The 127,874-nt window shown below is 42.2% G+C and overlaps 4 protein-coding genes across 8 annotated transcripts; 1 reads left to right on the top strand and 3 right to left on the bottom strand.

Moving 5' to 3' along the window:
- The first annotated feature begins 13,760 nt into the window (after nt 1-13,760).
- LOC124120820 (apolipoprotein L6-like) lies at nt 13,761-39,169 on the top strand. 4 transcript variants are annotated; one of them, XM_046483680.2, is made up of 3 exons: nt 13,761-13,852; nt 36,696-37,477; nt 37,645-39,169. In XM_046483680.2, the coding sequence occupies exons 2-3, from the start codon at nt 36,700-36,702 to the stop codon at nt 38,529-38,531; spliced, it is 1,665 nt and encodes a 554-aa protein (XP_046339636.1). In that variant the 5' UTR covers nt 13,761-13,852; nt 36,696-36,699; the 3' UTR covers nt 38,532-39,169. The 4 variants fall into 4 exon arrangements, with proteins under 4 accessions (XP_046339636.1, XP_046339637.2, XP_046339635.1 ...); XM_046483681.2 differs by lacking the exons at nt 36,696-37,477; nt 37,645-39,169 and adding exons at nt 26,111-26,823; nt 27,143-28,126; XM_046483679.2 differs by lacking the exon at nt 13,761-13,852 and adding an exon at nt 34,088-34,685.
- A 4,905-nt stretch (nt 39,170-44,074) lies between these two features.
- On the bottom strand, nt 44,075-95,110 carry LOC124111761 (nuclear pore complex protein Nup155-like). Of its 2 annotated transcripts, XM_046471563.2 has the most exons (37): nt 94,991-95,110; nt 93,597-93,762; nt 92,602-92,739; nt 90,959-91,055; nt 90,053-90,123; nt 89,247-89,339; nt 87,597-87,757; nt 86,684-86,783; nt 86,440-86,513; nt 86,194-86,285; nt 83,978-84,075; nt 82,088-82,240; nt 78,931-79,031; nt 76,547-76,711; nt 75,690-75,800; nt 74,648-74,710; nt 74,105-74,228; nt 72,059-72,157; nt 69,514-69,667; nt 67,998-68,064; nt 66,444-66,556; nt 65,701-65,774; nt 64,049-64,182; nt 62,563-62,622; nt 58,371-58,502; nt 57,793-57,870; nt 57,037-57,233; nt 55,234-55,384; nt 53,989-54,093; nt 52,684-52,838; nt 52,206-52,335; nt 49,230-49,352; nt 48,530-48,650; nt 47,732-47,842; nt 46,882-47,018; nt 46,063-46,169; nt 44,075-45,504 (listed from the first exon to the last, which is right to left on the bottom strand). In XM_046471563.2, exons 2-37 carry the CDS (start codon nt 93,733-93,735, stop codon nt 45,366-45,368), a joined length of 4,167 nt encoding a protein of 1,388 aa, XP_046327519.1. In that variant the 5' UTR covers nt 93,736-93,762; nt 94,991-95,110; the 3' UTR covers nt 44,075-45,365. The 2 variants fall into 2 exon arrangements, with proteins under 2 accessions (XP_046327519.1, XP_046327520.1); XM_046471564.2 differs by lacking the exon at nt 72,059-72,157.
- A 3,956-nt stretch (nt 95,111-99,066) lies between these two features.
- Nucleotides 99,067-107,451, bottom strand: LOC125381934 (uro-adherence factor A-like). The gene is made up of 3 exons (XM_048399298.1): nt 104,842-107,451; nt 102,270-103,481; nt 99,067-99,105 (listed from the first exon to the last, which is right to left on the bottom strand). The coding sequence occupies exons 1-3, from the start codon at nt 107,449-107,451 to the stop codon at nt 99,067-99,069; spliced, it is 3,861 nt and encodes a 1,286-aa protein (XP_048255255.1).
- A 10,245-nt stretch (nt 107,452-117,696) lies between these two features.
- On the bottom strand, nt 117,697-119,974 carry LOC125381894 (adhesion G-protein coupled receptor G6-like). Its single transcript, XM_048399238.1, has one exon. The coding sequence runs from the start codon at nt 119,840-119,842 to the stop codon at nt 118,487-118,489; it is 1,356 nt and encodes a 451-aa protein (XP_048255195.1). The 5' UTR covers nt 119,843-119,974; the 3' UTR covers nt 117,697-118,486.
- Between the last annotated feature and the right edge of the window lie 7,900 nt (nt 119,975-127,874).

The following is a 127,874-nucleotide window of genomic DNA, read 5'->3' as shown; positions in this document are numbered from 1 at the left end:
TTAGGACTGTACTTTGGAAGCTGGTAAATTGTTTATTTCTGTACCCTTCGTCCGGATTTAGTTGCATTTTGGATATATCCATAAAATAGTCCCAAAATAGAATTTTTGATGCTCCAACCACCAGTTCAAACGTCATTCTTGTTGTTCAGGTTTTAGGAGGGGTGATGGGATTTCTGCCATAGCCAATCCATTGCGTGAAAATGCGTTCTTATTGTCTCTTTAGAAACATGAACTGTTACTCTATTAATCATTTCATGCCCAATGGTTTCTATGCTCCTGCGTTTGTTTTAGATGTCAATATACCAAGTTATCTTCTGTCATAACAGTCAATTTCTTTGGCCTACCTGCTCCCTTGTTTTGCTCAATTCCATGTCCACTACAATGTTTTCAAAACATGGTACACTGTTGATAGTGGAATGTCTGTTCTCTCAGTGATGACCTGTGTTGATCTAATTTCTAGATTGTATAACTAAGAAGTAATCTTACTTATTTCCAAAGCTGCTATTTCCACTGTTGTCTGGTTGGCGGTCTTCTAGCTTCTTTACCGAGGGAGACAACTCAGATATTATCCTTTACAAATAGGGCACGCGGATTTGTCATCCTTGATCCAAAGTCAGAACTGTTTGTTTCTCCATAAAAGTACAGGACTGAAAGATCAGATCACTCAAACTGAAAATTGCAGATAAAACAATGCGAAAACTCCATAGACGTTTCTGACTTCTGCTATTGTGGCCCCAAACATCGAAAATGGGAACAATAACATTCTGTGTTTAAATCTACAGTTGCGAAAGAGGTGTGTATAATTGATGGTTGTCTTTTCCTGTACTGAAAGGGCACCCTGTCCTTCGTTTGAAGTGGTCACTGTCACCACTCTTGAAAGTGTGTCAATGTTCACTTCCTCAGTAAACAGTCGAACAGTTCATGTGTACTTCTTTGATGTCCAAGCTGATTTCCCTTTTCCAAAATGGTACAGACAGGATATAACTTCAGCTGACAGATAAAGGAAACTGAACCATGTTAACTGCACAGCGTGGATAAAGGCAGTGCGTGTGGCGGACTGTATGTCGGAGATTCGAAGATTCAAAAAGTTCAGTGTTCTTAATGATGTTCTGTTTATTAACAACTACTAACTTAACTTACTATTAGTAAAAGAAATTGCTAAATAAAGAAGTCAACATTAGTGATGTCACGTATTTCAAAAACAATAGCTGGAACACATTATTAAAATCTTTGCCTAGAAACGTCCATAATGCCCATTTTTCATCATAATTTACCGATTTTCATCAGCAATAGGAATTGCAAACAGTTTTAGTTTCGTCTGTTATCTTTTTACACTTAAATAAATATTTAATGTGGGCAATTAAAAAAACTGCATGCATTCTTGGTAGATACCATTATTTTGAAACTCGTGAACTGGCTTTCGCTTGGCCATATACCATAGAAAGTCTATACTTTTCATAACAACGGTATCTAATGAGAGTGTGTGTAGCATTCTCTGTTCAGCGTGTTTTGCAGATTGCTTTGCTTCCCCCCCCCCCCCCCCCCCCCCCCCCTATATTCATATTCATCAATACAGAGACATCACTTAAGAATGTGTTGGGCCTTTTCAATCGACGTTATAAGTCAACTGCTTTAAACATTACCGAAAAACAACATCACCAACCCTCCAGTCTGATATAATTTCTGGCTGATTATCACGTGTATCGTAAAGCGACATTTGTAGGTTCTCCTTACTTATATGATATATATAAACGTGGGTGTTCCATTTAGGTCTATGTGCATGAAAGTTTCCATGATTAAATTTATATTAGTTACTGTCATCATAAGTGGAGACAACAAGGCAAGCCTCAGCATCTGAAACGTGCAGCCTTATTTATGCTGTGACTGTTTATATTGGTATTTAGACACCCAGCACCTGGTGGCAAAACGGTCACTGCCAGGCACTGCATGTGAAAATAAGCAATGTACCACATGTGTATATGATTCCTGTATAATCCGGTAAATAATAGATACAGATACTATGTGTTTGCGATACCACCAAAATCAGTGTAAATCTGAATTGAAAAGTATTAACTGAAACGATTCTGGGGGGATATTTGGTATACTAATCAGAATGACACTGCTCACCCCTCTTACAAACCTTTTTAGGCATGTTTTACATTTTGGCATAAAGACAAAGTGATTTCAGTCGCTGCTGTACGAACGCTGGGACATCCTCCTGAAAGTGAAACCAACACATTAAAACTATAGACTCTAGATAAGTATACAGTCCATGTTCTGTTGCCTTATTTGTGCCAAGCGTGAATATATTTCAATGTTCAACGATGGGTGTTCTTATAATTAAAACTGGTTAAAAGAAACTGTTGATTGTGTATGAGGCCTGGGTGAAACAATCTTACCTGCGTGAATGCAGGTCCAACGAGACTTGAGTAGAGACGTCGCATGTTGCTGATGACGTCCACCCTGCCGTCATCCTGAAGTCTACTGAAGATGATCACCAGGAGGACCAGGAGCTGAGCCACACTCACAGACATGAAGCAAAACGTCAGTTCTTACTTACGTGTACACAAGACAATGTCAGGAGCCGGGACTCGCTCAGAGTACTGCAGGAATGTGGCAATACTCATCCACATACACACACAAGAAAATGCCATTGGAAAGACTCGCTCACAGAGCTGCAGTTAAGTGTCAGCACTCGTCCACATGTACACACAAGAAAATGTAATTGGAAAGACTCGCTCACAGAACTGCAGGAAAGTGTCAGTACTCGTCCACATGTACACACAAGAAGATGTCATTGGAAAGACTCGCTCATAGACCTGAAGTAAAGTGTCAGTGCTCACTCACATGTATACACAAGATGCGGGGAGCTGAGACTCGCTCACAGAGCTGCAGTTAAGTGTCAATACTCGTTCACAAGGCTGTAAAGCAACAGTACTCCATTTTGGGGGTTAGTAAAGGATACTTGATCATGATAAATGATAATCAGATAGTGCCATAAACCTGCTGAGTTTCCTATGGAGTAAAATAATAGAATTAGAAAAAGGAATATCCATATTGATTCAAATTATTAGAATTTAATAGCAATCACAATAAAGCTACTACGCTGAATTACTGTTGCTGCAGAACTCCTCAATATGGGCTGAAAATCATTCAGCTATCAAAATATATTGCCACATTGTGTTGCATTTGACTGGATCTGACTACACTATGACGTAACTTTCCAATCAACTGAGACATGTCATGTTTCTTTGAAACATCTGCCTTACTAATCAGTTTTGATGATCCACCAGGTAATGTATAGATATATTTTATGTGAGGAGCTTTAGAGGTGAGTATGGATATTTATTGTCATATTTAGAATCATTATTTAATGTGGATCAAGGAAAAGCTAGAATTGTCAATGGGTAATGATTGTTGATTTTTAGGTGCAGAAATAGAAAGATAGTAAATGGATAATCTTACTGTGTAACCATTGTGCAGGAGCCTCATTGTGGTTCACTCATCCATGTCAGTAAGCTATCAATCAAGACAGTCACACTTGGATCACGTGTGCTTCCGGTCAAGTGATAGTGTTGAATGGGCGTGATACCATCAACACTCTCAAGCAGAAAATTCATTTATATGTACAAATTATAGATACATAACAAATGGTATGCACCACCTGGTTATTTTCGTGGCAGTTTTAATAGTAATACCCAATATGTTAATTATGTGGCAGTAGATATGATTAGTTACCATGTTGATTGTTAATGGCAGCAAATGACTGAGGCTCTCATAGACCTGTTTTTTGTCTAAACTACTTACCTAGTGTGAACAGGATATAAACCAACTTCCTGCCAGTTTCCATCACTGTTTTCGAGTTTCAAGAAAGAACCCCTGCCTCATTCAAGACATTTGCCAGTGACATATTCTGGACATTCTTGATTGCACTTACATTTGTTATAGGGGCTGTTATGTATTGCTGCTGTCACATAAATGACCGGTTATATTGCCTTATCTAGTTGTAAACCTAATCATGTGTTATTACCAGTATTTGTTATTGAATGGTCGTGTGTGGATATGTACTGATTTCACAATTTAGTTCTGAACGAACCAATTTCTGGGTTAACTTTCGTCTTTCATTTTGGAAATCACCCCATTACATTGGTGTATTCCTTAAGAATTCCTTTATCAAAATATGTTGTCTAAGATGAATGTCATTTCTTAAATGTTTGCTCTAAACACAGAGATGTAATCATACAGTTTTTACAGAAAAGTAGTTCCCGCACATTAACTTTTGGTCCCTTGACAAATATAGTGTCTAATTGTCTAAATGTCAACATACAGGATGTGGACAGTTTTTCCAGCTGGTACCAATCAGATGTGACCTCCTCTAAATAAACATTACTATATTCCACATTGGATTTTGCTTTCGAACACTGTATGCTCGCTGTCAGGCTTGATGTGGAGACAGGACAGTTGATATATGGGAGCCAGATCTCAAGGCAATGTACATGTGTTTGACAGTAAACACTTTTATCTTTTTAAGGTACATTCATTATGTTAGGATCTAGAGACACATTTGGTAAATGGCTACTGGTGTTTATCTTAAAGGAAAAAATAAATCAAAACCAGATTGGAACCATTGTTAATCAACAGAGGAATGTAATGAATACGCATTTCTTTAAAAACCTATGAGAAATATGCCTATGAGTTTATCTTCATCCCATGTCATCATAGTTCGTGAGCCACTGTTATACACCTGATTCCACACTTCCTCTTTATCCGGATGTGACGTCATAAGAAAGTAGCCGTTTCTTAATGTGTATGACTGCAGTCAGATGGAATACATTGTACACCCGTTTCGTTATTAAGTTTGTATATCAACTGTCAGTCTACCTACACAAGGTGACAAGACACTGTATTAACGATGTTATATGATGGACGACAACGCTACAAGCTGCAAGTTACTTCACAGGGAAGAGTATAAGCCAGTTAAGTGAAAGCACATCCAATGTTAAGACAGTGTTGTAAGATGTCGCACTTACTGATACCGTGATAACCGGATCTCTTGTATCGCATCCTGAAACAAAATCAGCATTACTTCATGTCACTGCAACTTGATAAAGGTGTTAGAATCTACATGTTAGAAAAGTCGCATCAATTGAAGAAGATGTTTATAAATAACGTGCCCCAATCACACTCTAAATCTGACAGTTAAATCTCCTCACCTGTATCACACGTCTGCCCTTGCTCCCTTGGCCTACAGTCTCCAAGACACACACCACTGACTGGGTCACACTAAATCTCCTCACCTGTATCACACGTCTGCCCTTGCCACCCTGGCCGATCGGCTTCTTGAATTCAGACAGTGACAGAAACTGTCACAATTTTAACCTTACATCTCAATCGCAGACGACGATGTTGCGCTGTCAATAGCTGTCCTCTGTATGGTCTAAAAAGCCCTGATCCCATGAGCCCTGAGTCTCCTGGCCACTGTCTGTCGACTAACCCTGTGACCTAAGGCATTTCTCGCCGATGACGTCACTGTCAGGAAGCGATTTCGGAGGTGCAAGGTACACAAGTACCGGTCATCATGGGGCGTGGTCAACCTGGGTCTGCCTGTTCTTGGCCTGTCAGCGGTCCACCCTGTCTGTCTGTAACGTTGCATCAAGTTGGTTACGGCAACACGGGACCAACCGAAGGTTCGTGCAATATGGGCGTGGCTCCCATCTGTACCATACCCAAGGCTCGTTCACGTTGTTCGACTGTGAGTCGTGGCATTTCTTTTGTGTTTTTTTATGTGGATGTCTGACTTGCCGTTGCAATCGTTTGATACCCTTACCCGCACGTGCATTTGCAGTTGTCCGTGGTGCACGTGTTTTTCACTTTTTCGCAAACATGTAACAGACGATTAACATTTTCTGCATAAACTATTGTTGTATTTAGGTTGTGTGTTTTAGATAGACTTCATCGAAAATTTTATACTTTGTTTGAAATATATATTTTCAGTTGGTAAAGTTTCTTTTGGACGTCAGTTTATATGAGAAACCTTATTTGTCCAAACACTGTAAACATACTTTGAAACATATTAAAAAGATGAAACTTTGCAAAATGCTGAGGTTAAAGTACAAGTTTTGCTCTAAGCACAGTCTGCTCCGATATTTCCTGCCCCAACCTCCTCCGCTGCATGTTTCCGTCACGTGATCACAGGGCGAAGATGCAATTTCACACCCACGAGAATCAGAAGACTTGGACATCCATCCTTGCTGGAATACATCTGGATCCCGTAACATCACACACAGGATATGGTGCTTTACAGTTGCGGGAACTGAAGAATTGTTTGTATCCTGGTCCATACCTTCCCTTAACGCAGTCGACAGGTAATGTACATGAACATTCACTCATCACTAACTCTAATGGAATATCTCGGCCACATAGGGTTAGGTTTAGTTACTTTACAGATTGTGTGTCATCGATGTACATGACTGGAGTGACTGATATTCCAGGTTTAGACACGACCCGTAACAGGCTCCTCTATGATTGATGGAACATTTTTAATTAATGCTTGAAACAACATTCACTCACCACTTACTCTAATGGATATCCCGGCCACATAGGATCAGGGACAGTTACTTTAGAGATTGTGTGTCATCGATCTACATTGCTGGAGTGACTGTTGATTCTGGTTCAGACACGACTCTTAACAGGCTCCTCTGAAATGAATGAAACAACGTTCACTCACCACTAACTCTAATGGAATATCTCTGCCATATAGGGTCAGGGTCAGGTACTTTACAGATTGTGTGTCATCGATCTGAATGGCTAGAGTGACTGGTTTTTCCAGGTTCAGACACGACTCTTAACAGGATCCTCTGACATGGATTGTCAGAACAACTTTCACTCACCACTAATTCTAATGACATATCTCGGCCAAATACCATCAAGTACAAGAATTGATCATTCTAAGCCTTTGTACTGCACATTCTGTGTTATATTCCCTCATCATGAAATTGGGACCAGAGACCAACAAGTTAAAGGATACACCATACTCACTTATATACTCTTCAAAAAAAGAAACTTGACAAAGATGTAAAACCACTTTTTGCCAAATATCTAAAATAATTACATTAAATGAGAACCAAATAAGTCAAACACAAAGATGATGTCTCTATAATTCGCGAAAACATATGCAAAGCACATAAACGTAGCGTTTGGGGATCAATTTTACAGCTTCATCCAAACGCAACCGACTGTAAAAACGTGCAGCACAGGATCCTGCATTTAGGCATTCAGGCCCCCCTGCTGAATGGGAATATAAATCCACATCAACGGCTGTTCATACAGTCCTTATACCGGCAGTAGAGGCGGTGACAGAATGCCAAGACTGAATGCAGCTCAACGGAACAACGCCATTGGGAGATTACAAGCTGGAGCAACTCAGCAAGAAGTGGCCAGGCACTTTGGCGTATTCAGACAGACAATCTCCGCACTGTGGACCCGATACAATAACACCAACAGAGTTGACGACAGAACAAGGTCAGGAAGACCAACGGTGACAACCCAAGCACAAGATCGATACATCCGGCTGCGAAACCTCCGAGACCGCACTACCACAGCCACGTCTACAACCACACAGATCCCTGGGGTACGCAGAATATCAGATCAAACGGTACGCAACAGACTGAGGGAGGCTGGACTTTTTGCACGAAGACCTGTTCGACGTCATGTATTGACCCCAGGTCATCTGGCGGACCGTCTGCTTTGGTGCCAACAGATGGGCACGTGCAAGGTGGAGAAATGTACTGTTTACTGACGAGTCCCGTTTCCTACTCACACGTGCTGATGGGCGCGCACGTGTCTACAGACGTCGGGGTGAACGTTACGCCCCCAACTGTGTGCAGCAGGTCGTCCCATTTGGCGGCGGGAGTGTCATGGTATGAGCCGGAATTCATCACGGTGGTAGGACGCCTCTCGTGCATGTGGCAGGTGCATTGACAGGTGTGCGTTACAGAGACTTGATCCTACAGCCTTACGTTCTTCCTCACGTCAACGCTCATGGCGGACAGTTCCAGCAGGACAACGCTCGACCGCATATTGCACGTGTTTGTCAGGACTTCTTACAGCACAACAACATCCAGACATTACCTTGGCCAGCCCGGTCACCAGATTTGTCCCCGACTGAGCATCTGTGGGACGAGTTGGATCGACGCGTTCGCAGAAGGAATCCACCGCCCCAAACACTTCCGGCGCTTCTTGATGCACTTCATGATCAGCATGAATGGCAGCACATCCAACAGCGTGTTATTGACAACTTGATTGCATCTATGGGTCGTCGGTGTCAAGCGGTGATTGATGCACGTGGTGGGCACAACTGATACTGACATTTTCTGTACCCCTGTGACATTAACTGTATCGTGTGGTCTAGGTGACACGATTATTGTTTTGAACATTGTGTACATTGATCTTCAAACAGTGTTTCAATTATGGTTTCTGTGTCCTATTTTGGAACAATCGCATTATATTACATTTTGTAAGTCAGTGTCAAGTTTCTTTTTTGAAGAGTATATATTATTAAATTTTCGTTGTGTTCATTGTAAAAAAATAAGCCACGCCCACTGAAGCGGATTCACACAGTTTGCACATCGGTTTTTCTATTCATACCTCAATAAACCGAAAGAAATACACAGTCAATCCTTACATATATTCACATTCCATTAAGGGTGTCCCGTTTCCCTCACACATTATGATAGACATGTACAACTTGGAATTGACAAAACTGGGAATAACTTTTGTTTAATAATTTTAAGTTAAGTTTGCTATACTCTTATTTGTAAATGTGTCGTCTAATTGTCCGCCTCATTTGAAGTGTTTTGTTTTCGCCTTCCTTTAGATATTTGCTTTTATTAATTGTACACATACCGACTATCAAACGCTGATTACATATATCTTCACACTTTCCAATATGTAGAGACAGTATGTATGCATTTATAAACCAGCCAAACAATACTACACTTGTCTAGTATGACACACCTTTTACGTCAGCGCACATACAACAGTTTTAGTGTCAATCGATACACCATCGATCTGCTTGGTCAAGCATAGATTAACAAAGACTGATGATATATTGAGATTTATGTACAATTCACTTGATCAAATTGATCACTGTTACAAACTTAACCTACGATATAAATGAAACTAAGTATAGTTGAAACCACTTTCAATGTTATGGGGCTATACTGCAGTACAGATGGAAGGAGTTCTCTCTTGCAGTACAGATGGAAGGAGTAGTCTCTTGCAGTACAGAGGGAAAGAGTAGTCTCTTGCAGTACAGATGGAAGAAGTAGTCTCTTGCAGTACAGATCAAGGGTGGAAGCCCTTTCAGTACAGATTGAAGGAGTAGTCTCTTGGAGTACAGATCAAGGGAGCAGTTACTTGCAATACAGATGGAAGGAGTAGTTTCTTGCCGTACAGATCAAGGGAGTAGTCTCTTGCAGTACAGGTGGAAGGAGTAGTCTCTTGCAGTACATATGGAAGGAGTAGTCTCTTGCAGTACATATGGAAGGAGTAGTCTCTTGCAGTAGAGATGGAAGGAGTAGTCTCTTGCAGTAGAGATCAAGGGAGTAGTCTATAGCAGTACAGATGGAAGGAGTAGTCTCTTGCAGTAGAGATCAAGGGAGTAGTCTCTTGCAGTACAGATGGAAGGAGTAGTCTCTTGCAGTACAGATGGAAGGAGTAGTCTCTTGCAGTACAGATGGAAGGAGTAGTCTCTTGCAGTACAGACGGAAGGAGTAGTCTCTTGCAGTACAGATTAAGGGAGTAGTCTCTTGCAGTACAGATTAAAGGAGTAGTCTCTTGCAGTACAGATGGAAGGAGTAGTCTCTTGCAGTACAGATTAAGGGAGTAGTCTCTTGCAGTACAGATTAAAGGAGTAGTCTCTTGCAGTACAGATGGAAGGAGTAGTCTCTTGCAGTACAGATGGAAGGAGTAGTCTCTTGCAGTACAGATGGCAGGAGTAGTCTCTAGCAGTACAGATGGCAGGAGTAGTCTCTTGCAGTAGATCAAGGGAGTAGTCTCTAGCAGTACAGATGGCAGGAGTAGTCTCTAGCAGTACAGATGGCAGGAGTAGTCTCTAGCAGTACAGATGGCAGGAGTAGTCTCTAGCAGTAGAGATCAAGGGAGTAGTCTCTTGCAGTACAGATGGAAGTAGTAGTCTCTTGCCGTACAGATCAAGGGAGTAGTCTCTTGCAGTACAGATGGAAGGAGTAGTCTCTTGCAGTACAGATGGAAGGAGTAGTCTCTTGCAGTACAGATGGAAGGAATAGTCTCTTGCAGTACAGATGGAAGAAGTAGTCTCTTGCAGTACAGATGGAAGGAATAGTCTCTTGCAGTACAGGTGGAAGGAGTAGTCTCTTGCAGTACAGTTCGAAGGAGTAGTCTCTTGCAGTACAGATGGAAGGAGTAGTCTCTTGCAGTACAGATTGAAGGAGTAGTCTCTTGCAGTACAGACGGAAGGAGTAGTCTCTTGCAGTAGAGATCAAGGGAGTAGTCTATAGCAGTACAGATGGCAGGAGTAGTCTCTTGCAGTAGAGATCAAGGGAGTAGTCTCTTGCAGTACAGATGGAAGGAGTCGTCTCTTGCAGTACAGATGGAAGGAGTAGTCTTTTGTAGGACAGATCAAGGGAGTAGTCTCTTGCAGTACAGATGGAAGGAGTAGTCTCTTGCAGTACAGATGGAAGGAGTAGTCTCTTGCCGTACAGATCTCTTGCCGTGGCGCCATTACACGACTATGGACCGACCAGGTCCCCGTGGTTTATCGTACCGGTGCATTCGGAGCGGCCACACACTCTTGTATACAACATGAAAAGAAATATAGAAAGATGAATTGATGTTAGAGTCATGATAACCATTGACCAAACAATGATGTCTTGAGCTGGATCACTTGCCATGCAATAGGGTCCCTTTGTCAATAAAATGGCAATAGAAACCAAGATACACAACTTTGATTCATCAGACAAAAAGCGAATATTGGTCATACTATGAAAAAGACTTCTACCAAGAGTTCCTTGAGGTCTACCTTACACCTCTGCCACAGGCCAGCGAAATGTAACGATTCGTAACATTTTACACAATCTATGCGACAAATTACGTATGTTTACCATCACTTTAATTTAAGTATAAACTGAATGTCTTCCATTAACTACTCTGATTTCAATAGAAACACGTCCTCTTAAGAAAATTGTATTGTCACGTCATCACTGTTCTGAAATCTTACCATGGATGAGTGAATGAGTGAGGTTTGACGCCGATTCAGTATCAGTATTCCAGTTATATCCCAGCCTCATCAGCTAGATGTAGGATGAAAGCTGAAGTGATGCAGCTGATGGACGTTTCCTCCTGTGGTGTATGCACGGATTTTGTTCTGACAAACCAATAAACATACGTTCCTGGCACAGCTTGCGGACGCAACTCCGCACAGAAACACATGAGCACGGGTTTTGTGCTGACATACCATTAACATCGTTCCTGGCACAGCTTGCGGACGCAACTCGGCACAGAAACACATGGCCGGACCATTGCCAGTGTTATATATAGTACTTAACCCACTGAGAAACGCGTACCATGCCGCAGTTTAATATGAATACCCCACTCCGACCCAAGACACTGTATACTGACTGGTCCTTGTTTTATCCCCTTACTCCAGAGTGCCAGACAGGGTGACAACAAGTACCATCTTTTAACGTCTTTCTGCTCTCGGGGCAGACGCTCTATCCACTGCGCCATGGAGGCGGTCCGAATATGTGAGAAGGCAAGAGGAATTAGAATATCCGTCTGCAACCTATGATGACTGGTAAGACTTCCTGGTGAGGAGCTTGACAGTAACTGTCTCATACACGTGGGTGTGGTATTTAAACATGTCTGAGGTACGCAAATCGCTTAGCATGTTCTGAGAACAATTATTATTTTGTGTGTGTTAAACCTGAGGCACAATTATTTTAAAAGCAATAATCTGGGCAAGCATACCAGTTGATAAGTTGGGCCAGACACACAAATTTGGAATATGAGTCTGAGATAGACACACACAGAGAGAGTCAGAGAGAGAAAGAGAGAGAGAGAGAGGGGGGGGGGGGGGGGGGGGGGGGGGCGGGGTCTTCATAGCTGCTAATTGTGGGTTGAAATTAAATCAGATAAGAGATCTTTAGTTGTTTAGCGCCATATTAATGTTATTACCAGACGCCAAACCAAGGCTACAAATACGTGTACGTAAGAAGACGTATTGAACGCATATTTATCATTTTTCAGTTTTGCTTTAGAAATGCCTTTGCTTTCTACAAACATGATGGTCACTCACTCTCACCCACTCAACCCATTACCTCATGACATTGTATGTATAGGGCGAATGTTAATCAAGAAGTAGATGTCGTATAGAGAGATGCTATGGTTATTTGTTTAAAGGTCGGTCGTTAACAATTCAATCAAAGACATCCATCTGTCTTTTCTAATCACATTTATCAGCGTCAAGTGCGTTTATTGCCACTGAATCTTTGAAAATAATTGTTTGACATTATTGTGTTCTTTCAAGTCACAGTTAGGGATGCCACATGTATATTCAGATTAACAAAATGTATAATGTTTGATTTGTGTTCTATTTATTTAGGAGTATATCTTTTTCGAAATTTTATTCACACATATCGTTTAGGTATCAAAATAATCAATTGTGTGTTTTCAGTCTTGGGTTAGGCAGATCCGACACGAGAGAGAGAGAGAGAGAGAGAGAGAGAGAGAGAGAGAGGGGGGGGGGGCGGGGTCTTCATAGCTGCTAATTGTGGGTTCAAATTAAATCAGATAAGAGATCTTTAGTTGTTTAGCGCCATATTAATGTTATTACCAGACGCCAAACCAAGGCTACAAATACGTGTACGTAAGAAGACGTATTGAACGCATATTTATCATTTTTCAGTTTTGCTTTAGAAATGCCTTTGCTTTGTACAAACATGATGGTCACTCACTCTCACCCACTCAACCCATTACCTCATGACATTGTATGTATAGGGCGAATGTTAATCAAGAAGTAGCTGTCGTATAGAGAGATGCTATGGTTATTTGTTTAAAGGTCGGTCGTTAACAATTCAATCCAAGACATCCATCTGTCTTTTCTAATCACATTTATCAGCGTCAAGTGCGTTTATTGCCACTGAATCTTTGAAAATAATTGTTTGACATTATTGTGTTCTTTCAAGTCACAGTTAGGGATGCCACATGTATATTCAGATTAACAAAATGTATAATGTTTGATTTGTGTTCTATTTATTTAGGAGTATATCTTTTTCGAAATTTTATTCACACATGTCGTTTAGGTATCAAAATAATCAATTGCGTGTTTTCAGTCTTGGGTTTGAGAGAGAGAGAGAGAGAGAGAGAGAGAGAGAGAGAGAGAGAGTCTGTGTGAGTTGGCTTTCGCGCAATGTTAAGCAACATTCAAGCATGGGGAAGGACAGATGATTGATTGGCTTCATAATCGAACCCGCGTCTTCTGCGTGACGAGCCAACACTATAAACACAAGGTAAATTTCCGGACTTGAATTCAAATTTAACGTCGCAACGGCAATATCTCAGGGGTGTATTGTCTTCATGATCCAATATGAAATCAACCACATCTAAATACATAATTAAACTCTATTTCAATACATCACCACATTGAATGCGGTATTGAAACATATTGTTCGTTTAACAGGCATGCGCAATATAGATTTCCCTAATGCGTTTCCGTAGTCTTTTTCTGTTCGTGCAGCCTCGAAAAGTGTGTAAAATAGCGACGTCCTTGACGAGACACAGTTTCGTCGCCTAGAGGCCGGGCCACAGTGCGCAGGTACGTACCTCTATACATTTACTTGATAACTCAGTTTATACTGACAGTGCGTGAACGGATTAAACGGCTGTTGTCATTTTCGCTCCACTTTACCTGATGTGTGATTGTCCCATCTATATCATGGCGGCCTGAAAATAATCAAGTGTGTGCGATAAAGCGATGGTTGAAGTAAGGGGTAACACCGCACACCGCAGGGGAACGGTGGCACAAATCAACAAAGTCTTTCCACCCGATTCATTTAGTCGATAGAAAATATACGGGGTGTTATTTGTGATTTGTGACCAAATACGCAGCAAGCTGCACCTTCAGTACAACACACTGTTGAGGCCATGCTGTCTGTTGCTAGGTACAACTTCCTTCACTTGACTTCCTGGTTCCTTATTAAGACAACAATATAAATTAGTAAGAGCAGATATTAGTTTTCCTCTTATCAGGCTGCCTCCGTGGATAGAGCGTCCGCCCGCGACCATAAGACGTTAATAGATGGTGCTTGTTGTTACCGTGCCTGGCGTTCGGCATAACGGTCCGGCTTGGGGTCAGTATACTGTCTGACTGGGGTATTCATGTTAAACTGCGACATAGTATCTCAGTGGGCTACACACACACACACACACATGCACACACATGTGTACACATACATGCATACACACATACGTACACACACATACGAATACATTCATGTATACTAATATAGACACATACATGCATACACACACACACACATACATACATACATACATACATACATACATACATACATACATACATACATACATACATACATACATACATACATACATACATACATACATACATACAAACATACATACATACAAACACTTGTTTGGCTTTATGACATCAATATCAGTTATGTGCAAATATGTGCAATCTATTATACATTACGTGGGGCTCTTTCATTGGTCAATGAATGATTGATTGACAGGATGCGGAAGGTACCATGACCTAATTTGAAGTTATTCAATATTAGCGTTGTTCGTTCCTTTGTTGTTCAACGCAGCCCTATATGACGGCGGCAATATTATCTTTTATGCGTTTACAGTCGGTAAAGGGACGGTCGGGTAGCCTAGTGGTTAAAGCTTGTCACGCGGAAGACCCGGGTTCGATTCCCGACATGGGTTCAATGTGTGAAGTCCATGTCTGGTGTCCCCCGTGTTATTGCTGGAATATTGCTAAAAGCTGCGTACAACCAAACACCCACTCACTACAATCGGTAAACAATCGAGCATGACGCACACAAACCAGTGACAGCTGTGCATGGTGAGGACACTGTAGACTGTCCCGTACGAGCTTCCATATGAGATCCATATCGTTTACATTTTGCTATGGTTAACATGGCTCGGTTTACACGAACATCATGACCTAACGTTCAAAGCAATTGTTGTTGAGGAAAACACTTTGACGTCATTGTCAGTTCGTGTTATTTCCGCAACTGCTTAAACTTGCTGATTGTAATGCTTCAGTAGAAGCAACATTGGATCATTTAAATATTTGAGTGTGTCAAGTGTCGGATGTGTATCACGGTACGAGGTTTGATTGATAATCAATTTGTATGTTGGCTGATGTATGATATTCAAAATAACTACACTGAGAGAGAGGGGAGGGGGGGAGAGAGAGAGAGAGAGAGGAAGAGAGAGTGAGAGAGTGAGAGAGAGTGAGAGAGAGATCCAAGGGCTAACCCCACGTGAAATGTTTTCCGTCATCTGCCAATGATATCTGCCAAATGATTTGATGACAACCTTGAATCCATTTCCCTTCTAATGTTACTATCAATGTTTGTACCAATGTTTGTACCAATGTTTGTACATATGTTTGCTTCTAATTTATATAATAGATACAATTTCTCAGAATTCACAATGAAACTTTGAATGAATATGATGTAGTTGCACAGATTTTTCAAGGCATCGTGATTTTCGACTGGTTCGCCCTTTGTTACCAATGTTTCAGATATATAGTACTGTATTTGGGTGTGCCATCTCTTTCTTATTACAAAATAATTCATGTATTATTCCAATTATAACTGTACTAACTTGCATGACACATGTTACAAATACAATAAGGTACTATTTCATCTTTTAAATACATTTTTGAAAACAAATCAGCACGAAATTCTATAATAAATATGAATGTCTCAAAGTATACGAATGAAGTATTCTTTAACTCCCCACCCATTTCCCTTCTCTACCTATCCACTCAACTCATTTCTTTTCCATTTAATCTACCACAAAACGGGATCACTCGTTTCTGTATTATAATATCGCACGAATAAAATGTTAAAACATAATGTTAAATATTTAAAAAATATATTTCAAATATAGTTGTCTTTTCAAACACTAATGTCCCGAAAGAGCTGATGTTGACGTTTCAAAAAGCAAAAAAATACAATTAATGATAAATATATTAATTCAAAAAAACATTTCAGACTCTTCTCACCAAGCACGACATACGTCATTGGGTTTATGATGTTTTAGGCCATGGTCAACAACTCTACAATATATCACGGCGGATAAATGTATAATGGCCAGTGATAACTGTGACATGACATACTTTAAAACAATATATCCATTACTGTATTATGGATGTGTGCTGAACAGAACAGAACAGAAGTTTATTACTCATGAATCACGGGGGCGGTCGGGTAGCCTAGTGGTTAAAGCGTTCGCTCGTCACGCCGAAGACCCGGGTTCGATTCCCGATATGGGTACAATGTGTGAAGCCCATTTCTGGTGTCCCCCGCCGTGATATTGCTGGAATATTGCTAAAAGCGGCGTAAAACCATACTCACTCACTCACTCATGAATCACGTTTTGTGATATAGAGCATACAATATACATATTTATATTTACAGACGTGTATCAGTGTGCATAAACATAAAGTAATTACAAACATAGTATATACAGCAATTGAATTATTACTTAAAAAGTTGTAAACCATCCTTTAGGTATTTCGCCAGCTTTATAACAAGAGGTTTGTAGAAGCAAACCATAAGCTGGTTAATCTTTTCATTAGTGGGATACTTACAATAATAACTCGGGAGATATTTATTTCTTAATTCATGAAGTGATGGACATTGTAGAGGAAAGTGGAATTCGTCTCCAATATAACTGTTGCATAATGTACAGAACCTGTGATCTTTATTAACATTGAACCATCTTCCCTTTCCAATTGGTAATCTGTGATTAGCTGTTCTAAATTTGACTATCCACTTCGTTAAGTTGTATGGTAATGAAAATAAATATTCCTCAAGGCGAGGCTTATCTTTGAACATTGTGTAGTATTTACCCTTGGAAGATAAAGTAGCAGATTCATTCCATTTTTGATAAATGTTATCTAACAAGATGGCTTTAGTATTTGCCTTTAACCAAGTTAAACTGGGGAAGGACTGGGTGTCCCAAATCCAATTCAAACCAACCTTATAAAAAATATCTCTTACTGTTGTTTACCATACAAAGTGTATATTATTTGTGGAATTAATATGAAAAAGAAGTCGATACATTCTACTGGACAATTTTTCAGAATTTAATATGATCTTTCCCCAAAATGCAATCATTCTGACTTTTATTTGAATTTCTAGAGGATACCTTCCAAGCTCACCGTAAACCATGTAGTCAGGCGTGGATTGCTTTAATCTTAAGATAAATTTGCAAATTTTTAAGTGAACACGTTCTATGATTGTTACACTCTCATATCCCCAAATTTCAGCTGCATATAGAAGAATCAGTTGTACTAACTGGTCGAAGAGTTTAAGTTGACAATCAATTGGAATATCCAGCAATCGTGTCTTTCTGAAGATAGCGTACATTGCTTTTGAAGCTTGGTCTGATAATGTTTTTATCGCTTTACTAAATCTACTGAATTTGTGCTGAATGTTCACAAAATATAAAATGTTAGGGGGCAGATTATACGTATGATTGATGATCCTTGGTTTCATACGTATGATTGATGATATTTGGTTTCACATATGTGATTGATGATCCTTGGTTTCATACGTATGATTGATGATCCTTGGTTTCATACGTATGATTGATGATCCTTGGTTTCATACGTATGACTGGTGATCCTTGGTTTCATACGTATGATTGATGATCCTTGGTTTCATACGTATGATTGATGATCCTTGGTTTCATTCGTATGATTGATGATCCTTGGTTTTATACGTATGATTGATGATCCTTGGTCTCATACGTATGATTGATGATCCTTGGTTTCATACGTATGATTGATAATCCTTTGTTTTATACGAATGATTGATGATCCTTGGTTCCATACGTATGATTGATGAATCTGGTTTTATACGTATGCTTGATAATCCTCGATTTTATACGTATGTTTGATGATTCTTTGTTTTATACGTATGATTGATGATCCTTGCTTTCATACGTGTGATTGAAGATCCTTGGTTTTATACGTATGATTGATGATCCTTGGTCTCATACGTATGATTGATAATCCTTTGTTTCATACGTATGATTGATGATCCTTGGTTCCATACGTATGTTTGATGATTCTTGGTTTTATACGATTGATTGATGATCCTTGGTTTTATACGTATGATTGATGATCCTTGGTTTTATACGTATGATTGATGATCTTTGGTTTTATACGTATAATTGATGATCCTTGGTTTCATACTGTGATTGATGATCCTTGGTTTTATACGTATGTTTGATGATCCTTGGTTTTATACGTATGATTGATGATCCTTGGTTTTATACGTATGTTTGATGATCCTTGGTTTTATACGTATGATTGATAATCTTTGGTTTATTCGTATGTTTGATGATCCTTGGTTTTATATGTATGATTGATTATCCTTGCACTCATATGTGTGATCGATGATCCTTGGTTGTTTTATACGTATGATTGATGATATTTGGTTTCATACGAATGATTGATGATCCTTGGTTTTATACGTATGATTGATTGTCCTTGGTTTCATACAAATATATGATTGATAATCCTTGGCTTAATCACCGCAATTTTTTAGTTGTAGCATGTTGCGTATGATCAAGGCTAAATCCTCATTCAGTTCATTCCACAGCGATCGTAGTTAATTTTATTCTTATTTTTCTTGTGTTTTCTGAACCTCGTTGCATTACATAAAATCATTGTTTAAAACATTATTTTGCTTCCGCATGTTGTGGTTAGGTTTCAAGCAATGCACATCTTCTTTCATTTAGCAAACGTTCCCACGACGGAAAGGAAACAGTGTGGTATGTAATTAGATGTTTCGGTACTTCGGTTGTTTGTCGTTTCCCATTGTACTGGATATTGTCGCAACTGCATACGTACAAAATAGTCCGTTCAGGTGGCACGTGGCCGGCGACTCGCGACATGTGAGTTTCCATCTTTTGTTTGTTACACTGGCATATAAGGATACACGGATAAGCAGATAACAGATACAAGGATAAACAGATACCAGGATATTAGCAAACTAACATTTAAGGATACGAGGATAAATATATAAGGAAATAATATATAAATAATAAGGAAAGTAGGATAAACAAATGAAGGATATGATTATACTAAATAAACATAAACGAATATAGGGATACTAGGGTGACACTAAAATAAAACAGATACTAGGATATTAGGGTAGTAGGATATAAGAATACTAGAATAAACATATACCAGAATGTAAGGAGACAAGGATAAACAGATATTAAAATAAACAGATACTAGGATATTAGGGTAGTAGGATATAAGAATACTAGAATAAACATATACTCGAATGTAAGGATACAAGGATAAAAAGATACTAAAATAAACACATACTAGGATATAAGGGTAGTAGGATACTAGAATAAACATGCACAAGGATGTAAGGATACAAGGATAAACAGATACTAAAATAAACAGATACTAGGATATAAGGGTAGTAGGATACTAGAATCAACATACACTAGGATGTAAGGATACTAGGATAAACAGGCACCACATTAAACAGATACTAGATATAAGAATAGTAGCATATAAGGATACTAAAATAAACATTCTGGGATATAAGGGTGGTATGAGATAGGAATACTAGAATAAAGAGATACTTAAATATAAGGATGGTAATATATAAAATACATGTACTATGATATAAGGCTACTAGGATATAAAATAACATAATCTACAGATGCTTTGAAATAAGATACCATGATATGAAATACTATGATTTGCGATACTAGGGTAAACATATACTGTGATATATGGATATAAGAATATAGGGATATAACGATACTAGGATGGAAGGATACTAGGGTATAAGGATAATAGGATATAAGGACAGGAGGATATAAAGATACTTGGATATAAGGATGCTAGGATATAAGGATACTATGATATGCAGATACTAATATATAAGGATATAAATATATTAGGACATAAGGCTACTATAGAATATAGAGATAATATAATTACAGATACTATGATATAATAACACTAGGATATACTGATTCTATGATACAATGACACTATGCTATAATGGTACTAAGATATAAAGACAGAATACACAATTACTAGGTTATAGGGATAGTAGGATACAGAGATGCTAATACATAAAGATAATAATGTTACTAAGATATAATGCTGGTAAAATATATGGATACCATGATACACAAAAGCTAAGATATACGGATATAAGTGTGTTAGGATATAAGGATACAGATTACTAGGATTTAAAGATACTAATTCATAAGGATACAAAGATACAATGAAACTGGACTATGCAGAAAATAGGATATACAGATAATAGGAATTAAGGACCCTACAAATACTAAGATATAAGGATATAAGTGTACTCGGATATAAGGATACTAGAATGAATATGCGAGGATATAAAGATACTGTGATATAAGCATACTAGGATATAAAAAAATATAAAGATACTGGGATATAAATCATCAGTTACAATTGTCCACGTGACCTGCAACTTATCAACGGCTTATGACGGGTTGATAAAGCATAGCCATGTAGATGTGATATAACGCTTACAACAGACAGCCTGTAACATACAGTTGATGTGAGTGAGTGAGTGAGTGAGTGAGTGAGAGTGGTTTTACGCTCCTGTTTGGGCAATATCAAGGCTGGGAACACCGGACATGGGATTCACATAATATACCCATGTTGGGAATTGACCCCGGACCTTAGTCGTGACAAATTAACACCTTAACCAATACGCTACACCGACGACGCCTAGTTGATACAAAGTTCAAAAATTAATATGAACAAATTAGGAACGGTAAAATTTACTTATCCGAGTTTCACACATATCTAAATTTATGTTTTCCAAAATGGGATTTATCTGTGTTCATATGTTTCTTACTTGTCATTTCAACAATAATTGAGAACATGCGTGTGTATCTACTTTGTATACGAAGTCAGTATCAACACGTACAGAGGTCGATATTGTCATTTGTTTGTGGAAGTAGGTTCTAGATGATAAATTTGTCGTACAATCGAGGTACCAGTTCTACGAAGTAATCTTATTTTTAGTCCTCCACGGTAGTGTTATTGTGTAATTGCCATAACCTTTTCGATTCACTTCCGTGATATATCCTGCCCTTGTCTGTGTTGTCGAGCACAGAGGAAGGTTGTCGAGAAACGCCAGTATCATTTACATAATACGTTGGCGACACGCGATAAAACTACGGAAGCCCGTAAGGGCATTATTATGTATGCAACAAATCGACCTCTGTGCATCAGGAAAAGTCTTAGTCGTACCCCTGCCAAACAAATAGGCCAAATAACATAGAGTTGACAAAACGGTTCACGCTAACTCGTTGAAAAATCACGTGATGACTCCGGATGTGGGGATCAAGGTCATGGCAGTATTTGTCATGGAAATAATTCAATTTTATATATTTGAGTGTGTCAAGTGTCTGATGATCACGATACGAGGGCTGTCTCCATCAATCCTAGTAATCGATTTGTATGTTGGCTTATGCATCATTTTCAAAATTAGTTCTTAATTTTTTAACATTCATATATGTTTGCAAAGTTGCTTTATTTGAACCGTTTTTCTCTGATTATATCATATTCATGCATCATAATCAAAACCAAATTGTTGATTGGCCTGCCACATTCGTTTTGCCTTAAGAAATCGTTGATAGGTAGTTGACTAAATTGTTTAAAAAGATTCGATAGAAACACTTTTTGCACTTGGTTATTGACAATGTTCCGTTATGTGTAGTGATGCTGCCTGGTTTGGGTTTGTAATTGTTCATTCATGTCATGTGTGTCTGTTGCATCAATAATATGTAGGTATGGTCGTCGATAATGGAGTAATAAGCCAATAATAACCTTGGCCCGGCCCGGCCCGACTTTAAGTCAATACCCATGTTTTGTTACGTGTTGAGTTGTCTTTAATAGGGTAAAGTTTTAATCATGCCAACTGACAAGATATTCTTAACCGGGTGAGATCCCTTACTCACCCCCTTATCGCACTGAGGCTTAGGGATGTTTGCCACGAAATGCAAGATGCGTCACAGTGAACACGAAGAAATAATTCATGGAGTATCCATTGTTAGAGTTTCTGACGGCTTGAAGAGTCATTATCAACAGAGGTGCATGTGATATGTGGGCCTGTGGTTTTCCCAGGTTTGTCTTTTACTAAGTCATGGTGTTCTATACATCAGCAAGTATGTCGTAATATCAAACCGAAACTTAAATTTCTCGGGAATTTGATCTTGTTCCGGGTATGTGATGAATGATCAATTAGTTAGTGGCAAGGGTGGGTCCAGGACTTTTTAGTGTGGTACGTGTGTGTGCCTGTATGTGTTTATGTGTTTGCGTCTCTGTGTGTTTGCGTCTCTGTGTTTATGTGTTTGCGTCTGTGTGTGTTTGCGTGTGTTCGTGTGTGTGTGTGTGTGTGCGTGTGCGTGTGTGTGCCTTATGTGTTTATGTGTTTGCGTCTCTGTGTGTTTGCGTCTGTGTGTTTATGTGTTTGCGTCTCTGTGTGTTTGCGTCTGTGTGTTTATGTGTTTGCGGCTGTGTGTGTTTGCGTGTGTTCGTGTGTGTGTGTGTGTGTGTGTGCCTGTGCGTGTGTGTGCCTTATGTGTTTATGTGTTTGCGTCTGTGTGTGTTTGCGTCTGTGTGTGTTTGCGTCTGTGTGTTTGCGTCTGTGTGTGTGTGTGTTCGTGTGTATGTGTGTGTGTGTGCGCGTGTGTGTGTGTGCCTTATGTGTTTATGTGTTTGCGTCTGTGTGTGTTTGCGTCTGTGTGTGTTTGCGTCTGTGTGTTTGCGTCTGTGTGTGTGTGTGTTCGTGTGTATGTGTGTGTGTGTGCGCGTGTGTGTGTGTGCCTTATGTGTTTATGTGTTTGCGTCTGTGTGTGTTTGCGTCTGTCTCTGTGTGTGTGTGTGTTTGCGTCTGTCTCTGTGTGTGTGTGTGTGTGTGTGTGTGTGTGTGTGTGTGTGTGTGTGTGTGTGTGTGTGTGTGTGTGTGTGTGTGTGTGTGTGTGTGTGTGTGTGTGTGTGTGTGTGTCCGTGCTTCAGCCCCTTCCTCTGCTTCTGTCAGTTAACTTAGCCTAGTCGTTAAAGCGTTCGCTCGTCATGCCGGGACCCGGGTTTGATTTCCCACATGGGAACACTGTGTGAAGCCCATTTCTGGTGTCTCCCCGCCGTGATATTGCTGTAATATTGGCGTAAAACCGTACTCACTCACTCCCAATGGTTAACGTTTGTTATCACATTGCTAGTCGTACATGTTGGACAAAGTTGGCTTGTATGTTCCGTCTTGTTACATGTGTTTATATAACCCATGATAATTCCAGTCTCATAAATAGCAGAGTTACACGTGAAGCGTATCGCTTTATTCTATTTAAGTTGCGCTTGTCATTCAGTAACAATTGAGACGGTTTTGTAATTATAATGACATAGCTACGCAGCTTGTTTCGGATGGTGGATAGCACTGACTGGGGAATGACAATAAGTGTCTTTTGTTAATATTAGTTCAGACAGTACAATGGCAAGTCTATTCCAATGTAAACTTCAGTTTACCAGAAAAATACATAAATTATTTCAACTTTATATCATAAATCGCTTCTGGAAATGTGAAAAATTCAAAATATTTCGATAAATAGATTCAATATATTAGAATTTCATTCTTTGCCACTTTGCCATTCAAACGCTGTCAGTAGATTGTGCCACGTTAGCAACGTGTCAGTGTGTTTATTGTAATGATCATAATTGATTGTCCACATGTACAGGGCTAAACTTCTCACAGTAGCGTGCCAAAACCAGTTATGACAACCAGCAAACATGTCACATGCTATTGACAAAAACTGAGTCGGGGCTGGTGTCTCAACAACCGATCGTTTAAAATCAAAATCAACTTGTATGCATGTCATATGTAAAGTCAATTCGAGGTTAATAGCTAACCAAATCGGTTAATGTCAACGAAGTCAAAATAACATTGCAGTTGCGTGTGATTGGTTACAAGCCAATATTTGCTGATTAGTAGAGACACGGCACGCGGATAAACAGTTAGCGAAAATATTAAAAATGAAATGAGGCACGTTTGAACGAGGCTTCCAGTTGATATTGGATTGATATTCATCGGTTGATTTTACAATCTGACACCTCTATAGCCATTTTAGATCGTTCATTAAAGATCGTTACAATATGTAAAAAAGGTGAAATTTGTAAAACTTCTATAAAGGAAAAGTCCAACCAAAGGCCCTTTTTAAATAGTAATGTAATGATATAATATATAGTATGTTTCACACGATACAATATACTTTGCACACAATTAGTTAATGCTTAAAAGGGACTGACGAAAACATGGGCGAAATATTTTAATAACCCCACAAATTATTTGAATTAAGTTAATATGAGTTGAATCATGTGTCATGCTTGTAGACAAACCTTTATGTATTCGCGAAACTAAAACTGTTGAGCAAAAGCAAATATTCTCGCCCATGGGCCAAACTTTCTCGTCCAGGGCGAAATATTTCAATAACGCTATAAAATAGTTGAATTAAGTTAAAATGAGTTACCTTATGTGACATGAAACTTCTAAGAGCACCTTTATGTATTCTCGCCCATGGGCCAAACCTTTTCTCGCCCATGGGAGAAATATTTCAATAACGCTATAAAATAGTTGAATTAAGTTAAAATGAGAAACATTATGTGTCATGAAACTTGTAAGAACAACTGTATGTATTTACGACACTAAAACCACGATTTTTGAGCAAAGGAAAATATTCTCGCCCATGGGCGAAATATTTCAATATCGCTATAAAATAGTTGAATTAGGTTAAAATGAATTACATTATGTGTCATGAAACTTGTAAGAACACCTGTATGTATTTGCGACACTAAAACATGAGTTTTGAGCAAAGGAAAATATTCTCGCCCATGGGCCAAACCTTTTTCTCGCCCATGGGCAAAATATTTCAATATCGCTATAAAATCGTTGAATTAAGTTAAAATGAGTCAAATTTTGTGTCATGATGCTTGAAAGAAATACATTTATGTATTTGCGAAACAAAAACATGAGCTTTGAACAAAGGAAAATATTCTTGCCAATTTGCCAAACCTTTATCTCGCCCATGGGCGAAATATTTCAATAGCGCTATAAAATAGTTCAATTAAGTTAAATTGTGTGTCATGATACTTGAAAGAAATACATTATGTATTTGCGAAACAAAAACATGAGTTTTAAGTAAAGGAACATATTCTCACCCATGGGCCACTCTTCGCCCATGGGCCACACTTCGCCCCTGGGCGACATAGTGTAAATATTGAGTTTTTGAACAATTTGTTTTCATTTTTTCTTCCTTGGTATGTTCTCATGAAAACAGCATGTTTAATTTTGTAAATACCTTTGACCGAGACTGGGCAAAGACCGTAGAGTTTCTGGACTGTTGGGTTTCCAGAATTAAAATGGGACGTGTTGTACCCTTTTCAGGGCAAATGCATCTTTACATTCAGTATAGTTTGTGCTTTGTACCATTGAACAAATTTTATTTTATTAGAAGAAATACATTGTTATCATCTAGGAAATGTATTGTCTATAGGGTTTCTTTGTGAGAACAACGTGTCTTCCCCCAACCCTAGTCGCGTGACTGGATGATTGTGTCTTTGTGCCACGACGATATGGATCGTTACTCATGCTAAAAAACTCAGGAATGCATGGGCCATGCTCGGTCGTTCTGTAAATTATAACAAACGTACAACTGTAGTGTGTAGTGTAGGATTTAAATAGACATGTCCAGAGGCATATATGACCTGCATGTTCATATTTATTCCAAGGAAAATGGCACTCTCTCCAGTCATGACTGCTGAAGAATTTAAGGTCAAGATACAGCTTGCTATAGAGGCAGTCAACACACAGAATGGAAAAACTGTAAGAAGTCTTTATGATTTGGCTGATGAACTGGACAAAGCACAGCGGAAAATGAACATTGCAAAAACCAGTTTTGCATCTGGAGGCATCGTTGCAGCAGGACTTACCATAGCAGGGATTGCTTGCGCACCAGCTAGCCTTGGCGCTTCTCTAGGCTTGAGCTATGCAGGTGTCTCTTTAGGAGTCATAAGTGGGGCGGGTGGATTGAGCACTGAATTGGCAAATGAGATTATCAACGCCAAAGTTTTGAAAAAAGCTCAACAGGAAGCTAACATTTATCACCAAAAAGGTCATGCTATGCTACTTTTATTGGACAATATGAAAAAACAATATGGAAGTAAATTTAAAACGTTTTTTATGGATACCGTGAAAAGTAAGCTGAAACCAAACCTTTTTGAAAAAATATCGAGTCATGGAACAACAGCTGCTAAACTGTTGGCAAAATTCAGCAAAACTGGTACAAAAGGACTTAAAGTCGTCGGCATTGCGTTATGTGCACTGACCATTCCTCTAAATGTTTATGCCATAGTTACAAACAGCATCAAAATCCACAAGAGAACCCCATCTGACACTGCAGAAGAAATTCGGAGAATTGCAGAGGAATTAAAGGACAAAGAGGGTATGTAAATAGCCCAACACTACGACTTATGATGAATGTCTTTTTGTGTATTTAGTACCAGATGTTACCACACGCATTTTCGGGTCACACTTGGGCCATAAGGTTATAATATTTCCTGCAGAGATTAGAAAATATACGTGAATGTAACTGGATTGTAACACAATGAAAAAATATTTACACTATACTTTTGTAAGCATATGACAGAATAGCTTTCATATGCTGCAAAATATTAAAATATTATGGAAATATTAGTGATGAATACATGAAATGGATTAATTAATTAAGAGACATCCATTCCGACGCCCTACACATGTTTCAGCACGGTCTGATGAAGTTTAGAATCTGAGACAAAGGGTTGAAGAGATGGAGAGGAACCAGGAGAAACACTCTCAGACCTGGGATGAGGCAAAGAAGAAGATTGAAGAAGACATCACTGATGAAATGGAACTTATTGCCATAGAATATGAATGTGTGAGGAGAGTGTTCCTAAGATCAAGACGGTTCGCTCTTATTGTTGAAGCTATTTTAGCCTTGGCTATGTCTTTGTTCATTGGGCTAAGCTCTGGAAATGGAGGATGGTTGTCTTATATTGCAAAGTGTGCCTTAGCAATATACGACGTGTTTCTGTTTATTTTCGAACTGTTCCCACTCCTCTATGGATACAACTGTGTGTCCCGAGCAAAAGCAATATGGAAACAACAGGCGTATGCTATTGAGAATTTGATACCGCTGTACCCCAGAACACCTTCCCGTGGAAACAGGATTGGGGCAACCTGGACATCTATCTCCGGTAATGCAACACGTGTATTTGATGAAAGAAAGTTTTCAAATCAAAATCTTTTTTGGCTGTTTTTCGTTACTTTGAAGTGTATGCTGACGATGTATATTTTGTTTGGGTCTTATGACCATGTTCCCGAGCACGGCCGTCCTGATCAGCATGGTTTGAATGTACCTGAGACCTCTCTGATGATTGGCCTGCTGTTTCCATTGTCTGTTATTCCTATAGAGCCCAGTGATGATTCGAGGCCTGATCTTTACATATTGTCCCTTGCAATGGTTGTCTTTATGCTTGTTAAATCCTATCAGGAATCGAACGAAGATCTCTCTGACGTGGCGAGACAAATCCACCATCTTCCTGAAGAGTTTAAATCTAAGCTCAGGGAGTTGATGAAACGAATGTAGATGTTTCCAGCTGTGTGAACGGATATAAACAGACTGGGGTAGGATGTTTCATATTTTACTTGTTTTAGGTGTCACATTTTTATATACCAATTTAAAGAGAATAAACGTTAATGTTTCCATATACATATTTTGGGGCTTTTTGTTGTTGTTTAACGCCACACTCAGCAATATTCGAGATATATGGCCGCGGTCTGTAAGTAATCGAGTCTTGTCCAGACAATCCAGTGATTGGTGCATTCTTAAAATAGTTGAAGCCACACTAACATCCAAGATATGTCTGGTGCATTCTTAAAATAGCTGAAGCAACACCACATACAAGATATGCCTGGTGCATTCTTAAAATAGCTGAAGCCACACCAGCACCAAAGATGTGTCTGGTGCATTCGTAAAGCAGCCTTAAGCCGCACCAGGATCCAAGATATGTCTGGTGCATTCGTAAAGCAACCTTAAGTGACACCAGCACCCAAGATGTGTCTGGTGCATTCCTAAAATAGCTGAAGCCACACCAACACCCAAGATGTGTCTGGTGTATTCTTAGAATAGCTGAAGCCACACCAGCATCCAAGATATGCTTGATGCATTTGTGAAGCAGTTTTAAGCCACACCAGCATCCAAGATATGTCTGGTGCATTTGTAAAGCAGCGTTAAGCCACACCAGCATCCAAGATATGTCTGGTGCATTCGTAAAGCAACCTTAAGCCACACAAGCATCCAAGATATGTCTGGTGCATTCTGAAAAAAGCTGAAGCGAAACCACATCCAAGATATGTCTGGTGCATTCTTAAAATAGCTGAAGCCACACCAGCATATAAGATGTGTCTGGTGCATTCTTAAAATAGCTAAAGCCACACCAGCATCCAAGATATGTCTGGTGCATTCGTGAAGAAGTCTTAAGCCACACATGCATCAAAGATATGTCTGGTGCATTCTTAAAATAGCTGAAGCCACTACAGCATCCAAGTTGTGTCTGGTGCATTCCTAAAATAGCTGAAGCCACTACAGCATCCAAGATATGATTGGTGCATTCGTAAAGCAACCTTAAGCCACACAAGCATCCAAGATGTGTCTGGTGCATTCCTTAAATAGCTGAAGCCACACCAACACCCAAGATGTGTCTGGTGTATTCTTAGAATAGCTTAAACCACACCAGCATCCAAGATATGCTTGATGCATTTGTGAAGCAGTTTTAAGCCACACCAGCATCCAAGATATGTCTGGTGCATTTGTAAAGCAGCGTTAAGCCACACCAGCATCCAAGATATGTCTGGTGCATTCGTAAAGCAACCTTAAGCCACACAAGCATCCAAGATATGTCTGGTGCATTCTGAAAAAAGATGAAGCGAAACCACATCCAAGATATGTCTGGTGCATTCTTAAAATAGCTGAAGCCACACCAGCATTCAAGATGTGTCTGGTGCATTCTTAAAATAGCTAAAGCCACACCAGCATCCAAGATATGTCTGGTGCATTCGTGAAGAAGTCTTAAGCCACACATGCAACCAAGATATGTCTGGTGCATTCTTAAAATAGCTGAAGCCACCACAGCATCCAAGTTGTGCCTGGTGCATTCCTAAAATAGCTGAAGCCACTACAGCATCCAAGATATGATTGGTGCATTCGTAAAGCAACCTTAAGCCACACAAGCATCCAAGACATGTCTGGTGCATTCTGAAAAAAGCTGAAGCCAAACCACATCCAAGATATGTCTGGTGCATTCTTAAAATTGCTGAAGCCACACCAGCATTCGAGATGTGTCTGGTGCATTCCTAAAAAAGCTGAAGCCACTACAGCATCCAAGATATGTCTGGTGCATTCTTAAAATAGCTGAAGCCACACCAGCATCCAAGTTGTGTCTGGTGCATTCCTAAAATAGCTGAAGCCACACAAGCAATCTATGTCTGATGCATTCGTGAAGCAGTTTTAAGCCACACCAGCATCCAAGATATGTCTGGTGCATTTGTAAAGCAGCTTTGAGCCACACCAACACCCACGATGTGTCTGGTGTATTCTTAGAATAGCTGAAGCCACACCAGCATCCAAGATATGCCTGATGCATTTGTGAAGCAGTTTTAAGCCACACCAGCAACCAAGATATGTCTGGTGCATTTGTAAAGCAGCTTTAAGCCACACCAGCATCCAAGATATGTCTGGTGCATTCGTTAAGCAGCTTTAAGCCGTGTTCGAAATACCTGCCTGCCCGACCGTCCGAGACGGGTTGATTTCAACTCGGGCTGCCAGATTTTCAAATCCCCCTGGGTTATATTTCATATGTGACAATATTCTAAATATTTCCCGATGATAATCATTAATTCACATGTAAAGATGAATGATAAAATGTAAGCAAAAAGAAACCCCGTTAGCTTATCCTGAGAAACATATGATTATAGTGGGCAGGCAGGTTTTGGTCAGGGCTGGCAAGTATTTCAGCTAGCCAGTCCTGTGGTCTGGCTGAATTTTTTGGCAGTTTCATACCCTGCTTTAAGCCACACCAGCATCCAAGATATGTCTGGTGCATTCTGAATATAGCTGAAGCCACACCACATACAAGATATGTCTGGTGCATTCTTAAAATAGCTGAAGCCACACCGGCATCTAAGATGTGTCTGGTGCATTCCTAAAATAGCTAAAGCCACACATGCATCCAAGATATGTCTGGTGCATTCGTGAGGCAGTCTTAAGCCACACATGCATCCAAGATATGTCTGGTGCATTCTTAAAATAGCTGAAGCCACACAAGCAATCTATGTCTGATGCATTCGTGAAGCAGTCTAAAACCACACCAGCATCAAAGATATGTCTGATGCATTCGTGAAGCAGTCTTAAGCCACACCAGTATCCAATCAATGTCTGGTGCATTCGCGAAGTAGCCTTAAGCCACACCAGGACCCAAGATATGTCTGGTGCATTCTTAGAATAGCTGAAGCCACACCAGCATCCAAGATATGTCTGATGCATTCGTAAAGCAGTTTTAAGCCACACCAGCATCCAAGATATGTCTGTAGCATTCGTAAAGCAACCTTAAGCCACACCAGCATCCAAGATACGTCTGGTGCATTCTGAAAATAGCTGAAGCCACGCCACATACAAGATATGCCTGGTGCATTCTTAAAATAGCTGAAGCCACACCAGCATCCAAGATATGTCTGGTGCATTCTTAAAATAGCTGAAGCCACACCAGCATCCAAGATATGTCTGTGCATTCTTAAAATAGCTGAAGTGACACCAGCATCCAAGATATGTCTGGTGCATTCTTAAAATAGCTGAAACCACACCAGCATCCAAGATATGTCTGGTGCATTCGCGAAGCAGTCTGAAGCAACACTAGCATCCAAGCTATGTCTGGTGCATTCGTAAAGCATCCTTAAGCCACACCAGCATCCAAGATATGTCTGGTGCATTCGCGAAGCAGTCTGAAGCCACACTAGCATCCAAGCTATGTCTGGTGCATTCGTAAAGCATCCTTAAGCCACACCAGCATCCAAGATATGTCTGGTGCATTCGTGAAGCAGTCTTAAGCCACTCCAAGCACCCACAGTGCGTCTTTGCATTCGAAACATCCTGTATCAGTGTTCTAGAAGGTTATGTCAACCAGCCGAGATATTTTAACGATAGTGCCATGAGGAATGTCATAAGTAAGTTGTTTAATTCCTTATCGTTATATGTCAAGACGTTTATTACTATGACACATTATCCAATATTGATATATTTTACCATCAACGTATCAAATCAAACTTGGACTGAAACTGAAACTATTGCCTATTGTCAAATTATTTCAATCCTGATAAAGAAAGTGAAAAGTCTCCATACATGTGCCTGCTAGTATCGGCTTTCACCTTTTTGATACACTCCCACATGTGTGACAGTAGAATACACTGATAACACGGTGCGCTGTACATGTTTGGATGGCTATTGACATTAACAAAGACTGCTGATTGTTTTCTTTCCAACCAGAATGTCATCTTTCATACATTGTGCATGCAATATTAACATACAAAAAGTGTTCAAAGCATTTAAATTACAGCATCATTCTGCCTTAGCCGTTAAGCAATTTTCGAAACGTTAGAGATGCAACGTAAATAACGTAAATACACGTTACGAAAAGGATACTCACAAGTTTCTGTTGAACACTGTATTATACAGCCTGTAATTGTATTACAAATGTCAAAGAATACACATTTGGCTTACAAATAAACTTATCATTCTAGGTTCCACCATCAAAGGCTTGGTGAAGTCTTTGCTGACATTTTATGTGGTAGACATTTAGAGGAAATATGACACACTGCTGGTCGGCATGATACACGATGCTATGAAATACGATTGACTTTGCAGGGAGATTTCACGCTTCCTCACTTGCAGTAACTTTTATGGTGAAGGGGGGGGGTTAAACTTGGTTGACAGCGTGACATCGTACTCCAACGAGGTGGATCTCATTGCTCACAATACTGACCACTGGGTTGTCTGGTCCTGACTCGATTCTTTCCAGGCCGCCGTCGTATGGCAGGGGTATTTGAGGAACATATGAATAATGTGGCGGGTGCTGTCGGTAGGGCAGGACATGATTACTCTTTTCGCGAACACCTGGTGTCATCACTGGTTTTCAGTGATCCTTTCAATTAATTTTCCTGACAATTTCGCCAAGTTGTATGTTTCGGCAGATCAACGAGTATATATATATTCTCTGGCGTTGACGTTTTGGAGACACCAGTAATAAGTGGACCATTTGGCTTCATAGGTCTGCTTTGTCACCCGATGGAAATTTTTCTGGATTTTTTTTATAAGGTTTCCATTAACTTTTCAATAAGTGTAAGTTATGTACAGCTAACCAGTTCCTGATGCAGAGAGATTAATGATGTAATTTAGTTGTGACGTCATGATAACCGATGACAATGGTCTGCAAAACACAGTGATGCAATATCATGGTAGCGATATGTCTTATCGATGAAACATCAATGGATCTCATACCGCGTGATATCTTCTGTAGAAGCCAGATTTGAATGATAAATTTCCGTTTTCGTGAGTTTGGAATTCCCTTCCCACGCCGGTATCAGTTACCGGTTGCACGCGGTCAGGGGATGGGAAAGAACAGTCATGTTGAACCTTGCCATTTGTCTGCAAATGAAACAATAATAGGATTAGAATTTCACTTTTGATTTCCTAGTTTCAATGACTTGGTTCTATCTTCAGGTTTCATTACCCCATTTTGTATACTACTAAACCTTTGATAGGCTTAGAAAAACATGTCATCTTATTAGTATACACTTGATTTAATATGAGAATATATTTGTGTATGATTGAAAGACAGAAATATCCCTATCAAAAGTGGAGTAGTATATGTGTTAACGAATGAGGACTGGGTGGGTGAGTGAGTGAGTATGGTTTTACGCCGCTTTTAGCAATATTCAAGCAATATCACGGCGGGGGACACCAGAAATTGGCTTCACGCATTGTACCCATGTCGGGACACGAACCCGGGTCTTCGGCGTGACGAGCGAACGCTTTAACCACTAGGCTACCCACCAAACCAATAAGGACTAGGTGAGGTGAGGTGAAATTGGGTTTAACGTCGCGTCGAAGATTATTGCACTCATATAGCGACGTGCATGCACGTGTGTGTGTTTGTGTGTCTGCTTGTACTAGTCCGGACTGATGCCGATTTATAGTGCTAGCCCACTGAGATACCATGCCGCAGTTTAACATGAATACCCCAATCAGACACAGTATACTGACTCCGAGCCGACCAGTCCTTGTTTTAGCCCCTTAATGCCGAGCGCCAGACAGGGTTACAACAAGTACCATCTTTTAACGTCTTTTGGTATGACGCGGCAGGGGATCGAACCCTGGACCTTCCGCTCTCCGGGCGGACGCTCTACCACTAGACCACGGAGGCGGTCTAATAAGGACTAGGTGGCATTGTGACATGAATACGTGGAAAACTGGCAACCTCTGGTTTGCCTGGCCCAGACTCGATTATCTTCAGGCCTCTCTGTGTAAGCTAAGAACATCGTAAAACAAACTGCTCTGCTCTTTGTACACATTTAAGTAAATATTACGTCCGTTAGTTTCAAAGTCCCTTTGACAGTAAACCCTGTGACAAACAAGGTCAGAATTAGCGGCAAGAGACTACCAAGTTCGATCGGGTTGTCCCCTCCGCATATTATTGAACGAATAATTAGGGTCTAACTTTCAATATTTCTTTCATATCAATCTCAGCGGGGACCCGGGTCTGAATGGGTCGCGACCAGTACGGATGTGGTTGTGTGTCCCCCGATCGTTGCTCATTTGCTTCCCTGTAACAGATTCGATTGTTTAAAGACCTTTGTGATATAGCAAGAATATTCCTGATTTAGAACAACTTCTTCATGACTTAAATATACTACAAATATATCAGGCGTTGGTTAAAGGTATAAGATTGAAAGATTGAGTTTCAACTTTTAGTTTGACATTTAGGTTCACGTTCATTTTATTCTGATATAAAACAAAATATGAATCACGGAAACAATTTTACAATTGATACGAGTACTTGAAAGTTTCACACCGTGGGAATTACATGTCCAAGTGCCTTGTTGTTGACGTAGTATCGAACGGAAATAGATAGTGGTTGTCCCCAGTGTATTGTTTCTATGTTTGCGGAGCTGCGTGTAATTCAATGATCAGTCCAGGCAAGCGAAGATCGTTATCAGGTACGTTTCTGCATCTACCTGACAACTTTGATTTAGGCTTGAATATGTCTTCATTACCAAATCACAATACATCACAGTGTCATAGGTTGGCTGGCAATTGGGAGAAAAACATACTGTGTTTCAATGTAGAGCTTGGACACCTGTACATTTAACCAGGCTCAATTTAATTTGGAACCGGGTAAATTAATCGCGGTTAAATCTACAGGTAACCTAGCTCCACATTGAAAACAGTATGTTTATCTCTTTCTATCATGACTAAATAAAATGTGGTTTTCGATCTGCATCACGGAATCAATCACAAAAGCTTTTAAACAAAATATGGAGCTCTTTGTGGCCAAGCAGACGTAATTCTTCAATCGAACATATGACAGGCTTTGAAAGCATGTAGCACAGTCAACTATTGGGTTCATAACCTCTGATTGACCAATCTTTATTCATGGTAGAATTGTAATTTAGCAACTGCGAGTGTCTCATCTGAACAAGCCATATCCATAAAACTGTAGGGAAGGTGTGGACACCCGAATCCTGCTGCAGAATCAGCTTTCGGACAAATATATGAAGAGAATTAGAAAAACCTAAGTTGGACTCATACTTACCCCTATTTGACAAATATACGGCATTCTGGTCGTGCTTTGAAAGACACTAGATTCATCTGATTACATGGTGCCTATGGTGTTCGGTTTCTGAAAATTGTAAATGTCTAATACATGGGTCACTTTGAGCTTTCTTCCCACATTTGACTAACACATCTCTGTACAACTCCGAATATGTTGAAAACAAACTCTGATACTAGCGTTGATGGCATGATCGTATTCCTGTTTCAGACCACTTCAGTTCATTGAGATCCCATGATCCCATTACAAAACAAATTCTCTTCTCAAACTGAAAAAGTGAGTTGACTCAAAATTCAGTCCTCATGTGGGAAGAAATCTCGAAAAGACGCAGGTCACAGACGTTTTCCCACTTTGTGAAAGTGAAGTTAAATATTTAATTTGCAACAGCTTGTCTAATGTTTCACGTGATATTATAGTGTTAATAATGTCACATGAAGAAACCGGCATGATGTTTTTATTCTGTAATCAGTGAGGAATATTAAATGAAATCAAACATATAATAATATCCATCAACATATCGTCTACATACATGCTAACAGTTTTCTGTCTGATTGGCATACTACCAGTGTTGCATCATTAACATACTAACGGGAAACAATAAGTGTGCTTCATATAATGTGTAGTTATTGAAAATATTTGGTCATTCGTCTGATCAATGTTTTATCCTAACAAATCTATTGACAAAACCAATACTTGGTAACAGGAGTCAGCCAAATGATAACTCATTTAACAATGTCAGTATCGGGTGTGACCACCATTTGCGGTGATACAGGTGAGGCAGCGGCGGCGCATTGATGTCACCAGGTAATTAAAAAAAACCTGGGGGGGGGGGGGGGGGGGGGGTTGTTCCTGTCGTAGGCGTCCCTCCATCTCATCCCAGACATGTTCTAGTAGGGAGAGGTCTGGCGATACAGCAGGCCATGGCAGTACAGCAGTGTTATGCTGCCTAAAAAAGCATGTTACAGCACGTGCAACGTATGGGCGGGCATTATCCTGCTGCAACATAACGTTATATCCTTGCATTTGCACAAAGGGTAGAACATGATCTCGAACGATGTCGTCCCGATAGCGTACGCCATTAAAATTGCTTTTAACAATGATGAGTTGTGTTCTCACATGCGTTGTGATGCCACCCCACACCATTACACTTTCGCCCTCAAACTAACGACATTGAGTAACGCTAGTGTAGCTAAAGTGTTCTCCTGGACGCATGCCGACCCTTCAACGGAGTGCCAGAGCAAATGTATTTATTGAACTTTATATAAAGCACGGTTACTTTTTTCCGTTAGTATATATTGGCGTGTAGTAGCATACGTATCAGAGAATATTCGTATTAAGGATTTAAATGGATATGTTCAGAGGCAAATGTAACCTGCATGTTGATATATATTCCAAGGAAAATGGCACTCTCTCCAGTCGTGACTGCTGACGAATATAAGGACAAGATACAGCTTGCTATAGAGGAAGTCAACACACAGAGTGGCAAAACTGTAAGAAGTCTTTATGATTTGGCTGATGAACTCGACAAAGCACAGCGGAAAATGAACATAGCTAAAACCAGTTTTGCATCTGGAGGCATTGTTGCAGCAGCACTGACCATAGCAGGGATTGCTTGTGCCCCGGTTACCTTTGGTGCTTCTCTGGGGTTGACCATTGCAGGGGTGACAATTGGAGTGACCAGCGGGGTCGGGGGATTTTGCACAGAGCTTGCAGATAAAATTGTCAATTCAAAAACTTTAAAACAAGCCCAGAAGGAAGCCAGAGAGTTTAACAAAAAGGGGAAGGACATGCTGTGTCTAATGGACAACATGGAGGCAAAACATACAAAGACGTTCAAAGTCTTTTTGGCTGATACTGTGAAGAGATTGCTGAAACCAAACATTTTCGAATCAATACGGAACCGTGTTCGAGGAAAACTGTCAAAAGGTATTGACGGCACAGAACCGATTAAGGTCGGGGCCCGTGTTGGGGCTGTATTGGGTACAGCCAAGGTCGCCACAGAGCTTGTAGAAACAGGACTAAAAGGTCTAAAAGCTGCAGGTGTGGTGATGAATTTGTTGACTGTCCCTCTAGATATTCATACAATAGTCACCAACAGCATCACTATTCACAAGAAAACACCATCCCAAACTGCAGAAGAAATTCGGAAAATAGCGGATGATTTAAAAGGAAAAGAGGGTAAGTGTTAGATCCAGAGAAAATAATTACTACTGTGCAGGTAACGAACGAACATAAACTATCTACGTGATTGGTAAATATATTTCGAAGGTCTATTCTGTGGTATAAGATCATTTTAAATATCAAACGTCGCATTTTCACTAACTCACTGCTTACAACTCCATCAGTTTCAGAACCTACTGATGAAGTTTTGAAGCTGAGGAGGAGGATTGAAGAAATGACGAGAGAACAAGAGAAACATTCACAGACCTGGGAGGAGTCGAAAGAGAAGATTTCAGAAGACATCACTGTTGAAATGGAAATTATTGCCATGGAATATGAATATGTCAGGAAGGTTTTCTTAAGATCAAAATGGTTCACTCTTCTTGTGGAATCTGTATTAGCTGTAGTAGTTGCTGTGCTTACTGTTTGTTTATGCCTCGAAGGTGGAGGTTGGTTATCTAATATTGCACATGGTGCCTTGGTATTATACGACGTGTTTCTGTTTGTTTTCGAACTGTTCCCACTCATCTATAGATACTACTGTGTATATAGAGCGAGGTCAGTACTGAGACAACAGACATATGCTATGGAACACATGATCAAGGTGTATCCGAGAAAACCTACCAAAAAAAGCAACCCACGGGCGGAAACAACACAACAAGCTATACATGGTCATGGCACCATTTCGTTTGACTACAACATTTCAAATCAAAACCACTTTGAATTAATTTTCGTTACTCTTAAGTGTTTTCTGACGATTTATACTCTGTTTAGCACCTTTGGTCACACCCCCGACTACACTTCAGATCAAATTAATGTAGAGAGTCCAACCGAGACCTCTTTCATCACAGTGATCGTAAGCGTGTTGTTCCTAGGATCGAACCTTATTATGAGTTCCATGAGTATGCCTACACCTGACCTCTACATGTTGTCTCTGTCTATGGTTGTTTTTATGCTGCTCAAATCATTTCAGGATTTGCAAAAAAACATTCCGTCTGACTTTGTGGAAGAGTTAAAAAATGTCGCTGATGATTTTAAGTGTAAACTCAACGAGCTGATGAAATGCATGTAACTTGTTTATGTACAACCGCCGGTACTATTTTTAAAATCACTTCCAGGAATGTTTTAGAAACTTCAAAATGAGGATTTATAATCTCTGGTGCCTTTTACTGTTTAAGGGGGTATACTTTGGATTGTTTGGTCAACAAAGCAAATTCATATTTTTCCGGATTGTTTTTTTTCTAACTGGAGCAACTTAAGTGATTTTTTCACTGGGAGAAAAAAAAAAGGAGTCTTCATTATTCAGGATCCAGTTTAACATTATGTCTATGTGGGATCAATGAGTAAATGGCATCGTGGATTAACTCTTTTAAGTTGTGCTTAAGGATGATGTTAACGAGTGGAAGTGATGATACAATTTTAGAACTTTTTAGGTACAATCGAGGATGCTTTTTCTTCAGAAATTTCAAGAAGCTTCCTACGACAAAGGTTGTTCGATCAAAACTGCAACATATAAGGCCTCAGACCAGTTTTCAAAAATGTTTATGATAGACATGTGGAGTATATTCCCATATTTGATGCATGTGACAAAAAAATGTCAGATGCAATTTTCTATTTGGACTTGTACCATACCTTCACGTGTTTGTTCAGGTTAAAATTGACTTGCCATTGCATGTGTCTGTGACGGGTGACACCGGTGGGGCAGGATACGCTCACCATTTCACTAACACCTGGTATCATCATTATTTAATTGTATTCAAAAACACATGCTCATGATATAATCGAAATCGTACAATAGACCCCTGCTTTTGGTAGAGATTTCTTATGAATATTGAAATAAGAAATTATATTATAATATAATAACTCTTGTAATTTGTGCTTAAGGACCATGTTACCTAGAAGTGATATGACTCAACAGACAAATCAGAATACATGAACCCTCCGTACATTATTGATGTTAAAAGGACACAAATGTGGAGGGTATATCTTGTGACTCAAAATCTAATACATCCCAGTCTTCAATAATGTTAGCTAGTTAACAGTGTATATATCATTACATGTTATCACAACTAAGTCTGTGGGAGTTTTTTCGTTTGTTTCTGTACCTCTGGTTTTCTCCAGGTGATCATTGTTGCTTTCGCACTTTATTTTTGGAACCATTGTGTATACCTTTGTTTAACGCCCCACTCAGCAATATTCCAGCTGTCTGTCTGTAAATAGTCTTGACCAGAACATCCAGTAATTGATAGTATGTTTGTTGTTTAACGCAATATCCCAGCAATATGACGGCTGTCTGTAAATATAATCGAGCCTGGGCCTGACAATCCAGTGATTGATGTCATGAGCATCGATCTTCGTAATTGGGATACGATTACATGCATCAACCAAGTCAGCCAGCCTGACCACCCGATCGCGCTTGTCGCCTCTTACAGCAAGCACGGGTCACTGACGACCAATTCTAACCTGGATCTTCACGGGTTGATTGTTATGCATGGTATTTTATAAAGTACACAAAGTTTTTATGTATTTCCTTTTCAATATAAGCGAGTGTCAACATGCATTCTTGTATTTCTTCATTTATCTGGGATGTGAGCAGGTTTTCCCCAAAAAAGAGGAAAAGTCTTGGGGGGTCTGGGGGCATGCCCCCCAGAAATTTTTAAAACATTTGATTGCATTTTAAGCAATTTCGTGCAGTTTGGACAACATTCACACCAAGAAATGTAATATGTCAATGGCCAAAGTCAATAAGTCAAATAAACAAGATGGCAGATGCAGTAAAATTTCGAAGTTAAATCAGTACTTTTAAAAAATTGGGCATAGCTTTCGCGCACCTGGCTTCCCGCCAGGTCTGGGAGCAATACTGCCATAAACTTCAACCCCCATCCCCCAGACACAAGGACAACTGTCACAAGCGTGCAATGTCTGACCCTTTCCCCATGTTGAAGCATATTGAAAAAAACTTACCTTGTACTTACCTTTTGATGTAAAAAACAAAACTCCATTGCAAACATAAGACATTAATACAACATATATCCCCATCACATGGGGTTTTGGACGCTGAAGAAACATTCATAGTTTTCTCGCTTATCACATGAACAACTGTAAAACATCTCATTCACTTACAGGCTAAAAGACAGATTTATCTTAAAAACAAGCCACCAGCTGACTCTCAGTATTTACAATTTCTGTGTGACGCCACACCCCACGTTATAGTGCAAGTATTCGTGACAGAAAACGTATGATGTCCGAAAACCTATGCTGTTGAAAGCTCTGATCGAAAACAGGACAATCCGCGCCAATTGTCCGGTTTTCGATCATATCTTTCGGAGTGTTTTTTTTTAAATTTATTAAATTTTTACGCGGAAGATGATTATTTCCGAGGACTACTGTTTTAAAAAACGCGATTTTCCGCGTTTCCGCGGAGATTTCACATCCCTGATTTATCCAGGTATGGTTCAGACAATGTCTGTTGTGTCAACATTTCATTGATAGAAATAAAATATAATTTATCATCAATATCCATATTTGATTGATGCAATCTCATTCATGTCATATCTTTTTCTCTGACATCATACTACTCTGCGTGATGATCTGGCAACCCTCTGTAGGAGGTCGCTTCAGGTGCACTTCATACTTAGACAATCAATTTTTTGGGATAATTTTATGAAATTGTGTACTCAGTCTTCACAACAAAAAATATCCACAAAAATATTCATGATCACTTATGTTCGGTATATTAAGATATGTTCATCAACGATACACAATTTGAATCTTGAACTGGTTTTAGATTTTGAACCTTTTCCAAATGTGCCCGTGCTGATAAAGCTAAAGTCGTCCTTATTGTGCTGAGCTTAAACAAGGAAAACTCCGAAGCGATTGGCAGAATCCAAATACAGCGAGGATATTTTTATGAAGTGGGAAATATTTTTCAGTGCCGGGTGGTATATATTGAGGCGGGTGAAATGGTGAATATAAACATCCTGTTTGTTAGCAGATTCCACGGGAGATAAGGACCCCTTTATAATAATAAAAATCTCAACCTGTCAATTGCAGAAAAAAACGTCGCTAACATTAAAACACACGGATGAAATACGACGCCTGTTTCATCAGATTATGCAAGACATGTATTTGATTTTACTGTAACGGAACGTCATTTATATCTGACACCAAACGAAGTATGTGCGTGTGTGTGTGTATGGGCGGTGTCATGGGAGGCGAGAAAAGTGTGACATTACATCCTTCCAATTTAACGTAAACGGAATAAGTATGCGATGCAGTCTAGTGGCACATATGTCTTCCAAAGACATTACCTGCACACAACAATCTGATGGGAGGGTACACCCAGCTTGATGTTCCCTTTCTCACTGATTGAGAAAGAACGTTCTCCTCCCCTTGCTGTGCAGGCAGGTGGGCCGAGCGTTTCCTGACTTGGTAAGGTACACAGCTCTCCAACAAATGTCAATGGTTCAGCAGGAACGCCCCCGAAGTTCTATCGGTACACACATGGGCGTCATTGATTACTGTCCAGTCACATTGGTTCAAACCATTAAGTGAAGCCCATTTCTGGTGTTCCCCGCCGTGATATTGCTGGAATATTGCTAAAAGCGGCGTAAAACCATACTCACTCACTCACTCAAACCATTAAGATGACAGAGTACCCGAAGTCACATGTGGTCAAAGTGGAACAGAAAGGCCTATGGTGCCCTACGGAACCCATCCTCTCGAGGCGAGCGTGTCCACCAGCCTATATCAAAAGCCTAGTTTTTTGTTGTTGTTTTTTTTTGTCGTTTAACGCTGCACTAAGCAATATTCCAGCTATATGACGGCGGTCTGTAAAAAATCAAGTCTGGCCCAGACAATCCAGTGATTGACATCATGAGCATCGATCCACGCAATTGGGATACGATGACATGCATTAACCAAATCAGAAAAACCTGACCGCCCGATCCCGTTAGTTGCTTCTTATATGACAAGCATGGGTTGCTGAAGACCTATTCTACCCTGGATCTTCAGGGGTCGCCTAATTTCTACCCTTGCCACATCAAGGCCACTTTTCTTGGCTCGATCCTGGCGCAACCTAGCGTAGATCACGAGTTGTGCCCCTTTTTTAATGAAAACGCGATATCCAATCAGATCGAAGTTCTTATATGTACAATAGGCAACGACCTGGGCTGTGTCTATTCGCACGATATCGTGTAAATAACAGATAACGAAAACGCGATAAAGCGATTTCAGCACTGATAAAAAAAACCATAGGCAATCGTTGTGGGTTTTAAAGATGAAAAAACATAGTCGTGTCAACAAAGACAGGCGTTTATTTGTGACCGTGTAAATCACTTTCATACGAAGGCGCACCAGTCGTGGATGTTGATTTTGTGAAACTTTCGCTGCGACAGTCCAACCATATTTAGCACAGAAAAATGGGCTTGATGTGGCAAGTGTGGAAACAAGACTTTGATAAAAAGGCTTGTGGACGCTCTTGCCTCGGGAAAATGTTCGAAACCAATCCCTGTAACCTCGGACAATTGTATGGGTATACACGTGTTACACAGTGGTTGCTACTGGTGTCACAGGGCAAGTGACGGTGACTGTCCCAGGCCTCTTTGTCCCGCCCAAGTGGAGACAGAGTGGTGAAAATGGGGTTTAACTTTAAGATCAGTGCACTTATATAGCTACGTGTCTGTGTGGTGGGACTCCCGGCAAGTACCAACTATCCTTTTGGTAAGAAGTGGCCTGGATTATACCAACGACCTTCCTTTCGGTGCAGATGCTCTATCCATACACTATGGAGGCAGTCTTCAACAGAGTCTATTGAGATTCAATGGCGAAAGCGCTGATACTGTCGATAAGAAATGGTAGCCATATTCAATGACATTTTAGAGCAGTATCGATACTGCCCTGAATGTGTCTTGGTTCGCACACAATGTGATGACTAAAGAGCATCTTACTTCCCAATGTCATTAAAATATATCTTTCACTCTGATTCCTTACCTCTTTGTCAAGATCTGTAGAATACTAATCTGACAATGAGGGTGGCGGCTTCCAAATTCTGGGCATGTGTAAGCGAAGCAGTGGAGCATATCCGACTTGACATCTCCAAAAGAAATGTAAATGGTATTCTGTAGGAAAAGAAAATTGACCACACTCAGAGATCCAGATAAGCTGCATATCTGTGTAAAATACGCATCAGAAATGCAGAAATACGCAGGAAAATAATATCCAAGCGTATCAAATATGCAACGAACCTTACAGATACGCTACAAAAATAAAACTTGTGCGTATCATCAAAATATTGTGAAGTAACCCTGCGTATTCGATTGGCAAATCAGCAACTTATTTTGAAATTATAAACGGGCATTCCGTCAACCTTGCCAAACTCCACGATGACAGTTACGTCATGATCATTTGCCATCACACTTTCTTGTGGAAGTATCGTGGTATTTTTGAGTCCTATAAAGCTCTCGAACCCACACAACACCAGTTTGCAGGGACTAGATGAATAGTGTTTTTAAATATTTCACTTAAATACCCACATGTGTAACAACTAGTGGGTAACAGAAATTTGAATACCCAGATAGAATACCGCAAACCCAAACAGAATCACAACAGTTCGTCTTCATACCACATTTATTGAGCACCAACCTCACTTCAATTATCTATATACACATATTTTTGTTCTTTTTACACAATAACGCCTTGGGACTCATGATCTAAAAACGTAAATGAGAAAGAATTTAATTGTGAATGATTCCAAAGTTTTATCAATATGCATTTACCACCAGAATAACACTTAATTAAGTTTGTAATCTGTTTTGTAATAAAACCATGATTTACATAAGAAATGACATAGGTCCACATTATAACATGTACATATTTCACAATGATAATTACAACATCCAGCGATGCAGTGATCCATGCATACTATCGATTGTTTCATGACATGACGTAACAAGTGAAATGAAAAAGTTGGGTGTTTTTTAACTTTTGAGTAGTATATATGACAGCTTAGCACAATATAATAGCACATTTCGGTCCCATTGTATCAACAAATCTCTCATTCAACACAAACAGCCCCTTGTATCCTTCCTGGCTGTCCCATTCTGTACACACATCCATCTCACACTGAACATTGCAGAACTTCAACTTGGAATACATAACCTATTATTTTTTCATAATACTGATACAGGACAATAAAATCAATTTCATTACACATCACATTTGCTGTAACCTGATCAGAGTTCTGCTTTTCATACATGTTCAGCCACAGTTGTTCATACATGTTCAGCCACAGGTGTTCATACATGTTCAGCCGCAGGTGTTCATACATGATCAGCCGCAGGTGTTCATACATGTTCAGCCGCAGGTGTTCACACATGTTCAGCCGCAGGTGTTCACACATGTTCAGCCTCAGGTGTTCATACTTGTTCAGCCGCAGGTGTTCATACATGTTCAGCCATAAGTCCTTCAACCACATCACTCCCTCAAAAACTGCCGTCAGTGTAATGACTCAGTTAAACATTTTCTTCATTTAAACTGGACATCAACATAGACATTACTGTTTAAGGCTCTCATTGCAACATGAAGTTTTTCCATGTCCACTGCTATCCACGACTTTCTGATTACCAAGTTCTGAATCATCCTGATAAGCATCCATTCTCATCCGGAACTTCAGACTCTGTTCAGATCTGCAGACATCTTTGTATTCATGCCGGGAGACTTCCACAGGCTCACACGTACCTGGCTTACACTTTTACACTTCCACTCTTCCTATCATTCCCCAGCCAACCCTTATACAGTCATTGAGCTGAGTATGTCGCATGCATATCCTTAGTAATCTAGGATGTTGCAGTCTTCTTTGAAGGCCTTGAGGACTCAGCTGTACAATACATCTACAGGTGATGTTGTCCTATAACCTCTCCAGCTTGGACTGGAGACTCTTGAACTGACTGATAAGCCTCTTGACCGTCTGGTCAGCGCTGCTCCTGGCCTGGAGTTCCACCAGGTAGCTGGACACAGCATCCAAACACACCGTCGAGAAACGCCGTCTGGAACACAGTCGGTCTTACAGTGCATGGCTTTATACAAACTCCTGGCATTTGACACTAACTAAAGTGTACGCTGTTTTACATAACACTGGATTACAGCAAAATCCCAAACCTCAAGAGTCAGTCTTACAATTTGGGATGTACCCTGCCTTAGACAACACAACATGGACAGATACGATGTCAATTATCATTAAATGCTTATTTGAGGCAAAACTATGCTTCAGAAAAATTACAAATGTGATGTTTAGGATGTTTTGTTTCTTTGTTTATTTTTCAACGCCGCACTCAGCAATATTACAGCTATTTGACAGCGGTCTGTAAAATAATCGAGTCTGGACCACACAATCCAGTGATTGACATCATGAGCATCGAACCAAGTAAATTGAGATCGAAGACATGCATCAACCAAGTCAGCGAGTCTGACCACCCGATCCTGTTAGTTGTCTCTTACGACAAGCATAGTCGCCTTTTATGGCAAGCATGGGTTGCTGAAGACCTATTCTACCCCGGATCTTCACGGGTCGTTTAGGATGTAAAGAGGCCAGGGTATAGTCTCACCTCTCCAGTGTGGGGATGATGTTGGGGTTGTTGGAGTAGTGAGCCAGGAAGCTGAGCAGCACCACCAGCAGGTGCAGGGGCTTCTGTCTTGTCTGCCAGTACGGATCCTACAAGGGAGGGAACGAATTATCCTATTACATGTCATGTTTCCATATGGCTCCACAATGCTCGTATTGGATTCCAGAAAGAGTTCCACACAGGAAGTGTGTGAATGGTGTTCGACAAAAGAGAGTAAGCCTCTGAAGTAGAATAACTGAATGTTGTTTAAGGCTGGTGTCATATATTTCCAGCCACATGAAAATAGCCATGAAATAATTGAATTTAGACCAGGTAAGCATGAAAGCCAAAATCCACACTATCACTTCCAGTCCCCTGCCTGACCACCCAATCAAATGTATGCACGTCTCACAACAAGCATAGTTCCTGGGGACTAGTTCCAAACGAGATACAACACCACAGTCATCCAGATCTACAGCAAGACTATGCTGACCAATAAGAGCCACGCTTTCAATTCACACTGTGTTGAAATATCCATTACTACATGATAGAAGGTCCCTGATTGGTGGTTATGTTGAAACAAATTCAAGTAATTTTATCGATCGACCTTAGGATAACTATTTTTTATCCCCCTGATTTCACCAAAGATTCAGTTAGGGTTGGCATCTCTGCAGTCCTTGAGTGTGAACATCAATTCTCATAGGACACGTATGACACTATCACGATCATCCAGGTCACATCCGACCGATTCGGAGTAATCTGTCACACAACATTTTTAACTGAAAGAGCTTATTGAAAGATATTGAAAACCTTGAAACTTACCCTTGACTTGAACATCCTGTCATATATCTCCAGCAGTTTGGGCGGAGCCACACCGATATCCAGCATCGCCCGGAACACCCAGTTAGGGTCAAAGTTCAGCTCACAACTCTTCTGTTCCAGATGCCGAATGATGAAGGCTGGAAGCAAACACAGTAATGAACTTACCAACAGATAGATAAGGAGGTGAAATGGGGTTGAACATCACAGGTAGACTGCACTTACATAGCGACATGCACGAGCGTGGCAATTTGTTCGAGTCCGGACTAATGGCAGTGATATAGTGCTTGCCCACTGGGCTCGATAGTAGCGTCACCAGTGGCTATTACGAGTTATGTCCCTTCTCTGTCCCTCCTATTGACTAATCAGATTCCACCTCTAACATCACTTGCAATTGTGTCAAACAAAATGGCGGCTGCCAATCAAGACAATCTGATCGATATTCAAGATCAATATTGTAATAATTACAAGATTTATAATAAAACGGTCTTTACGTCGCAAAGTGCATCAAAACTCTTGAGCACCTTGATCACAAACATAAAAAAAAATGCAAAATATCTGTCAATGCCAAGCTGGCGGTACACATGCTTTGCTGTCCTTCAGTCGAGCGACATTTGCAGGTGAAACCCATATCGTTTACGAACCGCATGTCTAGTTTGTTACACGATTTGATTGGACTATGCATAGACTCGTTAGTCCAGCCAAAATAAAACTCCTTAATTCCAGCCTAGTTTGGCAAGGATGGAAACAAGAAACGAGTCAGTTAACTCCCTTGCCCCGGGAAGATGATTCTATACTGACGTACCTACAATTATTTCTTAGCCTCATGGTGATAAAAACAGCTACAACTCACCCACAGGAAAGTATCTCTCAGTATTGACATAGATCTTAGCAACACTGACTAGATGATTGCTGATGTTGGTCACTCGGACTTGGGCGGCCGCTGCTGAATTGGTAGCAAAGTCTGCAAAATCATGAATATATATAGGCCTATTGAAACCTGTCATCAATCACAGGCAAGACAACCTTTGTTTGAGTGAGCAAGTGTGTCTGGTTTTACTCCTCTTTGAACAGAATTTCAGTTATATCACACCATGTCAGCTTGATGTGGGAGGAATGCCTAAAGTGATGCATGTCTTAGATGTTTACCACTTTGGTGAAACCCACGAGAACTGGTATGATGCTGACAAACCTAGAAACATAACCAGGGTGATGGCCCGGGACCACTATGATAGGTTCCTGGCACACCTAAGGGATGCAACTCAGTGCGGTAACATTTAAATTAACATGAGTGAGTGAGTGAGTGAGTTAGGTTTAACGCTGCTTTTAACAGTATCACAGTTATATCATGGCGTGTCAGCTTAATGTGGGAGGAAAGCCCGAAGTGATGCAGGTCTCAGACGTTTACCACTTCGGTAAAACCCACGAGCACGGGTATGGTGCTTACCTAGAAACATAATCGGGGCGAACCGGGATTCGAACCCACAATCAGAGGTTTCTGGCGTGCCCAAGGGACGCAACTCTGCACATCGAATCGCGGCGCCTTAGACAACTTGGCCACCCGTGCCCCCTAAATTAACATGAAAATGCAGTGTTTGAACATCAAGGTTATACAGAACACATCCCGCATGAACATGAAGAGCCTGCCTACCTTTATCAATTATACTCTGCCACAGGTTGTCAATCAGGGCATTGTCGTAGAGTCCAGCACAGTGGACGATGGCCAGCTTGCACTCAGAGAGGTCAAACCTGTCTGCATACTCTTCATACAGCTGAAAGCAGGAATTGTTGTCCATTGTATTACTTCGTGAGTGAGTGTATTTGGGATCTTGGGGTTTAAAGTTGGTTTAAGTGGAACGGCAACCTTTTCAGCAGCAGGGCATTATTGCAACTGTCTACAGAGTGAATCAATATTATTGTGCTGTTTTCAGTCAAAATAAGTCTAAATCTGAATTCAGCTTCTGCACAAATACCCTGCACACTGAACAAGAGAAAGAGTTTGTTGGTCAATGCTGCACTCAGACATACTCCAGCCATTTCACTGTGGCCTGTGAAGGAATGAGTCTGGACAATCCAGTGGTTGATATTATGAACAAAAGGCCCACCCTTCATGAACACTTGATCAGATAAGTCGTCTTTCACAAGCCACATAGGTTGCTATCTGGCATCCCCAATGGGGGACACCATAACAGAATGATATGGAGTGCGATGCACCGATAGTGAGTGTGATGCACCGATACTGTGTGTGATGCACTGATACCGAGTGTGATGCACTGATACCGAGTGTGATGTACTGATACTGTGATGCACCGATACTGAGTGTGATGCACCGATACTGTAAAGCCTCGTACCGTGGTGATGTCCAGCAGTTCAGAGTCCAGTCTGACCAGGAGTCCCCTGGTGTCACCGTGTGGGATGGCCGGACCGAGGGACTTGGCCAGCGCCTTCTGTACCTGCAGCTGTAGTCGGGCCACCTGAAACAAGACAGTGACAGCTGAGGTGGCTCCAGGGTCCAGTCATGAGAAGCAGCCAAGTGAGTCAAACTACTGCATCCTCATAAGTTGTTGGCGGAGTACTCAGTGCAAATTCTTCCCCAGAATACTCATGGGGCGTGAATATTGTTGAAAGACACAGTCAAAAATATTCCAGCTCTATCACAGCTTACTGTTAGTGATCAAATCAAGTCTAGGAACAATGGTGACTTATCCATCACAGACCAAGGGACACAGGGGACTTATCCATCACAGACCCACGGACACAGGGGACATATCCATCACAGACCCAGGGGCACAGGGGACTTATCCATCACAGACCCAGGGACACAGGGGACATATCCATCACAGACCCACGGACACAGGGGACATATCCATCACAGACCCAGGGGCACAGGGGACTTATCCATCACAGACCCACGGACACAGGGGACATATCCATCACAGACCCAGGGGCACAGGGGACTTATCCATCACAGACCCAGGGACACAGGGGACTTATCCATCCCAGACCTCCGGACACAGACCACTTATTCATCACAGACTCCGGGGCACAGGGAACTTATCCATAGAAGACCCAGGATCAAAGGGGACTATCCATCACAAACCCAGGGATACAGGGGACATATTCATCACAGACCCAGGGGCACAGGGGACATATCCATCACAGACCCAGGGGCACATGGGACATATCCATCACAGACCCAGGGGCACATGGGACTTATCCATCACAGACCCACGGACACAGGGGTCTTATCCATCACAGACCCATGGACACAGGGGACATATCCATCACAGACCCAGGGGCACAGTGAACTTATCCATCACAGACCCAGGGACACAGGGGACATATCCATCACAGACCCACGGACACAGGGGACATATCCATCACAGACCCACGGACACAGGGGACTTATCCATCACAGACCCAGGGGCACAGGGGACTTATCCATCACAGACCCAGGGACACAGGGGACTTATCCATCTAAGACCCAGGATCAAAGGGGACTATCCATCACAAACCCAGGGATACAGGGGACATATCCATCACAGACCCAGGGGCACAGGGGACTTATCCATCACAGACCCAGGGACACAGGGGACTTATTCATCACAGACTCTGGGGCACAGGGAACTTATCCATCTAAGACCCAGGATCAAAGGGGACTATCCATCACAAACCCAGGGATACAGGGGACATATTCATCACAGACCCAGGGGACATATCCATCACAGACCCAGGGGCACAGGGGACATATCCATCACAGACCAAGGGGCACAGGGGACATATCCATCACAGACCCAGGGGCACAGGGGATATATCCCTCACAAGCCCAGGGATACAGGGGACATATTCATCACAGACCCAGGGGCCCAGGGGATATATCCATCACAAACCCAGGGATACAGGGGACATATTCATCACAGACCCAGGGGCACAGGGGATATATCTATCACAAACCCAGGGATACAGGGGACATATTCATCACAGACCCAGGGGCACAGGGGATATATCCATCACAGACCCAGGGGCACAGGGGACATATCCATCACAGACCCAGGGGCACAGGGGAGGGGACATATCCATCACAGACCCAGGGGCACAGGGGACATATCCATCACAGGCCCAGGGGCACAGGGGACTTATCAATCACAGACTCCGTGGGACGGGACATATCCATCACAAACCCAGGGGCACAGGGGACTTATCCATCACAGACTCCGAGGGACAGGGGACATATCCATCACAGACCCAGGGGCACAGGGAACATATCCATCACAAACCCAGGGGCACAGGGGACATATCCATTACAGACTCCGGGGGACAGGGGACTTATCCATCACAAACCCAGGGGCACAGGGGACATATCCATTACAAACTCCGGGGGACAGGGGACATATCCATCACAAACCCAGGGGCACAGGGGACATATCCATCACAAACCCAGGGGCACAGGGGACATATCCATTACAGACTCCGGGGGACAGGGGACTTATCCATCACAAACCCAGGGGCACAGGGGACATATCCATTACAAACTCCGGGGGACAGGGGACATATCCATCACAAACCCAGGGGCACAGGGGACATATCCATCACAAACCCAGGGGCACAGGGGACATATCAATCACAAACCCAGGGGCACAGGGGACATATCCATTACTGACTCCGGGGGACAGGGGACATATGAATCACAAACCCAGGGGCACAGGGAACTTATCCATTACAGACTCCGGGGGACAGGGGACATATCAATCACAAACACAGGGGCACAGGGGACTTATCCATCACAAACCCAGGGGCACAGGGGACATATCCATTACAGACTCCTGGGGACAGGGAACTTATCCATCACAAACCCAGGGGCACAGGGGACATATCCATTACAGACTCTGGGGGACAGGGGACATATCAATCACAGACCCAGGGGCACAGGGAACCTTTCCATCACAAACCCAGGGGCACAGGGGACATATCCATTACAGACTCCGGGGGACAGGGGACATATCAATCACAGATCCCCGGACACAGGGGACATATCAATCACAGACCCCCGGACACAGGGGACATATCCATTACAGACTCCGGGGGACAGGGGACATATCAATTACAGACCCACGGACACAGGGGACATATCCATTACAGACTCCGGGGGACAGGGGACATATCAATTACAGACCCCCGGACACAGGGGACTTATCCATCACAGATCCCCGGACACAGGCGACTTATCCATCACAAACCCAGGGGCACAGGGGGCTTGTTCATAACAGATCCTGAGCCACTGGGGACATATCCATCACAGACCCAGACATCTCTTGCTACAGTCTCACCTCCATCTTCTCCTCCAGCTCGTGCAGAAACTCTCCCCCTGCGGCCGACATTATCCTGGACGTGGAGCTCTTGGCACACATGATGGCCCGGGACAGGTACTCGATCCGCTGCTGCAGGGGCACGTCCATGCTGGGGAGGAATCAACTCATCAGTCCAGTTTAACACCACCAGGTATCGTATTGAAATACCGACATACAAACTCCATACAGGCTCTTCTGGCAACATGACATGAAGCTTTAATGAGTGGAGGCTATGTATAATGCCTTAATCTTCAATAAGAATGTTGTACAGAAACCTTTCTCAGCCAATCTTTCTCCTTTCCTAATTCTTTGACAACATACTGCCATGATGTTACTACATCCACAGATAGCCATGATGAAGTACTAGTGGTGAACTAACTCGTCAGACTTGTAAAGGTTACTGTACATAATGTAGGGCAATTATATCATTAATTTTTCGACTCTGAAATAACAGTACCTGTGTCTCTCCGCCAGCTGGGACAAGATCTTAGCTGCGGAGGGGAAGTTCTGGATCTTCTCATAGTACTTCCACAGCATGTCAAGAGCCTCCACATTGCCAGAGTGTAGCTGTGTCTTCCGCTTCAGATAGGCTTCCACATAGGGGGTCTGAATCTGAAACAGGGAGTGAGTGGGTGAATGAGTGTGGTGCGGCGTGGCGCGGCCTCGGCGTGGCATAGACGGGGCGGTGTGTGTTTGGGGAACTTGAGAAACTTGCGGTGATCAAGAACTGTCAGATTGTTGTTTGGATTCAGGTATGGCAAGGGGTGAACCCAGTTTTCAGCCAGTCACAAAATATTGCAAGTACCTTTCTGGATCAGCTTCAAACCGAGCTAGATTATCATGAGACATGTTTTGAGTGGTGCCTTTCTTATTAGATGTTAGAAGTATGGGAACTTAATGAGGTGATATTTTCTTCATTACCAAAGTTACCGTAAGAATAGAACATACTCCCTCTTAGAAATATGACACTCAGTCATTCATAGGTAGGTCATCACCATAACATGGATTCTCTCGATCATATCTGGTGTTAATGACGAGAGAAGCCTTCCCAAATGGGAGTCGTCTGAAAAGCTTTCCATGCCATGCCTAAACTCCGCTGCCCACTTCTTTATCATGGTATACGAAGGAGCGTCCTTCCCAAGTGTTGTATTCAAATGTTCCTGGATGACATTTAGTGTTAACAACTTTTTCTTGCAAGTACTTGATCAATGCATATTCCTCAAGTTTCTCCATTTTCCCAAGGTCACAGATCCCTGCTTATTTTACTGCTTAGTCAATTTACTCAATCTAGTTTTTGTGGATATATCTCCATGACATCCATGTAATGTCAACAACAAAAGATTTCACAATTCCACAATTCCTTACTCAGAAGACTGCCTTTGTGGACTACTGGTTGAGCACCTGGAAAGTGGAAGGTCCGGGGTTCCATCCCCGGCCGAATCATATCAAAATGTGCTAAAAAAACTGTACTTGTTGTTACCCTGCCTAGGGCACTGAAGGGATACAAGTATACTGTGTCTGAGTGGGGTATTTATATTAAAACTGCGGCGCTCAGTGGGACCTCAAAATCAGCATTAGTAACTAGTACAAGCAGCCACGCACACACACATAAGTGCAATAATCTTGGACACAACGTTAAACCCCATTACACCTCATCTCACCACCTTGCTTAGAACTTATCAATCAACCCTTGTACATAGCTGTTCTAAAATAATTAAAGTTTATATTGATGCCTTACTCTGCTGTCAGTTTAGTGACCTACCTCCAGAAGTTTCTCTGAGTTGTTGGTGATGAAGAACCAGTCGTACAGGGATGTGTGGAACAGAGCATCCTCCGACTTGAGGGCCATCCTTAGGATGTCGGTCCTCTGTAGCAGGAACAGTCACCAAAGATGACGATACATGTTTGTCATGAACGGATAAATATTATTGAATAGCAGTTACATCACAGCAAATGAGACTGTCCATCTTCCCAAGGCAAGAGCATCCAGTAGGCTTTTTATCAATGTCTTGTTTCCACCCTTGCCACATCAAGCCTACTTTCCTGTGCTAAATATGATTGGACTATTACACATATGGATTGTCCAATCAGAGAACGTTTCACAAAATCAACATCCACAACTGGTACACCTGTGTATGAAAGTGATTTACAGTTGTCTGTCTTTGTTGACATGTCTTTTTCATCTTTTAAACCCCCCTAAACGATTGCCTATGTTTTTGTCTCAGGGATGTAATCGCAAATGTTTTCGGTATCTGATTGACTAGGTCATCGTCTATGGTGAAGAACAGCGATCTGATTGGATATTACGTTTTCATTACAAGGGGCACAACTCTTTATCTACGCGAGGTGGCACTCGAGTTGAGCCAAAAAAAGTGGCCTTGATGTGTCAAGGGTAGAAACTAAGCTTTGACATAGGGAAGATGGAGAACGTCAAGTATTTAATAGCATGAGTTTTGATGACATACAATCAGACCACAAATGACAAGTATGATATTGTTTATGCGGTACTGAGGACCTGTTCCCCTGGAATCCACATGGGCAAAAGCTTGTCAAAAGCTTCTAAAAGGGCAATATATAAACATTGTACACCGCTTTAAGCAATATTCCAGCAATATCACAGCAGGGGACACCAGAAATAGGCTTCACACATTGTAGACATGCAGGGAATCAAACCTGGTCCTTCAGCGTGACAAGCGAATGCTTTAACCACTAGGCTAACCCACCGCCCCCATAATGCTAACGGTAATGTCATTATGGCAGCACAATTCATATCACATTCATCTCAAACAAAATATACTACACAACTCCTGATAAGGATAAAGTGCTAGCTCACATGCTTCCTAAATCAGGCGACAACAAAGATTTAAAACTTTACTTTTGTTTATTACTGCTTGAAATGCTTAACATGTATCAGGTCAAGTCTAAATCGTATCCTATTGATACATCTTTAAACAGCCAGTCTTCATAGATTCAGGCTTCAGAGGCCCTGTATACATGGCATACTCACATATTGGTCTGCCTGAGGGGCAGCGACACGGCTGGGGTCGGGGGCTGGAGGGGGGCCGGGGGACTTGGGTACACTGGGAGCCTGGGGGTGGGACACACTAGCAGACCACAGGTAGCCCAGGATCTCGGTGATGCACTTGTAGCACTCCATCCTGGAAGACAAACCACAGAACTGTTGCACAAGGATAAGATAGGTGAAGAAGTGTCACTTGCATTGCATACCAGTGCTACTATAGTACACCACCTTCCTATCTGAGTGAACTTCTTACCCTACACCAGCCAGCACGAGATCTCAGAACAGCACATAAACTCAGTTTAGTGTCCCTATGGTCTCACTCAAAGCATTCGGCAACAGAAATTTTGCTCACACTGCATCTGTGCTCTGGAATTCCCTTCCAGTGGAAATTAAGCAATCTCCAACTCCAGACACTTTCAAGACAAAACTAAAGACTAATCTCTTTAGATGTGTCTATGACCCTGTGTGAGGCGCTATGAGCAACTACGTAGATGGAAATGGCGCTGAAGAAATGGACTTTATTATTATTATTATTGCCTAAAGTCACAATCACCTGGAATCTATTGTGGTAGTTATTTGTTTAAGATCTTGACATTCTGACCTTTTAAAAAAATCTAACTGCCACTCATAACAGGAGGACACAATATTCTTTGAAGGTAGATGCAATCTAATTTGTATTTTACAAAGTAAGCGACTTACTTACTGGATTTAATGCAATAACTAAATCAAAACTTGTCAGATTATTGTGAGAAGAAAAGAGAAAATTGATACAAGCTGTAGACTTTGTTAAGTCCATGAGCATGGGTGTGGTGCTGACAGATCAAGGATCACAAACAAGGTCACCACGCAACAACTCTCCACAGTGGATTTTAGAATATCAGATTACACAGATACAATACCCCCTTTCCTTTCAAAAAGCTTCAAAATGTGATAACAGTAGTCCTGCAACCCTGCAACTTACTGCAACCCTGCACCCACTGCCATAGATTACTGCAATCCTGCACCCACTGCCATAGATTACTGCAACCCTGCACCCACTGCCATAGATTACTGCAATCCTGCACCCACTGCCATAGATTACTGCAATCCTGCACCCACTGCCATAGATTACTGCAACCCTGCACCCACTGCCATAGATTACTGCAACCCTGCACCCACTGCCATAGATTACTGCAACCCTGCACCCACTGCCATAGATTACTGCAACCCTGCACCCACTGCCATAGATTACTGCAATCCTGCACCCACTGCCATAGATTACTGCAATCCTGCACCCACTGCCATAGATTACTGCAACCCTGCACCCACTGCCATAGATTACTGCAACCCTGCACCCAGTGCCATGGATTACTGCAACCCTGCACCCACTGCCATAGATTACTGCAACCCTGCACCCACTGCCATAGATTACTGCAATCCTGCATCCAGTGCCATAGATTACTGCAATCCTGCACCCAGTGCCATAGATTACTGCAACCCTGCACCCACTGCCATAGATTACTGCAACCCTGCACCCACTGCCATAGATTACTGCAACCCTGCACCCAGTGCCATGGATTACTGCAACCCTGCACCCACTGCCATAGATTACTGCAATCCTGCACCCACTGCCATAGATTACTGCAATCCTGCACCCACTGCCATAGATTACTGCAACCCTGCACCCACTGCCATAGATTACTGCAACCCTGCACCCAGTGCCATGGATTACTGCAATCCTGCACCCACTGCCATGGATTACTGCAACCCTGCACCCACTGCCATGGATTACTGCATCCCGCGACTCACCTGTGGTAGTAAGCCTGGAATCCCTGGGTGTCTTCTGGGGGCTCCCCGTTCTGGTAGAAGTGAGAGGCCAGGTCCTGCGGGTCAAGTTTACGAGCCTCTGTCAGACACAGCTCAACGATGCCCTCATAGAAGTTGATGTTGGCGAACTGGCTACACACAGCTGGCAGCTGCAGGGGGGTGTTCACATTCTTGTACAGCTGCAGTAACGAGAACAAGGGGAGAACTGTTTCAAGAACATAGCTAGAACTTTAATAATAAAAACACTTTTAGTGCCTCTAAAAAGCAGCCTCTTCATGCCAAATTCAAGTCAATTCAAGCCCATGAAAAGAAAAGAATGCCAAAATGACACAGGCATAGATGATAAAACCAAATACCACAGAAATTAAACAGGTTGATTCTTAGATAGCATTCGCTACCATGCCATCAGTCTTGATGAAGTCAACTAAAATAGTGTAGTGCTCTTGACCTGGGTGCTGTTGTACAAAACAACCTCAGCGCTATGACTGTCGTAAGTGTATAGTAAGGTATGGGAGTACCGATCACCTTAGCGCTAAGTTTGCTCTGTACAACAGCACCCATGACATTAACAATTCTTTCTGGTAGTTGTACACCAACATGTGCATTTATTTAACTCTAGGGCACATTCCAGAATTCTTGGAAACAATCCTATACTGGTGCAGTTGCTTTATCCTACAAACCAAGCCCAACAGTGAAGTTTCAAATTCCCCTTAGAAGATGCTGAGTGATCTCCCCTACCCGGAGCGCCTCATTCAGCTGCTTCCTCTTCTCCTGCTGGTTCTGGTTGACTCGGGCCGCCTGCAGCAACTCGTTGGACTGTGAACAAACACCGCTTTAGTAAAGTCAGACAAGAACACAGAGGAGGTACTTTAGGGTCCTTAATGGAAGTAACCTTCCACATGTAAAAAAAAAAACTTTTGTCCTTTCTGACTTTATGTGAGTGAGTTTGGTTTAATGCCGCTTCTAGCAATATTCCAGCAATATCACAGTAGGGGACACCAGAAATGGGCTTCACACTATGTACCCGTGTTGTGATTCGAACCTGGGTCTTCAGCATAACGAGCGAACGCTTTAACCACCAGGCCACTCGACTGCCCCTTTCTTTATTTCACCTGACTGATAATAATTCATAAGATTATTTATAAATCATAATTTGGAAATTAAAATTAATTTTAATCATCATGATCCTGACCAAAGATGATAAAGTTCTTGTAAAAAAATCTATAAAAAGACTAATTGGAAAAAAAGAAACCTTCAGACTTTCTGGTACTGTACTGATATCTGAACATACAGGAATGTCCCCCACTCCTGTTTACCTTAGAACATGTAGCGTCATCAGAACTGTACAGTGATGGACAAACTTCTCTCAGCTTCTTGCTGATGGCATCTATTGTTGCATTGTCGTCAAGGTAACGATTGATGAGACATGTGATCAAGGAATTACACATCTGAAAACAGACAAAAAATAATTTTAATGTTTTTACATTTACAGTACCCTCTGACTACCTTCACCTTGTCAGCCGTGTGTAAACTTTCTGAATTTTTTTAAAGGGGTCATATCACAGTAAAGCTGGTGCTTCTACATTTTCTGTAGTCTTAATTATCCGTTTGTTGCATAACACTATACTCAGCATGCTCAACGATATTCGAGTTATGCAACTGTAGATAATCTTGTAGAATTTTCCTATAAGGAATTTTTCTATAAGTAATACGTTACCACTGTTATACCGAGGCTGTTGTCTCCCACAACTGCTACTATAGCGAAATCTACCACAGAGATCTCAATTACCTCATGCACCACGTGCGTAGCCACCTAGCTGCCATGTGACATCCTTCACTCTTGTCTCTTGCGAGAGCAAGTGCTCGGGGGACGGACGGGCGGGCAGCAGCCCAGTGGTAACGTATTACTTATACTACTGGGTTCAGCATCCACTCTGTGGGGCTCGGATCCTGAGGCCTCGATAGAGCATCGGCCAGTACGTTCCGCACACCTGGGATGTGACGGGCGCGTATCTTGCACGGGACACTGTCCACCAGAGCGTAAAACTCGAACGTGAGATCGAGTAGCGAGTGACTGTGGGTTCCCCCCAGTTTGTTCACATAGGACACTACCGTTGTGTTGTCGGTCGCCAGCATGAGCCGGGCGTCGACGAGACGATGCTTCCAGTGATTGACTGCGTTGATCACTGCCTTGAACTCGAGACAATTGATGTGAAGACCTAGTTCGTCTACGCACCACAGCCCCGAGCTCACCTCCCCCTCTAGATGGGCGCCATAGCCCACTAGAGAGGCGTCTGTATACAGGTTCAACGTGGCCCGGTAGGGCCGCATAGAGACTCCTGATAAGACATTGTAAGGGACCGTCCACCACTCCAGATGCGGTCGGAGCCGATCCGGGAGGGCGACGGTCGCACTGTTCTCCTCCAGTGCTAACAACTGGATTAAAAACCCTTGCAGCGGGCGGAGTTGGAGACGACCCCGTTCGGTGCAGTCCTGGGCTGATACAAGTAGCCCTAACAGCTGTTCCCAAAAGTGAACAGTCTGTTGCACCGCTAAGACTTTGGCAATCATCGCCTGAATCTTGTGCCACCTGTCTGGGGGGACAAAGAGAGGATGGGTCACCGTGTTGAACCGACCTCCGATGAACTGCAAGTTCTGAGAGGGGGTTAACTCGCTCTTGGGGAGATTGACAATCCACCCCAATTGCTCCAAGAGCCGACGTGCGAAATAGAGCTGCCGAGACAGCATGTCCGTCATTCGATTTTCTACTAGCGAGTCGTCCAGGTACGCGAAGTACTGGACACCCCTCCGGTGGAGGAACCCCACTATAGGGGTGGTTAACCGGGTGAACAGCCAGGTAGCAGATGAAAGACCGAATGGGAGTACAACCCACTTGTAGTGCCTGCCTTGAAAGACAAACCGGAGATACTTGTGATGATCCAAGTGAATCGGAACATGCAGATAAGCATCCTCAGGTCAATCGAAGCGAGCCAGTCGGCCGGCATGATCAGAGCTTTCAGGTCCGCCAAGCTCAACATTCTGCTTGTGCAGGTAGAACTCGTTGAACAATTTCAAGTTGTGAATCATTGTGAGTTTGGCACTGTCCTTGTTGGGAACGAGAAATATCCTGGAGTAAAACCCCGGTGTTATTTCTGGTAGAGCTAACTCCTTAACTGCCCTCTTCTCCACCAACCTGCCAATGGCATCGGCGAGGATAGAAAGATCAGTTTCCGAATAGAAACCTGCCGACGGGGCAACGGTGAGTGGCGGGTTCGCTTTGAGATCGAGCCGATAGCCGTACCGAATCGTGTTGACCACCAACGGGTCGTCGAACACTTGTTCCCAATTCTCCCAGTAAGTCTGGAGTCTGGCTCCCACTGGGGAAGGAGAGGGAGGCCTGACAGGCTGCGGCAGGCTGCGGCAGGCTCAACTGTCCAAGGCCAAGTGACTCAGGTTCGCCTACGGGCCAACCGAAGTTGGCGCTGTCGGCATACGAACCCCTCAAATGAGAGTCACCTGGAGGGGCTCTTGCCGTCCTTAGATGACTTGGGCTTCCCCCAGTTCCCCTTCTTCCCGCGAAAGGGCTGCTGATGGCCCTTACCCAGGCGCCTATGCAAGGACCCCACAAGATCCAGTGTGTGCCGAGAGGCCTCGGCAGACACAGCGGCCTGTTGTTCTTTCAGAACCCCAGGGATCTTGTTATTAAACAGGGTCCGAGCAGACCAAGGCTGCGAAAGGAGCACCTCCTGATTAGCAGCGCCCTGAGGCAACCAGATACGACTGGCGCCGGAGAAAAATGGCACATGCCAGAAATAAAGGCCGAAGCCCCGGCACCGTACTCCAGGGAAGCATTTAAACCGATCAGGCAGTTATAAATGCGCTGGTCTTGGTCCGTGGGAGAACCTTCGACCAGACTGGCCGCTGCAGCCAGGTATGTGTCTCCGTGAGACATTGCAAGCATGGACTGTCGAGCGAGGGTGTCCAGCTGCTGCAAGGTACCTTGTGGCAGCCGGTGGGGCACGGACACCAAAACGCTCAACATGGGCTTCCGCGGTAGGACCAGCCTTGGGAAAGGCAAGGTCATGCACCGGGAAGGACCCTTTTCTCCACGACGGTGGAGGTAACGGGAGACCCCGACCGGAGGCAGCCGCGAAGGCCTTCTCCAGGACAGGCTTAATCCCGCGCAGCAAGGTTGCTGCCGGGAAAGCCTTGTCGGACGACTCGGAGCCGTGGATTCCCCACAGTATCGGCAGGGGCTTGGGCATGTCCTCGAAGAGGTCATAAACCATGGCCACGCGGTCCTTAACCGATAGCGGGAGAGGTTCGGGGAAGAACCGGTGTCCACGGCAGCCGCCGCCGTACCGGTGGACCCCGCGTCCGAACCCGCGGCCACCGAAGAGGCCGGGGACGGAACAGCCAGCGGCCTATCCTGAGATAAGGCCGCCAGCTTGGAGTCCACAAGTTTAGATAACAATGCGGTGACAGAATCCCTGGACAGCCCGAGGGCCGCCAAGGGATCCGTCGCAGCCGAGGAGGTGGTAACCGCCACCACAGGGATGGTGAGGTGAGGTGAAATGGGGTTTAACATCGAGTCCAAGATTATTGCACTTATATAGCGACGTTACCACAGGGATGGAGACGGACTGGACTGAGTCGGTAGCGCTCAAACTCCGCAGGCCCCAGACCTTCGCACAGGGTGCACCGGGTGTCCCCGCAAGGAACCCTGCACCGTGGGCAACGATCGTGGGGATCCCGGGACGACAAGAATTTGCGGCACACCCCGCAACTCCGAGGAGCAGGGGTAGAGGGGGTTGAAACGGGGGGACATTTCAATGTCACACATTTTTTTATTCTATGAACAGAGAGCAAACAATGGTTACAACGCACACACCACAATGATTCACAAACGAGCATTTTCACAAGAAAATAAACGAGCAATGTGAACATATAACATACACATATAACATATAGAGAAATAAGTGATGTTAACCCCCAAAACATACAAGAACAGGGGAAACGTAAAACACAACGTGCATGAGCGACCCCGCAAGTATCGAGAAAAAAGGGCGGGAAAAATTCTCCGTTTGGCGGGAAAATTATATCCAACGCAACGCCTCATAAAAAGCACAGTTTATTACAAAATAAACTATAAAAAATATCACCGAATATTCGAGGAACGCTTCAGCAGTAGGATACACGTCTTGCTAACACAAGCGAAGGAGACAAGAGTGAAGGGTGTCACATGGCAGCTAGGTGGCTACGCACGTGCTGCATGAGGTAATTGAGATCTCTGTGGTAGATTATGAGCAAGGATCCACACTATCGGCCTTATTGACAAACTATAACCATTTTACCAGCATGACAACTTGACTCTTTAAGCCGCCAAGTACAACAAGCATAGGTGGCTGGGGCCTAATACTGACCCAGAAACCTCACGGGGCTAGCTGTTATTATAAGCAGGAACAGATTATGAAACAAATAAAAAATAGCAGACATCCCAACACTTACCTCCTTCCCACTGATGACAAGCTGCTTGAAAGACATTGACCGGAGCTGATTCTGTTGATCCTAAAAAGGAACAAGTGATAATGAGTGAGTTGGCTTTATTCAGTACTTTATTCATGAACAGTATTCCAGTCAGATCATGGTGTGTCACCGTAATTAAGAAATAAACGAGTGGGAGTTGTTTAACGTACAATAAAACTATTAAAAGACTGTGGGGAGAATAAACCATGACGGGCGCAGTGTTTTATTGTACGTTAAACAACGACCACGAGTCGTTTATTTCTTCTATGAGATATAAATTATTTAACTGTATTTAAATAATGATGACTTACTGAATACAATCCGACCTCGCAATGTCGGACAAACAGGCGGTTACGTTCGGTATTTCCGGCACATTCTCACGATTTTCACATTGATTATCTGTATTGTTTCTCCCAATACTGATTGTCATATCTCTCCCACATTTGAATGTGATTGTTTGGCCATTGCCATCGTTTGCGTTGCCCAGCTACATCTGTGGGGAACAACTCACTACAAACTTCACACTCAAAAGTGACGTTGTCCAACATACAATGTTATCAAGCTGTAAGAACATGTTCAAATCTCCGGAAATGATGTCATGATAGAACAACGTCTTATCGTAAAATAAATCACCCTTTGTTCTTCATTGGTCTTTGCAATTTATTGCGTAGCTATCTTATATTGTTAGAGCTCGAAGTGATGCAGAACACAACTCTGCACAGCAAATTGTGGTGGCTTTGACGACTGGGAAGCCCGTGCCCCCAAACAAGAGACAGAGTAGGACAACTGATGATGAGGACACGCTACTATGAGTATGAGGGCCCCCAAAATCTAACAGAAAAGGAGATGTCAAATATCCCAGTGAGCCTTCAAATAACATCAACTTGTTATAAAGCAAGGCAAGATGGTGGGTGAGATGAAATTGTGTTTAACGTCCCGTCAAAGATTATTGTGCTTTTATAGCGATGTACATGCACGTGTGTGTGTGGCTGCTTGTACTAGTCCAGACTCAGGCCGATTTATAGTGCTAGCCCACAGAGATACCATGCCACAATCTAATATGAATACCTCAGACACAGTATTTTGACTCAGAGATGACCAGTTATTGTTTTAGCCCTTTAATGATGAGCGCCAGACAGGGTAACAATAAGTACCATCTTTTAACGTCCTTTGGTATGACGCGGCCAGAGATCGAACTCAGGACCTTCCGCTCTCTGGGCAGATGCTCTACGACTAGACCAGAGAGGCCGTCCCAAGGCAAGATGGAGACACACAGGGAATTGTCTTAAGACTTCACTGGAAAGACATCTCTTTCACCTGAGTTATGATGCTTTTAGCAATATTCAAGTTATATCACAGCAGGGGACACTAAAAATGTGCTTCACATGTTAAGAAGTTATAGGATAATTTGGCAGGACCTAACATGGCATTGAACATTCTAGCAGATGTATGAGAGAGTTGTTCCCACCTTGGTGAGCCCGGAGGCGATGACATGGAACTGGTGATCAAACAGGACCTTCCACAGCCCCAGGACCTCCTCTACACGGTGCAGCACGTCCTGGATGTGCTGGAGGGAGATCTTCTCCTGCCTCTGGGCCTCCGCTGGATCAGAGGAACATTCACATAGTGAGTGAGTGAGTTTGGCTTTACGACGCTTTTAGCAATATTCCAGCAAGGCGGGGGACACCAGAAATGGGCTTCACACATTGTACCCATGTCGGGAATCGAACCCGGGTCTTCAGCGTGACCGTGACGAGCGAACGCTGTAACCACTAGGCTACCTGACCTACCCCATTCACATAGCAGGGCCCCATTTAAGGAACAGGATTTAACTTGCACCAGGTGCATATTGACATGAAAACCTAATTGCACCGGACAAAACCAGGTTGCACCCCGGTCCCATAAATTTGTCAAAGTTGAAACAGGCCGGTCTGCTGCCATTGACACATAAGTTAATGACACATTCCCATTATAGGAACATGTGCACATAATCTTGAAGTACCCACAGTTTGAAAGCATGATAAATTACTTGTAACACAGGGATTAGTGATATAGTATCGTGAATAAAATGGAGCTAAAAAGATCAAAGATCGATGTTGTGTGAACAGTTAAGGGCTAGTCAGACACATATAATTGGTGTGTGAAGACAAAAAATATTAGGTTGCATTTTTCAATAATAGATTGTACTGGTGCATGTTTTAAAGAGTCAAATCATGCCCAGCATAGTTAACAAGGTAAGGAGTTGGAGCAGTAGTTTTCAGCTTTATGTTGGAAGTGTGTGTTATCATGGCTAAAATCCAGGAATATTCCAGATACATGACAGCAGCCTGTAAATAATCGAGTCTGGACCAGACAATCCAGTCTTTGGTAATATGAACAACGCTCTATGCCCTTGGGATAAACACACAATCCACCGAGTCAAGGATCATGACCATCCAATACATAAAGTGGCCTCCTACGACCAGCAAAGGTTGATGGGGACATATTCTAATCTGGAATATGCTCACAGGTGTATGAGAGTCAGGAGGGTACATAGGCTATAGATGTGAAACCCACAAGCACAGATATGAAGGGCCAAGCATCATTTTGGGGGCAAATGTTGTATTCAAACCCATCATCAGTGGATCCCTGAACTGGTAAACAACAATAATTTCAAACTCTTGGAAAATTATCAAATATTGACCCATGAACTATTTGTTTTGTTTGTTGTTTAACAGTGCACTCAGCAATATTCCAGCTGTATGATGGCAGTCTGTAAATAAAAGAGTCTGGACCAGACAATCCAGTGATTGACATCATGAGCATCTATCCATGCAATTGAGATCGATGATATGCATCAACCAAGTCAGCGAGGCGGACCACCCGATCATGTTAGTCGCCTCTCATGACAAGCAGTCACCTTTTACGGCAAGCATGGGTTGCTGAAGACCTATTCAATCCTGGATCTTCAGGGTTCGACCCATGACCTAAATTTCCCTTGAAGCATTACATACAGTGAATAAACGATGTTGTCAGCAACATTGGATCCTGTCATTGCTGGGGGCCAAACTCTGCAGTAAATGTCATGGGATAGATAAACTGGCCAATTAATGTGTCAGTCACAACACGTCAGTATATTACCTTGCAGTTTCTTCTTTGTCTGCTCATCCAGTGGCCCCACCATACGAGACTGAAACTGCATCATCGGCATCATGCTGCAAACAAACATCACACGATGTCACACCGCTGTACTGAGTGGGTGCTGCCTCATGCCAGTCAACAGTATCAGGCAGTGTGTGTGTCATCAAGTCTGGTCCATCAAACCAGTGATTGATAGCATGAGTGAGTCCTGCCTCATGCCAGTCAACAGTATCAAACAGTTTGTGTGTCATCAAGTCTGGTCCATCAAACCAGTGATTGATAGCATGAGTGAGTGCTGCCTCATGCCAGTCAACAGTATCAAACAGTTTGTGTGTCATCAAGTCTGGTCCATCAAACCAGTGATTGATAGCATGAGTGAGTCCTGCCTCATGCCAGTCAACAGTATCAAACAGTTTGTGTGTCATCAAGTCTGGTCCATCAAACCAGTGATTGATAGCATGAGTGAGTCCTGCCTCATGCCAGTCAACAGTATCAAACAGTTTGTGTGTCATCAAGTCTGGTCCATCAAACCAGTGATTGATAGCATGAGTGAGTCCTGCCTCATGCCAGTCAACAGCATCAAAATATTCTTTCAAAATACCAAATCCGGTAGAGGGGGCTGCGTCATTAAACTTGGGTGCGCACTATACTCAAGAAAATATGGTATCTACCAAATCCCTTGCTTATTTACCTGACCGCCTGCCTATCTACTGGACCCCCTTCCTAACTTTTTGACCACCTACCTATCTATCGGGCCGCCGGAGTCGAACCTGGAGTTGAAGTCCATGAAGTCGAGGAGGTCCCGCACAAGCTCCAGAGTGGTGGTGATGTTGTCGCTGCTGTAGCTGCTGGTCAACTGCGTTCACAACATAGACGATGAGTTTACATGACAGGCTGCATGTTCCTGTGTCATATCTACATATGTTACAGGCTGCATGTTCCTGTGTCATATCTACATATGTTACAGGCTGCATGTTCCTCGGTCATATCTACATATGTTACAGGCTGCATGTTCCTGGGTCATATCTACATATGTTACAGGCTGCATGTTCCTGTGTCATATCTACATATGTTACAGGCTGCATGTTCCTCGGTCATATCTACATATGTTACAGGCTGCATGTTCCTGTGTCATCTCTACATATGTTACAGGCTGCATGTTCCTGGGTCATACCTACATATGTTACAGGCTGCATGTTCCTGGGTCATATCTACATATGTTACAGGCTGCATGTTCCTGGGTCATATCTATATATGTTACAGGCTGCATGTTCCAGGGTCATATCTATATATGTTACAGGCTGCATGTTCCTGTGTCATATCTACATATGTTACAGGCTGCATGTTCCTGGGTCATATCTACATATGTTACAGGCTGCATGTTCCTGGGTCATATCTACATTTGTTACAGGCTGCATGTTCCTGTGTCATATCTACATATGTTACAGGCTGCATGTTCCTGTGTCATATCTACATATGTTACAGGCTGCATGTTCCTGGGTCATATCTACATATGTTACAGGCTGCATGTTCCTCGGTCATATCTACATATGTTACAGGCTGCATGTTCCTGGGTCATATCTACATATGTTACAGGCTGCATGTTCCTGTGTCATATCTACATATGTTACAGGCTGCATGTTCCTGGGTCATATATACATATGTTACAGGCTGCATGTTCCTGTGTCATATCTACATATGTTACAGGCTGCATGTTCCTGTGTCATATCTACATATGTTACAGGCTGCATGTTCCTGTGTCATATCTACATATGTTACAGGCTGCATGTTCCTGTGTCATATCTACATATGTTACAGGCTGCATGTTCCTGGGTCATATCTACATATGTTACAGGCTGCATGTTCCTGGGTCATATCTACATATGTTACAGGCTGCATGTGCCTGTGTCATATCTACATATGTTACAGGCTGCATGTTCCTGGCTCATATCTACATATGTTACAGGCTGCATGTTCCTGGCTCATATCTATATATGTTACAGAAGGTGCTGCAGATCATAATGTTGAAAAATCAGACAGTTGTGTTGTACTATTTGGGCAACAAAGGGAACATATTGCTGCTGCAATTTTAAGACTGAAATATTATGTCAACAAACACTTTCTGAATGGCTTTAATAAGCCCACCGCATCATCATTTTCATAAGCTTAACACGGCTTATTACAGCGAATACAGTACACAGTGTTATCTGAGACAACATTACAAGGGAAGGTTATGATGGTTATCTTTGCACATGTCCATGAAGTAGGAAGATATCCATGTAAACATGACAACTCACGTAGGTGACCATCCCTTGAGGTGTCTGACAGGGGAACTCCGTCGTCACTTGGGAATCCCAGAAGGGCCTGCAACAGTGTACATCATCATTCTCAACATCCATCTTCTACACAGTCTACAGATTAAATGTAATTTACCAATCTGACAATCCCAACTTTATGAATAAGGTCTCACACCAATTAATAAAATACTCCATCCATATTACAAGAAGATGCCAAGAATGGACTTCAAACATAATAGTGTGCGTGTGTTCTTATTTTGTAAAATAATGATGGCTGTCTGAAATAATCAAATCTGGATCACATAAGCCAGTGATTGATACCATGAGCATCGATCGATACAATGACATGCATCAACCAAATCAATGAGCCTGACCACCCGATCTCTTCAGTCGCTTCTTACGAAGAGCATTATTGCCTGTTACAGCAAGCATGGGTTGTGAAGACCTACTCTAACTCGGATCTTCACAGGTTGATTGATTTTGTGAGCGACACCCGCTGTTTACATAAGCAAGTCATCAAGCCTAACCACTATTACATTGCCCATTTCACCCAGTATAGGTAGTTAGGGACAAATTCTAACCCACAATCTCACACCTTATGCATGTGGGATCCCAACCTTTCTGAAATAATAGTTGGCAAGTTGAACCTTGCTAAATAAACATATCACAACACACGCAAATCAAAATATTTTTAAAGAACTGTCTTGGCCTTTTTTTCAAATGTTCAATGGCCCCATGAAGGGAAACGCCAAAAACAGTCGGCATCAGCTTGAAGCTGCAGTATGGTGAGGAGTGGGTGAATCGCACGTTCTCACCATCCACACACATATTAGCCAGTTCTAATTACGAGAGAGTAAGGTTTACTCTGCTGTGAGCCCTAGCTATCATATTCAACATCATGGCGGGCAACACCAGGCTTCATCTGGGTTATTTATCCAAGTGGGTTGGGGGGTTTTCACGCCCCTCTTAGGAATATTCCATCAATATCATGGCATTCACACATTCTACCTGAGCCTGGACCTTCAACGTGGTGAGCGAACACCTTAACCACAAGGCTAACCCACTGCCCCTCTTAAAACTAATTATAGCTAAAATTGATAGAATTATTAAACCGTCCGCATGTTATCTGAAATGACCGGGCCACTATAATCCCCATAATTGCTTGATGACGGGCCATTATCACTCCCAAGGTTAGGTGACGTCTTATTGATGTTCAATAGTGACGTTGTCTGGTTTGTTCTACGATATTTCCATATTTGTAAAAGTGGGTCAGTGACATTCGTTGTATGCTGATTGCAATAAATGTTTCAAAAATCGATGTTGTTGTTTATTCGATATATTCTAGCCATTTTAGGTATACTAAAGGTAACGCTATTTTTCAGGGCATTACCATTTGCAGAAGACCTTGGTCTCCTTCGTCTGGCAGTTTATGGAAGACCCTTATAGTAACCAGTACTGGGGACCTAATCTGCTGCAGACCCCGCAGGGCTGAGACAAGGTTCAAACAACACTGTACCTGAGGATTCTGCTGAGGTAAATACAGATGCCATTATGTTTGCCGGAGTATATGACTTCCTGGGAGTGGCTGCCAAGGGAGGTAAGTCCTGGTTGGTAGAAGGGCTGCTGGAAGCTGTGTGGAGCTGGTGTCGACATGTGGGCAGGCTGCATACCTGTGTACACCCTCAGATAGATCAGCTCACAACCATGTATGGTCAAATGTCATCATATCTCTTTTACGGAAAAATTCTGCATGAGTATTCCTAATCTTTGGCCTATGACTATTGATCAACACAGAAATATCATGAGGTTTTCAAGCTTATTCGATCATATCGGAGTTAATCATCTACATCAGGAGGTAGACCTACACTAAAGCACACTTAGGTATAAGTCTGACAGTACAGACTAGTAACACTCTTTCGAATCCTTCAAATCATGGGAGTCAGTTGGGTGTTTAAAATTGCTTTGAACAACACACAGCAATAAAAAGTCATGTCAGCTTAACATAGGAGAAAGTGAGTTAAAACTTAACTTTAACATCGCATCAGCATTATTTTGGCCCATAGTGACTTCATTATGGGTAGAAAGATTGTTTGTTGGGTTTGTTGTTTAACGCCGCACTCAGCAATAATCCAGCTATGTGACGGCGGTCTGTAAATAATCGAGTCTGGACCAGACTATCCAGTGATTGACATCATGAGCATCAATCCAAGCAATTGGGATACGATGACATGCATCAACCAAGTCAGCGAGCCTGACCACCCGACCCTGTTAGTCGCCTTTTACGACAAGCATAGTCCACAGTGACGCAGGTTAAAGTCAGTCTTTGGTAGTTAATGATCAGGTCAGATGAGCTCTATTCACACAGTGAATTGCAGCACCTAATACGACCAGGGCCCACTTGCACAAAGGGATCTTAGCGCTAAGATGATCGTAACTCCCACACTTTAACACAGGCTTACGATAGTCTTAGCACTAAGATCGCTTTGTGCAAGTGGGCCCAGGTCACATGTGTCCTGCTAATGCTGCAGGCAGACATAATCACAAGGGTGTGGAAATCAATGCCCAACTTGCCCAACTGTCTACGTGAGATCACCGGAAAAACAAAACTACAAGTATCAGCTTCAGTTGTTTGTTGACGGCCTAAACATTTAGCAGACCTTTTGACAATTTTGACAAACTATTCGTAAAAAGTACTAAATATAGCTCCAAAAAGTGTGACCATCACAAGTATGACCAATCCAGCAGACAGCAGTGTATTGTTTTGTTCCTGGTTATGATGTCGATCATGCTTTATGACAGGCTCTTTGATTGTTTCATCACCATATAGCCAACTGCACCGCATATCGAAAGAATTACTTGTCATGCCCGTTTGCATTGGCCACTCAAAAACATATGGTTTTCATATGGGTAAGACCTAGCAAAGGATGAATTCATTGTTTGTGGTAGGAAAAGTCACTGATACCAAAACTGAAATAAATCGTGGGCTGTAACAGACCAATTTTGTGATAAAAACACCATGTTCAGTTAATCTGGACACAAATAATCACAAATTAATATTTTACTGTTTACTTGTCCCAGTACAAGTTCCAAACTCCTGAATCGGTTCAAATGTTGTTGTTTTTTGTTTAACACCACATTCAGCCATATTACAGCTTGATGACAGTGGTCTGTAAATAATCAAGTCTGGACCAAACAATCCAGTGATTGACATCACAAGCATTAATCTACCCATTTGGGATACGATGAAATGCATCAAGCCTGACCTTCTGATCCCTGGTTCAAATATAGGAATAGAGGTTAACAGTAGTGACAGAAAACATCAGTGTAAGATGGCTGACAATTCATGTGATACAGATACAATAGTGACAACAGTGCTTGAACAGAGTGCAGCTACCACCAACAGAACATAGAGAGAAGCACATCACAGAGACACAAGTGATTGTCATCAAACTGCATCACTGAAACACCAAACACCATTGCAAACACTAGTACGGTCTAAGTTTATGGGGGGTAAGGAAGTGAGTATGGTTTTACGCCGCTTTTAGCAAAATATTCCAGCAATATCACAGCGGAGGAGACCAGAAATGGGCTACACACATTGTACCCATGTCGGGAATAGAACCCGGTCTTCGGCGTGACAAGCGAACGCTTTAACCACTAGGCTACCCGACCACACCCTGGATTATTTGTACATAAGGATGATGCTTTTGAAATCAACAAAAGAATCTAAAAATACAACAGCTTTTGTTTTTCCTTTGCTATATCAAAATCAGAATACGTCCATGCAGCTTAAAGTAAAATACAGTGCACTAAAGATAGTGTACAGTTTCAGCACAAGTCGAGAAACAAAAACACATCATACAGTGCACAACTGACTATAACTTGTAAAACAACATAAAACATATTAATTATTAAGTTTTCACTACAAAATCCTACTTCAAATAAAAAGAAATCCTAAAAAAGAAACAATTACAAACCTTCAACTAAAAATAAACAGTTAGTAAAAGTTAGTAATAGAATCAATGTCAGAGCCGTGTTAAAGGGGGGTAACTCTGTCTCACCTGGCATAGGGGTGGCAAAAGGAGCAAAACTGGTCCCATGGGAGGTGGGACTGTAGATTACAGTGCTACTGAGAGAGGCAGGCACTGACCCCATAGGACCTGAGAACAAAGCGGGGGAGGTGAGCGCAGACACAGCGTGTTAGTATTACCTCCCTTGATTCACTGATGTGGGAAGTATAGCAAGCCGGAAAGAAACTTCAAATCTTTAAGGGATATCATCTTCCCGAGGCAAGGGAATTAACTGACTTTATAGGTCCAGTTTCCACCCTTTCCAAACTTGGCTGGAATTCCGGAGTTTCATTTTGGCTGGACGAGTCAATGCATCAAAATAAAACCGAACAATGAATTATACATCCGGTTTGCAGACTTGAACGTGCAGATTTCTGTGGACTGCAGGATTTGCAAAATGTGTACCCGTTAGCTGGGCATTGACAGATATTTTCCAAATCTTTACATGTTTTTAATCAATGTGCTCAAGTGATTCTATGCATTTCGACGGATAAGACCTGTTTTATTTCAAGATAGATCTTGATTATAGATCAGATTGTCTTGACTGGGTGCCACAATATTGTTTGAAGAAAATGAAAATGATAAGAGAGATGGAATCTGATTGGTCAGTAGAAGGGACATTACTCGTAATAGCCACTGGTGGCGCTGCAATCAAGCCCAGAAATTCCATCCTAGCAAATTCGGCAAGGGTGGAAACTGGACTTTTATAGTCAGTTAACTCCCTTACCTCAGGAAGATGGCATCAAAAGATCTATAAAGCAGTATGACCATCTCACATTTTCCAACAAGATATAATTTTCAACCAACAAAAAAATGAATTAAATCTGTCATGAATTCTTCCGTGTCTTTGGCACAGAATCTATCACTGTGATAAATCTCACTTAAACATCAAAATGGTTGTTGTTTATATTACTGGCTGTTGTTTATATTACTGGCTGTTGTTTATATTACTGGCTGTTGTTTATATTACTGGCTGTTGTTTATATTACTGGCTTCAACCTTTGTTTATGTCACCGACTTCACTGATGATTGCCATCACTACCCTTGTGTGTACATAACAGGCTTCTCCACTCCAGTATAACTACATCTGATATCGACTCTACTGTATAAACATTGTCTCCTACCTGTATGTATATTTGTCAACTACACTCTGTTTATCACTTGCTTGATAACCTACACCAAAAATTCGCTCTCAATTGTAATAAAGAGGTAGTTCATCCACAAATTCTTATCCTTACTAGGTAATTTGATGTTCAATTCAGGACAACACATCAGTTATAATCATTGATTGATCTCATAGGACAAAACAATTATACACAATGTGCAGTAGTTTGTTTGTTATTTAACGCCACACTCAGCAATATTCCAGCACTATGACAGCGGTCTATAAATAATAGAGTCTGGAGCAGACAATCCAGTGATTGACATCATGAGCATTGATCCCATCCGGATACAATGACATCATCAACCAAGTCAGCGAGTCTCAACACCCGATCCCATTGGTCGCCTCTTAGGACAAGCAGTCGCCTCAAGCATGGGTTGCTGAAGACTTATTCTCTACCCGGATCTTCATAGTCAGAAGTCTACAATAAATGTAAAATATTCACAAACATACAAAGTGTGTGAAGTACCCATGCAAGACAAACATTTCAAAATCTAGCATCTAAGTACAAAAGCAAGCAAACACATAGCTAGATATCATTTTGAACTAAATGTACATTAAGGACATTTAAATACATTCAAACTATGATGACTTGAAATTAATCAGTAAACATGTGACAAACACATTCCTTTTGATATCAAAACTATTTTCCTTTAACATAAAATAGTTAATAATACTGAAGATAGAATCACTAGAAACAAAGAAACATATCATTTTAATTTTTTGTAAATCCAGGAAAGTAATACTCTAAAAAGAACCTTTTAAACCACATACAATAAAACATGCCTGGCGTCCATTTTTCAACACTCAGCATGCTCAGAGTCAGATCATCCAATAAAGAGCACATGCGAATATAACAAAGTTTGAACATTTACCAGAAGAGAAGGATGCTGGTCCGATGTTGGCTGCAGCCATGTGTCCTCCGAAGGAAGGGACACTGAAGTTATACTGAGCTTCCCCGCCGTACATGAAGAACGCCATCCTCGCCCAGTCCCCGACCTACACAGCAGTTCAATCATTAAAACAGGATTTGAGAAACACAGGTGAAGAAATGCACACAATCCATTATTCTGGGTAAGGCAATAAGAAATCGTTAATCGGTTTGCCGGGCCAGGACTTGAGGATCTGATGGACACACTTTGTAATGAAAAAATAACACTGAATGAACAAACACCAGTCCATGTGTCTTGGATGACCTATGCTTGAAATACTTGTGTTATTCGTGATTTTACAACCGCATTTAAGAGTTCTTTAATCTGACTGGTTCACCAGCGTTATAGAAACCATATACAATGACGATTTTGCTGATGACAATAGAAGGAATATACCTATGTATGGACACTGGTTTTGTGTTACCAGGCAATACCACATTCACTAGTGTTAATGTTTTGCTACCAGAAGGCTGTAGAAGGCTATACCTGCTGGTCTGCCAGTGGTCGAGAGCACGCTATAGCCAGACAGGTGGCGCAGGCAAGCTCAATCTGAAACAGGGGAGATAACTCAATATTACAAATAACACACTGAGTAAATATATCGGGACAGCAAATCAAACCTGAATAAAAGCAAAGTTTTTCTGTTTTGTTTCGGCAATATTCCAGCCATATGATGGCGGCCTGTAAATAGTTTGGACCAGGTAATCCGGTGATAGGTATGGTGAACCGCGACTCACAAAGTCGTCAGAGTAAGATGACTATCAAATCCATCTGGAAAATTTCTGGACATTGAATATTCAGAAACACTGAAACAGGAAATAAAAAAAACAACATGATGATTGTCTATAAAGCCAAGAGTGAAAATCTGAAGAACAACCAAAAGTACACCAGTCTTACCCCAAGGTCTTACCCCAAGGTCTTACCCCCAGGTGAGGGGAAATGGGGTTTAAAATTGCGTTCAAGTTTGTTGCACTGTTAGTGTTAACCCAGGAGGTCTACCCCGAGGCCTTACCCCAGGAGATCTAACCCCAGGAGATCTACCCCCAGGTCTACACAAGAACAATTGTGGAACTACCCTGGGAGAACTAGCATGGACCCACTCTTCACACATCCCAAGACAACTACTGTGGACCCACCGCAGGACAACAGCTCTTCACCCATCCCAAGAAAACTACCGTGAAACCCACCATAGGACAACAGCTCTTCACCCATCCCAAGAGAACTAGCATTGACCTACCACAGGACAACAGCTCTTTACCCATCCCAAGAGAACTACTGTGGACCTACCACAGTACAACAGCTCTTCACCCATCCCAAGAGAACTACTGTGGACCCACCACAGTACAACAGCTCTTCACCCATCCCAAGACAACTACTGTGGACCCACCACAGTACAACAGCTCTTCACCCATCCCAAGACAACTACTGTGGACCCACCACAGTACTACAGCTCATTACCCATCCCAAGAGAACTAACCCAAGAATACTTCCCTGAACCCCACAGATAGAGTAGTATCCCAGGACCTACCCGATGCAGCCGGAAGAAGCCCTTGACCTCATCAGCATCTGGCCCCTGGCACTCGATGAGCAGCTGCTGAAGCTGTTCCATTGGCCGCAGTTTCTGGAGGATGTGACTTCCCTGGAACACAACAACATGGCTATCAGTAGCAGCACTCAGCCGTAAACATGTTCTTCTCCCTACACTAACTGCGACTCCAAGTCGTAACAATGGAACACAGCTGATTTCTGAATCTTGCTTCTGATTAGTGAGTGAATATGGATTTTCGCTGCTTTTAGCAATATCCAAGCAATATCACAGCAGGGTACATCAGAAATGGGCTTCACACATTGTACCCATGAGGGGATTTGAGTGAGTGAGTGAGTATGGTTTTACACCGCTTTTAGCAATATTCCAGCAATATCATGGCAGGGGACACCAGAATGGGCTTCACACATTGTACCCATGTCGGGAATCAAACCTGGGTCTTCGGCGTGACGAGCAAACGCTTTAACCTCTAGGCTACCCGACCGCCCGAGGGGATTCGTACCCGGATCTTTGGTGTGACGAGAAAACGCCTCAACCACTAGGCTACCAGACCGCCCTTGCTTCTGTTGAATGAATATGGTTACCATGGTTACAAGCATTAGATTCTCACAGAAAGCAACAATTCCAATATAAAAGAAATGGGTGTTTTCTGTTATCAAAAAAACTGAGAAATTATCTACAAAAGCTAGGTTTTTTTAATATTACGAATATTGTAAATTTAATAAAATAAGTTCCTTTGTAATTGCATATATATCTTTTAAGGCTTTTTCAACACTGAGGCAAACATGCCACTGTGGTGTCCTCACATTTGCACCTGTGTGTGAATCCTGTTATCTCACCTGTGCACTGAGGACAATGAACCTGCGTGGGGGCTTTACGTGTTGTGTGACGACTGACGGAGGGTCTGGCCGAGATGACAACGACCTTGTGGCTGCAGGCAGGGGCAGGTGGGGGATGGTGGACTCGCACATAGCCCAGGTCTTACCGTCAACCGGCAATGTCATCTGTCGAAATCATACAGAGCTACATAGTTATTCATTCCTGTATTAAACATACACAAGGTTGCAACTGACTAGACCTATACTCAATAAACCTCCAGTGACCCGGTAGGATGAGATGGCAATGTGCTTGTTAACCTTCTAGCGCCTAACAGGCAGCTTGGGTTGTATACTCCCCTGGGAGCTGAGAACGATGCTTGGGTGCACACTGACCCAGGGACCGGGCTAATAATAGTGCCTTGAGCATGCCCCTCAGTGGTGTGGAAATATGCACAATATAAATGGCCTATTGTATTGTTGTTGTTGTCTTCCCCTTGTCTTTTGAAGCTGTAATATATTAAAAAAAACTCTTTTGAAGGCATCCTACAGTTTTTAGCAGGACTCTTTACTATATATTCTCTAGCAGCCCCCTGACCAAAAGATTTATGGCACATTTGAACAAAATCCATGTAACAAATGTTACTTATATTTCAGAGGGATCAAAACTGTAACCTTCGTATCTGCAGCCTAGTGAGAGAACTGACAGCCTAGAGAGGCGCTGATAAATTATAATGCTTTTTAAGAATCTCTTTTTCAAGTTCATGCACATCAGCAAGATATATTTTACACCCGTTTCCTTAGCTGCAAGGAAAGTCTGTCGGAAACATAAACTTGTTAATAAATGTTGATTAGGATTTTCTTTGGGCTTTTAGACATAAATCACTTTCCTTTGGTTTGGTCCCAAATGTAAACACTCAGGGCCGGTGATGAAAGGATGGTCAATTTTACACATGACTTCAGTTGTCTGCATGCTGCATGTGGCTTTCCTCTCATCCGTTGTCATTGAATTATTTTCATACTGCTAAACCATTGTTTCACTACAAGGAATCATAGTGTTCTTTCTCTCTGGTATTTCTTGCATTTAGATGGTGGGATAAAAGTAGGATAAAAATCTCTTCCTCAGGGTTGGCTGAGAATGTAACCACGTGGAGTCATGAAACATCCCTGAGTGCTTTATCCTTAACATACAGAAGTGATGGAAGCTGTGACTGTCTTCATTACTACTCACACATCACAATCCTGCTATCCAGGGTTTTACGCAATGCACAAATGTCCATCCAGTGCACACAAACTTTTATTATGGACGCAGAAAAAGAATATACTGCATCCTGAAGGACGCACAATAATATTCATTTTACTTACAGCGCATCAAGAGCACTTATGGACATCTCATTTCATCCATCAATCATGACCACTGACCATGTGATCACTGATTCATTCTAGGCTCTGAAGTAATTATTAAACCGTACAGTACACAACACCATTTCATTACTTCACAGGAACCTCATATTGCCTGCAAGGATCGGTACTTTTGAAAGTCAAGGTAAAACCCTGGCTCTCTAACATTTAGGAATGTCATGCAATAGGCTTTGTTCGCAAGTCGGGATTGCATCCATAGAGCTCACTAAAAGTTCCTGCTAGATGACCTCTTTTGCACATTTATCAGAACGTGATACCAAGTCCATGGACACACTATCCATTAAAAACATAAATATTAATAGGCTAAAAAAATATCAAAGATGATTTCCTAAGTACTTATGCATTACAAGCAACTCATTCAGGTTCCCTTTTAGTATAGCAGTGGACATAGCAGTGAACTGTATGAGCTGACGTATCACCTGTGGCAATGTGCTTCAAGAAATGACATTAAGGCTTAAAAAAGTAATAGTCTTGGTTCTCAGGCACTCCCCGCATCATCATAAAGTCCTCCACACATTTTGTTTTATTCCCATTTTAATTTTTTTATTTTAAATCCTGATATTTTAAAAGAATGCGATCAAATAAAGCACACAGTTACTTCCCATTACATGCGCATTGCTTTACTGCACATCTCTTGTTATGGTCATGGCGGCAATAGGAGTTTGTATGCTTGTTTATGTAGGGAGGCTCTTTACCAGGTTGATGGTACACAACTGTTTGATTACATACGAGTTTGAACAAGCAACAACAAAAAAACAATGCCTGCCCGCACTATATTTTCAGTAGTCATTGCCTTAGAACCAATTCTTCTATTTTTTTAAGCCTTACATACAAGCTTGAACAACACCAACAACAACAAAAAGAAAACAGAGCCCACCCAAACAATATTGTCAAAAGACATTGCCTGAGAACCAATTCTTATATTTTCTTAAGCCGTAATCTGATCCAAATGCCTTTAAAGTGGAGTGAGAAATCAGTGGACTTACCTGTGTTTCCATGAGTTGGTTCTGGAAAGGGAAGGAATCGCTGCTGATGGCCCACAACATGTCATTGTCGTCATTCTGCGGGGCCACTAACATCAGGGTGTCTGGACACACACAAAACAGTGGTCAGTACTTACTAAAGGAGGCATGATTCACAGACCACTAACATCAGGGTGTCTGGACACAGACAGAACAGTGGTCAGTACTTACTAAAGGAGGCATGATTCACAGACCACTTACATCAGGGTGTCTGGACACACACAGAACAGTGGTCAGTACTTACTAAAGGAGGCATGATTCACAGATCACTACCATCAGGGTGTCTGGACACAGGCAGAACAGTGGTCAGTACTTACTAAAGGAGGCATGATTCACAGACCACTTACATCAGGGTGTCTGGACACACACAGAACAGTGGTCAGTACTTGCTAAAGGAGGCATGATTCACAGACCACTAACATCAGGGTGTCTGGACACAGACAGAACAGTGGTCAGTACTTGCTAAAGGAGGCATGATTCACAGACCACTAACATCTGGGTGTCTGGACACAGACAGAACAGTGGTCAGTACTTGCTAAAGGAGGCGTGATTCACAGACAACTAACATCAGGGTGTCTGGACACACACAGAACAGTGGTCAGTACTTACTAAAGGAGGCATGATTCACAGACCACTTACATCAGGGTGTCTGGACACAGGCAGAACAGTGGTCAGTACTTACTAAAGGAGGCATGATTCACAGACAACTAACATCTGGGTGTCTGGACACAGACAGAACAGTGGTCAGTACTTACTAAAGGAGGCATGATTCACAGACCACTTACATCAGGGTGTCTGGACACACACAGAACAGTGGTCAGTACTTACTAAAGGAGGCATGATTCACAGACCACTTACATCAGGGTGTCTGGACACAGGCAGAACAGTGGTCAGTACTTACTAAAGGAGGCATGATTCACAGACCACTAACATCAGGGTGTCTGGACACAGACAGAACAGTGGTCAGTACTTACTAAAGGAGGCATGATTCACAGACCACTAACATCAGGGTGTCTGGACACAGACAGAACAGTGGTCAGTACTTACTAAAGGAGGCATGATTCACAGACCACTAACATCAGGGTGTCTGGACACACACAGAACAGTGGTCAGTACTTACTAAAGGAGGCATGATTCACAGACCACTTACATCAGGGTGTCTGGACACAGGCAGAACAGTGGTCAGTACTTACTAAAGGAGGCATGATTCACAGACCACTTACATCAGGGTGTCTGGACACAGACAGAACAGTGGTCAGTACTTACTAAAGGAGGCATGATTCACAGACCACTAACATCAGGGTGTCTGGACACAGACAGAACAGTGGTCAGTACTTACTAAAGGAGGCATGATTCACAGACCACTTACATCAGGGTGTCAGGACACACACAGAACAGTGGTCAGTACTTACTAAAGGAGGCATGATTCACAGACAACTAACATCAGGGTGTCTGGACACAGACAGAACAGTGGTCAGTACTTACTAAAGGAGGCATGATTCACAGACCACTTACATCAGGGTGTCTGGACACACACAGAACAGTGGTCAGTACTTACTAAAGGAGGCATGATTCACAGACAACTAACATCAGGGTGTCTGGACACAGACAGAACAGTGGTCAGTACTTACTAAAGGAGGCATGATTCACAGACCACTTACATCAGGGTGTCTGGACACAGGCAGAACAGTGGTCAGTACTTACTAAAGGAGGCATGATTCACAGACCACTTACATCAGGGTGTCAGGACACACACAGAACAGTGGTCAGTACTTACTAAAGGAGGCGTGATTCACAGACCACTTACATCAGGGTGTCTGGACACAGGCAGAACAGTGGTCAGTACTTACTAAAGGAGGCATGATTCACAGACCACTTACATCAGGGTGTCTGGACACACACAGAACAGTGGTCAGTACTTACTAAAGGAGGCATGATTCACAGACCACTTACATCAGGGTGTCTGGACACAGACAGAACAGTGGTCAGTACTTACTAAAGGAGGCGTGATTCACAGACCACTTACATCAGGGTGTCTGGACACAGGCAGAACAGTGGTCAGTACTTACTAAAGGAGGCGTGATTCACAGACCACTTACATCAGGGTGTCTGGACACAGGCAGAACAGTGGTCAGTACTTACTAAAGGAGGCATGATTCACAGACCACTTACATCAGGGTGTCTGGACACACACAGAACAGTGGTCAGTACTTACTAAAGGAGGCATGATTCACAGACCACTTACATCAGGGTGTCTGGACACACACAGAACAGTGGTCAGTACTTACTAAAGGAGGCGTGATTCACAGACCACTAACATCAGGGTGTCTGGACACAGACAGAACAGTGGTCAGTACTTACTAAAGGAGGCATGATTCACAGACCACTAACATCAGGAGTGAGTGAATGTTGTTTCATGCCACACTTAAGAATCAAGTCTGGACCAGGCATACCAGTGTTTAAGAGTATGTACAACGACACAAGCTGCCAATCACTGTATGCTGGTAGAATTCTGACCTGAAAATTGTACTGACGTCATAAGAATTACTCTATTTCCAAGTACCTTGTCAAAGTCATATACACTTGTCAATCAGTAAGTTTACTTTTCAGAAATTAGACTCCAAAAAACGTCCAATTACATGGATAACAAACGTTGCCAGCCACAACAGCCACACAGAAGGCATGATTAGTTGGTTGGTTGGTTGGTTGTTTAACGCCGCACTCAGCAATATTCCAGCTATGTGACGCGGTCTGTAAATAATCGAGTCTTGACCAGTCAATCCAGTGATTAATATCATGAGCATCGATCCACGCAATTGGGATCGATGACATGCATCAACCAAGTCAGTGAGCCCGACCACCCGATCCCGTTAGTCGCCTCTTACGACAAGCATAGTCGCCTTTTACGGCAAGAAGGCATCATTGGAAGGCATCATCAGAAACTCTCCCATAAATATTTTCATATTAGGCTAAAGTAGAAAAGACATAATAAAGATTAACTTTCAAGTCAAAATATTTCAATCGTGATACAACATGATGTCAACATAAGCTTGGATTTTGTTGGCAACATATTCTGGAGTGGCTCCATTTGTAAAAATGTAAGAAGATGACCGGTGTGTACCTCTGTGATGGTAGGCCATGTGGATGTTGCTGGGTCTCTGTGTAGTAGAGGAGGCGGAGAACCCGGGGGGCAGGCGCACATGCACCAGGGTCAGGAGGCTCGGCCGACCTTTGCTGGACCCAAACTGATTGGTTGTGAAATACAGACGCACACCTGGAAGAACACATATAGATAGCCTGTTACTTCACTAGATTCAGGCCTCAGACGAGGGGGCTAAAGTCAGAGAATGTCACAAATTAAGTTGTTTTGTTTGTTTTGTTTGTTGTTTAAAGCTGTACTCAGCAATATTCCAGCTATATGACGGTCTGTAAATAATCATTTCTGGACCAGACAATCCAGTGATTGACATCATGAGCATCAACTTAATTGGGATACAATGACATACATCAACCAAGTCAACAAGCCTGACCACCCGATCCCATTGGTTGCCTTTTACGACAAGCATGGGTTACTGAAGACCTATTCTACCCCGGATCTTCACGGGTTACAAATTAAGTACTATCACAGGCTGTATTTATGTCATTTGACGTAGTGCTCAGACAGTGGTCAAATGTCGGTCTCGTTTTCACATAATTCTTTTTGCAAGAAACATATGCATTGAATACTCACAACCCATGAAAATCAAGACTTAGTACTAATATGTTTAAAAGGAGGATAAATGATTAAATGTTTTCCAATTTAATGCACCATAGCACAGCTGTATATCAGCAAAATGCAACTCCAAGCAAATCAACTCAGCAGTTGAAAAACAACAACCAGTTTTGCCAGAGTATGAAGACATTGTAACCAACCAATCCCCATTTTAATTGGCTCTGACAAACATGGAGGTATTAACCACCTAGTCCTACCCTGTATTCTGACAAACATGGAGGTATTAACCACCTAGTCCTACCCTATATTCTGGCAAACATGGAGGTATTAACCACCTAGTCCTACCCTGTATTCTGACAAACATGGAGGTATTAACCACCTAGTCCTACCCTGTATTCTGACAAACATGGAGGTATTAACCACCTAGTCCTACCCTATATTCTGACAAACATGGAGGTATTAACCACCTAGTCCTACCCTGTATTCTGACAAACATGGAGGTATTAACCACCTAGTCCTACCCTGTATTCTGACAAACATGGAGGTATTAACCACCTAGTCCTACCCTGTATTCTGACAAACATGGAGGTATTAACCACCTAGTCCTACCCTATATTCTGACAAACATGGAGGTATTAACCACCTAGTCCTACCCTATATTCTGACAAACATGGAGGTATTAACCACCTAGTCCTACCCTATATTCTGACAAACATGGAGGTATTAACCACCTAGTCCTACCCTGTATTCTGACAAACATGGAGGTATTAACTACCTAATCCTACCCTATATTCTGACAAACATGGAATGTATTAACCACCTAGTCCTACCCTGTATTCTGACAAACATGGAGGTATTAACTACCTAATCCTACCCTATATTCTGACAAACATGGAATGTATTAACCACCTAGTCCTACCCTGTATTCTGACAAACATGGAGGTATTAACCACCTAGTCCTACCCTATATTCTGACAAACATGGAGGTATTAACCACCTAGTCCTACCCTGTATTCTGACAAACATGGAGGTATTAACTACCTAATCCTACCCTGTATCCAGTGAAGGACATAGAAAATCATTCAGTCAATAAAGTGAGTGAGTCTGGTTTTATGCGACATTAGTAATATTCCCGCAATATCACGACAGGGGACACCAGAAATGGGCATGACACTTTGAATGCATGTGGGGAATCAAACCCGGGCCTTCAGCGTGGAGGGTGAACGCTATAACCACTCAGCTCCTCCACTGTCAGTTAACTGTCTGTTTGTTATCACATGAGTCCCTGCTGCTGGCTACCTGACTGAGTGACTGCAACGAGGTGGATGTTGTAGGACTCCGACTTGGTGACGACCGCCAGGTGAACTATCTGCTTGAAGTTGGACCTCTCCACAGTTCTGAACAACAACAACAATACATCCGCATTAGGCTTAAAAAGGAAAACAGTTGGTTTTCGGCAATGTTGTTTGTTGGTTTGTTGTTTTACGCCTCACTCAGCAATATTCCAGCTATATGACCGCATTCTGTAAATAATTTAGTCTGGGCCACACAATCCGGTGATTGATATCATGACATGCTTCACCAAAGTCAGCGAGCCTGACCACCTGATTCCGTTAGTCACCTTTTACGGCAAGCATGGGTTGATGAAGACCTATTCTACCCCGGATTTCACGGGGCGTTCTCAGGCAATGACTTTTGAAAATGTAGTGCGGGCAGGTTTTTGTTTTTGTTTTGCTTGTTCAAACTAGTATGTAACCAAATAAATACAGTGATCGCTCGCTATTGCGCTCTTCGATAAAGCGCTACTTCGGTTATTACGCGCGGTAACGCATGGCTCCCAAAATTTATGTACACTTTTATTACTGAGAGTTTTACACAGACATAATTGTATTGTTGTTCGTTGTTCATTTGCACATAACGCTTCTCATTGCATAATCAACCGTTTATCGCTGAATGGAGTTCTAATAATCTGTTTGAAAACATCCGCGGCAAGTCCCGGAAATACGATTGTTCCACTAGTTAACTTTTCACACTATACATCCTTTGATCTTAGAAGCGCATGCATGCAATAAAAGAGAACCACAAGCGAAGTTTATATTCTTAATTAGTGGGCAATCCAATTTAAGGCTAAACTGTCACACACATGTAGTTGCTGTCATAACACGGCGGTCATTCATTTCGTAATCACGCTTTCGTAACATCGCCTGTTTTTCCCCGTAGTTATAACAAGCGATTTCATTGGATTAAAATTTGTTTCTAATGACGCTTTCTTGCCGAAATCTGCTACAAGTTTCGTGATTGGTCAATTTTGAGCACGTGACCTCAGGCAGCCAATCAAGCTGTGATACCAAGCTCGTGTTTGATAAATTTCAGAAGTTAGCGATAGATTTTTGGTTAAATCGTGTTATTCTGAACGTTTTAAGCAGGAAATCACGATATATATTAAAAATATGGAACTTCGCGAATGTATCGTGCTAGGTTACGAGCTGTGACAAAGATTTTTCATGCATATATTTTTGCATTAATCGTTGTGTCCGAGCCGAGAATTCAAGGCGACGAAAGCCGAGATATCATTTGACTTACATTACACGCGATCGCACGAAACAATGGAAATAATAACTTAGATGTAAGTTTGATTACTTTTAGTTGATTTTATTTATCACTTTGTATAATATATTTAAAGATTTGCTTAAAATAGTCTTTATTTTGCTCTTTGACATGTTCGATGCGGACCCGTTGTCGAAATGTGTGTCCGAGAATTTTATTTTCAATAACATCGCGGGAAATAGTGAATAATTTTTTAATTTATTGATAAAAAATGATAAATTAGGATGGAATACGTATTTCAGACATTGTGAAATATGACAGATTTAATAAATGAATGATATTACAGGTAGATCTAGGTCCATAAAAATATATACTATTTTGACGTGACGTGAGATAAACACATAGGCCTATTGATGATTTGAGATTTCCCGAGCGCGCTCCCCCGCCTCGGCCTCGGTTAAACGGCTCATCGTCTATAACGCCCACCAATTATTTGGACCCCATTGGTAGCGCAATAGCGAGCGATCACTGTAGTTGTGTACCATCAACCTGGGACATCCCTACATAAACAGGCACACAAACTCCTATTGTCGCCATGACGATAACACGAGAAGCAGTGCACATGTGGACGGGAGTAACTGTGTGCTATATTGGATCGCATTGTTTTTAAGTATTAGGATTCTTATATTTTTTCTAAATGAAAATAAAACTAAATGTGCGGCGGACTTAATGATGATGCGGGGAGTGCCTGAGAACCAAGAATATTATTTTTTTAAGCCTTAATCTCATTTCTTGAAGCACATTGCCGCAGGTGATATGTCAGCTCATACAGTTCACTGCTGTGTTCACTGCTATATTAAAAGGGGACCTGAATGAGTTGCTTGTAATGCATCAGTACTTAGGAAATCATCTTCATCTCAAAAAATATTTCCTAGAAGACATGAAACTAGGTGTCCCACGGATATTACCTGGCCACGGCGGCGGCATGCATCATGACTGTGTTCTGGGACAGCGCCGCCACCTTCCCCATCCCCCTTCCATCTTCACCGAGATCAAACACCTGACAGAAACAAATGTAACTGCTTCAGACGATTTCAGTAAGACTTTTTCAATGTATTTTCAGCTCAGAAAACTTTTTCAATGCAATAATGAATGCTTTCAATGCAATATGGTTGCATTGAGTTTAATTGTCAACATGATGAGTCATCCCTTACCTGAATCGTACCCTTCTCCGAGCGTGCATACAGGATGTTCCTGGAGTTGTCAATACAGATTTGTTCCAATGGATCTAGAAGTAATGAAATATCCCTATACGACTCTATGCATATAGGATATCCTATATCATGATGGCTGAGTAAGTTACTATACACTTTAGTATTTTTACATAATGTGAAATGATTTTTGTATCAGACAATGATGCAAATAATGAACATCTATCTTGCCACATTTCACACTTACCATCCTCACTGAAGTTAAATATGGAGGGTACAAGGAAAGACAGCTTGCTGGTGGAGTGGTTGATCTTGCGGCACTTGCGACTGAACCAGCCGTCTTCAGCCTGAAATAAAGATGTTGTCTTATACTTACTGCAACTAACTCACTCTTACTTCTACTAACTCACACTTAGTGCTACTAACTCACACTTAGTGCTGCTAACTCACACTTAGTGCTGCTAACTAATACTCACTCATCCTTACTCATCCTAACTCATCCTAACTCATATTTACTCATACTGATACATACACATCCTAACTCATACTTACTCAAACTCACTCATCCTAACTCACACTTACTCATGCTGATACTTACTCATCCTAACTCATACTTACTAATCCTAACTCATACTTACATATCCTAACTCATACTTACACATCCTAACTCGTACTTACACATTCTAACTCATACTTACACATCCTAACTCATACTTACACATCCTAACTCATACTTACATATCCTAACTCATACTTACACATCCTAACTCGTACTTACACATCCCAACTCATACTTACTCATCCTAACTCATACGTTCTCATCCTAACTCATACGTTCTCATCCTAACTCATACTTACTCATCCTAACTTGACCAAAGTATTCTGCACTTAGTGTGACATCTCTCCAAGCATTGCAATCAACTATATACAACAGTTTTGAGCAATCATTAAGGATTCTACAGGCCACATTCTGTGATGTCAGCAAGCAATATTGAATGCAAAAGGCAGGCTTTTTACCAGATGCGAAATCCTGATCTCATACTCATTAAAGTTTAGAGTGGACACAACAAATTTGCACAAGCAATGTATAAATATCTGTAAAGAACATTCAATTATAGCCATGCAAAGTACCATGCATCTTAAATCCAATGAAACATTACCTGGTAGGCTAGCTCGTAGAGGCAACCATCCTTCCCTGCCATGAAGATCCGTCCGTTGTCAGCCCCCGCAATGTTGAAGATGCCAGTGTTGTCGGTGGGGATGGAAAAGAGGGGGTCAGGTAGGAGGTGCATCTCCCCGACACCTGCATCATGGCTGCTCCCTGGGGACAGAGGTGAAGCAGTGTGGGATGGGATAGCTAGGAGACCAAACTAAGCATGCTAAGTGTCCTTGCCAGCAAATTGGGAAACAATCATTATTTTGTTAAGGTTAAAAAAAATAATAGCCTTGGTTCTTAGGCACTGCATCATAAAGTCTGCTGCACGTTTCGTTTTTACTTTTTTTTGAAAAAGATCCAAATAATCATAATACTTAAAAACAATGCGAATACAGCATGCAGTTACTTCCCTTTACATGCGCACTGCTTTACTGCGCATCTCGTGTTGTGGTCATGGCGGAAATAGGAGTTTGTATGCCTGTTTAAGTAGGGAGGTCATTTGCCAGGTTGATGGTACATGACTGTTCATTTGGTCACTTACTAGATTGAACAAGCACAAAAACAACAACACCCACCCGCACTACATTTTCAAAAGTCATTGCCTGAGAACCAATTCTTTTATTTTATTAAGTCTAAAGATTGGATTTTTATAAGTTCTTATTTTCTTAAATTCTGACATGGTTTTACATTGTTTATTAACATTACATTTGTTGTAATAATACATCAATAACAATGTAAAACTACATCAAAGCCTCATCTTCTCTATTGGTCATGTCATCAGTGAAATACAAGTCTCCTCTACAAGGCTATCCCATTTGTTAACAGTTATAACAATACAGTAAAACGTATATGTAAACACATGAACTTGGGACTTCTTAATTAATCTCGGGATTTTTTTTAATGACATTTGCAGCATAATTCGGGCTGAATATCACCTTCTGTGCACATCTAGATAAATCATTGACAAATCAAATCAATCAAATTGTTTATGCAGGCTCGAGTGTCGATTGGACTGTGTACATACAATAACAGGGTTGGACATGACCGCTCTCTGTTAATCTACACATATTTGAAAATCTGGAAGGGCTATTTGCTTTCTACTCAAATACATTGACACAAGATAAATGGCTACTTCTTGCCATATCCAAATATCTGTGTCTCTATGTGCCATCAGAGACAAGCGAACATCTAAGCCACAAAACAAAATGATCTCTGAAGCAGTTGGAGTGAGTGAGTGAGTGAGTGAGTGAGTGAGTGAGTGTGAGTGAGTGAGTGAGGTACATTTAATGCTGCTCTGAACAGTATTCCAGTTATATCACAGCGTGAAAGTTCAATGCTGTTTCAGGTGACAACTTGAAAACTATTTCACTTAAAATACTGCAGTATAGTGTACATCCATGATATATGTGATGCCTGCATGCAATTAACATGTTTAATGTAAAAAAGGACCCGTGAAAAATACATTATGCAAGCTGAAAAAGCTAGTTTGGGTTATTATGAACAATGTTGCCATACTACTGTTTTGTTTTCTAAAATGCTCATGTGGATTTGTATCCAAATAACTCAAAATTAATTTGGTAATGGTGATTTCTTATGCTATTTCAAGCAAATACGAAGTTGATCTGAAGATCTGCTACTGAAAGACTATACCAACCTTCAAAAGGTCTGGCGAAGCTGACGCCGAGCAGGACGATGTCCACAGCTGTTGCCAGACACAGCAGGTACTGGATGTGAGGCTGGAAGATACCTGCAGACACAGTCAACATGTCACTCATGTGCTTCCTAGCCATCGCCATTGTAACTTCTAGAAAAAATACTCTGAAATGTTGAGGGGGAGTATTCTCCCTGGTCTGGAGACTTTTCTCAGTGTCACTTGTGCCATGGAGAGTACCGATATGCACAACAACATTGTTACATCTATTTTGTTTGTTTGCTTGTTGTTTAACGCCATACTCAGCAATATTACAGCTATATGGCGGCGGTCTGAAAAATAATCGAGCCTGGACTAGACAATCCAGTGATTGACATCATGAGCATCTATCCACGCAAATGGGATACGATGACATGCATCAACCAAGTCAGCAAGCCTGACCACCCAATTCTGTTAGTCGCCTCATATGGTTGGTTGGTTTGTTGTTTAACGCCGCACTCAGCAATATTCCAGCTATATGACGGCGGTCTGTAAATAATCGAGTCTGGACCAGACAATCCAGTGATTGATATCATGAGCATCGGTCCACGCAAATGGGATATGATGACATGCAACAACCAAGTCAGCGAGCCTGACCACCCAATCCTGTTAGTCGCCTCTTATGACAAGCATAGTCGCCTTTTAGAGCAAGCATGGGTTGCGGAAGACTTATTTCTAACTTGGATCTTCACGAGTCACATCTACCTGTGACATTATTAAGTCAAAAGTAGATCATGTACATATACACTCATGATCCCCTGCTATTGTACCTGGTTTGGGTTTTACAAGAGCTGCACACTGGATGGTGTCATTCAAACCATCGAAGTAAGCAAGGTCAGTCCTGGAAACAACAAACACAGTTATACATAACCGGATGGTCAGTATTCAGAGTATCTAATTTTTCTGAGGCATACCTAAAATCAGTATCACATAATCTAACAATCCAATGAAATCAAGGAGGTTGTTTGTGTGCATTCTGTTGAGCTAGATGCACCTTTAACTACAGCTTTGAACAGTATTCCAGCTATATCCATGATTCATACAGAAATGGAACACTAAATTCGGGACCTTTTCAAGACTTTCAGCTGTCATTTCAACTGTCATTTTCAAGGCTTTTTCAGGTGGGTCATAAGCCTCAGTGAATTTAAATCCAGCATACTATATAAAAGTCTCCAGTCCTAAAAAGAATACAGTATGAACATCACAAATTTTCAAACAAGATTGATCTTCACAACCAACAAATAAAATCAATTAAGTATGTCATAAATTTTTCAAAGTCTTTGGCAGTGTCAAATCTATCACAGTGATAAATCACACTTAAACATCCTTGGTACATTCCTATAATGTTTGTGTTTTCATACTTTGATTAACAAGGGTAAGTCATTGTGATTATTTTCAAGCCTTTTTAAGGTTGACACTAAAAATGAAGGCTTTTCAAGAGGGGCCATTAAATTCAAGCCTGTACGGACCTTGTATATCACAGCGTATCAGGTTAATGAGGGAGGAAAGCCAGAAGTGATGGAGTTCTAAGATGCTTACTGCTTTTGTGAAACCCACGAGCACGGATATGGTGCTGACAAAGCTAGAAACATAATAGGGTCAACCCGGGATTCAAACACAAATACATCAATATGACGTCTATACCTAATTTAGCAGTCTATACTCAGATGACTTACCCATCCTCATACTTCCAAACAAAGATGTCACTGTCAATGGTTAGCCACGCCCTCTCAATGTCCGGGAACAAGCCCATCATACAGTTGCACTGCATGCCTGTGTTACATGGTTAAGAAATACTGGAAATGTTTGAGAATGAATCACCTGACCATTTTCCTAATTTAGAGTTCAACACTTCTATTACTTACTTTGATAATTGAACAAACAAATAAAGACAATTTTATAATAACTTGTATGTCATACTTATCCTATGTCACACTATTGTTTCTCTTTCTTCTTTTGATCCTAAGTGGAACGAGCCAATTTCTAATTGCCATGTTGAGGTGATGTGCATCTGGTGCATCTGGTGAGGTGAGGTGAAATGGGGTTTGACGTCACATCCGAGATATTTGCACTTATATAACGACATGCATGTATGTGTGTGTGTGTCTGCTTGCACTAGTCAACACTGATGCCAATTTATAGTGCTAGCCCACTGAGATACCATGCAGAAGTTAACATGAATACCCCACTCAGACACTGTATACTGACTCCAACCGACCAGTCTTTGCTTTAGCCCCTTAATGCCGAGCACCAGGCAGGGTAACAACAAGTACTATCTTTTAACGTCTTTTGGTATGACACGGCAGGGAATCGAACCCCGGACTTTCCATTCCACGGGCGGACACTCTACTACTGGACCATGGAGGTGGTGATGTGCAGCTGAACACAAGGAAATAAATTCTTTCTTCATTCCATATTTCCTTTGGAGTTTACAAGACTTTTTCGGTCGATTTTTGTATCATGTCTTATCTGCAGATGAGTTTTTTTCCATCAGACCCACATGTTTGTTCAGAAAGAGAAATGCATAGGGTGAGATAGGCTAACTTTAAAAAATTATGAGTCAAATCCATATAAACCTTCACAATCAATTCATAAATGTGAACAGCAAAGTGCATGTGTCCCACTGATGTGGGGTATCGATGAATAAATGAACTTCATGTGAACTGCGTCACACTCCACTGCAGACCCCTGTTCAATGGAAATGGATTCTTCCTGTGCACATGCAGGAATTTAGCTAGGATTCCAAACTAAGTGCCCTGGACAGGCAAATTGGGAACACACACTCCATCCACACCAACCGTTATTTTGTCCGAAATCCATATTTATTTTCCATTGAATTTTAACACAGCATCCAATGCAATAATGTTAAAGTAAGCATTAAAGCCTCTTTCTCTATAATGGTCCTGTTATCATTTAAATACAAGTCGCCTCCACAAAGACATCAAATTAGATGTAACTATAACAGCATGAACTGGGAAATGTTTCATTCCAACCTGGGAGTTTTTACTGACATTTGCTGCCAACTTGTGGCTGAACATCTAGGTCAATTCCTGACATGTAACAACTAGAGTCCACAAAAGTGTGAGTGAGTGAGTGAGTATGGTTTTACGCCGTTTTTAGCAATATTCCAGCAACATCATGGCAGGGACACCAGAACTGGGCTTCACTCATTGTACCCATGTCGGGAATCGAACCCAGGTCTTCAGCGTGACGAGCGAACGCTTTAACCACTAGGCTACCCGACAGCCCTGAGTCCACAAAAGAGGTGCATACAGCATTTTCTTTAGTTTGTTCAGCAGTGCTGCTCTTGAAAGGATACGTCCAAACTGTTCGACAAGCTCCGGGGGTAGAGGCACCCTCTTGATGCTGGTCATCTCGGTCAGCCCCTCCAGCCCCATGCCCGCCTCCAGCAGGCTCGGGTAGTCAATGTCCATCAGTCCACTCTGGGTTGGCTGACCTGGAATGTGGATAGGTCAGAACTGTTGGTCTCAACATGCACAACGCTCATATAGGACTCTCTGGGACTTCAAAACACACTCATATCTTTATAAAAAGAAAATACCCTGTGATGATGATTATTATTATTGTTGTCATTGTTATTATGTTTTGCCAATGATATATTATTATTATTATTATTATTATAATGATTTTGTTTTGCAAGTGATAAATGTTCTGCAGCAAAGGTAATCTGTGCAAATATTTAAACAGTGATGGTATTTATCACTAGCCCGGACCAATTTTGTTAGTGTTAAAGGTATTCCAAGCAGTGTTCGAAATAACCGTCTTTCAGCCTGCCCATGGCTGGTGACAAGTTTTCTGTCGGGCTGCAAGTTATTTATCTCTAGCTGCCCAACTGTCTGGCAGATAAGTTTAAGACTACTTATGAACTCAGTTTTATTATAACTCCTCGCAGATTCTCAAGAAATTGTCTGCATTTCTTCAACTGAATCATGACGTGATTTGTCTCTCATTTTTGCAATCTTTTAATATTCATAATGTCTGAATGCGGGCTGGTAACTTTGGAGATGGGATGGTGACACTTTTGTGAAAGAATTTCAAACATTTTGGGGGGTTCTGCTATGTATCATGATATATGTTATATCACTCTTCAGGCCAGTAAACATTCATGGTTAATTTCCACATGCTTAAGATGAATATACAGACAAGCTTACTACCTGGGGATTCGGAAGTTGAAAAAGATGCTATCAATCTTGATGAAAAGAAGGCAGCAACTAATAGATTACAACCACCTACCATCCAGCTGTTGCTGAAGATAATTCATATTTTCCTTTTGGCCTGAATAGTTTCACTTACTATGTGAGGGAATTCTCAGCAGTTCAGACAGGTCGAGGTAATTTTTGTCTTCCTGTAGATGTTTGTCGATCTGGCGTCCAGCACTGTCCAGTACGTCCTGGAGGGTCAGAGGGGGGATGCCGCCCATCATGGACACCATGTTGGCGGGTGGTCGGACACTTAGAATCTAAAACAACAATTCCTATTTATCATTTTATCTATCCACAGTGAAACACTGCAAACCAGATTACAAAACCTTGCCTCTTCTGCGCTTTGTTTGCTTGTTGTTGACATTCAGTCAATGTTCAGAGTGTTTTTCTCTTCTGATGACAGAGGGTCTTCACTCAATCACTGTTGACTTCTGTGACATTCAAACAATGTTGAGTGATTTTTACTTCTGATGACAGAGAGAGTGTCTTTACTCAATCACTGCTGTGTTTCAAACAAAGAAATGCCCATCTATCACAAGCATGATGCTTCAGCCGGTATTTATGCCTGGGACTCCCAGGATTCACAGACCAACCCAGGTAAGCGCCCTGAATTTGACATAACAGTACCAATCAATGAGAGACTAGACACAGGCCAATTGGAAGTCCTATTCAAGGTATGGAAAGGTGAGGTGCGGTGAAGTGAAATGGGGTTTCACATTGCACTCATGATTATTGCACTTATATAGTGAAGGGGATAGAAATGGATACATCCAGGTAGGGTGTTTGATCGGAAAGGAATACGTAACCCTAATGACCGTAAAGGGGTGCTTGATGGTGACGGGGATACAAGGGCTAAGGATATAGGTGGGGAAAACCTACCCTATCTCTAACACAAATAATACTAAGGATCAAGAAGGCATGCAACATCTGTGAAGCGAGAGAAACAGCCGACAGACAGCGCTATATAAGCTCTGCCCGGTAAACTGTATTGATGCCCATTTGTGACTGTGTCAGTGTATGAAACGTATGAAAGACACAGTCATATCAGCATATAATTATAAACTGATCAAGGATCGCACCACACTCGCTTTTGGTGTTTGAAGTGTTTTCGTGGACATTATGCTAAACTTCCGCCCTTATTCCCTGCCTCCATTTTATAAATAACCATAAACCCTGTCGAGAAGTAGACAAAAATCATTTACGTAGGGTCAAGTTGCTCTCGACCTAACCCAAGCAGACTTTGAAGCAGGGGCGGAATTCCTTCTTAACATATTACCATACCACATACAATAACAGACCTGTTCTTTGGCGTATGGTAAATGAATTGCTAATATCTAATACTTCTTAAATAATCTGGACGCATATATCGAAAATAGGACAATACCGGTATAGGTTGTAATGAAAACACAATCGTCGGCATGAAGAACAATTTTGTTTATAAAATACGGAAAGGGTGTTAAGCAAAATATTTTTAAAAATTCTTACGTGAAAATAACGCTTAGTTTGAGTAGCCGATATATATCAATCAAATCCTCATGCTTTCCTTTTGAATGCCGCCATTTTCGAATACTGCAGCGCCGTCTAGCGGACATTCATTCATAAGAGGATAACTCTTGAAATCCAGAAATGACCGAAGCGTGAAACGAAAATAATACGTGGTCAAACTTCTGTCCAGGATAACACGGAAACAGTTGGATCAGTAATTCAGAACATCATGTGGAATGATCCAATGATAAAAACAGTTAGGTTGTATTGTTACATTACATTTACGCTCCAATTAGCCGTGCTAGGATGGTACTTGTTACTCTGCCTGGCGCTCGGCATAAGGGGATGGTCGGCTCGGAGTCAGCATATACTGTGAGTGGGGTATCCATGTCCAACTGCGGTATGGTATCTCAGTGGACTAGCCTTATAAAGAGGGCACAAGAGTGGAGTCACGAGATTAAATAAATGGTACATACGTACATTTGTGTTATTCCTGACATTCTGACATTTCTCAGAAAACCTATGGTTCTTTAGTGTTTCTTGTTTGTTTGTTTGTTGTTTAACGCCGCACTCCGCAATATTCCAGCTATGTGACGTTTGTAAATAATCGAGCCTGGACCAGACAATCCAGTGATTGACATCATCAGCATCGATCCACGCAATTGGGATACGATGATATACATCAACCAAGTCAGCGAGCCTGACCCCCCGATCCAGTTAGTCGCCTCTTACACAAGCATTGTCGTCTTTTACAGCAAGCATGGGTTGCTGAAGACCTAGTCTACCCCGGATCTTCACGGGTCTATAGTGTTTCTATTATAACCGGTTACACAATTGACAGTTTGGTTTAACATGGGATATCAGCTTGATATCGGAGGACGCCCGAGGCGACGCAGATGATATATTACCTGTTTATCCACTTCGGTTGGAACTCATGATCACTTGTTTGGTGAGGTGAAGTGAAATGGGGTTTAACGTCGCGTCCAAGATTGTTGCACTTATATAGTGACGTGCATGCACCTGTCTTTGTGTGTGTGGCTGCTTGTACTAGTCCGGACTGATGCCGATTTAAAGTGCTAGCCCACTGAGATACCATGCCGCAGTTTAACATGAATACCCCACTCAGACACAGTATACTGACTCCGAGCCGACCAGTCTTTGTTTTAGACCCTTAATGCCGAGCGCCAGACAGGGTAACAACAAGTACCATCTTTTAACGTCTTTTGGTATGACGCGGCCGGGCATCGAACCCCGGACCTTCCGCTCTCCGGGCGGACGCTCTACCAATAGACCACGGAGTCGGTCGTACGTGTATGGTGCTGAAAAACCTGGAAACATGATCTGGAGGTATCCGGGATTCGGCCCCGCGATCACTGGTTAAAGCCAAACTCTATACTTTAATTTTGACCGCTTTATGTTTCAGTATTCGGTTCTCTGCAATTTAAAACTTTAAAAATATATTTTATTTATTATTAACTTTTTTATTAAATTCAAAGTTTAGGAAATTGTAAATTGCATTGGTCCACTTGAATTTAAGAATTTATACTGGACCGCCTCCCAGGTCTACCGTCCGCCCGGAGAGCGGAATGTCGGGGTTCGATCCCCGTCCGCGTCATACCAAAATACGTTAAAAGATAGTACTTGTTGTTACCCTATCTGGCGCTCGGCATTAAGGGGCCAAAACAAGGACTGGACGGCCCGGAGTCAGTATACTGTGTCTGTGGGTATTCATGTTTAACTGCGGCATGGTACATATCCTCAGTGAGCTAGCACTATAAATCGGCATCAGTCCTGACTAGAACAAGCAGCCACACACAAGCACACACACACGTGTACATGTATATGCACGTCGCTATATAAGTACAAAAATCTTGGACGCGACGTTAAACCCCATTTCACCCCACCTTATACTAGATTGTGCAGATCTATACATTATTTGTCACCCGTGAAGATCCGGGATAGAATAGATCTTCAGCAACCCGTGCTTGCCATAAATGCCGACTATACTTGTCGTAAGAGGGAACTAACGGGATCGGGTGGTCAGGCTCGCTTACTACGTTGATGCATGTCATCGTATTCCAATTGCGTGGATCGATGCTCATTATGTCAAGCACTTGATTGTCTGTTAGAGAGTCGATTATTTACAGATCGCCGTCATATAACTGTAATATTGCTGAGTGCGGCGTTAAACAACAACAAAAAAAAACATTATTTGTGTTTCGTGGGATTTTTAGTATATTTGTAGCATTTTTACACCATGATAATTTACTGGTACCTTGTTCGCCTTCTGAGGCTATTTTCACTTATAACGCCCACATAGGGGAACGATGATTTACTGGTACCTTGTTCGCCTTCTGAGGCTATTTTCACTTACAACGCCCACATAGGGGAACGATGATTTACTGGTACCTTGTTCGCCTTCTTAGGCTATTTTCACTTATAACGCCCACACAAGGGAACGAAATAAATGAGTGCGTTGTTAAACAGCACACAAACAAAACATGAATAATTAAGATGTGAAAACAAATATGTTTTAAATCAATGTAAATAAACACCAAGTACTCATTTATATTATGAATAAAGAAATAGGAAGGGGTGCGGATGTTTACCAAACACTCATGATGTAACTGATTTCATTGGACACAGATACAAATTGAAGTGTGTGAAAGGATTGCCAGCCTTGATTGACAATATATATATATATTCCACTGAAGACGACGAATGAACGATAATTCGGCATACCCGGATGTACAACAGTTTAGTTTGTTTGTTGTTTCACGCCGCACTCAGCAATATTCCAGCTATATGACGGCGGTCTGTAAATAATCGAGTCTGGACCAGACAATCCAGTGATTGACATCATGAACATCGATCCACGCAATTGGGATCGATGACATGCATCGACCAAGTCAGCGAGCCAGACCACCCGATCCCGTTTGTCGCCTCTTACGGATGTATACTACTCAAAAGAAGTTAAGGATCACCTGATTCTTTCATATTACAATAGTTAATCTCTCATGCCATGACAGATTAACATTACCAATATGAAAGAATCGGGTGATCCTTAACTTCTTTTCAGTAGTATATAACAGTCTCCCACATGACACCACGCGCGTATTTGCCAAACATTAAGTATTTGGGATGATTTTCTCCTTGTTGGATAAAACATCGAGAGATTATCTTGCGGATGTTAAGAGGCGGATGCGGATGATAAGCGAGCGGGTGATTAGGGTTTTACGCCACTGTCAGCAATATTGCAGCAACTATACGGCAGCAACTATACAGAAATGGGCTTGGCACATTGTAGCAATGCAACTTCAAAATCTATTGTAGGCGTGGACGTGGATGTGGACGTGAACGTGCATTTGAATGTGGAAATTGATGTGAATGTGGACGTCGACGCGGAAGTGGATATGGATGTAGACACGGATGTGGTCGTAGATGTGGACGTCGATGTAGACGTGGATGTGGTTGTGGAAGTAGATGTGGAGGTGGACGTGGAAGCGGAAGTGTATGTGCATGTGGATGTTGACGCGGATGTAGACGTGGATGTAGATGTGGATGTAGACGGAAGTGGGCGTGGAGGTGGATGTGGACCTGGAGGTTGCCGTAGACGTGGATGTAGACGTGAATTTGAATGTGGAATTTGATGTGGATGTGGAAGTGGACGCGGAAGTGGATGTTGATGTTGCTGTAGACGCGGGTGTGGTCGTAGATGTGGATGTGGACGTGGATGTGGTTGTGGAAGAAGATGTGGAGGTGGACGTGGAAGCGGAAGTGGGTGTGGATGTAGACGCGGATGTAGATGTGGACGTAGAGATGGATGTTTTATCTGTTTTATAAGCCACAAGAAAGAAAGAAAACAACATTTATCAATAATTTTATGTTTCCAACACACTTTACATGAACCTAAGGAAACGTACGTGAAATATCTGGAGTCCCTGTACTTGAAAGGTGATTCTTAAAAGCATTGTGGTTACAAGCGCCTCTGTAGCCTAAATGAAATATTGTGATATTTTCGCATAATGTATTTACATTTCTACAACGGAGACAATGGGGATTGTGTGTTGAATATCTTAACCCTCTGCAGTCTTTCCACCCGCATCCATGTTTTCCTGTTGACATTGGCAATAACTAGAGTTGCAGATTTCCCACTATGTGTTTTTTGCAATACTCTCTGTTCCATATCGCTGCATCTGATATTGAATTTAATACCGTAGTCAACCAAGTCACCGAGCTTACGACCAGAAACTTTTGCTGGGGGGAGAACAAAGGCCATGAAGAATCAGAAGATTTTGTTTTTCAAGTTATATTTTCCCTCACTGGGTTGTTCTCCAGATCACACAAACAAGTCAATCACTCCATAAAGTGCCCAACATTGTGACAATAAAACACTGCAATAAGCGCCAACTCCACTATATTTTATTTTAATTAAATGGTACATTTATATACCGCACGTATCAGGAACTAGTATCTGCTCAAGTGTAGTTTTATTTGTTCACCGACCAATGGATCCGTTTTCATTCTAGTTATCATTCTCAACTCCATGGGGAGTATACAACCCAGACTGCCTACGGGCGCTAGGATATTTTACATCTACATCACATATCGGGTACCCATTCCCTGCTGGTTGGACAGAGGTACATTTGGACTACGTTACTTGCCCAGGTTGACACCACAAGTTTTGACACTTGTGTTGAACGTGTTTCCACCATCTGGTCATCTACCATCGGACGAGTGGGTTCTTTTGAGTGCACAGGATATATGCACTGTACACTAGGCAAGGGGTAGTGATAACACAGTAAAGACCTGTAAACATTGTTGGTCCCAAGTCTGAATAACAAGTCGGTAACCAGTGCGTTACAGTACCTGGGGTTTTGACCGCTTGCCCACTCCGCCAAACTAGTGTTTTGAAGAAGTATATCGCCCTTTGACAACATCAACGTTTAAATACAAAACAAGAGCGCTTTGTGGGAAAACTTTATTAAAGGTTTTTCTACTGCACTTACATGGATGGACAAAGGAACATTCAGATAAAAATATGGCTCCATAAGTATAAAATGACGTTTGTAAGTGAATACAACACACGTGAAAATGAAACATCATACACGTACAAACTGATTACAGTGCAATCTGGTTATACTGCCAACCTGGTAATACTGCCAACCTGGTTATACTGCCAACCCGGTTACACTACCAACCTGGTTATACTGCCAACCTGGTTATAATGCCAACCCGGTTATACTGCCAACCTGGTTATACTGCCAACCTGGTAATAATGCCAACCTGGTTATACTGCCAACCTGGTTATAATGCCAACCCGGTTATACTGCCAACCTGGTTATACTGCCAACTTGGTCAACAGCCAACCTGGTTATAATGCCAACCCGGTTATACTGCAAACCTGGTTATACTGCCAACCTGGTAATAATGCCAACCTGGTTATACTGCCGACCCGGTTATACTGTCAACCTGGTTATAATGCCAACCTGGTTATACTGCCAACTTGGTTATAATGCCAACTTGGTTATACTACCAACCTGGTTATACTACAAACCTGGTTATAATGCCATGTTATTCCTGGAACGGAATTCCGCACTATCAGATTACCTTTTGTGTAAGGGCAACATGGTTAAAATAAAATGCCTTTGTCAATGTCAACTAGAGCTGTCGACACCAAAATAAAGATGAAAATTCAAATATATAATTTTCGGAAGCCCACCAGGGTTCAAAATACAAATAGCAATTTTGTGGCCAAAATGGGCTTCCGTAGAGTGTCCGTTAATGATACTTGGAATAAACATGAATCCTACGGATTACGTATCAGGTTTCAAGGCATCGTAGCTTCTAAGGTGGCATTTAACTGTTATTATTTTTATGATTTTAAAAAAACCTGCATAATAAGCAATAGTAATACCCCGAACAAATCATTGTCCCTTTCGCTGTGATTTATAAAGCAAGCATTAATTTTAGTTTTGAAATGTTTCGTTTCTATGCATCTACAATATAAACACAATTAAGGAAAAATTATTTGATAGTCATTACTTAGAAGTTGACGGATGACAGGGTAGACACAATTTTATGGACAACAACTTCTTTAATACTTTTACAGTATTAAAGAAGTTGTTATCCATAAAATTGTGTCTACCCCGTGAAAGGCCAGGAAGATATAAAACAACAGATATATACCAACACGGTTGCAGTTATATACAGCAGATCAACTCACGCGAAAAGCTAATTCACTTAATAGTCGCTACATATGCATATTGCTAATGTCTGAAAACTTACAATCAATTGTTTGCATTATGCAAATGATTTTCATGGTACCGAATGTACATACAGGATGACATGTTTACGACACCGTATTAACAAGTAAGTTAACTACGTGAAACGCTACAATAAGGTAATCTGTAAAAGAAGCCACAATATCTACGAACTCGTTCTCCATGGACATGCTTAAATCTATGAGCCTAAATGTAAGTAGTGTGGCAAATGTCGGTCCCTTACAACAATCGTATTAACAAGTAAGTTTAAATTAAGTGAAACGCCACCATGGGATATTCTGTGAATAACAGCACGTCAACGTCAGACAATAGTAACCAGTCTCGATTATCCGCCTGAATAGAAAAAAAATATAGCGGTGAACATATATCACTGAAAATCAGTGACGACGCCAGATGCTCGCGATACCATAACATCTATGAACTTGTGGGCATGCTAAATGTCACCCAAGCTTGGGTACACCTTTCTCTAAAGCCGTAAACATGTTCAGCTGACCTAAATAAGAACGGACTTCAATTCATTTTACCTGTCGTTCAAATAACATTTTCTTGTTGTCGATTCGTGGTTGGCATCCTCTTCACATTTGTTGCCGCATTCGAGGATTCGGGTATTATTTCCATGTGAACTTAACGTATGTTTTATCCTTGTTTGAGTTTGGATAACACATAAGTTTGATATTTAGTCTCTACACCTTATTTATGTCCTTCCCCTCAGATGAGACACGACGTTGTGTGTCAATTGCAGACGACGATGTAGAATATGTGCTACCCTTCTTTTGTTTTCGACAAGCATTTTTAACGAGAAGGAAAGTGCGTTTGTTTGCCATGAAAGCCATAAAGATGAGCACACCTTGAGCGCCAGTCAAAATAATAAACAGATACGTGAAAACCTGACTGCTTTTGTCAGCCATTTGTAGAAAGCCAAAGACCCAGGAGAAACCAGTTATAGTAGATAGTTTGATGTACATTAAAATGTTCCATTTGACCTCATTACCCACCTTTCGTCTGTTGGCCGAGGCCCTACATAGGTAAACGACGGTCAAAGTGAAGAGGGTGAAACTGACCAAGATAGTCATTCCTGCTGGGACCAACAACCCAACAATGCCGTTAGTTCCATTTGAGACGAAGCAGAAGTTTGATGTATCTGCATAACCGAAAGACACAGACCCAGAGACGAAATAGTTTGATGTCATCGTTGTCGCAACAACAGCAGCTGGAGTGCCGTAGCCAAAGATGCAGTATTTGAGGATGATTCTCTTCTTGTTGGATTCAAAACTACGAGACGAAAATACGTCTCTAAAGACTCTGAATGTGTGGAAAGAAGAGATGTTAAGCCAACAGAAGGATGCAAGCCAGAAGAAGTGGATGACTGCTCCAATAGCAATACAGGTTGTACGATTGTATGCTTGGGCACTCCCAAAGAAGAAGGTTGCATGTGCCAGAAACAGAGATGCCGACAGGAACATGAGAATCACGCCAGGCAGATTCCTGAGGTTGGGGAAGAAGCAGTGAAAGATGAAAGTGAGAAGCAGGAACACCTGGCTAGACACCAGACATATGTTCGTCAACACCACTGTTGGGCGATTAAGATCAATTTTAAACTTTTCATTTTTGCTTGAACCTTGTGAACCAAGAGCTGTCACGCATACTTTTAGATGTCCAGTTGATGTGAGGATGAAGTCACTTTCATTTAATACACGACCACCTTTCACAGCTACAGACCCATTCGGGTATTTTTTTAATGTTGAGTTGTTTAAGATTATATGATTACACCGCAAATGTGAAGTCGTTAATGACTTAGCTTTCTTATGTGCAGGAGAAGTGGCTATTGACGTTGGTTCAGACGCAGGTGATAGGTCCTCTTCTGCAACACCTGATGTCCGAATCGTCCCCGTGGAGTTACGGTGCGCCGTATGTCCACCTCTGTAGTTGTGGGTAGTCGAAGAACGAGTAGGGGTGTTTATATAAACTGGTGCAGTATCATTTTCTTGTGAGGGTAACGAAGGCGGTGATACATAACCTCCTGAAGTAGGTGGTTCCATATTTCCTCTTGTAGTTGGTGGTTCCAGGTGTTTTCTTTTTGAAGAAGGTTGTTGCACATTTGAAGGTGTTGGTGTGTACTCCACTGCAGTAGAAGGTGATGGTGTGTGTTCCCATGTAGATGAAGGTGGAGTCCATTCATAAGGGGGTGAATGCGTCACGTAGCAAACCTGGAACAGTTATCAAACCTTGTATTGGTATCACTGTCAAACGCTCCTTCAACTACAGAACAGCACAGCTAAGTGCATCACTGATCTAAAAGTCTAGACATATTGGTAAAGGCCTATTTGAATTTACTGAAATGTACTAAAATAACAGTGACTATACATACATTTTACACGATGAAACTAGATTTCAATCGGATATTATAAAAAATAAAAATTTCCCCGAAAATGCTTATAAAACATATTTATGCTTCAGACAGTTGGAAAGACTACTTGTCTGCCACCAAAAAATACATTGTTTACAAGATGTTCTTATTAATGTATTTTTACTTTTGGCACACAGTTGCAATAGTTTTTATAGTTAAGTTGTCATCCATAGAACTGCTTGTTGATATCATATGATCATTTTGAAAACCGTCTCAAATAGTATACCAGCATGTTGTTGACAGTGATATAACCTCTTTATTATTGTCATCAACTACGTCTACGCCACGAGGTTAATATAGTTCCACCTGAATTTACCAACAGTGGCGTAACTACCACACAGGCAAAATGAAATGTAATACTGATATATATATATATATATATATATATATATATATATATATATATATATATATATATATATGTGTGTGTTTGTGTGTGTGTGTGTGTGTGTGTGTGTGTGTGAGTGAGTGAGTGAGTGAGTGAGTGAGTGAGTGAGTGAGTGAGTGAGTGTGAGTGTGTGTGTGTGTCGTCATGACTACTGAGTTGTGCCAATATTTTGCCTCGACTAATTTTTTAGATGTTGCTATCATGCAGTATCCCGCAGTAAGATTTTCTCTTGGAGTATAAGTAATTACAGTCATCCTGTCCCATCCCTCTACATGATCAGCCCGTGAAGATCCGGGGTAGAATAGGTCTTCAGTAACCCATGCTTGGTGTAAAAGGCGACTATGCTTGTCGTAAGAGGCGACTAACGGGATCTGGTGGTCAGACTCACTGATTTGGTTGATGAATGTCATCGATCCCACAATTTCGTGGATCGATGCTCAAGATGTCAATCACTGGATTGCCTGGTCCAGACTCGATTACTTACAAACCGCCGTCATATAGCAGGAATATTGCTGAGTGCGGCGTTACACAACAAACAAACAAACATGATCGAGTCATTAGTCATAAACGCGCAAAACATATGTACGAGGGCAGTGAAGGTGCTTGTTGACAAACAACCTAATCAAACCTCGTCCTTTTCTAACCCGAATAATTTCCCAAGGAATGGTAAGGTTAACATTGAATCTTACAGTTCAGATGCCCCTTCAACGGCGCAGTGGTGAGTAGAGGGAATACGGACCTGGATTAATTGAAAATATCAATGTTAACTTACGCCGTCGACGTAGACTTGACCTTCGGGACAGACACGCCTCTTGGGGCCCTCCACACCCAGGAATCTGTCAAATGAGTTTCCACCAATCGTTGTTGCGAAGTTTGGAGTTGACGTAAATATTTGAGTTGATGATATGGGGAACCACCAATCCGTGGATGTTCTGTCTCGAGCATCGGTGAGAGACACGGTGGATGTTCTGTCTCGAGCATCTGTGAGAGACACGGTGGATGTTCTGTCTCCAGCATCTGTGAGAGACACGGTGGATGTTCTGTCTCCAGCATCTGAGAGAGACACGGTGTGTGTTCTGTCTTGAGCATCTGAGAGAGACACGGTGGATGTCTTGTCTCGAGCATCTGTGAGAGACACGGTGGGTGTTCTGTCTCGAGCATCTGTGAGAGACACGGTGGATGTTCTGTCTCGAGCATCTGTGAGAGACACGGTGGATGTTCTGTCTCGAGCATCTGTGAGAGACACGGTGGTAGTTCTGTCTCGAGCATCTGTGAGAGACACGGTGGATATTCTGTCTCGAGCATCTGTGAGAGACACCGTGGATGTTCTGTCTCGAGCATCTGTGAGAGACACGGTGGTAGTTCTGTCTCGAGCATCTGTGAGAGACACGGTGGATATTCTGTCTCGAGCATCTGTGAGAGACACGGTGGATGTTCTGTCTCGAGCATCTGAGAGAGACACGATGGGTGTTCTGTCTTGAGCATCTGTGAGAGACACGGTGGATGTTCTGTCTCGAGCATCTGTGAGAGACACCGTGGATGTTCTGTCTCGAGCATCTGTGAGAGACACGGTGGATGTTCTGTCTCGAGCATCTGTGAGAGACACTGTGGATGTTCTGTCTCGAGCATCTGTGAGAGACACGGTGGTTGTTCTGTCTCGAGCATCTGTGTGAGACACGGTGGGTGTTCTGTCTTGAGCATCTGTGAGAGACACGGTGGATGTTCTGTCTCGAGCATCTGTGAGAGACACCGTGGATGTTCTGTCTCGAGCATCTGTGAGAGACACGGTGGATGTTCTGTCTCGGGCATCTGTGAGAGACACGGTGGATGTTCTGTCTCCAGCATCTGTGAGAGACACGGTGGATGTTCTGTCTCCAGCATCTGTGAGAGACACGGTGGATATTCTGTCTCGAGCATCTGTGAGAGACACGGTGGTAGTTCTGTCTCGAGCATCTGTGAGAGACACGGTGGATATTCTGTCTCGAGCATCTGTGAGAGACACGGTGGATGTTCTGTCTCGAGCATCTGTGAGAGACACGGTGGTTGTTCTGTCTCGAGCATCTGTGTGAGACACGGTGGGTGTTCTGTCTCGAGCATCTGTGAGAGACACGGTGGATGTTCTGTCTCGAGCATCTGTGAGAGACACCGTGGATGTTCTGTCTTGAGCATCTGTGTGAGACACGGTGGATGTTCTGTCTCCAGCATCTGTGAGAGACACGGTGGATGTCCTGTCTCGAGCATCTGTGAGAGACACGGTGGATGTTCTGTCTCGAGCATCTGTGAGAGACACGGTGGATGTTCTGTCTTGAGCATCTGTGTGAGACACGGTGGATGTTCTGTCTCGAGCATCTGTGTGAGACACGGTGGATGTTCTGTCTCGAGCATCTGTGTGAGACACGGTGGATGTTCTGTCTCGAGCATCTGTGAGAGACACGGTGGATGTTCTGTCTCGAGCATCTGTGAGAGACACGGTGGGTGTTCTGTCTTGAGCATCTGTGAGAGACACGGTGGATGTCCTGTCTCGAACAACTGTGTGAGACACGGTGGGTGTTCTGTCTTGAGCATCTGTGAGAGACACCGTGGATGTTCTGTCTCCAGCATCTGTGAGAGACACGGTGGATGTCCTGTCTCCAGCATCTGAGAGAGACACGGTGTGTGTTCTGTCTTGAGCATCTGAGAGAGACACGGTGGATGTCTTGTCTCGAGCATCTGTGAGAGACACGGTGGGTGTTCTGTCTCGAGCATCTGTGAGAGACACGGTGGATGTTCTGTCTCGAGCATCTGTGAGAGACACGGTGGATGTTCTGTCTCGAGCATCTGTGAGAGACACGGTGGGTGTTCTGTCTGGAGCATCTGTGAGAGACACGGTGGATGTCCTGTCTCGAACAACTGTGTGAGACACGGTGGGTGTTCTGTCTTGAGCATCTGTGAGAGACACGGTGGATGTTCTGTCTCCAGCATCTGTGAGAGACACGGTGGATGTTCTGTCTTGAGCATCTGTGAGAGACACGGTGGTAGTTCTGTCTCGAGCATCTGTGAGAGACACGGTGGGTGTTCTGTCTCGAGCATCTGTGAGAGACACGGTGGGTGTTCTGTCTTGAGCATCTGTGAGAGACACGGTGGATGTCTTGTCTCGAGCATCGGTGAGAGACACGTTGGATCTGGTGACAGGGTCTGTGACTGACAAGGTGGAGCTGATCACAGCGTCTGTGGCTGTCAAGGTGGAGCTGGTCACAGTGTCTGTGACGGACGCATTGGATTTAGTTACATGGTCTTGACTTGACATGATGGATCTGGTCACAGGACCTTTGAGAGGCATGGAGAATGTCACAACAAAGCCAATAATACACATTGATACTGCAGTCCGTGTGTTCGATGCCATAGTGAAAGAAGTGAACTGGCAGCGTACTCATCAGCCTTGCTTCATCGACTCGATGTATCTTATTGAAGAGGCAAGTGAATGTCCCCACGCACATCCTCTAGCACCACAGCAACATTATTTAATGGGATGTATTATCTGACTGCAGCCAATACAAACGGATGTTTTCAGGTGTTTAATACTGTGCTATCACAATGGCACATCTTCATCAATAATTATGATGTGTAATAGATATACATTCCCTTCTCTTTATCATTTGTGACATAACTCGACATGAATCAGACCCGCGCGATCGCTAATGGATGATGCTTTTAACAGATTCTCAGAGTGGTTATCAACATTACTCATTAGTTGATTGCAAAAGTAGGATATGTGATTGATTCACTATGATTGATTATTCATGAATACTTAAAGGTAATCAATGCATGAGTCTGCTAGTTTCACCTTTTACATGGAGTCAGATTTTGTCCTCGGCAACCTATGCTTGTCTGTGACGAGGCGAGTCAATGGATGGCGTGGTCGGTCTCAGTGACTTGGTGTTTAGCATGTCAACGTACCCCGATGGCGTGGTCGGTCTCGGTGACTTGGTGTTTAGCATGTCAACGTACCCCGATGGTGTGGTCGGTCTCGGTGACTTGGTGTTTAGCATGTCAACGTACCCCGATGGTGTGGTCGGTGTCGGTGACGTGGTGTTTAGCATGTCAACGTACCCCGATGGTGTGGTCGGTCTCGGTGATTTGGTGTTTAGCATGTCAACGTACCCCGATGGCGTGGTCGGTCACGATGACTTTGTGTTTAGCATGTCAACGTACCCCGACGGCGTGCTTCGTTCCTCATAACATCAGTCACCGGATAGTCAGGTCCAGAGATTCGATTATTTAAAGGCCGCTGAAATATTGCTGAATGCGGAGTTAAACAAACAAACAAACGCCCATCACATTTTAGAAATTTAGCTCTCACTACAGCAAGGTTAAACAATGTATGTATATATAAGTATGTCTTTAGTGGTGAAAATACGGTATTTATCTGAAATATCTACGGTATTTATCTCCCTCGAGTGGAATAACATGTTTATATCACTCGAGTGAAAAAAACACTTTTTGCCTATTTTCAGTGTTTATCAAAGACATACCTTAAAGATTTGTTTTTGTTGTCATTCAAACTTCCAGTGACGTCATCCCATTGTTCGCCTTTTCACCTTTCAGCAAGTACTTGGACTCAATCAAGTTGAAAACGGGAGTGACTTTGAATATACTAAGGGAGGTTTTACTTTCAAGAAGACCTGCTTTGAGCATTCACTTCTTTCAAATTAGACCTGAGGTGGTTTTACTTTCGAACTATCTCTTTCACATAAAATTCCATGACGTGAATCGAACCTGCAACCACATATATCATGTTTTCCCTCTGGGCCACTGTGCATACGATGACACTCAGCTAGCCTCTCTCTTACGACAAGCATGGTATACTGAAGACCAATTCTAACCCGGATCTTTCGGGTATCAGGTGTTACTGGTTGGTTGGTTTGTTGTTTAACGCCGCACTCAGCAATATTCCAGCTATATGACGGCGGTCTGTAAATAATCGAGTCTTGACCAGACAATCCAGTGATTGACATCATGCGCATCGATCCACGCAATTGGGATCGATGACATGTATCAAACAAAAGTCAGCAAGCCTGACCATCCGATCCCGTTAGTCGCCTTTTACGACAAGCATAGTCGCCTTTTACTAGAATTCAAGGTCCTTAATCTTTACATATAACATATGACCCGTGCGGCCTTAAACAACAAACAAGCAAACAAACAAACATTCCGAGGCCTAAAAGCGTGAGAGACTGCTTAGGCGTATAACGTTTGTTCCCGAAATGAAATGAAAGGCACAATACATTCGCAAGTAGAAGAACAATTACCCATGGAGATGAACCACAACATATACTTTCAAGGTGCGATGTCGCCCGGAAACGACATGTTCGTCCTGCGATTGCTACTACGTTTGTACAATCAAGAAACGAACAAGAAAATGACAGACGCAATTAAAGGAAAACTGAACACGAACATTTCGTATGGTGAAATACGCCATGACAAGTTTGGCCGCCTGCAGTCCGGAGTGAGTTATTTTGTTTATTACCCATAAGAATATTAAAGACAAAAGACAGACTCGCTGACTTGGTCGATGCAATTTATCGAACCCAAGTCTGGTCCAGACTCGATTATTTACAGACCACCGTCATATAGCTTAAAAATTGCTGAGTGCGGCGTTAAACAACAAACCAACCAACCAATACTGTGGATCGATGCTCATGATTTTAGTCACTGGATTGTCTGGTCCAGTTTCGATCATCGACAAATTGAAAAATTGGCTTGAATTACATAAGCAGCATGAAGAATCAATGAAATATTATATAAATATTGAAATACATAACTAAAACTATTGGTCCCACTCGCTATAACCGTAGTTTACTGTAACTTGTATTAGGAATTGTATTCTATATTGAAAATAAGCCAAACGCAAATGCTGAGCGAAAATGTATTTCATTCATATTGTAAGGTTTTTTTTACACAGTCTGACTAATGTGTCGGAAAACTCCACTTCTAACACATCCGTGTAGCGAGGTTTACATATGATATGATGAGATTTGAGTCACTCGGCCTCATTTCAGGATATGATACCTCGACATGTCCGTTCAACAAACAGTCATAGATCACTCAGATACGGATTCGTTTTTTCATTGCAATGACTTGTCAAAATGTACATGAAAGATCTGATCTTAGAAACCTCCATGTCTGTCGGGTTTCGCAACACATTTTGACTGCATTTAATACCACTTGTTTATGAATATACAAGTACTTATAAATGAGAATACCCGCGAAGATCCGGGTTAGAATAGGTCTTCAGCAACCCATGCTTGCCGTAAAAGGTGACTATGCTTGTTGTAATAGGCGACTAATGGGATCGGGTGGTTGGGTTCGCTGACCTGGTTGATGCATGTCATCGTGTCCCAATTGCGTGGATCCATGCTCATGATGTCAATCACTGGATTGTCTGGTCAAGACTCGATTATTTACAGACATATGGATGGACTATTGCTGAGTGCGGTGTTAAACAACAAACAAACAAACAAACCCAAAGAAAGTCGGTCAAATATATACTGATGGGGAAAATAAGGGAACATACAAAGATTTTACTGCCGTGTTCTGTAAACAGTTTATGTCAGAAATGTCACTTTGCCCTTGAGTGTGATGTCAGTATCTGCTATGTTCTCTTCATTGTCAAATAATTTCTGGTTTTATAATTGGTACACACACATTATGTTCAAAACATTCCTTTGTTCATTTGACCTTATGCCTATATATGTATTTAACGTATAAGGCCAAAACATGCAAAATTAATGATGAAATGACCAATGTCGAAATGTCTTATCACCACCGTTGATATTCTAATTTTCTTAATTACTTTTGAAAGTTTTGCTATATTTTTTTTTAACCATGAAGGCCTGGTGTGCCACAAAATCACACCTCCTTTACAATTTTTCTCCATAATTATTTAAAGGAGAATAAAGTTAAATTATATTTTTGTATTGGTATTAAGTCATCACGATCTAAAAATTGTTGATGAAATTTCCATGTACGCCTCTCACTTGGACCTTCTGAAGTCTACGATGTGGTAAGGAATGTGATCGTACAGCCAGCTCACCATTGGTGATGTTGTATAAATGTTCACCTTCAAGAAAAAAAAGGAAAAGATTATTCATCACTAGTGATGCAGATCTGGATGGGATGGGATAGGTTTTGCTTGTAATAATGTGGTCAGTAACTTCATTTAACAACGGGCAATCTAAACGACAATGAAAATCATGGCCAATAACGTTTTCCGATAATTCATAGATTCTATTACTTTCATCTACATTCGCCCTACTGCCCGTATGAAAAGGTGGTCTATGGTCCGTTGTACGGAATCTAGAGGGCAGTGTTCTGACGTATATAATATCCCTTGGGTGAATGTTTTCAGTTTTTCTTTGCAGATTTGGAAGAATTCATTCGGTCACTCACTATGCGAGTAAGGTTTAGTATTACCCAAGGCATAGTACCACAGCTCTATGATAACCACATAAGGTAAACTACGGTTATAACGAACTCCAAGGGACTACTCATTTTAGTTCGTAATAACCGCAGTTCGTTATAAGCACATATATACAGCATATATACAACAAATGGCCAGGACTAAACAATTAGTTCGTTATATCGGTCAGTTCGTTATAAGCGTGTTCGTTTTAAACGCAGTTTACTGTAACAGTGCAGCCCTAAATTGTTCAAAAGGGTTAAGGGGGCGGCTGGGTAGCCTAGTGGTTAAAGCTTTTGTTTGTCCGGCCGAAGGCACGGGTTCGATTCCCCACATGGGTACAATGTGTGGACTATTGCTAAAGCCGGCGTAAAACCATACAAACTCATTCACTCAGTAGGGTTAATATATTATTGAGGAATACAAATTGACATAAATGATTTCCTTTGTGTAAATTGTATATTTCCTTTCAGAACAATTTTTCTTTTATAAGAATGTTTATAAATTGGGCGGCAAAAGAAAGTATAGGTCGAGTTCCATGATCGATAGAAAAATAACAAGAAGTGGTTTTGTTGTGAATTATTATATAATCTAGGGAGGGGTAACAAATGATTGATCAACCACAGTTTGAATGAAATTGTGCAATCACAGGTAATGTAAGCTCAACATAATCAACATTATAGAGATTGAAAATTAGTATGAATATATTTTTTTATTTCATAAAAATTGTAGTGGGTACAAATACTCTTGAATATGTATTTCAACTAATATATAGGTTCCTCTGTGTCTGAAAATTATTTTTTTCCTACTTTGTAAAATTCAAAAAAGGCCAAAATAATATATATCTTTCATTGATCATATTGAAATATAATCATGGTAGTATTTGGCAACAAGCAGCTAACATTCATATACATAAAATCCTTTTATACAGAAATAATCATTTATTGACAAAGCTTCCATGTCATTAAATATAAAAAAATCGAGTCATACCTCAATTGTTACAAAGGCCACGAAATTAAAACTTGACAAACGAGTAGATCTAAACTTAAGCGTGAGCTTGATTACATGTGTGCTAATGTAACGAAATTAATATCAACACTTGTATGAAGTTCTTTGTCACATTGGGCAAAATGAATTGGGAGACCAAAATAAACTGGGCGGCAAAAGAAAGTATAGGTCGAGTTCCATGATCGATAAAAAAATAACAAGAAGTGGTTTTGTTGTGAATTATTATATAATCTAGGGAGGGGTAACAAATGATTGATCAACCACAGTTTGAATGGAATTGTGCAATCACAGGTAATGTAAGCTCAAGGTAAACAATGGTGGGGTAAGAAATTTCTTTTCAAAACTTGTCTGAAATGTCACCAAAACATTGTCAGACGCACTAAAAGTTCACTGTCGACACAGTTGTCTTCAATAGCGTGTATGACCTCCAGCTGCCTCAATGCATGCTGTGGTACGCCACCTCATCGATGACGTCAGTCTTCTGATGACGTGGACTGGAATCCGTTGCCACTCGTCTCTCAGGCCCGCTGCAATTCTTGTCTGTTGACGGGAGGCTGGTGGCGTGCTCTAATCTGTCTGTCAAGATGGTCCCACAGATTTATATCGGGTGAGTGGGCAGGCCAGGGCAAAACGTCAACGTTCTGCTGGTTTAGAAAGTTCCGAGTCGGTCTTGCAGTATGGGGCCTGGCATTGTCGTGTTGAAACAATGTCCCCTGCTGGTGGTTTTGTAAGAACTGAAGCACAACTGGCTGCAACACATGGTCTCTGTGCTGCATCTCTGTGCTGCACAGCGTTCAGGTTTCCCTGTATAATCACCAAATCAGTCTTCTGATCTCCACAAATACCGCCCGACACCATGCCACCTCCCCCGCCGAATGGATGGACCTCTCGAATACACACCGGAGCCAAACGTTCCTCTCTGTGTCGATAAACTCGTTCTCTGCCGTCATTTCGAAACAAGTTAAACCGACTTTCATCAGTAAACAGCACTCGACGCCAATTTCTCACTTGCCAGCGTCGAACCTGCCTCGCCCATCGCAGTCTCAGGCGTCGATGTTGAGCAGTCAGTACCATTCCTCGGAAAGGACGATACGCTCGGGTTCTAGCAGCACGAAGTCGTCGTAGTACTGTACGTTGGCTAATGGGATGTCCCAACGCTGTTGCTGCCGTCGCCGTCACGAATCTGTTTCGCAGGTGAATGAGCCGTATCTGACCGTCTTCCAGTGGTGTTCGGGGTCGTCCGGTTCTAGGCCTGTCCTGTGTCCTCCCTGTCTGCCTGTACCGCTGAATCAGCCTAGCTACTGTCAATGGTGTACAACCAAACCTTCTGGCAATTTGGACCTTCCGGAGAGCGGAATGTCGGGGTTCGATCCCCGTCCGCGTCATACCAAAATACGTTAAAAGATAGTACTTGTTGTTACCCTATCTGGCGCTCGGCATTAAGGGGCCAAAACAAGGACTGGACGGCCCGGAGTCAGTATACTGTGTCTGTGGGTATTCATGTTTAACTGCGGCATGGTACATATCCTCAGTGAGCTAGCACTATAAATCGGCATCAGTCTGGACTAGAACAAGCAGCCACACACAAGCACACACACACGTGTACATGTATATGCACGTCGCTATATAAGTACAAAAATCTTGGACGCGACGTTAAACCCCATTTCACCCCACCTTATACTAGATTGTGCAGATCTATACATTATTTGTCACCCGTGAAGATCCGGGATAGAATAGATCTTCAGCAACCCGTGCTTGCCATAAATGCCGACTATACTTGTCGTAAGAGGGAACTAACGGGATCGGGTGGTCAGGCTCGCTTACTAGGTTGATGCATGTCATCGTATTCCAATTGCGTGGATCGATGCTCATTATGTCAATCACTTGATTGTCTGTTAGTGAGTCGATTATTTACATATCGCCGTCATATAGCTGTAATATTGCTGAGTGCGGCGTTAAACAACAAACAAACAAACATTATTTGTGTTTCGTGGGATTTTTAGTATATTTGTAGCATTTTTACACCATGATAATTTACTGGTACCTTGTTCGCCTTCTGAGGCTATTTTCACTTATAACGCTCACATAGGGGAACGATGATTTACTGGTACCTTGTTCGCCTTCTGAGGCAATATGGAAAGCTATATGACGGCGGTCTGTAAATAATCGAGTCTGGACCAGACAATCCAGTGATTGACATCATGAACATCGATCCACGCAATTGGGATCGATGACATGCATCGACCAAGTCAGCAAGCCAGACCACCCGATCCCGTTAGTCGCCTCTTACGGATGTATAACAGTCTCCCACATGACACCACGCGCGTATTTGCCAAACATTAAGTATTTGGGATGATTTTCTCCTTGTTGGATAAAACATCGAGAGATTATCTTGCGGATGTTAAGATGCGGATGCGGATGATAAGCGAGCGGGTGATTAGGGTTTTACGCCACTGTCAGCAATATTGCAGCAACTATACGGCAGCAACTATACAGAAATGGGCTTGGCACATTGTAGCAATGCAACTTCAAAATCTATTGTAGGCGTGGACGTGGACGTGGATGTGGACGTGAACGTGCATTTGAATGTGGAAGCGGAAGTGGATATGGATGTAGACACGGATGTGGTCGTAGATGTGGACGTGGATGTAGACGTGGATGTGGTTGTGGAAGTAGATGTGGAGGTGGACGTGGAAGCGAAAGTGTATGTGCATGTGGATGTTGACGCGGATGTGGACCTGGATGTTGCCGTAGACGTGGATGTAGACGTGAATTTGAATGTGGAATTTGATGTGGATGTGGAAGTGGACGCGGAAGTTGATGTTGATGTTGATGTAGACGCGGGTGTGGTCGTAGATGTGGACGTGGATGTGGTTGTGGAAGAAGATGTGGAGGTGGACGTGGAAGCGGAAGTGGGTGTGGATGTAGACGCGGATGTAGATGTGGACGTAAAGGTGGATGCTTTATCTGTTTTAGGGGCCACAAGAAAGAAAGAAAACAACATTTATCAATAATTTTATGTTTCCAACACACTTTACATGAACCTAAGGAAACGTACGTAAAATATCTGGAGTCCCTGTACTTGAAAGGTGATTCTTAAAAGCATTGTGGGTTACCAGCGCCTCTGTAGCCTGAACGAAATATTGTGATATTTTCGCATAATGTATTTACATTACTACAACGGAGACAATGGGGATTGTGTGTTGTGTGTTCAATGTCTTAACCCTCTGCAGTCTTTCCACTCGCATCCATGTTTTCCTGTTGACATTGACAATAACTAGAGTTGCAGATTTCCCACTATGTGTTTTTTGCAATACGTTCTGTGCCATATCGCTGCATCTGATATTGAATTTAATACCGTAGTCAACCAAGTCACCGAGCTTACGACCAGAAAGGTTTGCTGGGGGGAGAACAAAGGCCATGAAGAATCAGAAGATTTTGTTTTTCAAGTTATATTTTCCCTCACTGGAATGTTCTCCAGATCACACAAACAAGTCAATCACTCTATAAAGTGCCCAACATTGTGGCAATAAAACACTGCAATAAGCGATATTTTATTTTAATTAAATTGTACATTTATATACCGCACGTATCAGGAACTAGTATCTGCTGAAATGTAGTTTTATTTGTTCACCGACCAATGGATCCGTTTTCATTCTAGTTATCATTCTCAACTCCATGGGGAGTATACAACCCAGACTGCCTACGGGCGCTAGGATATTTTACATCTACATCACATATCGGGTACCCATTCCCTGCTGGTTGGACAGAGGTACATTTGGACTACGTTACTTGCCCAGGTTGACACCACAAGTTTTGACACTTGTGTTGAACGTGTTTCCACCATCTGGTCATCTACCATCGGACGAGTGGATTCTTTTGAGTGCACAGGATATATGCACTGTACACTAGGCAAGGGGTAGTGATAACACAGTAAAGACCTGTAAACATTGTTGGTCCCAAGTCTGAATAACAAGTCGGTAACCAGTGGGTTACAGTAGCTGGGATTTTGACCGCTTGCCCACTCCGCCCAACTAGTGTTTTGAAGAAGTATATCGCCCTTTGACAACATCAACGTTTAAATACAGAACAAGAGCGCTTTGTGGGAAAACTTTATTGAAGGTTTTTCTACTGCACTTACATGAATGGACAAAGGAACATTCAGATAAAAATATGGCTCCATAAGTATAAAATGACGTTTGTAAGTGAATACAACACACGTGAAAATGAAATGAAACATCGTACACGTACAAACTGATTACAGTGCAATCTGGTTATACTGCCAACCTGGTTATACTGCCAATTAACCCGATTATAGTGCCAACCTGGTTATACTGCCAACCTGGTTATAATGCCAACTTGGTTATACTACAAACCTGGTTATAATGCCATGTTATTCCTGGAACGGAATTCCGCACTATCAGATTACCTTTTGTGTAAGGGCAACATGGTTAAAATAAAATGCCTTTGTCAATGTCAACTAGAGCTGTCGACACAAAAATAAAGATGAAAATTCAAATATATAATTTTCGGAAGCCCACCAGGGTCATGTCATTTTTTATCATCTTGAAAATGCAAGATATAAAGTTGAAAATGCAAGATATAAAGTTGAAAATGCAAGATATAAAGTTGCAGATGCAAGATACTAGTTACAAACTCAAGATATCTTGAAAAGTCAAGAAACAAAGTTAAAAACTCAAGTTGCTATCTTGAAAAAATCAAGTTATTAAGTTGAATGTTGTCAAGATATAAACTTGAATTTTCAAAATACAAATAGCAATTTTGTGGCCAAAATGGGCTTCCGTAGAGTGTCCGTTAATGATACTTGGAATAAACATGAATCCTACGGATTACGTATCAGGTTTCAAGGCATCGTAACTTCTAAGGTGGCATTTAACTGTTATTATTTTTAGTATTTTAAAAAAACCTGCATAATAAGCAATAGTAATACCCCGAACAAACCATGGCCCCTTTCGCTGTGATTTATAAAGCAAGCATTAATTTTAGTTTTGAAATGTTTCGTTTCTATGCATCTACAATATAAACAAACTTAAGGAAAAATTATTTGATAGGCATTACTTAGAAGTTGACGGATGACAGGGTAGACACAATTTTATGGACAACAACTTCTTTAATACTTTTACAGTATTAAAGAAGTTGTTATCCATAAAATTGTGTCTACCCCGTGAATGGCCAGGAAGATATAAAACAACAGATATATACCAACACGGTTGCAGTTATATACAGCAGATCAACTCACGCGAAAAGCTAATTCACTTAATAGTCGCTACATATACATATTGCTAATGTCTGAAAACTGACAATCAATTGGTTACATTATGTAAATGATGTTCATGGTACCGAATGTACATACAGGATGACATGTTTACGACACCGTATTAACAAGTAAGTTAACTACGTGAAACGCTACAATAAGGTAATCTATAAAAGAAGCCACAATATCTACGAACTCGTTCTCCATGGACATGCTTAAATCTATGAGCCTGAATGTAAGTAGTGTGGCAAATGTCGGTCCCTTACAACAACCGTATTAACAAGTAAGTTTAAATTAAGTGAAACGCCACCATGGGATATTCTGTGAATTACAGAACGTCAACGTCAGACAATTGTAACCAGTCTCGATTATCCGCCGGAATAGAAAAAAATATAGCGGTGAACATATATCACTGAAAATCAGTGACGACGCCAGATGCTCGCGATACCATAACATCTATGAACTTGTGGGCATGCTAAATGTCACCCAAAGCTTGGGTACACCTTTCTCTAAAGCCGTAACATGTTCATTTTACCTGTCGTTCAAATAACATTTTCTTGTTCTCGATTCGTGGTTGGCGTCCTCTTCACATTTGTTGCCGCATTCGAGGAGTTGGGTATTATTTCCATGTGAACTTAACGAGTATGTTTTATACTTGGTTGAGTTTGGATAACACATAAGTTTGATATTTAGTCTCTACACCTTATTTATGTCCTTCTCCTCAGATGAGACACGACGCTGTGTGTCAATTGCAGACGACGATGTAGAATATATGCTACCCTTCTTTTGTTTTCGACAAGCATTTTTAACGAGAAGGAAAGTGCGTTTGTTTGCCATGAAAGCCATAAAGATGAGCACACCTTGAGCGCCAGTCAAAATAATAAACAGATACGTGAAAACCTGACTGCTTTTGTCAACCATTTGTAGAAAGCCAAATACCCAGGAGAAACCAGTTATAGTAGATAGTTTGATGTACATTAAAATGTTCCATTTTACCTCATTACCCACCTTTCGTCTGTTGGCTGAGGCCCTACATAGGTAAACGACGGTCAAAGTGAAGAGGGTGAAACTGACCAAGATGGTCATTCCTGCTGGGACCAACAGCCCAACAATGCCGTTAGTTCCATTTGAGACGAAGCAGAAGTTTGATGTATCTGCATACCCGAAAGACACAGACCCAGAGACGAAATAGTTTGCTGTCATCGTTGTCGCAACAACAGCAGCTGGAGTACCAAAGCCAAAGATGCAGTATTTGAGGATAATTCTCTTCTTGTTGGATTCAAAACTACGAGACGAAAATACGTCTCTAAAGACTCTGAATGTGTGGAAAGAAGAGATGTTAAGCCAACAGAAGGATGCAAGCCAGAAGAAGTGGATGACTGCACCAATAGCAATACAGGTTGTACGATTGTATGCTTGGGCACTCCCAAAGAAGAAGGTTGCATGTGCCAGAAACAGAGATGCCGACAGGAACATGAGAATCACGCCAGGCAGATTCCCGAGGTTGGGGAAGAAGCAGTGAAAGATGAAAGTGAGAAGCAGGAACACCTGGCTAGACACCAGACATATGTTCGTCAACACCACTGTTGGGCGATTAAGATCAATTTTAAACTTTTCATTTTTGCTTGAACCTTGTGAACCAAGAGCTGTCACGCATACTTTTAGATGTCCAGTTGATGTGAGGATGAAGTCACTTTCATTTAATACACGACCACCTTTCACAGCTACAGACCCATTCGGGTATTTTTTTAATGTTGAGTTGTTTAAGATTATATGATTACACCGCAAATGTGAAGTCGTTAATGACTTAGCTTTCTTATGTGCAGGAGAAGTGGCTATTGACGTTGGTTCAGACGCAGGTGATAGGTCCTCTTCTGCAACACCTGGTGTCCGTATCGTCCCCGTGGAGTTACGGTGCGCCGTATGTCCACCTCTGCAGTTGTGGGTAGTCGAAGAACGAGTAGGGGTGTTTATATAAACTGGTGTAATATCATTTTCTTGTGAGGGTAACGGAGGCGGTGATACATAACCTCCTGAAGTAGGTGGTTCCATGTGTCCTCTTGTAGTTGGTGGTTCCAGGTGTATTCTTGTTGAAGAAGGTTGTTGCACATTTGAAGGTGTTGGTGTGTACTCCCATGTAGATGAAGGTGGAGTCGATTCATCAGAGGATGAACGCGTCACGTAGCAAACCTGGAACAGTTATCAAACCTTGTATTGGTATCACTGTCAAACGCTCCTTCAACTACAGAACAGCACAGCTAAGTGCATCACTGATCTAAAAGTCTAGACATATTGGTAAAGGCCTATTTGAATTTACTGAAATGTACTAAAATAACAGTGACTATAGATACATTTTACACGATGAAACTAGATTTCAATCGGATATTATAAAAAATAAAAATTTCCCCGAAAATGCTTATAAAACATATTTATGCTTCAGACAGTTGGAAAGACTACTTGTCTGCCTCAAAAAAATACATTGTTTACAAGATGTTCTAATTAATGTATTTTTACTTTTCGCACACAGTTGCAATAGTTTTTATAGTTAAGTTGTCATCCATAGAACTGCTTGTTGATATCATATGATCATTTTGAAAACCGTCTCAAATAGTATACCAGCATGTTGTTGACAGTGATATAACCTCTTTATTATTGTCATCAACTACGTCTACACCACGAGGTTAATATAGTTCCACCTGAATTTACCAACAGTGGCGTAACTACCACACAGGCAAAATGAAATGTAATACTGATACTATATATATATATATATATATATATATATATATATAGTGTGTGTGTGTGTGTGTGTGTGTGTGTGTCTGTGTGTGTGTGTGTGTGTGTGTGTGTGTGTGTGTGTGTGTGTGTGTGTGTGTGTGTGTCGTCATGACTACTGAGTTGTGCCAATATTTTGCCTCGACTAATTTTTTAGATGTTGCTATCATGCAGTATCCCGCAGTAAGATTTTCTCTTGGAGTATAAGTAATTACAGTCATCCTGTCCCATCCCTCTACATGATCAGCCTGTGAAGATCCGGGGTAGAATAGGTCTTCAGTAACCCATGCTTGGTGTAAAAGGCGACTATGCTTGTCGTAAGAGGCGACTAACGGGATCTGGTGGTCAGACTCACTGACTTGGTTGATGAATGTCATCGATCCCACAATTTCGTGGATCGATGCTCAAGATGTCAATCACTGGATTGCCTGGCCCAGACTCGATTACTTACAAACCGCCGTCATATAGCTGGAATATTGCTGAGTGCGGCGTTACACAACAAACAAACAAACATGATCGAGTCATTAGTCCTAAACGCGCAAAACATATGTACGAGGGCAGTGAAGGTGCTTGTTGACAAACAACCTAATCAAACCTCGTCCTTTTCTAACCCGAAATATTTCCCAAGGAATGGTAAGGTTAACATTTAATCTTACAGTTCAGATGCCCCTTCAACGGCGCAGCGGTGAGTAGAAGGAATACGGACCTGGATTAATTGAAAATATCAATGTTAACTTACGCCGTTGACGTAGACTTGACCATCGGGACAGACACTCCCCTTGGGGACGCCCACACCCAGGACTCTGTATAATGAGTTTCCACCAATCGCAAATGCGACGTTTGTAGACGTAAATATTCGAGTTGATGTGGGGAACGTGGATGTTCTGTCTTGAGCATCTGTGAGAGACACGGTGGTTGTTCTGTCTTGAGCATCTGTGAGAGACACGGTGGATGTTCTGTCTTGAGCATCTGTGAGAGACACGGTGGATGTTCTGTCTTGAGCATCTGTGAGAGACACGGTGGGTGTTCTGTCTCGAGCATCTGTCAGAGACACGGTGGATGTTCTGTCTCGAGCATCTGTGAGAGACACGGTGGATGTTCTGTCTTGAGCATCTGTGTGAGACACGGTGTATGTTCTGTCTCGAGCATCTGTGAGAGACACGGTGGATGTTCTGTCTCCAGCATCTGTGAGAGACACGGTGGGTGTTCTGTCTCGAGCATCTGTGAGAGACACGGTGGATGTGCTGTCTCGAGCATCTGTGAGAGACACGGTGGGTGTTCTGTCTTGAGCATCTGTGAGAGACACGGTGGATATTCTGTCTCGAGCATCTGTGAGAGACACGGTGGATGTTCTGTCTCGAGCATCTGTGAGAGACACGGTGGGTGTTCTGTCTTGAGCATCTGTGAGAGACACGGTGGATGTTCTGTCTCGAGCATCTGTGATAGACACGGTGGGTGTTCTGTCTTGAGCATCTGTGAGAGACACGGTGGTAGTTCTGTCTCGAGCATCTGTGAGAGACACGGTGGATGTCTTGTCTCGAGCATCTGTGAGAGACACGTTGGATCTGGTGACAGGGTCTGTGACTGACAAGGTGGAGCTGATCACAGCGTCTGTGGCTGTCAAGGTGGAGCTGATCACAGCGTCTGTGGCTGTCAAGGTGGAGCTGGTCACAGTGTCTGTGACTGACGCATTGGATTTAGTTACATGGTCTTGACTTGACATGATGGATCTGGTCACAGGACCTTTGAGAGGCATGGAGAATGTCACAACAAAGCCAATAATACACATTGATACTGCAGTCCGTGTCTTCGATGCCATAGTGAAAGAAGTGAACTGGCAGCGTACTCATCAGCCTTGCTCCATCGACTCGATGTATCTTATTGAAGAGGCAAGTGAATGTCCCCACGCACATCCTTTAGCACCACAGCAACATTATTTAATGGGATGTATTATCTGACTGCAGCCAATACAAACGGATGTTTTCAGGTGTTTAATACTGTGCTATCACAATGGCACATCTTCATCAATAATTATGATGTGTAAAAGATATACATTCCCTTCTCTTTATCATTTGTGACAACTCGACATGAATCAGACCCGCGCGATCGCTAATGGATGATGCTTTTAACAGATTCTCAGAGTGGTTATCAACATTACTCATTAGTTGATTGCAAAAGTAGGATATGTGATTGATTCACTATGATTGATTATTCATGAATACTTAAAGGTAATCAATGCATGAGTCTGCTAGTTTCACCTTTTACATGGAGTCAGATTTTGTCCTCGGCAACCTATGCTTGTCTGTGACGAGGCGAGTCAATGGATGGCGTGGTCGGTCTCAGTGACTTGGTGTTTAGCATGTCAATGTACCCCGATGGCGTGGTCGGTCTCGGTGACTTGGTGTTTAGCATGTCAACGTACCCCGATGGCGTGGTCGGTCTCGGTGACTTGGTGTTTAGCATGTCAACGTACCCCGATGGCGTGGTCGGTCACGGTGACTTGGTGTTTAGCATGTCAACGTACCCCGATGGCGTGGTCGGTCTCGGTGACTTGGTGTTTAACATGTCAACGTACCCCGATGGCGTGGTCGGTCACGGTGACTTGGTGTTTAGCATGTCAACGTACCCCGATGTCGTGGTCGGTCTCGGTGACTTGGTGTTTAACATGTCAACGTACCCCGATGGTGTGGTCGGTCTCGGTGACTTGGTGTTTAGCATGTCAACGTACCCCGATGGCGTGGTAGGCCACGGTGACTTGGTGTTAAGCATGTCAACGTACCCCGATGGTGTGGTCGATCTCGGTGACGTGGCGTTTAGCATGTCAACGTACCCCGATGGCGTGGTCGGTCTCGGTGACTTGGTGTTTAGCATGTCAACGTACCCCGATGGCGTGGTCGGTCTCGGTGACTTGGTGTTTAGCATGTCAACGTACCCCGATGGCGTGGTCGGTCACGGTGACTTGGTGTTTAGCATGTCAACGTACCCCGATGGCGTGGTCGGTCTCGGTGACTTGGTGTTTAACATGTCAACGTACCCCGATGGCGTGGTCGGTCACGGTGACTTGGTGTTTAGCATGTCAACGTACCCCGATGTCGTGGTCGGTCTCGGTGACTTAGTGTTTAGCATGTCAACGTACCCCGATGGTGTGGTCGGTCTCGGTGACTTGGTGTTTAGCATGTCAACGTACCCCGATGGCGTGGTCGGTCACGGTGACTTGGTGTTTAGCATGTCAACGTACCCCGATGGCGTGGTCGGTCTCGGTGACTTGGTGTTTAGCATGTCAACGTACCCCGATGGCGTGGTCGGTCACGGTGACTTGGTGTTTAGCATGTCAACGTACCCCGATGGCGTGGTCGGTCTCGGTGACTTGGTGTTTAACATGTCAACGTACCCCGATGGCGTGGTCGGTCACGGTGACTTGGTGTTTAGCATGTCAACGTACCCCGATGGCGTGGTCGGTCTCGGTGACTTGGTGTTTAACATGTCAACGTACCCCGATGGCGTGGTCGGTCACGGTGACTTAGTGTTTAGCATGTCAACGTACCCCGATGGTGTGGTCGGTCTCGGTGACTTGGTGTTTAGCATGTCAACGTACCCCGATGGCGTGGTAGGCCACGGTGACTTGGTGTTAAGCATGTCAACGTACCCCGATGGTGTGGTCGATCTCGGTGACGTGGCGTTTAGCATGTCAACGTACCCCGATGGCGTGGTCGGTCTCGGTGACTTGGTGTTTAGCATGTCAACGTACCCCGATGGCGTGGTCGGTCTCGGTGACTTGGTGTTTAGCATGTCAACGTACCCCGATGGCGTGGTCGGTCACGGTGACTTGGTGTTTAGCATGTCAACGTACCCCGATGGCGTGGTCGGTCTCGGTGACTTGGTGTTTAACATGTCAACGTACCCCGATGGCGTGGTCGGTCACGGTGACTTGGTGTTTAGCATGTCAACGTACCCCGATGTCGTGGTCGGTCTCGGTGACTTAGTGTTTAGCATGTCAACGTACCCCGATGGTGTGGTCGGTCTCGGTGACTTGGTGTTTAGCATGTCAACGTACCCCGATGGCGTGGTCGGTCACGGTGACTTGGTGTTTAGCATGTCAACGTACCCCGATGGCGTGGTCGGTCTCGGTGACTTGGTGTTTAGCATGTCAACGTACCCCGATGGCGTGGTCGGTCACGGTGACTTGGTGTTTAGCATGTCAACGTACCCCGATGGCGTGGTCGGTCTCGGTGACTTGGTGTTTAGCATGTCAACGTACCCCGATGGCGTGGTCGGTCTCGGTGACTTGGTGTTTAGCATGTCAACGTACCCCGATGGCGTGGTCGGTCTCGGTGACTTGGTGTTTAGCATGTCAACGTACCCCGATGTCGTGGTCGGTCTCGGTGACTTGGTGTTTAGCATGTCAACGTACCCCGATGGCGTGGTCGGTCTCGGTGACTTGGTGTTTAGCATGTCAACGAACCCCGATGGTGTGGTCGGTCTCGGTGACTTGGTGTTTAGCATGTCAACGTACCCCGATGGCGTGGTAGGCCACGGTGACTTGGTGTTAAGCATGTCAACGTACCCCGATGGTGTGGTCGATCTCGGTGACGTGGCGTTTAGCATGTCAACGTACCCCGATGGCGTGGTCGGTCTCGGTGACTTGGTGTTTAGCATGTCAACGTACCCCGATGGCGTGGTCGGTCTCGTTGACTTGGTGTTTAGCATGTCAACGTACCCCGATGGCGTGGTCGGTCTCGGTGATTTGGTGTTTAGCATGCCAACGTACCCCGATGGCGTGGTCGGTCACGGTGACTTGGTGTTTAGCATGTCAACGTACCCCGACGGCGTGCTTCGTTCCTCATAACATCAGTCACCGGATAGTCAGGTCCAGAGATTCGATTATTTAAAGGCCGCTGAAATATTGCTGAATGCGGAGTTAAACAAACAAACAAACGCCCATCACATTTTAGAAATTTAGCTCTCACTACAGCAAGGTTAAACAATGTATGTATGTATAAGTATGTCTTTAGTGGTGAAAATACGGTATTTATCTGAAATATCTACGGTATTTATCTCCCTCGAGTGGAATAACATGTTTATATCACTCAAGTGAAAAAAAACATTTTTTTCCTATTTTCAGTGTTTATCAAAGACATACCTTGAAGATTTGTTTTTGTTGTCATTCAAACTTCCAGTGACGTCATCCCATTGTTCGCCTTTTCACCTTTCAGCAAGTACTTGGACTCAATCAAGTTGAAAACGGGAGTGACTTTGAATATACTAAGGGAGGTTTTACTTTCACGAAGACCTGCTTTGAGGTTTCACTTCTTGCAAATAAGACCTGAGGTGGTTTTACTTTCGAACTATCTCTTTCACATAAAATTCCATGACGTGAATCGAACCTGCAACCACATATATCATGTTTTCCCTCTGGGCCACTGGGCATACGATGATACTCAGCTAGCCTCTATCTTACGACAAGCATGGTGTACTGAAGACCAATTCTAACCCGGATCTTTCGGGTATCAGGTGTTACTGGTTGGTTGGTTTGTTGTTTCACGCCGCACTCAGCAATATTCCAGCTATATGACGGCGGTCTGTAAAATAATCGAGTCTGGACCAGACAATCCAGTGATTGACATCATGAGCATCGATCCACGCAATTGGGATCGATGACATGTATCAAACAAAAGTCAGCGAGCCTGACCATCCGATCCCGTTAGTCGCCTTTTACGACAAGCATAGTCGCCTTTTACTAGAATTCAAGGTCCTTAATCTTTACATATAACATATGACCCGTGCGGCGTTAAACAACAAACAAGCAAACAAACAAACATTCCGAGGCCTAAAAGCGTGAGAGACTGCTTAGGCGTATAACGTTTGTTCCCGAAATGAAATGAAAGGCACAATACATTCGCAAGTAGAAGAACAATTACCCATGGAGATGAACCACAACAGCTACTTTCAAGGTGCGATGTCGCCCGGAAACGACATGTTCGTCCTGCGATTGCTACTACGTTTGTACAATCAAGAAACGAACAAGAAAATGACAGACGCAATTAAAGGAAAACTGAACACGAACATTTCGTATGGTGAAATACGCCATGACAAGTTTGGCCGCCTGCACCTTTCAGGTAAGAACTTATAGATGACATTCTATGACATGATCATATTTGACGTTTATGGAGGTGCAAGTATGATTCTACGCCGCTTTTAGCAATATTCCAGCAATATCGCGTCGGCGGACACCAGAAATGGGCTTCACACATTGTGCCCATGTGGGGAATCGAAACCGGGTCTTCAGCGTGACGAGCAAACGTTTTAACCACTGGGCCACCCCACTGTCCCTATGGAGAAATGGAATGGAATGGAATAACCCGCGAGGTTAAATTAACGTTACTGTAGCGAGGATCTAAAAACATTGATTTCACGAGTCCGGAGTGAGTTATTTTGTTTATTACCCATAAGAATATTAAAGACAAAAGACAGGCTCGCTGACATAGTCGATGCACTTTATCGAACCCAAGTCTGGTCCAGACGCGATTATTTACAGACCACCGTCATATAGCTTAAATATTGCTGAGTGCGGCGTTAAACAACAAACCAACCAACCAATAGTGAGGATCGATGCTCATGATTTTAATCACTGGATTGTCTGGTCCAGTTTCGATCATCGACAAATTGAAAAATTGGCTTGAATTACATAAGCAGCATGAAGAATCAATGAAATATTATATAAACATTGAAATAGATAACTAAAACTATTGGTCCCACTCGCTATAACCGTAGTTTACTGTAACTTGTATTAGGAATTGTATTCTATATCGAAAATAAGCCAAACGCAAATGCTGAGCGAAAATGTATTTCATTCATATTGTAAGGGTTTTTTTACACAGTCTGACTAATGTGTCGGAAAACTCCACTTCTAACACATCCGTGTAGCGAGGTTTACATATGATATGATGAGATTTGAGTCACTCGGCCTCATTTCAGGATATGATACCTCGACATGTCCGTTCAACAAACAGTCATAGATCACTCAGATACGGATTCGTTTTTTCATTGCCATGACTTGTCAAAATGTACATGAAAGATCTGATCTTAGAAACCTCCATGTCTGTCGGGTTTCGCTACACATTCTATCTGTATTTAATACCACTTGTTTATGAATAAACAAGTACTTATAAATGAGAATACCCGCGAAGATCCGGGTTAGAATAGGTCTTCAGCAACCCATGCTTGCCGTAAAAGGTGACTATGCTTGTTGTAATAGGCGACTAATGGGATCGGGTGGTTGGGTTCGCTGACCTGGTTGATGCATGTCATC

Source organism: Haliotis rufescens, unplaced genomic scaffold, assembly GCF_023055435.1.
Source record: "Haliotis rufescens isolate VD_foot unplaced genomic scaffold, xgHalRufe1.0.p SCAF_2, whole genome shotgun sequence".
In the NCBI taxonomy this organism is placed as follows: domain Eukaryota; kingdom Metazoa; phylum Mollusca; class Gastropoda; order Lepetellida; family Haliotidae; genus Haliotis; species Haliotis rufescens.
The sequence above is the reverse complement of the archived record's forward strand: the minus strand, read 5'-3'. Positions and strand labels throughout refer to the sequence as shown.

Coding starts and splice junctions, on each gene's coding strand:
- LOC125381894 (XM_048399238.1), bottom strand. CDS start 119,842: ATGGAACCACCTACTTCAGGAGGTTATGTATCACCGCCTCCGTTACCC.
- LOC124111761 (XM_046471563.2), bottom strand. CDS start 93,735: ATGGTGTCCATGATGGGCGGCATCCCCCCTCTGACCCTCCAGGACGTA. Junction 86,286..86,439: donor CGGAGAAGGGTACGATTCAG/GTAAGGGATGAC, acceptor TGTTTCTGTCAG/GTGTTTGATCTCGGTGAAGA. Junction 45,505..46,062: donor ATCATCCCCACACTGGAGAG/GTGAGACTATAC, acceptor ACTGTGTTCCAG/ACGGCGTTTCTCGACGGTGT.
- LOC125381934 (XM_048399298.1), bottom strand. CDS start 107,451: ATGGCATCGAACACACGGACTGCAGTATCAATGTGTATTATTGGCTTT. Junction 103,482..104,841: donor GTCAAGTCTACGTCGACGGC/GTAAGTTAACAT, acceptor TAACTGTTCCAG/GTTTGCTACGTGACGCATTC. Junction 99,106..102,269: donor CCTCGGCCAACAGACGAAAG/GTGGGTAATGAG, acceptor CAATGTCAACAG/GAAAACATGGATGCGGGTGG.
- LOC124120820 (XM_046483678.2), top strand. CDS start 36,676: ATGTTGATATATATTCCAAGGAAAATGGCACTCTCTCCAGTCGTGACT. Junction 37,478..37,644: donor TGATTTAAAAGGAAAAGAGG/GTAAGTGTTAGA, acceptor CAACTCCATCAG/TTTCAGAACCTACTGATGAA.